The sequence below is a fragment of the Pseudonaja textilis genome, chromosome 7, assembly GCF_049901715.1.
Source record: "Pseudonaja textilis isolate UNSWEBS1 chromosome 7, rPseTex1.2, whole genome shotgun sequence".
In the NCBI taxonomy this organism is placed as follows: domain Eukaryota; kingdom Metazoa; phylum Chordata; class Lepidosauria; order Squamata; family Elapidae; genus Pseudonaja; species Pseudonaja textilis.
The window spans coordinates 30572754-30716932 of NC_141996.1; the positions used below are offsets into that span (position 1 = coordinate 30572754).

A 144179-nucleotide genomic window follows, 5' to 3' on the forward strand; every position below is an offset into this window, starting at 1 on the left:
AAAGCAAAACTTATTTCTGAAATTTTCCTACACTTATATTGCAACACTGCTCATTAAAAATATGGTGCAATCAATGTGCAAACATGGTGTAATCTTTGTACTCTGTAAGCACAAGTAATTTTTGGAGGAAAATATTGGGCTACAATCAGGAACAATCTGCCTGGAAAAGGCAAGTAAGCAACACTTTACATCTGTTAGTATTTTGTGCTGCTTTCACCTTTGTTCTAATGAGCAAACTCAAACTGAGAAAATCAGAATATTTAGCTTTGTCTTTTCACAGTTTAAGCACAGCTTGAAGATGTATCTACTTCTGGTAGACTTATTTTGATGGGCAATATTGCATCTAATTGGAAGAAGCAGTTGCTTTCCAAAAATACTTCTTGGAAAACTGCAGAGGCAACAATATTCAAGCCCTTTTTTCCTCCCTCCAGACTATTGTTTTAACTTTTCTCCCTTTTTGCTTTTTTTTATTCCTCTTCAATCATTTGAGAATGAAGGAGGTGTTTCAAACTATGCCCTTCTCCATTTTGGGTCAGGATAATAAGTATCTTCTATATGTTTCTAGAAATCCTTCTGACCTTGTTAGCCAGCATGATAAAATGAGAATCTATATTTTTAAAGATTCCTGGGCTAAATAAAAAAAGAAGATGTAAGTTGTTACAACTGTTAATCAAGGTGGGACAGATTCTGAAAGAACATAACAAGCCAATTTGATATAAGCAGCCCTCAACTTACAGCTAGAATTGAGCCCAAAATTTCTGTTGGTAAGCAAGACAATTGTTAACTGAATTTTGCCTCATTTTATGACCTTTTTCACAACAGTTATTAAGCGGATCACTGCAGTGAAGTTATTAACACAGTTGTAAAATCTGGCTTTCCCATTTATTTTGCTAGTCAGAAGGTTGCAAAAGGTACATGACCCAAGTCACGGCAATTGTCATAAATATAAGTCTGTTACCAAGTGTCTGAATTTCGATCACATGACTACAGGGATGCTGCAACATAAGTGTGGAAAATGGTCATGTCGCTTTTTTCAGTGTAATTATAACTTCAGATGGTCACTAAAAGAACTGTTGTAAGGACTGACTACCTGTATAAGTAAATGTTTACAGCATCTTATCTACTTAAACAAATGTTCCAGCTCTTTAGTATCTTGTTGAAGGTTTTGCATTATACTACAGAGCTTTACCATAAAGTCTTGGAAATTATTATTCTAAATAATATACACCCTGTGCAAATCAAAAAATCAAATACTCGGTTCTTTGGTAAGATTATTATTTAATTATTCTATCTAGAAATATCTACAACTAGTTCCAGAGAAAAAGGACCTTTTTAAAATTGGTAGGATGAGATGGTAAATGCCTTCCTTGTCCTTAGGGAGCAGTTTGTGAAGATCTTCAATAGACTTACAAATGGAAATAGATTAGTCACATACAGGAAGCCATTGATTGTCATCTATTCAGTGTTGATCACAGATTTTTCCCATCGTAATCAAGTCCTTCATCTCTTCAATCAGCATACTTATTGCTGGTAATTGAAGCCATATCTTGTTTCTGGTCTTCCTCTCATCCTAGTTTTCTCAGCATCCAGTGCAGGATTTCAGTATACGACTTTCATCTTTGCTTGATCTTCAAATAGTTTCTATGTGCCAGTTGGTATCCTTCAGCATACAAATTTTAGGCTGGAGCCTCTTTTCTGAATATAAATCTCTTTTGCAAGATTCTTGCTTTTCCATTTTTGTTTCCATCTTCGAAGTCTTTGGAGATGTTATAATTCTGCTTCTTGTTTCTTCCAGTACAAATAGCCTTCATCATATGCCCACAATTGGGTTTATCACTAAGCAATGTAGTTGTTAAGTGAGTTGTGCCCAATTTTACAACATTTTTTTCCTGCAATCATTAAACACATCACTCTGATTGTTAAACAAAATTGGTTTCCCCCTTTGACTTTGTTTGTTGGAAACCCTCTGGGAAGATGACAAATGATGATTGCATGACCCTGGAATGCTACATCCATCATAAATACATGCCAATTGCCAAGTAACCAAATGTTGATCATGTGACCTCAGGAAATCTGATGGTCATAAGTATGAGAAAGTCACTTTCAGTGCCATCGTAACTTTGAAAAATGGTCATAAGTCAAGCATTATCTTTAGTTCTCTGAAGCTCTCTGAGACCTGTTCTGGTTTTCTTTTTCACAATTTCGACAGTTTACTCTAACATCCAATTTGTTCTCATCTGCTTCTCCATCTTTTTTCACATTCATCCTTAATCACTTCTTCAAGCTCATTTCACAGTTCCTCTTTCAATGGGCTTCAGGAATTGAAAGCAATCCCTGATGTTGAAAATGGTAGATATATGCTGAAAGTCATATTGTAGAAACTGGTAGCTTTCTTCTCCGTTTCCTTAGCGTAACTTGGAATTTGCACATGAGCAGTTAATGATTTGTTCCACAGTCAGGATCTGGCCATGTCTTTGATACTATAAATAAGCTTCTCCACCTTCCTTTAGCAATAATACAGTCACTTTGCTTTCTATGTATTCTTTTTGGTGAAAACCATGTCTACAAGTGTTATTGGTTTTTGAAGGTGGTGTTAGGCAGGGGTGGGATACGACAGGGTTAACTACCGGTTCGGGATTTACGAGCTTCCCTGCACGCTGTTAGCCACGCGCCTATAAATCGTCATCAGCATGCTCGTTTGGCAGCTGAAGTTGAAAAATCAGGAAATAAAGATCAGGTAAGAGCCCGGGTGGGCGGGTGAGCCAAAACATCAGCAGACATAGAACCAGTTCTATGCCTGCTGCTCTTCAGAGTTACAGGTTCTACAGAGGTAGACAGAACCGGTAGAAACCCACCCCTGGTGTTAGGTGTGAAGATATAATTGGAGTGGCCACAGTTGGTAAGTCATTCTCCTATTTTATTTTAGTCTTAGAAACCATAAGATCCAACAACAGTTTCCTCTTTAATTTTCCAACTTTTGTCACTCTCCAGGTTACACATTTTGAATTACAATTAGCACTTCTTGCTTGTATGTTCAGCCAGTTTTAGATTGAACCTGATCATAAAACTCTTGAACCTCCTTTTCTGCATTGGTGGTTGGAATATAAACCTAAAGAGTTGTCCACAAAATCTATATTATTTGGGCATTGGTTGCACTGTAGCCAAAGACTGCTCTTGCTATACCTTTCCTGACAAAAACAACAGCAATACTGTTCCTTGTTTTTCATGTTCTGAATAAAAGTTTGATTTTCTGATTGAAAGTGTTTTCAGCCAGTCCATCTCAATTCACTGGTCATTAAAATGTCAATGTGCAATTGGTTCATCTTTTTCAAGACCTTTATCTTTGTCCATAATTAAGGTTTGATTTGATGTGATTTGGGGCGTTGAGCTTTCCTATATTCATACTTCTTACATTCCATATTCTTTGCAGATTCAGATTTTGGTTTTTCTGTATGACATCAGTAACTAGATGTCTCAGAGACTTTACTACTTTGTAAATACTATAAATACACTGTACTTCAGTACTTCTTCAGCAGCCTGTTGTATCTATCCTATCTATTCTGATGTGCCCATTTTATGTCACTGTAACATCAATCATTTTATATTTTCTATTCGTGTGGTTTTCTTGGTAAAAATCCAGGAGCAGTATACCATTTCTGTCTTCTATGCAGAATGAATTAATGTCTTTGCCATTGTAATTATAATAATCATCTCCCTTCATTATCTTTCCTGTATCAGTGCTGCCCAACATAGGTGATTGCTTGCTTTTGATATGCAGCCTGGGATGACTCAGCTGGGAATATTTACTCTCAATACACACACACACCTGGGGTTCCTTATTCATCCCTCCCAAATGAGGCACCTGCCCAGATGAGGCAGCACAGTAGGGAAGCAAAAGTAGCCCATTAAAGGGAAGCACTCATATTTTTCATTGTTGTCTTGCTGATGTTTTGTCCATTTCATTTTTACCTGTTCTTTAGATTTTTTGGGGTGGGTGGGTGTTAGATTGTCCTCAGTATACCTTTACTTTTAGTAAGTTGTACAGCTTCCTTAAAACTGCCTATTTCTTCCTTTTGAACTATTAGTAACAGTTCAAATAACTATCATAGTATACCATTAAGCTCATCCACAATGTTATTCATTTCTATTTGCCCCAACTTGTATATATATATATTCCACGCATAAAGGAAATGAAATATTCAATTCTTTCTAGTCTGGTGTGTGAAATTAACGAATATAATATGATTGATGATTGTTACATATTGTTACATATACAACAGGAAGCAGGATTCAACATTGAACCAAAACAGATTATGAGTACTTAGATCATAGCTCAGGTTTGTATTGCATTATTTAATCACGATTTAATTTTTAAGATTCAAGAGCAACTATATGAAACCTGAGAGAAGCTTCCTAAGAGAACCTGTAGTAGGAAGTAGTAGGCGATTTCCTGTTTCTGTGTGAAAATAATAAATTAATTGCTTTACTCTTCAACATATCAAACCAGAAATAGACTTTCCAGTAAGCAACACTATTCTATTTTGTGTCTTTCAGTAGAAATTATAATATTAAAGGGCAACTATTTCACCAAGTATTACATAAAGATTGGTAAAATATAAATGTAAATTTCCACTTTTATTTCTGGCAGCTTCATGTTCAATATTGCTGGAATAATGTTACATAATTGTTCCGTCAGTAGTAGGTTACTAAAGCAGCATTGACAATGCTTTTTGCTAAAATCATCGAAATGTATAAATATCTGAGTTTTATGATCCTTAAAATACTATTAATTGGCCTAGTAAGAATAGATGAAAGTACAGTAAGTATAACTAATGTCACATAAACTACTGTTTTCAGTTATAGTATAGAGTTGAATGTTGTGAGCATATTCCAATCATCTACCATCAACTTTGTTGTTCTAAAATTAAAACTTCTTGGTGACAAAAAAAAATCATCTAACACTGTCTTGTTAAGCAGTACCAATGTCTCTATCGTCACACCCAATTGTTCTCTCGAGAATTTCCTGAAGGGAGTTCTCCATAGCTTTGGGGTAGCAGATGAGAAATGCTCTAAATTATCTAAATGGAAATCTACTCATACTATTGGATCTTGATCCAACTCTTTTTTAAAGTTCAGCCATAATTTCATCAGTTGCTCTTCACCAGTTAGTCATCTGGGCTTTTAAGTTCAAAGCATGTTTGCTATTTTAAGTATTTGCATGCAAATTATTTGGTCTTCAATTTAAAGGCTGTAATTTATATTTTCTTTCCACTCTTCGTTATATACAAGAAATGTAAAAGTTAATTTTTTACAACTGTAATGGTTCTACTCCTTATGCAAATTCAAGACTTTATGATGATTTATTTTTTCAGTTACTTATCATAAAAGCACAAAACCTATAAATACTGCATAAATAGAAATCTATTTAGTGCATTTTCAAAATAAATTGCTTGGGATCTTTGAAGTCTGTAACTGACTAGTTCTATGCTACTCTTAATGTGTGTTTTCAGAATTTTCCTGCAACTCAAAACAGTGTAGTAGTGTATGTGCTCTGTAATTCAGATTTAACATAACTAAGTGTGAAACCTCCCAGTTTTGTGTTCATAAGATCTTTGCAGAATTTCAAAGTATTTTTATGCTACTTTAATATGGGAATGCAAATTGGACACCATACATTGGATGTTGCATAATGTCTAGGCATATGATGTAGTTGTTGAGAGAACTGTATTAGTCACACAAAACCAGATACACAGTTAAGTTCTTACATTATAAATAATTTGTATCCTAAACTGTACAAGGGAATTATGAAAACAAAAATTCATCTTAAACAACTTTTGATTTCCTCTATTGGCTAATCCATAGAAATACCTCATTTCCTTCTGGTTTCATCAGAATATAGACCATTTAGGATGTATAATGGATTGTGTCCAGACTTTAGTCATATTTGGAGCAGATTTTTCTAAAATTGCTGGAATTATGCCAATATCACTAAAGAAGAATTAAACTTAGAAAATATAATTGCTCTAGTCATTTATCTTATGGAAACACTATCTGACCACATGCAGAGCTTAAAGCAATGTACCACTTTTGCTAAAGTAACATAAAGTAGTAAACTGCTAAACTGGGATATTTGCTCAGCAAACAAATGAATAATCAGTCCATACTAGGTCTTTGTTAGTAGTACTGGATAGTATTTTTTCACAATAGTCTTCCTTGAAAAAATTGTCATATAAATACTTTCTCCTCTAGTGCATATAGCTCTGGAAATTTTTCTGTGCATTTCAGAGAGCAAATTGTATTTCTGGTAGTAAGAACTATCTGTAGCTATCTGTTAGCAGGGCTAGGAAGTGCATCTGAATCTAGAGTTCATGGCAGACTCACTGCATGGTAGCAAAGCATACAGGTAAGTGTAAGGTGACAGCTGAAAAGCACACCCCTACCCTCTTGTTACTTGGGTTGTTTTTCTTACAATAAATAGGGACTAAGAAAAGAAGTACTTTAAAAAGAAAACATACAGTATCACCTTACAGCATCATGACTGAACTGGAAATTAATTTCACATACCTTAGCTTAACTAACAATTTTACAATAGTATTTCAATCTACTTATTTTTATTAAAATCAAATAAAACAAAATGCATTTAATAATAATTTAGAGTAGGTTAGAACCCTTAGTAGTACCTATATCACATGCAGTATTCCCTGCTAATGATAAGTACAGGTTATCCTGTCAGTTTAGGCAATACCCAATTTTGTTCCATGTTCTCATCCTATTCTATGCAAGAGGATATTTAAAGACTATATTGCCAGCCACCCATTTAGGAAGTTCAGGAATCGGTTGAAATGAAGGGGAAAACAGAAAAAATTAGCTGCATGGTGTCGATGGAAAAGAATGATAAATTTAAAGGGAGAAGGACATTATGAATTGGTTATAGAAATGGTAGAAGCATGGTTTGCAAGAATAGAAGGTGGAGAGGCATGGTGAAGATGTAAATTAGTTTTAAATTTCCATTTCCTATCTCTTCTGTTTTCATTCATATGCTTAATATTCATTATTTCTGCACTTTACATATAGTTCTCAACTTACGATCACAACTGAACTCAACATTACCATTGCTAAGAAAGACAGTTAATTGTTAAGTGAGTTTTACCCCATTTCACCTTTCTTGCCACAATTGTTAAGTGAATCACTGCAGTTGTTAAGTTAGTAATAAGAAAGTTAAATGAATCCGGCTTCCCTATTGACTTAATTTGCCAGAAGGTTGCAAAAGGTGATCACATGACCCTGGCACACTGCAATTGTCATAAATAAGTTTAATTCTTCATAAAGAAGAATTGGGTTGCCAAGCACCCAAACTTTGATTATGTGACCATTTTTTTAGTCCTATGTAAGTTCACTAAGTTAACTAAGTCACTAAATGGATGGTTGTAAGTCAAGGACTACCTGTAACTTAGCTTACTTGTTACAGGCAACAATCTGATATGTATCTACACATAAAAGATTTGGATCATCAAAGTTTATCACATACGGGAAATATTTCATGAGAAATAATCCCCCCTTTTTGAAAGACTCATCTGTACTAATCATTTAAAACAGTGATACAGCTTTTAGGTTTATCAAATTACCTTACTTTTACCAATTTATTATACTACTAGCACATTTTTAAAGGGAGTGCTGGGAAACCTTAAATTGGAAACCACAAATATTTAGGTACTATATTTAAATTAGAATTCCCACAATCTGCCCATTGTTCTGATTTTGCAAAGCCACCTGGAGTCACTGAAAGTAAGTTGGGAGCCATATAAATTTTCTTAAATAAATAAATAAATATACTAGAACAACTAAAACCTTCCCTTGAAAAAATCTAGTTCTCAGGTGAACTAGATTTTCCACAAGGCATGACAATTTTACAATACAGGTATTCCTCAACTTAGGATCACAGTTGAGCCCAAAATTTATTAAATGTATTTCGTCCCATTTTACAACCTTTCTTGCCACAGTTGCTAAATGAATCACTGCAGTTGTCAAATTAGCAACAGTTAAGTGAATCTGGCTTTCCCCTTGACTTTGCTTGTAAGAAAGTTGGGGATCACATGTCTCTGGGACACTGACCATCATGAGTCAATTGTCAAACATCTGAATTTTGATCATGTGACCATGGGGGTTATCATGGCTTTATTGAATCCTGGTTCAGAGAGGAGTTGGAACCAGGCTGTTCAACAGGGAGGGGACAGTCCCCTCAAAATGAGTGGAAAAGCCAGGGGCTGAGGATGAGGCAGTCCCAGGATTGTCTGGTAGTGGGCAGTGACGGCCAACTGGAGAACTGTCTACAGGAGTGGAGCAGCTGCAGAGGGCCAGCGCAGATAACAGGCTCCAGACCACCTCTGATGAGGAACAGCTGCTTTCCCCACCTGTGAGAATAGAGCAGAGGGAGGCACAGAGGAGGCTGATTGTGAGGAAGCAGCTCCACCCCTCTTACCAAGGAACATCTGGGGAAGAATGATTGAACCAAATCAGATGCTGGAGGAAGGCATGTTTGTCAGGAACACCTGTTTGCTTTTATGTGCACCTCCCTGGCTTTTGTGAATGCTGCCTTGGATCGTCTCTTGCCTCTGAACTTTGGGCTTCACTCGTGGACTTTGGAATTGGCTCTCTTGACTTCAAACTTTTGGACCGTACTTTGATTTTTGGGCACTCTGGACTTGTGTAGCAGATTTGGTACTTGTGGGTACTGTTACTTCTCTCTTTGCCTTGTGGGTCAACTAAGACTTAGTTTGTGGAACAGAGGAATTCAGACTGAGGGAAAACTGAGGGCTGGGGTGGAGGTTCACAGGCACCATTGGTGGGCTTTTTAATGCTGTGATGAGTGAGCAATAAATAGACTCTACTTAACCTGTGCCTTACCAGAATGACTTGGGTCAGAACAGAAATGCTGAAATGGTTGTAAGTGTTAAAATGGTCATGTCACTTTTTTCAATGCCATTATAACTTTGAACGGTCACTAAATGAGCTGTTGTAAATTGAGGACTACCTGTACAGATTTTTAAGTGTATATGGAGTACATGGACTTGCCCATATCCCTTTTTTTGCTCATGAAGCTATTTTATTGGCAAGTGGGGCTGACTTATTAAAAACATTACATATTGTATACAATGCTACTGTTTGCTGTTATTATTTTGCAAAATTGTGTATTCATTTTAATAGGTAATATTTGATTTTCTTTTCACAAACTTTAATCCACATAATTACTTAAATTTTAAAACAGAATATTATATAAATATCAGGACAATACGAAAGCTAAAACTTTAGAACCTTCACGGTGAACAGTAATAAATTTAAGCAATCCAGTTTTTCTTATATTACAGCATTTGTATTTAGTTTATCCTAAACTGAACCAATTTTTATCAGTTTATACATGATATATATAAATACTTTAGCTAATCTCAAAACATGTAATCCTGGAAGTATTTTTCAGAATAGGTAAAGCAAAACAGGAAATGCAAGATGTTTTCATGCTTGGCTGATGTTGCCCAGTTTCTCTCCCATAACTGCTGATGGTTTAATGCAGCCTGACCTGAAATAGTTCTTATGGAAAATTTGTTCTGTGAGGAAGTTTATGTCATCCTATTTTTTGTACTTAAAGGAAATTATACAGATATTTTGACTAAATAAATATATTATACCACAATATTTATCTCCATTAATAACATTCATAATTTTTGTAGATCATATCCTTCCTTGAACTTTATATAGCTACAATCTGAAAATGATTGGCACAAATCTTTGGTATATTAAATCCTCAACAAAAAAAAATAGCTGCATCAAAAATTACATTATAACTATCACCGTCACATAAATGATTTTATTTTAAAGGGTTTTTTTAAACTAAGCATTTACATCTGGTGCAGTAGTCTTAGAGCAAGTCCATTACTTATCCGGTGAATTTACTTTTTAATTACAGATGTATGTTTTTTCGCAAAACTTGGAAGAGGATTCTGAAATTACTATAAAAGTCCAGTCAGACAGTTAATATTTTGTTAATTACATGCTGTTTTGCAAAGGTACTATATTAATGAATATTTGTATTCAGTCTTGATCAGAAACATGCTGTACCTCTACTTCTACTGTTTGAATAGCTTCTGTAACCTCTGCTACTTTCTGTCCTTGTTGCTGTGCTAATACATAATTGACAACTTGCATGATACTTTGGTCAGAAAGAGTAGAAACTGTTGAACACTCTTCGGTAGCTGTAACAGTGTCAACTGTTTCTTCAGTAATTACTACAGTCTCAATCTCTTCAGTACAGACCTCTGTTTCTTGTTCTGGCACATCCGATGTTAAAATACTGATGGCATGTTCGACTTGAGTCCCCTGATTATGAAACTGAAGTGTGTCCTTTTCCAGCATGATTTTACAAGGTACATAATCCCGGTGAAATTTAGTCATGTGCTTTCTTAACGTACGGGCATCTATGTAAGCTTCGTTGCATACAGGACATACATAAGGTCTTTCTCCAGTGTGCGACCTTACATGACGTTTTAAGGAACGTGCATCAGCCCAAGCAACACCACAAGTTAGACACTCAAAAGGTTTAACACCTATTCAACAGAAACATAAAGAAAGCATTTACTAATTTTTACAAAGTGAAAATTATTATAAAAAGCTGATTAAGATTTTCTCACAGCCAGTAAGTTCGTTATATAAACCTTTATATAGTCTATAGTCTCTTTGCATAGAGAAATCTTGATGGGTCACCTATAAACCCAGGATAAGTTTGTTAAGTGTTAAAAGAAAAATGGCATTCCTTCCCATCTATTTGCATGTTACTGGGATTATAATTTAAAAAGCTAGTTTTAGACAGATAAAAAGGAAATAAGTTGCAAATGCAACATAATAATTATATCTGTTCAGATACATAATTTATAATTAGCCAATTATCTTTACCTTCAATCAGAGATGTAGAAATTAAAATGGTGCAAGGATTAGATTCAGTTCTCCATAGATTCTGTTTTAAATAAATCATGGGATTTGTGGGAATCTGTCATCCATTTTTCCATACAAAAGTGAAAGAAAACAATAGGGCAATTGCAAACACAGCTTACCTGTTTCAGCTCTTTCATCTTTCCTAAAGATGCAGGATATCCAAGCTATGCTCATTTACAGCCATATCTTTATTATTTAATTATCAAATGTAAACACTGCTTAATCCCAGTTAAAACCATTTGAAATAAATAAAAACAAAATGAATAAAAACACAAAAATGAAATAGGAAAAATACCATAATAAACAAAAATAAGAGATGAAGATGGCAAAAATTACAAAACTAGAAAAAAATTAAAAAGAAATTGCCGCACACAAACCAAATCTACCAAAGAGTAACAGAAGGTTTGGGTCTCACATTAATTTCTATCATGCTGCCACTGATTCTGAATGATTTTCATGAGATAAAAACATGACTATATTTCAGATTAGCACTGATGATGTTATCTAGTTTGGGTAATGAAACTTCTGCAAGAAAACAGCTAAGTGCAGAGAACGCCAAGGACATCTCAAACATGAACGTATTATCCACAGTAAATTTTAGAATACAGAAAACCATTTAAAACAAAATAAAATAAACCATAAAGTAAACCAGATGAAAGTAGTAATAAAAAGTAACAATTGATTTGAAAGTAAAAAGATTACTAAACAACCTAGGTAGTTAGAACACATATTTGAATTCAACAAAGATGTTACAACCCTGCTGGACTAGAAATGGGAAGAGGCAGAGAAAATAGAGGCAGTGGCTTCTAGAGATAATAGTTCTGGAGGGTGTAATTTCAGCAGTGTTGAAGTCAATTAACTCCATTCTGGCTAAGGCAAGCCTGTCAGACTCCGAGGTTTACCCACCTAGTCCCAAGCAGAGGCATGCTTTTAACATAGAGAGCTGCATTCTGGTCAGACAGACTGGCCAAGGAGGAGGTTGGCAGAAGAACAGAGACAACTGGGTAATGTACAATATCTCAGCTGTGTGCCTGTGTGGTGGCTTAAATGACGTATTTATTGGCCAAACTCCACGAAGAAAATTCTGAAAACAGCTTTTCAAGTCTCAGCTCTGCCATGTTTACCTTGTGCTGTGTTTGGAAGTCTGGATTCTACCCCACCTTGTCTCTCATCTTCTCCCTTGGATTTTTTATTTGTTTATTGAATCGTGATCTTAACTTGTGCCAAGCCTTGACTACATTACAGTTGTCATCTTTAGCTATAGAGAAAAGGGACTCTTTCCACCTAAAATTTCTACCCAATTTGCATATTTCTGGACTGTGGAAAGCAGCAGCTTGTTATCCTATTGGCTGGCACAGAAAAGAGGTGGCAATTTGATCTGTACGGGGGGCGGGGGCAGTTCCAGAGAATTGCCACTGCAGAGCAGCAACTCTTGCCCTTCAGCTCCCCTCACTTCCATCAGTTTTTTCTTATCAATTTTAAAACCTTTTAAGTTTAAAATTAAAAAAGAGTTTTGTGAATGACATTTATTTCTTTAAAGAAGGTGTAATTCAAATTTTTAAGGAACACATGACATGTTCCCACGATGTATTCCTAATATGGTTTTATTCCATAAAGCTGGTATAATGAAACTCAAAAGTTATTTTTGGAATGCACCTTCTCTTATTGGTTAAAGTCACCTTTTTTTCCTATGGTCTTAACAGTCCTTATTTTAAGGGATGACTTTGTTTCATCTTGAGATAGAACGTTGCATGAGAAACTGAAAAGCTGTGGTTTCTCACTTAATCGAATCCCGATGATGGGATATCTAAATATGCAGAGGCAGCTTCTAGACCAGTAGTGGCTAGCCTTTTTTGGCTCCCATGCTGAAAATTGTGCGCGTGCTTGCCAGCACCCAGAAGGCAATGTGTGCTGGGGCCCCCCACGTCCCCTGTGCATGCATGTGCGACCCTCCGCGCACACCATGCATCTGTGCATGTGCACATGATCCCCCACATACCATGTGTCTGCATGCACACATGATCCTCCACGTGCTATGTATCTGCACATGTGCGTGCAATCCCCGTGCCATGTGTCTGTGCATGCATGCACGATCTTCCCATGCACGCTGTGCGTCTCCCATGCAGCCCCGCGCCAGATACCCGACAATCAGCTGTCGGGTGGCGGTGGCAGCACGCATGCATGCACAGTGGGGCTCTTCCGGGCAACCTCTCCATGCCATTCTAGCACACGTGCCATAGGTTCACCAACACGATTCTAGACCACACATCTAGAATATGGAAGCCTAATTAGATCTGGCTGCCATACTCAGAGACATGTTTTGGGGCAGTCATTTGGCTTTTTCAAGCTAAATAACTGCTCCCAATTTCAGAAGCATCCTATCGCTGGCAAGATTTAGTGATCTCCCAACAGCTGTTCCTGGGGGAAACTACAGAGTATCACATTTGAACAAAGGCTTGGCCCCTGGGGTGAAGAGGTCCTTGAAATACTAACCCATGCCTTTTCTACTGTTTCTATTACAAAGTTATCCAGTTTAAATTAATAATAGCCCATCTACTCAGATTTGCAGACATGCACAGATCCCTTTTATTTATAGTTGCTAATGTAACCCAGGGGTCTCAAACTAGATTTCTTTGAGGGCCGGATCAGCATTATAGTTCTCCTCTGTGGGCCGGCAGCCAGGGAGGCAGGAACGGATGTCTCCTGCAGCACCCTGCTGACCAAAACAGAGCACGGGGGTCTGCTCGCGGCCCCCCTGCACCTTGTTTTTGCACCTCCACGGCCTCCTGCAGTACTCTACTGGCTGAAAATGGACTGTGTGGAGTTTTTTGGGCTGTTTTGGGCCCGTTTTTCGGCCCATTTTAGCATACCACCTGTTTTAGTCACCAGTCACTGCAGCCCAGTCCCTTGATATTTCCAGCCTTGAGTTTAACATCCCTGATCTAACCAATACACTCTTATTTCTCTTAATATGGCTGTTTTGTTTTATTATTCTAAAACCATCACTCCTTTACCACTAGTTTTATTGAATTTAATTGTGATTTTTATTTGCTGTCTCACACTTTGGTTTACAGCTGGTACCTGACTGTTATTAATATCTTATCTTAGATGCTATTTTTTAAAAAATAAGACTAGTTTCATTTACCTTCATGGTTGTTCATGTGTCTTCTGTACTCCCGAAGCTGGGTAAATTTTCTCCCACAGTGTTCACAAATACGCTCCAAATTTTGTTTTGCTCTCCCTTTCTTCCCGTGAGTGGCTTTTTTAACATGCCTCCTGTACAAAGCTTTTTCATAGAACTCTTTGCCACACACATTGCATCTAAACACAAAGAAAATAACAGCTTTATAAAATACAACCCCCCCCCACATCTTTTAAATGCTAATCTAATAGTTGAATAGACTATTGTAATAAGAATGTTAGGGTGCTTACCATTTGTGAAAGTAAGAACAAGTTAAAGTAGAGAACTGGTATTAAAAAGTTAATATTTTTTGGAAGGCTCAAAGAGACAATGGGGCCCGATAGTTTTTAAAAACTCTATAACCATATACAAATACAATAATTAAGGATGCAGTATTAGATAATATGTTTCAAATAAAGCAAAACAGAATTCCTGCTCAGGTATACAGCAATATAGTTTTATCTTGTCTCAGCAATAATGTTTATGACTCTAGAACACCTTCTTTTCTCAGGTCCAATGGCAAACAGTCTCCAACTGAAGTTTGGGACAGATAAGGGAGCGGGCTATAACCCTAAATTTTATGCAAGTTATGCAGAGTTAATTAAAAAAGAAACCTTGCTTTTTCAATGCCATCTTGCTTTTTCCCTCTTTGGCAAACTACCAATAGCTCTATGTATTTTTATTGATCAGGACTTTTTGTGCCCAAATAAAACTTCAAAACTTCTATTGATATCATATTCTCACTCCACAAGATGCATCTTTCTCTTGATTCTTGAAAGCAAGTGCCATGAAAATTGGGTGAGCAGAGATTGCATTTTTCATAAATTAAACAGAAAAGTTTAGAGAATGTTTTCTTACATAAAGAAGATTGAAGCCAATATTAGAAGGAACTTCTAATTTATTACAGGAGAAATTTTAAAAGAATAAACTTGATACCTCAACTACTGACTACTGCTTTGCCTAAGCCACTATTTTTTCAGTTTATCATTTGTAACTGTACATAAAAGCTTACCATATCAACTGTTTTTTCCTTTTTGCTACAAAACACCAAGGTGACATTGTCACTTGTCACTAATACAAATAAATAATGTATCATTAACATATCATTCCTAAATTCCAAGAACTATTTGATTTTATTTAGCACTAGAGGTTATCCAACTCCAAATGATCAGGTGGCTTACAATGTTAAAGTAAAAGAGAAATTTCTTTTACATTTTTATTCTTTCATTGGTATCATCTGGTTTGAATACATTATAAAAAAATTTCTAACCTGTGAAAATCTCAAGGATAACCTTTTCTTATATTCCATGATAGCTAACTTTACTAAAAAAAAATGTAGTTAAAAATATTTTAAATATAAGTAATGATATCTACTGGAGTGATACAGTATATAGGAAAGCTGGTGTAGTTCAAAAATAGCTCTCCAACCTGCTAGCAAAAGTGAAATACTAGAACAAGAGGTAATCTCATAGCTCATCATCCACTTATAATACATCATCTTTTTTTATTTTCTGATTTGCATAGAGTTCTGCCTTACCAAGAACTCTTAATAATTCAAAAGCTCAATACTGAAAGTCTAAATCTACAAACACATTGATAGATATAATCAGATATATACAGTGATATAAACTCTGGTAGAGTTGTTGGAATTGAATAAATTGGTAATAGATTGCTTAAATAAAAAAATCAAAACAAAATATTGAGGCAAAATAAAATGAGATTTTTTTTCAGTAACTTCACTGGGTATGATGTTTTTTGCAGTTAAAAGTTATCCCATCACATCTAAGTATTTGCAGCCAAGAGTACCCATCTTTGTTTACCTGTATGGATCAGTAACAGAATGTGATTTTACATGAGAATACCAATCTTTCTTCCAACTATAGCATTTCCCACAAAATTGACATTGAAAAGGTTTCACTCCAAGATGTTTGTTCATATGTTGGCGGAGATCCCGAGGTTCATAGAAACTTTTCTCACACCTGAAATTAGATTTGTGATGAATAATATAGAGTACATGTATATAATCCTTAGTAAAGAAAAGAGAGAAAGGTTACCACAGTGCAGCCATATGTATACATTAATACTATTAGTTCATATTTTTCAACAATCCCTATAAAAATATGAAACAATTTGCCTGAACTACAAAATAGTTAATTCTCTATCAGGTTAGGAAAAAGGAATGATTATATTCCAGAACTATTTTCAAGACTATTCTACAACCAATATTGCTACCATGTTTCTCAGAAAATAAGACCGAGTCTTATTTTCTTTTAGATTTGAAAATAAGCACTTGGCCTTTTTTTTTTTTTGAGGTGATCTTACTTTTTTTGAGCTGCAGCAGCCACACCCCGTGAGCTGGATGCATCATGGACGCACCATCACTTCCATTCTGAACCTTCAGCGTTCGGAATGTAGGCTTTTTGGCAAACGGGAGGAAAATGGGGAGGGGAATTTTCCTGCCTGCCATCACTCTGTGCTGAGCTTGAGGAATAGTTGACAGTTGAAGATAACTGGACATTGGGGGCAAAGTTAGAGGTATTAAAGGGTCTTTTCTTACTTACGTGACTGTGTTGCCTTTGTGCCACGTCCCACGTCATCACATGTGCTGAGCTTGAGGAATAGATGGCAAACAGAAAAATCCCCCCTCCCCGTTTTTCTCCCATTCACCAAAAAGCCTCCCGTGAGCTTCCCAAAAAGAGGGAAAAAGCAAAGCAGCTGGCCGCAGAGCTGCAGGCTTTGGGGAAGTGGCTCAACAAGCAGAAGGGCTGTGCCCAGAAAGAGAAGGGCAAAAACCGGTATTTGCGCTGCCACAAGGGGCCAGCGGGCCTGTATCACCACTTGTGTTGGCCACGCCCATTCCCCTGGGCTTATTTTCAGGGTAGGGGTAATATTAGGCCCATCCAAAAAAATTAGGGTTGGCCTTACTATTGGGGTGGGTCGTGTTTTCAGACAAACATAGTACTTTATTCCTGAATAAATAATAACATTATAAAATAAAAAAAATGGTTTCAATTTGTTATCTTGAAACTAATCTGAACTACTATTTCCATGCCCTATGCAATGGAAAAATAAGATTAATACAATTTTAAGAACCAAGAGCACTAAGTAAAAATAGCAAATATTTAAATATTAGTTGAATTATTATTATAATATTAGGGAACCCAAAAGGTACTAAAACAAAGAATATTGGTAAGTTCAAAGACACTGAGGAATAAGGAATTACAAAAATTAAAAAAAATCTAATGGAAAACCCACTCATTCGGTTAAAAAGATTTCTAGCTCACTGAGCACTGAATTTACCTGAAAGCTGTACAATGCTTAGTGTTGATATGAACCCAAAATATGGAATGAGAGTGAAATACTCTATTTGAAACTATACAAATATGGTGGGCTGAAATCCTGAACAGGAGAATTAATTCCCTTTAGGAATTTGTATTGAGATTTCTGGAAAAAAATTAAAACTGAACTCCTGTTATAAGAAAACAATAAGGAGAAGAATAAAGAAATTAGAATTAGAATATCTGAAATGTTTTTAAGGGGCAAAAATTCCAGCCAAACAGCCTAATAACACTGAGGAGAGATTCAGATCACGGCTATCTGGAACCATGAATATACAATATAATAGTCTAAGTCCTACTCTAGAAATACCTAATAAAAATGATATTACAATTCTAATCTAAAGACTGCCTACAAATTATTTCAAAGTTTTGAGAAATTTTGTAATAATTCAACTAATATTTAAACAATTTTGGCTTTCACCAAGATTAAAAAAAAATCACTTATTACTTACCAAGATTAGCCAAGCTACTTTCAAACCTTTTAAAACCTTAATTATACTTACTGGTTGCATTGATAGCCACGGATTTCAGGTTTGGGCTGGTGTTTCTTTAAGTGTTTACTAAGTCCTGAAGCTCTATGAAAAGATTTTCCACAGTGTGAACAGAAGTATTTTGATTCTCCTGAAAATGATAAAAGTATCTGATATATGGCTAGGTAAACTACAGATCACATGCAACTTCCAAAAGGCTCCTAGACTTAACATCTGATGACAATCTGGCAAGAGGATAAGTAACTATCTCAATTTTTGATAGGAAACAAAATATTCACAATCTATTATCTTAACTCATAAACTTTCTAAACCTGAAATAAACAAATAATCCAACTCCCCCTTCTCATATTACCTCCCCTCGACAAATTTTAATCTCTTTTATGATACTATTATGCCATTATTCTTAACTAGTATGGCTGTTTCCTGCTCCCAAATAACATATTAAATACTACATATTAATAATTTTCAGTAGGAAATAATTTTTCACATACTGATTAAAACAGTTGGTCAAATATAGAGCATAAAAGACTTATTTCAAAGACTTTGCTCAAAGATGTGTAGAATGCTTCACTTTCTTTACTGAAGTCACTTACTTAAAAATGTGGCTGTAGTTTAGCATGTTTTATACATTCCTGAAAACTGGCTCTATACTCTTTGAGCTTGTTTGGAGGTTTCAACAGGGAGCATATTCTCTCTACAACTTCAGAATGAATAGAATACTGGTCCCATACAGATTGTTGCCCAACCCCACTGAGCATTCAATCCTGGAAATAGCAGAGGAAGAAGCCACCCAGTCCAGCTGACTCAACCCCAGCAATCAATAAGGTGAAATTAAATATAGCTGGTTTCTAGTCTTAAAAAAACCACCTATATAATTCCCATTGATTGGCATTTTGGCCAGACTGTAGTTAAACCATGTTTACTACACATAACCCATCTTACGTAGGAGTTTTTTGGATGTATAAAAGTATAGAAATAAAGTGAAAGAGGGAACTCATTAGATAGAAAAGTGACATTATAGTCCTTTTTACATTATTTTATTTCTGACATTAATTAATAATGTATGTCATTTACCTGTGTGAATGCTTATATGCTCCTGAAGGCTTCTTTTTGTGACAAAGGACTTGTCACACAATTCACACTTAAATTGCTTTTGTGCCTCATGTAATACAAGGTGCATCTTTAAACCATGTTTGTAGGTAAATGATTTTCCACAAATCTATTAAACAAATCACAAAAATAATATTGTCTTTCAAGTTGAACAGCAATACTCTAAGATGAAGAAAGCTTCACTGAATCTGCTTATACTGTATGATCCATAAGTACTTGACATTTTTTCCCTAGGGCTAGCATTCTTTGGAAATTAGATTAGGACTGTGAAATCTGAATTGCAAAAAATCCATACAACTACTCTGTGACAGTAAAGACATCAAAAACACCCACTTTTTGCTACCATCTAGTGGTCATCTGGAGTTTGCAAAGCCTTGTGGTAACTAATTACTTTGCTAGGGGAGATACTTTTTTATTTGTTTGGTTGCATGTTATCCATTCCCTCAGAAATACTGTTTGCTGCTTCACTGTGATGGGAGAAAGGGAGGTGGGGGGTGTTCCTGGCAGGAATAAGCAAAGATCCCAGTGTGTATGTGAAGATTATATTTTCCGGCAGAATGTCCCAAGTTGTAAAGGTTATCCCAGCTGCACAGCAAAAGCAAGTAGCTGTCTATATTGGGCAGCAGTGATATAGAAAGTTGTTGGGAGGCAGATCATTGTACTTATAGTGGCAAAGACATCATTCATACTGTGCAGAAGGCAATAGTAATGGGATTCAAAGAAGTTGGATAGAAAGAGTATCAACTTTTTAGAACTTTGGTATTGGAGAAAACTCATGAGAATACCACGAAGAAAACAAATAAATAGATTGCTGAACAAATCAATCCAGAGTTCTCACTTGAGATGTAAATTATCCTTTTTTGATATTATTTGTTGTTGTTGTCAACCATCCAGACATGCAGTTTGATTTGAGCAATCTTATAAATCAAATAACTAAATAAATAACTATAAAAGTGTCCTACTTCAGATACATTATGCACCTAGTGCTTTGAAAATACTCTGATGCCGGGAAAGATGAAATGAAAGGAAAGGAGAGGATCAACAAGGTGGATACACTTACTTGTAGCAATAATAAGTGCACTGTTAGAAGACCTAAAGCACCAGGTTAGGAACAAATGGAAAAAATATCTCTATGATTGCCATGATTTGACAATGTTTTCCATACTTGAAGAGTCTGGGAGACTAACAATCAACATAATTCCATAGATTGAAAACAATCCTCTCAAAAATAAATAAGCCTATTTACAATATAAACATCATTAAAATTAGAATTATCCAGAAATATGCAAAGTATGCAGCTCTCAATGTCACACTTTTATCATAGTATGTTTTCTATCTGCACTAGATGAAACAACAGATGTTAACTGCTCTGCTGAAATTTAGGAAGAAACAGATTGGACCTCAGAGGACAGGAATTCCAAAACTTATTTTCTACCAGACAAAGTGCAATAACATTGCAGTGAAGGAAACAGGTTTTTTTTGTTTTTTTTACCTTACATGCATGTGGCTTTACACCTGTATGTTTCAACATATGGATTCGCAAAGAATAGAGTTTAGGCAAACTTCTTCCACATATATCACAGATAAATTCTCGCTTAGTTCTTCCCTTCGTGGCAGCACCACTTTCTTCTATATTAGCAGTTGCAACAGTCACTTCATTTTTCTGGGTATGACGAACAAGATGAGCTCGCAGTGAAGCACCGTACTGAAACTCTTTTTTGCATAGCTAAGGAAACAAATATTTGACCTCTTGTGAAAAATCTTATTTAAAAAATAGGGATATAGGGATGTGTGGGTGTGTGTAGTCATATACAACTGAAACTATATATGTTTCAATTGAAAGATAAAATATGTAACTTTCCGCTCTGGGAAAATCAAATGTTGATTAGCCAGATGTGTCTAATTAAGTCTATTTACATTTCCCAGACTTGGAAATGGCCACTCCACCTGCAATGTAATGGTTCAAACCATGGATCTTGATCATTATAAAACAAGGATTGAAGTGTATGTTCAAGAACTATTATCAGGTTAAACTCCATCAGAGAAACTTGGCATTCAAAGAATATGTTAATACTATAATAGGAAACTTTACTCATAATACATTTTACCAAGTGCTTACTGGGCATTTATAATTTTTCGTCCTCTCATGCTTCAATGTGTGCATTATAAGAGCATAACGTCTCTGGAAAATCATCCCACATTCACTGCATTTGTGCTGAGCTTCTGCCTCATTGTGTTCTATAATCTCTCTTTTGGGTTGCTTCATCTTCTTGCCTCTTTGCACTAGCTTCATAGCAACCTGATTAAAAAAATGATATATTTAACAATATTAGTTACACAGAAAACAGAACCAACAACTCAAACATATTACCTGTAGAGAAGCAACATACATGACCAGAAAAGCCAATCTTTTTTTGAGTTAACTCCTAGTGACTTGATACGTAACCATGTTGGTATTTTAACAATATAGAAGTTAGTTGCCAGTACTTTTGTGTCATATTTCTTAAAGTAGTGCAATGTAACTCATGGCTCTGATTTCTCCCACCCAAATTCCACTCAGTCATAACTCTATTTAGCTTCCCTGTCCACCAGTTCAGCCAAATCATGCCTCCATGCCATACAGCATAATTTCATAATTGGTAAATATATCTTATTAGTTCTATCTAAGTGATAGGAAACAAATATTTGATCAATCTCAATAAATTTTTAAATGCATTGAAAATTTGTATCTGTATTTGATGGAAAAGAAAAAAGTTGTTTGAAAGAATATAATCTGTATATACAATTTTTATATACCTGTCTGCCAAACTATCTGCCCAATCAATTTGATCTTACAAGATTTGTGAATTCTGTGTTCCTTTAAATCAGCGGTCGCCAACCGGTGGGCCGTGAGAAAATTTTGATGGGCTGCAGTGAAATCTCACCCCCAGAGCACCCCCCCCAAAGCAATCAATACAGGCTGCACAGAAACACAAGGCTGCACAGCCCACATGGCCCGCAGAAACCCTCCCCGCCCACTCACTCTTTACCTGGCAAACTTGTCTGCTAAGTTGCTATTTTTCCTTTTTCTGACCATCATCTGTTCTGCTGTGCTGGGAGATTTAGATTAGCTAGGAAGCAGGAAATGGTTGGACTTCTTGCTTTCTAGCTAAGCACAGCTGAACCTCCCTTAGGACTGAAGGTTTGCTTGCAAGCAAATTCAGTGCAGACTCACGGCAAGCAAATTTGAGAGACTGAGCTAGCCGATGGCAGATAGATCACTGAATGATTCTGTGAGCAACTCAAACTGCCTGCTTTGCCTGATTTTGGATAAAAGTTGCTTTTTTAATAAAAAAGTCAACATTTACATACATGGTGTGTTGTGAGTTAATTTTGTGAGTTTGCTAGCAAATTTTATGTGACAGAGCTAGCCAATGGCAGATAGATTTCTGAATGAATCTGTGATTCTGTGAGCAACTCAATCTGCCTGCCTGCTTTGCCTGATTTTGGATAAAAGTTGCTCTTTTTTAATTAAAAAAAACAATATTCATATATTTATAATATTTACATACAAGCCATGCTCAGCCAGTCACATGACCACCAAGTCACACCCACAACTTAGGCCACACCCACAGAACCAGTTACTGGCTCCTGGGATCTAAAATTATGAGTTTGGTGGTCCCTGAGGTCCAAAAGGTTGGCGACCCCTGCTTTAAATCATGTCATCTATTGAGGAACCGAAAGACATGCATTTTCTATAGCAACACCTGCTCTCTGAAATGAGGTTCTTCTCTACCAAGATCCAGATGGACCCCACTCTGATGTTGCTTAGAAGAGCAGTGAAGACCTAGCTCTTTACCCAGATCTTTGGTGAAGCAAAGTAAAATCTCTTGCTTCATTCTATCTGATCTGTCCCACTTGCCATTTTTTCTTTTGTTTGATTATCGTCAACTGCCAATAGTTATTGAGAATTGGGTGGCACACAAGTTTAATTAATTAACAATATCATCCAGCTATCTCTCTCTCTCTATCCCTATTCCAATCAGCTTAGCTAATTGTTATATAATTGTTATATTAATAGGAAAATTAAAATCATTTTGTTGTACAGCTGATATACAGTATATTTGGTTTTTAGGTTCTTTAAAGTCCTAGTATAATATCACTTTATGTGCTTGCCAGAAGGAAAAAAAAATGTATTTATAAATTCACAATTTTTATAGATAGTTCTGCACCCCTGCCTCCCCACCCACACACATTTTTTTTGAAAAATCAGATTTTTAGTAGACTTATACCTGCTGGATAGCTGATTTGGGGCCTGGCTTTCTGTTCTGTAGTTTTTTCTCAGTACCTTTGTGCAGTCGAATATAGCCACCCTCACTAACAGATCGCTGGCGAAGCTTGCTTTTGTAAGTATCATCTTGACTAAAAGCTGTGGTCTCCGATTGTGATTGTGGAATGTCCTGCATTTTACAAGGCCGACCACGTTTTCGCTTAAGCCCTTCCTGGGAATCCTCAGCAGCAACTTCTGCATCTCCTTTGCTGCTCACATTATGTTCACTGTTCACATATGGATCTCCGTTTATATTTTTATCAGCCTCATTTTCAGCCTGAGTACTAATAACTTGCTCTGCTACTGAAGGCTCAGTTTGCACCACAGTTATAGTTTGATTTGTGGAGCATTCCATTACTGGGGCTTTCTCTTCATTTTCTGTTGTTTCCAAAGCAGGAGTATGCACCGGGAGCTCAGGAGGATTCTTTGCAGAAGGCTCCAAAACAATTTGCAATGTAGTTTCAGACACAGTTATCTCTTCTGCCTCGGTATTTGAAGATGTTCCATTCACCGTTGCTGCTGGATCTTCGGTAGGTATTGCTTGCTCAGTGCTGGCAACAGGATTAGCTTCACTTTCATTCTGCTCTGAAATAGTTTGAGCTACCTCTACTATTTGGACATCTCCTTTCTGGTATACGGTGATTTGTTTATCTTCCATCTGTTTGTGTACATTTTCACAGATTTCCAGGACCTCTGTCATGAGAAGATGCTGTGCTAGCTCAGCTACAGCGGCCATGTTACAAAAATCAAAAACTAATTCTGAAGTATAAGCAAATTCTAGCAAAGGGAGGAAACTGGCTTTCCGAAATCCTGCACGTACGCACACAAAAGAAACAAACAAAATTAGAAAGATTTGATGAAAGAATAGACCCTCACCATTTTATTTTATAAAAACAGAAGTCTGCCGGTATATGAATATTGAAGACAGGGTCTTTTTTCAATAGTTGTCACAAATCTCAGGAATCCTCTGCATAGAAATGCATTCATTCCTTATCTCTGTTTTAAGTAAACATTTGCTTCAGTGCTTTTCACTTAGGTCATAAGCTGCCATGATGTAATTCTGTATTTAACATTACTAATACAAATCATTTTAGTTATATTTAAGTGTGGTATATTGATATACTATTATAGAATGGGTCCTTTATTATCCTGAAAGACAGGACATAAATTCATTAAATAAATAAATCGGGGGACACTGTCGAAATTACTTCCTATCAAATGAAACAAAAAGCACAAAAAATAAACAAAAAATTCAAGCATCTTTTTTTCAAGAAAACTTGACAGCATAGTCTTTCTTAATATATTTTATATAGTCAATTGATTTGCCTTTTTAAAATCTGCATAATTAATAAACTCATTGATATTATGATACATTACCTGAAAGATCTACTACTGCTTCATGGCTAGAAACAGCTCCCTTTTCAATAAAAAGTTCTCTGAAGTATTCACTGTTGGCAGCCAAAATAGATTTGTGTGCTTTGTACACTTCTCCCTCAATAAGTAAGGTAACATCGCAGAACTGACTAGAAAGCCGCTGTTGGTTCAACTGATTCAAAACTGATTGACAATGTTTTGGAGAAGATTGTTTCACAAGGCCTTTACTGTCAACCTGGAATCAAAAAAGACAGTCCATATTGTTACAACTAAAACAAGCAAAAGCAAATTAAGTATCATCTTAAATCTGCTATGTATGAAGAGATATACACTGCTCAAAAAAATAAAGTGAACACTTGAACAACACAATGGAACTCCAAGTCAATCACACTTCTGTGAAAGCAAACTGTCCACTTAGGTAGCAACACTGATTGACAATCAATTTCACATGCTGTTCTGCAAATGGAATAGACAACAGGTGGAAAGCATAGGCAGCAAGACATCGCCAATAAAGGAATGGTTCTGCAGGTGGTAACCACAGACCACTTCTCAGGTCCTATGCTTTCTGGCTGATGGTTTGGTCACTTTTGAATGCCGGCGCTGCTTTCACTCTAGTGGTAGCATGAGACGGAGTCTACAACCCACACAAGTCGCTCAGGTAGTGTAGCTCTTCCAGGATGGCACATCAATGTGGCAAGGTTTGCTGTGTCTGTCAGCGTAGTGTCCAGGGCATGGAGGCGCTACCAGGAGACAGGCCAGTACATCAGGAGACGTGGAGGAGGCCATAGGAGGGCAACAACCCAGCATCAGGACTGCTACCTCTGCCTTTGTGCAAGGAGGGACAGGAGGAGCACTGCCAGAGCCCTGCAAAATGACCTCCAGCGGGCCACAAATGTGCATGTGGCTGCTCAAATGGTCAGAAACAGACTCCATGAGGGTGGTATAAGGGCCTGACGTCCACAGGTGGGGCTTGTGCTTAGAGCCCAACACCGTACAGGACCTTTGGCATTTGCCAGAGAACACCAAGATTGGCAAATTCGCCACTGGTGCCTTGTGCTCTTCACAGATGAAAGCAGGTTCACACTGAGCACATGTGACAGACGTGACAGGGTCTGGAGATGCCATGGAGAACGTTCTGCTGCTTGCAATATCCTCCAGCATGACCAGCTTGGCAGTGGGTCAGTAATGGTGTGGGGTGGCATTTCTTTAGGGGGCCGCACAGCCCTCCATGTGCTCGCCAGAGGTAGCCTGACTGCCATTAGGTACCGAGATAAGAACCTCAGACCCCTTGTGAGACCATATGCTGGTGCGGTTGGCCCTGGGTTCCTCCTATTGCACGACAATGCTAGAGCTCATGTGGTTGGAATGTGTCAGCAGTTCCTCCAAGACGAAGGCATTGATGCTATGGACTGACCCGCCTGTTCCCCAGACCTGAATCCAATTGAGCACATCTGGGACATCATGTCTCGCTCCATCCACCAACGCCACGTTGCACCACAGACTGTCCAGGAGTTGGGGGATGATTTAGTCCAGGTGTGGGAAGAGATCCCTCAGGAGACCATCCGCCACCTCATCAGGAGCATGCCCAGGCATTGTAGGGAGGTCATACAGGCACGTGGAGGCCACACACACTACTAAGCCTCATTTTGACTTGTTTTAAGGATATTACATCAAAGTTGGATCAGCCTGTAGTGTTTTTTAACACTTTAATTTTGAGTGTAACTCCAAATCCAGACCTCCATGGGTTGCTAAATTTGATTTCCATTGATAATTTTTGTGTGATTTTGTTGTCAGCACATTCAACTATGTAATGAACAATGTATTTAATAAGAATATTTCATTCATTCAGATCTAGGATGTCTTATTTTTGTGTTCCCTTTATTTTTTTGAGCAGTGTATATTATACATGTATAAATGTAAAATAAATTTCCATGCCAGATTATATATGAACATTTACTTACAAATACAAGTTCATGCTTGGCTATTGGTTTCTTTTTCACTGGTTTTGGAGATGCTGCTGGCAGTGATGTGGAATTATTTATTTCATCATCTGTTTCATTACTATCTTCATGAGAAATTGCATCCAATCCTAGCTCTTCCAACATTTCCGAAGGGTCTGACAATGATCTAGAACGATCTAATTTTTCCTGGCATTTGCTACATTCTTTAATATAATCTTTAACTTGCTTCAGGATACCTTTAAAAAACACAAAACACTTTTGTATGTATTGTTTTATTGATGCACAAACTGATATATTTAAATTTTTCAATATTGGGCAGTTATTCAAAAACACCCATCTTTTATTTGGTTGCATGGAAACAGACTAAATTAGAGCCAATGTTTATTTTCAAATCTTCTTGCCATCTCAGTACTCCCATCAGTTTTCAGACCTATACTTTCTATAAATGTACAAAATGAAATTTTCCATACTTATGCCATAGTACTGATCAAAAACATATGGAGAAATGAAGCAGAGAGGATTCTTTACAAGTCATATTTTTTGTTCTGCCTAAATAGAATGCTTTGGCTATTCACATGCTACTATAGACTTTCTACCCTGAAATCTATAATTATGCAAAACAAAACAAGTCTGAGCCATTAGAACTTCTATCTGATAATTTACAGAAAATATGCAGCTGCCTTCTGTCTACAGTAAGCTAACTTATGTAAATTAAAAGAGCCTTCTTGATTAGTGCTATATCATATTTGAAGCTGCATGTCTGCCTTGCATTGATTGAAGGTTATTACAAAAAGAAAATATGCTTAAAATTTAGAAACCTCTTATTTTATACAATTTTTGTTTTTTTATAAATAACTGCTGTCCGTTTGGGGATTACAGATCATATTGGCTCAACATATGATCTGAAAAGAAACTTTACATTGGCAAGCAGTCCCCTGTAGAGTCAATGCACAACCAGCCCAAAGGTGCTTTTTCAAGAGGCAACTGGATTTTCTTGGGGTGGTGAGGGGTTTTTTGGGGGGTGGGGTGGGGTGGGGGGGAAGAGACATTTCACTTCTCATCCAAGAAGCTTCTTCAGCTATGACTGGATGGTGGGGAATGGAAGGATTTATATTCCTTGCAGACAGCTAGTCATTTGCATTCTTTTAAATATAGTTGCCTCTTGGAAAAAGCACCTTTGGGACAACCATGACATCTCCGTAGACATGCACCTCAAACGTACAAATAATCCAAAAGCCCTTTAACCTTATCTGTTGATCAAACGAAGCCGTAAATGTTTTAACTAAGTCTTCAACATGCATCCATGCAACCATGCAGAAAACGGGGTTCATTTCACAATCATTAACCGTGGTTAAGTGATCCAGGGGAAGGAAGCCGCTGAACCGAGCTGGCGTTTTTCGAGCATAAGCCCATTCGCACGGAAATTCATCTTCGGCAACGAGCCTCGCAACTCCCTGGCCTCCGTTTTTAGCAGCTTCGAAAGAGAGCGCCTCGGTCTGACGAAGGCGGCGCTCAAGACCAGAGGTGGGGCGAGTAAGTCGCGCGTGTCAACGGCGCCGTTGCGAGGCACCTCCGAACACACCGCCAGCCGGCGTGCTCGCCCCTCCGCCGCCCCGCCAAGACCGGTCACGCAGGGACGCCTCTCCCCACCCCCCCGCCCGCTTCCTCCTCCCATCCCCACCCACCTAGCGCCTTTCCTCACCTCGCCACCAATAGCGCCTGGAGAGGCGCTGCCAAGTCTGCAAGCGGGTCCGGTGGGAGCCGTCAGTTTCCAGGTGGGCTGCCCGAATGAGGCGGCCGCGACGCTCGGCCTGCAGCACCACTTCGAGCTCGGCGAAGCGCTGCTGGTCTCGCTGCCGGCGCTGGTAGTAGAGGGTCCCGCCGCGCACCACATAGCAGGCGGCGGCCTTGCGGATCTTGCGCTTGACGTTACCCTCGGTGCCCGGCGCGTAAGGCTCGCGCTCGTTGGTCAAGTAGCGCAGGATGGCCAGGTAGCTCTCCTCGCTCGACATGGCGGGCGGGGAGGCCAGTGGCGGCCGGCAGACGCCCCCTCGTCAGCGGAGGAAGGGGGCCACTTCAGCCGCTGAAAGGTCCGATGCGGGTCCAGTTCTGTTTCGGGGTGTGTGGGTTGAGCTCTCGGGTCCCCAGCGGAGGAGACACGAGGGAACTCTCCGGAGAAGATAAGCAGGCGTCGTGGGTGGGTGGTGTCTCCTGTCACAGGTGTTAGAAAGGAGACCACTCGGAGCGAGCGAAGGGGAAAGCAAGGGGAAAGGGGGAATCACGGGAAGGGTTAAAATAAAGAAAAACCCGAAGCATCGGGTCCAGAAGGAATCGGGCCCCAGGAGGTGGAACTGGAGTTTCGCGGTCCTCGGCGACGGGTGGGAGGAAGAAGCTCGGGCAGCCGGATCAACGGAAAGACAAAATGGCTGCTGCACAAGCGGAAGTGAGGTCTAGGAAGATGTAGCCTAGCCCTTCGAGCGGAGGGAAGGGGAAGCGTTTTGAGGAGCGTCGCAATGCTGGAGCCGGGAAAGCGTTTCCAGGGCCGTGGAAAATGATCTGCCGTTTTAATACAGGCGGAGAGGGCATTGGAGGGGGACACGGTTAATTACGTGTAATATAGGCAAAATAGTTTCTTTACATTGCGTTAAATAAGTGTAATTCTTTTCTTGTACTGAACTAATCAGTCTGCAAATGGCCCGTTTGGCTGAACTGTGTATGCTCGTATAATTCTTAAAGCACTTCCATGAGCATATGAAAGTGACCTTAATTTGTAAGATTTACAGCTTGATTTTGTAAAGTATCTGATTTGATTCTGCACTTTCTACTGAAGCCGAAAAATAATTACTGGAAAACGCAGCTCGGACAGAACTTTATCTCCAAGGGACTTTCAAAAAGGATTCCTATCTTTTAAAACTTTTTCTTTATCACTTGTTCGCTTGGATAATACGTAGTACCTTGTAAATAAAATGTGATTAATTCATCGCATATAAGCAATTGTTTTAGGTGTTTTTTTTTTCCTCCCAGATAAGGACTAGTTAGCAAACTTTGTTTCAGATTTCCCAGTTGATCATGTTTACCGGGAATTCTTGGAACTGCAACTTAACAGTTGCAGCATATTTAACATATGGCATTTTACCTAAATTTGTAAAACACAAAAAAATGTTTAAAATGTATATGTTCAAATACCAATGTCCAGGCCTTGTAACCACTGAAGTGCAATATCGTATTTACATATACACGGTGGCGCAGTGGTTAGAGTGCAGTACTGCAAGCTACTCTCACTGCAATTTGGCAGATCGAATTCCACCAGGCTCAACGTTGATTCAGCCTGCCTTAAGAGGTGGGTAAAATGAGGACCCAAATTATTGGGAGCAATATACTGACTCTGCAAACCCCTTTGAGGGGGCTGTAAAGCACTATAAAGCGGTATATAAGTCTAAGTGCTATTGCTATATTAAAAAAAAATCAGATACTGGATTGGCATATGCCCTATAAGCTAGTCACAATGTGATAATTTGATGTGGAATCCCGTATTCACAGAGGGGAGGATACTGTGCTCCATTTATAGAGTCCTGGCTGATGCTGTGAGATGTGATTATTATTCAGGAATGCCCACTACTGACCTGGTACTTTGTTTATGTCATCCTTTGCATTCAGAGGCACATTGGCTTTCTACAGAGAATGTTAAAAGTTGTCCTAAGTGCTTTTTCAGGAGGCAACTGGACTTTGTTTTTTCTTTGAAGACGTTTCAAAGAAGTTTCTTCAGCTCTGACAGGGTACTGGAAAGCTTACTGGATAAGGAGTGAAACATCTTCAAAGAAAAAACAAACTCCAGTTGCCTCCTGAAAGTGTGCTTGGGACCATGACCTGGATGATTGAGAATCTCTACAACGTTAAAGTTGTTAGGCAGATGTTGTACAAGTGACTGGGAGTTTCCTGGGTTTAACTCTTCCAGCTGATAAATGATGGTAGCTATGTTCAAAGTAGTTGTTCATAATTTTTCTGTATTCTCCCTAGTGCATCTTGCCTTTGTAAAACTGGTATACTGCAGCAATTTGATCCAATTACCAAATTACTACAGGACTGAGCCAAGTTCACAGATATCACTATTAAGTTACAATAATTTACATTGCATTAACACTGAATGCTATAGCCTAAAATATAGAAAAGTATTTTTTAAATACGTAAACATCTCGGAGAGATTTCGTAGTTGGAGGTATAAAAATTGTTTCATTTTAAGCTTACAAATTTTTCAATAGTATTTCTGAAATTACTTTGCCATTAACATCCCATAAAATGGCTTTATCATCCTAAATAACAAAACAAGAATGAACACTATCAGTCAATATTAAATCTAAACATTGCAAAATATATTGTAAATCAGGATTCTTATCAGTAACTTGGTTGGTGCAATATAAATTTCTCATTCTATCTTGGTGACCAACATATGTATATGGTTACATTATGCATTTAGGAAAAAATGCAATATTACAATGTGAAAATATACAATTGACTAAATTACATATTTAATATTTTAAGGCTATATTAAGGATCTGTAGTACAGAACAGTATAGTGACATAGTGCAGAGGTTCCTTGGCTTCCACTTGAAAGATTGAGTTCAATCCTAGGTAGCAACAGATGTTTCTCTCAAGGTGCAAAGCAAAAAAACTCTTGCAAACTCCATGTTGGTGTCAACATGAGTATCTGGCCAATAAATGGTCAGCTCTATCGTGCCGCCCTAAATAGGGACTACAGGGTTGCAAAAAGGAAGGGTATTTAAAAATTATTAAGGATCTAGTCTTTTCACATTTATAAATCTAACTGCTGAGTTCACAACAAATATTCTGAAATTATAAATCAAATTGCTTTAAAATGACAATTTTGGTAGTTATCTCTTGATTATAAAAATATATTGAATTATTGTTTTAAAGATTTCCATCAATTCTAAGACTTCAGTAGGAATTTCAGAATCATGGATTTTCCCTTCTGTTGGAAAAAAAACTGCCATAGAAGTTTTGCCATTATTCCATCTCCATGCAGAGATATGTGGTCATAAGTTCACTTCATGGTAGAAAAAGTCACTGCAATGCTTCACCAGAAATAGTTATGGCTGTCCGATGTTCAACTATTTACTGATCAGCTGCTGGTAAGATGCTTGAAATATGAAATTTATCCTGAGTAAACTATCAATTTCAGTGGCAAAATTCCCTTAACAACCAGTTCGTAGGGCATTTGTGCAGATTAGACAAAAGTAATATGAATTTCAAATGAATTTACCAATATGTATTGAAATTTTAAGTTTTTTGAAATTTTTCACTAATTTCTTAAATACGGACTTTCCTGTATATTTTTTGCTAATAGCAGCTTTCAACTTTATTGCTCATCATCATAACTTATGTAATGAAAATGACCTGAAACTTTCTTTTTCAAGATAATAGACCAATTATAGTCAAACTTTTATTGACATAAAGCACAAATCTGCACAAATCAGCGTTTCCCACCAACACGAGGAGCAGAAACTTTCACAGGCTTCACAATTTTTTGTTTTGGTGCAGTCTTTGTTGGTGCCTGGAAATAGAAAACAAGACACTCATGAGGGTATGCTACATATTAAGACAGTTTAGTTAGTATAAACTAGCATAATGCCTATAGATGAACTTCTAGTGAGTGAATGAGAAAGAACAAAGTGTCTCTAAATCAGGGGTCCTCAACTCCTGGACTACTACTGGGATTTGAGCCATTCAGAACTGGGCTGCGGAAATGGCAGAACCATGCTCTCTCCCCACCCCATTCCACACACCCACACCTGGGCCGGGCCAGAAAGGTTGGGAAACTCTGTTCTAAATTATTTGAACAAAGTTTTCAATCTAGTCAGAAATGCTACATTAGGATCATCTTTGAAACCAGTGGACTAAAGGAATTTCATATGGCAGCTTTTGAGAAACAAATTATATTACCATCTTAGGTACCATGCCATTGCAGTCCCTCTTCCCTGATCAAGGATTGGGGATTAGATACTTTTAATTGTGTACTCAAAGCAGAGTTCCACTGAGAACCTGGATTACAATTGGACCAGAAAAGCAATGTAGCATCTGGATAGTAAATTCGAATACGAGAGACTTAAAGTTCAAGTTCATAATGCTCATTCTTAATTCCTAGCTCAATCTGCTTTAGAAAATAGTTATGAAAATAAAAATATCCTTATGTATAAAATATACTATCACTTTGGGCAACCAAAGGAAAGGTGAAGCATAAATGAAGCAAATGAAGAAGAAAAAATGGTTATCTTCAAGTCACCCATGTAGCCTGACACAAACTGATGATGAGACTAGAACACAGGACCATTTGATTTCAAAGTCACAATTGTTTTGTTTGTAAATAAGAATCTACAAATAGTGATAACAATTTTTTTGTTTTTATAGCCTTTGCCAGCCATTACCTTTGTTGTAGAGGGTACTGTTTTCTTAGTTGCCTGCTTTGCCTTCTTTGCCTCCTTGGCAGCTCTGTTAATTATATTGCAAGAAAATTAATGAGAAGAACAAAATTTTCATTACTTAACATCTAAAATGTATGAAAAAAACATGCGGGTCTATAGTGGTCTATGGATGTGTGGAGACATTTCGTAAGACAGAACAACTCAGAATTCCTTTTGTAACCTTTAAGAGCCTAAACCTGCATAGATGGGCCCAATATTTTCTGCATCATTAGGTTCCCTTTAATATCTAAATCAAAGAGATTAAATCCTCCAATCAAACCATTTCCCCTGAACCCTATTCTCCATTCTTATGAAATTCTGTCAATGATAAGCACATAATCTGTAGCCACCAGATATGGCATAAAGGCAAAGTATAATTTTTAAACCAAAAAGGATTGCCTATCCTGCCATCCACCAAGAAGGGAAATTATGCAAAATTATTCAATTTAGTTGCAGGATCTCATGTGAGGCACTGATTTTTAAAGAATTTTATCCCATTCTAAGTAGCAATAGCTTACAAATACTAGTAATTGCTTAAAATGATGTTTTCCTTACCCTAGTGCTTGAAAAGGAAATATGTAGAGATGAATTAACTTTTGATGATTAGATGCTTTAAATCAGGGGTCGCCAACCTTTTGGGCCTCAGGGACCACCAAACTCATAGTTTTAAATCCGGGGGACCACTAATATGAATTTTGACTGACGGTAGCTTACTGACATTGGTGGGAGAGATCTGATCTAACCTCTTTCTCTCCCTCTCTCTCTCTCTCACACACAGAGGGAGGGGTGGGATTCAAATTTCTTAACCAGTTCTTGGGCATGGCCTAATCTGTGGGCATGGCTTGGTGGTCATGTGACTGGCTGGGCATGGCTTATAAATATTATATGTAAATATTGATTTTTTTTTTTATAAAAATAGCAAACCAGGCAAAGCAGGCAGGCAGATTGAGTTGCTTACAGAATCACAGATTCATTTAGAGATCTGTGTTTCTGCTATTGGCTAACTGAGTCTGTCACATAAAGTTTACTTGCAAGTAAACTCACAAAATTAACTCACAGCACACTATGTAATTATTGATTTTTTTATAAAAAAGAGCACTGAATAGAAGCTTCAGTCCTAAGGGAGGTTCGGTTCTGCTTAAAAGCGGAGGCGAAGATCTAAAGATTAGCTAGAAAGCAAGAAATGCAAGATTTCTGCTTTCTAGCTAATCTAAATCTCCCAACACAGAACAGCTGATGGTCGGGGAAAAAAAAAAAAAGGAAAAATAGCAACTTAGCAGGCAAGTTTCCCAGGTAAGGAGTAAGGGCGGGGAGGGTTCCCGCGGGCTATGTGGGCAGGACAGCTTTGTGTTCCCAGCAGCCTGGATTAATTGCTTTGGGGGCGGGTGCTCTGGGAGTGACATATCTCTGCGGACCACCAAAAGTTTCTCACGGACCACCAGTGGGCCACTGCCCACTGGTTGGCGACCACCGCTTTAAATAATTTCCTACTTATAGTATCTTCAGACAACAAGCAGCTATAGAGCTGCAGCATCAAAGTATTCCAAATGTCTTAAAGCAGTTCTTTTCCTGAAAAGGGCTTTGATTCATCTCTTCATGATGAAGCTATCACTGGTTTAAGCCTGTAACAAAATGGGTGAAAGCATCCATACCATCGCAGATCACAAGTCACCAAGTATTTTTTAATATCCTGATTTTTTTTTTTAATCCAGGAGACTTGGAAGTGCTTTGAACAAAGTTAAATTGTACTGTATTGGTTTTATTTTTTAGCATAATTCCTTTAAACGTGACAAGGAGCCTACAAATGAAGTAACATAATGTACAATCTCCCCTATTAAAAATCTATAATCAAATGTCTATTTTTTACATTCAGCCAAGGATGTAAACTAGATCAGGGGTCACCAACCTTTCGGGTCTCGGGGACCACTAAATTCATAATTTTAAATCCTGCGGACCACTAATATGAATCCAACGCGCCACTCGCTGAAGCGCCTGGACTCCCAGTGACGGGATAGGGTCCTTCAGGCACTTAGCTTGGCCGCCTATTTCTGCAACCTTAAACACTCAAAGAGCCATATGGACCAATTTCCCAGAGAAAACAAAACAGGGATCTCTCTCTTTGTGTCATCTTTTTCTCATCTTTCTCTCAGTCTCTGTCTGTCTGTCTCTCATTCTGATTCTCTGGAACTCTCTGGGTCTTCATGGGGCTTCTTTGGCCTTTGTTGGTGCTAGATGCACCTCGATCATTCGGGGAAACGCATGACCTGCTCTCTGCCCCGAAACACTCGCCCAACCCGGCTACGGCCGATACTCCGTGTTGTAATGAGCCCCAGGATGACGGGATGCTGTCTCCCCATTGTGAAGCGCACTAAATTTAACTGTGCTGCAAGAGCAGCGAGCAGGCCATCGAGGGCCAACATCAGCAACTGAGCGAAAGGCTGGGTGGGGCCAGTGTCTCGGGGCTGAGAAGAAGTTGCATGTCTCCTCGAGCCACCGAGGTGCGCACAGCACCAAAAAAGGGCAGAAGAAACACCTGCAAGACCCAGCAAGAGATGAAGCTTCGCTTCCATTCTGGAATATGAAGCAAATCCCCACCCCCCACACTTACCAGGCCAGGCAAGGAGTGGCTGGGAGGGGAGGGCAAGGGGCAGGGCCAGCCACTGGTGGGTTCAGCCAATAGGGAGCTACAGTAGGACGAAAGAGCTGCGGGTTGCACCCCTGCCCATTGCTTTGGCCCGCCTGCACCACTCCCCACTGCAACAGCACCATTACCTCATTCCCGCCAGTGAATCTGCGTTACTCCTTGCCCATTCACCACTTGCAAATTTGCATGTATCTCCCTCTAGGGCAGAGATTTCCAGTACCAGCATGAGCAACCTGGCCTGTCCCATATTCCAGAGCTCTAGTCACAAGACTGGCCCATTGGTTATCCTGGAGCAGCTCCTCCAGCCAGGTGTGCTGCGGACCAACAAAATTTTCTCACGAACCACCGGTTGGTGACCTCTGAACTACATCATAATCATACTTTTGTAAAGAATAAGAATAAAATGTACCCACCTAATGGCCTGTTCCCTTTGAGCTTTTCGCACTTCAGGCTTCTGATTTCTCTTAGCCATTATTTCAGCCAAAGAAGCACCTGTGATTGCTCTATGGCCCTTTACAGCACGGCGTGTACGTTTCTTTTGTACCTCTTCCTGAGCAAAGAAATAACTGCTTCAAAAAAGTATCCAAACTTGCAAAACCTCAAAAAATTTCCCACACACCTCCTATCTCAACTCCCAGGAAATATTTTGTTTAAATTTTTATCTTATATTTCACATTTGCTGGTAACTTGAAACTTAAGGAAAATCGACTTCTTAAAAAATAATTAAAGTCCACATTGGAAGATTTTTTTTCTTGATCTAGATCCTAGTCTTTTACTTAACAGTAAGAAAAATATTAAGATATCAAAGGCTGGCTGACTGATGGCACTGTCATCCATGAATACATGAGGCTACAACTCTATATTAGAGCTATTTTTCTGTACATTTTAAGCTATAACTCTTTTCCAATTTACCAAAAACGTGAGTTACTTTTGATTAGACAGATGTACAATTGTGCCAACATTTCTTTAATACTGCTTTTTCTTTTAATTAGCTATGTGCCCATTTTAAAACAGAGCTCTTAAGGATTTTCTTTCCTAGCCACAGAACATGCACACTTCAATCTTTTCAATAGTACAATAAAAAGGCATACAGATTTCCTATTCCCATCAAAATAACATAAACTAATGATCCTTTATCAAAAGTTACAGAAGATATTTTAACAAATGGATTGTGAAAAGCCATGTATTATGATATAAATTATGAATAATGAATACATTATATCACAACTAAGCAAAGCATGCTCTCCAAATTATGTAGAGGTATGTTTACCAAGATATAGAGAATCAGAATAAATGTGGCAGAATAAATCTGTAAACATATTTTATTAAAAGGCAACATTTGATGAGTTGCAGCTGACTTCCATTAGATGCACAGAATAGCTAAACTAGGATTTGAAGGGGGATGAAACAGTGGTTGGGAACAAAGAGAATAGTAGTTATACAGATGCAAGTTACACATTGGGAAAATTAAAGGAATGGTTCCATTTCATTGTTTTGAAGTAATGATCAAATACTATCATGACTTCAACAACTTGGATTCCAACACCACCCTCAGCACTGACTTTCCTTCCAACAGGGCCACTTTTTTGTCACAGTAAAACTGCACACATTTACAGGAAACCTACATAATTAATGGCTGCATGCTACAACTGTTTATTCTGGTTCTCTTGTTAAGAGACACTCCACTAATGGAATTAGACTAGGTATTCAGATTACCCATCCAACAAGATCAATAGACAACTCACTAGTAACAGACTGAGTAATGCACTTTCTGATGTAAATGGGTAGACGACCTTACTTGCATATACCATTGAAACTGAAACAAAGAAACTGTATACAAGAATCAGACCTACAACAAAACCCAATGTCTACTCTGCCCTAAAATCTATTCTCACAGCATTATTATATCTCTTTTGTGATATATATACCATCATTTGCCAGCAATGTTTTGGTTTCTACCTAGCACAAATGGACAAACTTTGCACATAAGAACAAAGTAATACTAGAGCATTTTAAGCTCCCAGGGCACTCTACACATTAAAAAAAATTCAGGCAATTTCAAAAAGCCTCATAAAAAACAACCGATTTCTAACACATTATAATTGCTTGTTACTAAGGCACTTGTAAACTGACTTACAAGTAATTTGGTTTTGCATAGCCAGTCTATTTCCCCTCTCAATTCATCCCAAGTCAACCTAAGTACTGTTCATCCTATACATGAACGTGTCTGCCTTTTAATAAAATTTAATGTTTGTAAGGGACATAGGAATATTCAAGCTGTGAGGTAAAATAAATATCATCTTTCTATGATATTATTAATTATTATTTTGGGTGTTCTTACTCTTAAGAATATAGGCAGCCATCGTTATTCAGTGTCCATAAACTAACAAATACAGCAAAATACTTACAGATTGTCCTTTCTTGTGCTTTCGCCTGTACAAAACAGTCCAATTGATCTGACGGGGATTTCTCTTAGATAGGAATGCGGACTCACATTTTGCATTCAAAAATTGAAAAACCTGGAACATTTGGATTATTTTTTTTAACATAACATGCATTTGGTACTAATGCAGACTGATAAAGCAGCTCAAAACAATTCTAGATCTGAGGTTTCAATAGTGATTAGCTGGGAACTAGGAAATATAAAAGTTAAAACTTAGCTAAACCCTAACAATACTATTTTGCAACATTTTCAAAAAACTGAAAAGTATAGCCAAGATGCTACTTTTTGCGGTACTCCATCAGCTATGCTTGCAGTGTTTCCAAGGTATGTAAAATAATCTACTTGTTGATTCCTTAACGAGTTCACTGCTCCATTGAGCGAGTCAGGTAAACATATATTTTGCTTTAGTAAGACTTCATTTACTATATGGCTTTTAGGTTGTTCCAAGTGCTGGCTAAGAGGGGCACACCACCACCAAAAATTAAATCTGTAATTATAAAACTGGGTGGATATGTAACAATGCCAGTGATCTTCCCAGTTATTTTATCCAAATATGATTTCCATGCATATATTGAACAAAGACTGCAAGAGAATAACCACAGTATGACATACTTTTTTTTTTTTTACGCCTTACCTTCCCGTCCGTACGAGCGTAGCGGCGGCCATGGCCGGGGTAGATCTTGTACCCACTGAAGCTGCACAACTCGACCCTGCATTCCAAAGTTAGCGAGAAACAAATTAGCAAAGTGAGAAAGCCTAAACCGGCCCCATTTCATGTGCCAAACCTGAGGATGGCCTCGGATTAAACCAAGGCCCCGAGTCTTACTTCATAATGGTAGCAGCTGAGCAACCTCACCGGTTCCTCCAGCGTATAAGAGAAAGAGAGGCTCATGGGAAACCGGATTCTATACTTGCGCGGGGCATGATGGGGACACCCGCTGTTTGTTATACGATGGGAAGTGCTGCGCTTTCATTAGCTGGTAGTTTAATTCCTAAAGTAGATAAAACTCATTCTCTGGGACGCCAGGAGCCTTGAAAACTTTGTACCGCAATATAAAATATTTGACATTATTTTTCCCCCAAGCGTTTCTTGTTATCCAATCAGTATCTAGCCTCAGCACGGTTGCCTAGCATTGGAAGCAAGCGGGAAGTATGGCGGCAGCATCGGTTGCGGACGCATCCGCAACGAAGACTGAGGCGGTGAAGCCATCCACGGGCGCAAGTCAAGGTAGGAGTAAAATCTGCTGAACGCGAAGAGCAACGAAGGTAAAACGATTTGGCAACGCTGGCTAAGTCACAGTCTTTTCGTTGACCGTTATGGTAGGGGGCGCGCGCTGAGTGTGGCGCGTAGCCATATGGGAACTGTAGTTTGTATGATCTTGGGTCTTGATTAATAGTATGAGTTAATTTTAACAATGCACTACAAATCCCGAAAGGCCTTGCGAACGGTTGGTTCTTTGTGTAGTTTGTAGGAGCGGTACATCACTTATTCTTTGCTTGGCGGTTTTTATATGTGTATATACGCGTATATTGAAATAATTCCAGACATTCCTTTGTGCCTTCTTTCTACATGTGCACATCAAATAGAAGTATAATGACACTGTAATTGTCAGATGACATACTACTATCGTTCTCTTTAATAGCTAACATTTGTCCTTAAAGGCATTATATAGTAGTATTGTGATATTTGGCTCTCTTTGTGGGAGAGGTTGGGTTACAAGCTGTTTCCTAATGCTGAAACTTTTGTTATATGTGAAAATTTATTTTTCATAGGATGGCAAAATTGAGCAAGGGAGTGTTCAGTTGTAAATAATAATGACAATGTATATTTTAGTATATGCATTTTTTACAGATTAAACCTTTGGAATATAATGTAAAGGAAACATTACAGCATATTCTACAGAATGTCTGGGTAAATAGAGGACCATATAAAATCAATAATGTTACTAGCATCTGCTCTAGCCAGGGTAATAAAATCAAAGACTAGGTGAGGCTTTCCAAAAGCTAATTGCAGCTAGTTCGAAGAGGCATGTAGTGTAGGAATGGAACTCTTTAATCATCCCAAAATTTGTTGAGAAACAAACTATGAAACACAAAACCTCTCAAAAATTCCACCCCAATTTTGCTGTCAAATTTCTATTTTAGAAGATGAAGGAAGAATTAGAAAGATCAATTACAGGTATCTGTGATTTGACGCTACTGTTAATCCAGAAAATGGAAATAGCAAAACACTGGGGATGGAGTGGGGACAATGGAGTTCTTGATGTTGCACTCAAAGAAGAGTTGTTAATAAATTAAAAGCAATTGTATATAGGATTCCATAGGAAAAGTTAATGAGGAAAGTAAAAAGATAGCTGGGAGGCTACATAAAAAATGCAAATAATTCCAATGAACTTTTTATGATTAGTCATCCAAAATGCAATGTGCCAGAGTATAAAAGTACCCCTCCATTCCATTCAATTAATTAAATTAAAAGAATTGGTGAATACTTAATGTAAAATTCAGGGCTCATATGAATATGCCCTGTAAATAAATTACATATTTTGTTCCGCTCATCACAGAGAAGATTCTAAACATGAAGATCTTTATAAACAAGTTACTAAAGCCTGTCAAATTACAAAAAACATAGAACTGTGAAGCTCTATATATCTATACCCAGAAACATGAACCCAAAAAGATTTATGAGTATGTCAAAATCACTGCAAAAGCACAGCATACATTAATTAGGAAGTCAGAAAGAATCCCAGAATAATGTCTGTGGATCTGTAGGCCAATCTTGCTCAACACAGTGTGTGACTCTTCCATTAAAAAATGGGGTGGGTGGGGGTGGGTTGTGATTTGTAATGGAGGTTGCAAAGTGGCCACCACTAGTAACAAAGAACATTTGTAAAAAGTAGCTGAATCACACACTATATTTTTGTAGGAATGTTCTAAGGCTGAACTTCTGGTGAAGACATGATATCCCTGATGAAGTGGACATGGCATAATGGCAGCCAGAGGATGGATTCTGGCCAGCATAATCTCTCCAGAGAAAGGAAAAATTGTGGGATGATGCATATATAGTCCAGGAAGTGCTGCTCATAAGTAGACTGCAGAAACTGATGTTTTTGCAGTCAGCTGATGAGCATAGTAGAGGAATGTCAACTAGGTCCACAGTTATAATGTGACGTACATGGACAAGCTTATTTCCTAAACACTTGGAATTTTTCTATTCATTGTGCTTTATATTTGTTTTTATCTGTACAATTATAACATTTAATAAAATCATTTTTAAAAAGACATATTCCATAGATTAATGAGACAAAAGTAGAACTTTAACTTCCAGGCTAAGTGTACGTTAGTATCCCTGACAAACTTTGCATTACACAGTAAGAACATCATACTCCTCTTTGAGGGAGATGGGAGGTTTAGAAATATGAAATATAAATAAAATAAACACCAATATGAAAGTGTAGTAAGGTTTTTCCTGCCTCAAAACTCAATAACTTGTCATCAAGTGAGGCAGGAATTCTGCTTTATTGTAGGGAACTAGCTCAATACCGGTGCTTCGCTATGTGGTCAGGCTTAGTTTTTGGGAAAGAAAATAAGGGGGGAAATTCTGCCTCTGTCTACCAGCATCCATTGGTATTCATCTAGCTAGTGTCCTGTCAATGTGGGAGAGAGTTGAGGGCTGTTTGGAAACTGAAATAGTATTTGCTGTGTGAGCAAGGAAACAGCAAGGAGCCTGAGCATATCAAAGCTGGTGGCTACTGTGAAAGTGAAAGTGAAACTCTTCTCTGCTTGTGTTTTGCATTTGGAACAGATTTCTTTTCAGGTGGGGAGGGGGAGGAGAACTCCTTAGCATCAGAGTATGTTAATAATATACGAAATACTAATGCTCTGATGGTCATTTCGAAAAATCCTTTCTTAGTGAGCACCTAGAAGGCAAGAGGAACATACGTGCCAAATTTCAAGTTTGTAGGCTTTACAGTTCTGGAGATTTTGTGATGATTTGTGACTGGTATTTCACCTTTATGTATACATAGATTTTACCAGGGACTGTCATGATTATCATTGACAATGAAGTTCAAATGGATCTTGAAGTAAGACAATGATCTCAGATACAGATGTATACAATAGAATGGGTAAAGCCCAAATTCAGTGTTTTGAAATGGCCCAGGCTGTCTAAAATTGAACCCCATAGAAATGTGACAGGACCTGCATGAGCAGGTTATGTTAGAACACTTCGAAAAATATGCTTAGCACTGTAAAGAGTATATTATAAAGGCTAATGCTCAGATATATTAAGGTTGACAGAGGTTATTAAAGACAAAACAGATTTTTCAGACATGTTAAAAATAAGAACAAAGAAATTGGTGCCCAGTTTAAATAGTGTATTGCAAAATACTAAGTTATTGTATAGCGCATGATTGCATATCGTCTTCTAAATTTGCTGTGTTTTTTTTAACATTTAAATTTTTTCTTCTTTTTTAACAGCTTCTTTAATTAATTGGTCAGGCCAGAGTTTACAAAAACTAGCACCAACTTTATCCTGTAATGCAGACATACATACTTTGATTTTGGATAAAAATCAATTAATTAAATTGGAACACCTGGAAAACTATAAGAACTTGATACAGGTGGGGGTTTTTCATACATATGAGCAAATATGCTTTGTTAGTTAAATTATTGAAATTTGGGGGGAAACTTGCAAAAATAAATTGTAATGTTTCATTCTGTGTGTTATGAGTAAATGTTATGCTCAGTAGTAACCTTCAGTGAATTTGAGTCCAATGCCATGTTTTGATTCTCCAGCTTTATGTGCGCACACCATGTACACAAATTAGAACATTATTTTTGTTTTAGTTAATATTTCTTATATTTATTGTTTTTGAAGTAATTAAGACCTTCTTATTGGGGAGACACATTCTGTGAAAATGAAACTTGTAGGTGCAATCAAAAGACACTGATATGAAGGGAAGTTTAAACTACACTTAACTTCCAATATAGGAATGCAGGTCTGCAGATAACTGGTAGGGATTTATAGGTTAGTATCAGCATTTTAAATTACACACAAAAAGCTATCTTCGTTAAGTCACTCAGAATCACCTTGTATGGGGGATGGGCAGCATAGAAATTTAATAAATAAATAAAAATAAGTTTATGGCTGCAACACCAGTGAAATGTGTCTCCACTGGGAGAGATCATTCAGCACATAGACTGCTATTCTCTTAACAACTGCAGCTTTTAAAGTCAGACCAATGTAAAGCATATTAGCAGTAGTTTTAAACAGGTAATGATGAAAATATGGGTCATTGTAGCAGGAGCCTCACACAGGTTGGTACTTTACTTTGCAGTAAAAAAAATAATTATAAGCAAATTGAAGCTATTTGTCCATTTTCTTGCAGTTGTCAGTAGCCAGCAATCGTCTAGTGCGGATGATGGGTATAGCAAAGCTGACTCATCTTCGAGTGTTAAACTTGCCTCACAACAGTATTGGTAACGTAGAGGGATTGAAAGAGCTAGTGTATCTGGAGTGGCTGAATCTGGCAGGAAACAATTTAAAGGTAAATTTTCTTTAATGAAATAAACAACGAATAATTAACAAAATAATTATTGCATTTAGCTTTTTGGTGGGGTTGTATAGAAGTGGGTGGCCCTGTAAATTGAAATTGTAAGTAAATACTTAAAACAATAAAAATGTTAATCCAATATAGTAGTATTGTATTTAATTTATGTCATACCTAAGAACTTGATTAAGGCAAAATGTTTGGAAATGCAATATTACATGGGATGGGATGGGATAGGATAGGATAGAATTTTAAAATCGGAGGAAAAAACTTCACTAGCCTACATTATGCTGACAGTGCTATCCTGATAGCCCCTCAACCTCAGATAAGATTTGGGCAATGTGTAGGCAGTGAAGAACAACCTTTCTAGTAATAAGTGTTGTTCCTTTGGTCAAATAATACTATTGGATGCAACTGTTTTGAAGAAAAAGAGAGCAAAAGCTTTTCTGTAGTTAATCTGGACTTTAGAATTCCCTTCCCATGAGATAAACATCCCTCCTTAATTGAACTTTTGCTATGATGGAAAAAGTATACTTTTATTACCTGTTTTATGGAAATACCTTCTTAACAGTTTTCATATCTTTATCTTTATCTGTGGCCTATTATAGATTTTAAAATTATTGTATTTAATTTCATTAGTGAACTCTAGATTTTAAAAATTAGAAATGATATTTAATTATTTTAAGTAAGATATTATAGGTAAATTATTTTAGAATGTTATTGTGGCAGACAGAAATCAATTACATTTGAAAGTATAAGATTATTTCTGTTTGTTTTCAGAAGAATTTTCCTTTTTTCCATTATTGTTTCTATACTTCTGTGCCTGAACATACATTTCTCACTTTTTAGGAGTTCTACTGTAGTCCTGCTTTTTCAAATGTATAATAATTTAATGCAAATTTCAGAATCTTGAATCTTTGTTTTATTATAATTCAAGCTGCTAGAACAGAGTTGTGCAACTTTTTCTAGGCAGCAAGTTACATTTAACATTTGAGAGATGTGGACTCCAGAAAGTAGAGAGTAGAGCCACTAGAAAGTACATTTTATTTTATTCCATTTAACCTTTTTTTTACTCTGTGGGAAATATGATTGTACTCAATTCAAGTATTTTATGTTTTTAAAACTGCTGTTTGATAGCAACAAAAGGTCCCTGAGACTGCATCAAGGATTTCAGAAGTCTGTTTTGAGCCCAAGTTTTATAATAATGATCCTATATTCCAGAATCATTAGGGTCAGGCTTATTAGAATAAAACTAAAATCCAGTGTAAAATAGACACTTTTAGGGTAAATATGCATCCAACAGTTAGTGATGAATATTTCTCTGACCAAGCAAATAACATAGTAGATTCCTGCTTTGTATATTTCCAAGACGCCTTCCAATCCTTATATTCTGCGATATACTTTTTTGTATCTTTTTATTATTTCTAGGTTCACAGGCTTTCTCTGCACAATCTAGGTCCTGTTTCTCTTTCTGTTTTTGTCACATTGGAACCTAATTTACTACATTTACTTGCATTAAAACGGAAACTGACTCATTCAAATGTCTATTAGATATGATTTAACTTCTATACACCTTTGTCATAAATTAAACTCAACCAGAATAAAATACATGTTCTTTTTTAATTATGGAAGATGAATTTATAGCATGTTTTAATTGAGAGCCAGTTTGGTGTAGTAGAAAAGGCACCAGGCCAGAAACTGAGAAGTGTGTAATCTTGGATCAGTTACTCTTTTTCAGTCTTAGGAAGAAGGCAATGGTAAACCATTTCTGAAATCTTGCCAAAAAAACCCTGCAGGGATTTGTCCAGGTAAGTTCCAGGAATCAACATAGTCTCAAGGCACCCCATGCCATATTATTTGATACACTGCATCATTTGCTAATGCAAAAGATACTTTCTTTGGTATCAAGAATTGTAAGTGATTGCAACTATTAAGCTTCATAATGTTGCTGAAAAATATTTTGTCTTCCTTTAGACTATAGACCAGATCAGTTGCTGCACATCTCTTCAACATCTTGATTTGTCAGATAACAACATACCCCAAATAGGGGATATCTCCAGACTTTCCTCTCTAAAGGTATATATTTTTAAGCTTATATTCTTTGATGGTCTAAATATTTCTAATTAAGGAGTAAGTTCAAAGCAGCATTATTGGCCTTTAACTGTAATAAAGTTTTGATTTTATTTATAATAGCATTTTCTTCAGGCAGCTATGAATAAGATGTAGTGTAAATGTGTCTCAAATAAAACAAACAAATTCTTTAAATGCTTTTAAAGCAGTCATGTCCTAGACAGCTAGTAATGCAGCCTCACAAGATAATAAAAAAATAAAGAAAGTTTTAAAGTTTTTATTTATATACATATTGTGTATATTTTTATGTGACCCAAGATAATTGTTCTTTACTTGCTGTAGCCCAGTCAAGCCAAAAGCCATGCCAAAAGTTGAACAACCATACTTTAAAACATAGTTTGTAATTTATGTTGAAGTTCCACTAAAATGATCATGATTAACTATTCAATAATTAATATCATTTAGATCTAACATATTACATTTCTAAATGTAACTAAAGTAAAGAGAAAATAGTTCTGAACACTTTTTACATTCTCTTAAAATATCATTTTTAACACACACTTGCATGTTAAAAATAAACATTTCAAGGATGTGTGTATGCAGCTGTATATTCATAATCCTTATGCAGTTTTATGAATATTCAGGGCAGTTCACATTATTAAAGTATATGTCTACATATTGTTTTCTCCATTTTCTATTCCTCAAGACTCTGCTGCTACATGGAAATATCATCACTTCACTGCGTTCAGCACCTTCGTGTTTACCTCAAGGCCTTACTATTCTTTCATTGGCAGAAAATGAAATTAGAGATTTGAATGAGGTAAGAATAACATTTTGAGGAAAATGAAATAACTTTTTGAGAAAGAGAAATCAAATACAACCTAAAGTACTATAGTTACATTTCATTATATTTTCATCTATATTTTTATTGCTACGTTTTGGGCACAAAGGATATGAAGATTTTAAAATTAAATGATAGTAACTAGCAGTCATTTAATTAATGATTATTTAAGTAATTAAATATGTTGTCAATTAAATCAATTAAAATAATGTGAAGGGGAAATGTCAGTCTTTGAGACAGATTCTTAAAGTAGGTTCTTTGCAGCATATTTTTGAAATTTAAATATCAGTTACTATGAACAAAAATAAATTTTGAATTACTTACAAAATGCTTTACATTTAATCAACATAGAAATTAAAACAAAAATTGATCCTTCATGAAGATGAATGGACGGTAGGTTAATGTTTTTCATAATCTATCAAAAAGAAAACTAGTTCAGTGTGCAGTATTTTTTTTAAATGTTAAGACATTGGAAATGTCCTCATTCAATCTTTCTTGAGCCATTAAAAACTCACTGTGATTTTGGGTCAGGCTCATTCTCTTATCACAAGGTACTTACCTAGGTTTATTTTCTGCAGGTAAAGAGGATTTCTGATCATGCAGCTGACTTTTTGTTTTTATATTCTTTACTTCATGTCCAATTATACCAATAACAAAGAAAAGAAATACTGTATAGGTAGTTCCCTTCTTAACCACATTTGTTTACTGACTGTTCAAAGTTACAATAGCACTGAAAAAAATGACTTATGGCCAGTTTTCACATGACCTTTAGAGCGTAGTCACATGATGAAAATTTGGGTGCTTGGCAACCTGCATGTATTTATGATAGTTACATTATTCCAGAATAATATGATCAACATTTGTAACTTTCTCAGCTGGCTTCTGATAAGCCAGGTTAATGGAAGAAGCCAAACTTCCTTAACAACTGCATGTTTCATTTAACAGGTGCAGTGATTCGCTTAAACACAGTGACAAAAAAGTTGTAAAATGGGATGCAACTCATTTAATTGTCTTGCTTAGCAATGGAAATTTTAAGCTCAATTGTGCTTATAAATCGAGGACTTACAATTGAAACGTCTTCCATATTACAATAAGGCTATTGGCAGAAAATATTCTAGTTTCCAGTAAAATATGTTTAATAAATTCTAAGGAATAATAAAATAAAATACCAGTCTTCAAATAAAATTAAGCAAATAAAATTATTTTTCCCTCGAGCATCTAACATAATTAAACTGTAGGATATATATATAGTGCTACTCTGCCTATAAATTTTCTTTACATTTAATCACCAAAATAATTATTTCCTTTTCTGTTTAGATTTCTTTCTTGACCTCTTTTCCTAAACTAGAGCAACTATCAATTATGAACAATCCTTGTGTGATGGCAACACCTAACATTCCAGGTTTTGATTACCGACCATTTATTGTCAATTGGTGTCTCAATCTTAAAGTAATTGATGGGTATGTGGTTTCTCAGAAAGAAAGGTAAGAACATTATTAAACTGAGTGTTACCATTAATCTATGTATCTATCTGTCATTTAGCATTTGCAAGGGAAATACCAAAGAATAAGAAAACAAAAAGAGATGTCAGCATAGTAATAAATCTTGAAAAAGTTTTAATAAGAAATTCCCCTACAATAGTTTACAGCATCACAAGGCTATTAGCCCAAATAGCCTGGGTCAGGGCTCTGCAACCTTAAACACTCAGCCATTTGGACCCGTTTCCCACAGAAAACACTGGGAGGCAATAATCTAACAACCAGTGTGCCTGGGTGGGCGTGGCCAACTTGATGTCACTCACTCCCACCCAGCCACCACCTGGTCTGGAATATGGAGTGAGTCTCCACCCCCCACCATCATCCTTCTCAGGCCAGGCGAAGAGTGACGGAGAGGGGAGGGGTGGGGCCAGCCAGTGGTGGGATCAGCTGACAGAGAGCTGCAGCAGAGGGCTCAAAGAGCTGCATGTGGCTCCAGAGCTGCAGATTGCAGGCCCCTGGCCTGGGTGAATCCAATCAGTAGGAAAACTTTCCCGAACTCAACTGACAAGAAGCTGGGGAAAAGGGCAAGTTTTATAGCCCCTTTTTCCCATTCCCCACAGTGTTGGGACTACTCACCCTAGCACTACCCAGTGCTAGGATAATTACAATTAATGTTTGTATTTACATTTGATATGTAATGGAATCGATGGAAAGGAAGGAATTACAATAGAGTAAGCAGGCACACAATGGGGAATATACATAGAAAGGAATGAGCTGGCATTGGATATCTGTCTTAAGAGGCAAAAGAAATAGTTTAATGTGAAACTGATTAAGGTTTTGTCAGTTTCAGATAAGAGTTACCTATACAGTGAATACATACAAGTGAAACTCAAAAAATTAGAATATCGTGCAAAAGTTCATTTATTTCAGTAATACAACTTAAAAGGTGAAACTAATACATGAGATAGACTCATTACATGCAAAGCAAGATAGTTCAAGCCGTGATGTGTCATAATTGAGATGATTATGGTTTACAGCTCATGAAAACCCCAAATCCACAATCTCAGAAAATTAGAATATTGTGAAAAGGTTCAATATTCTAGGCTCAAAGTGTCCCACTCTAATCAGCTAATTAAGCCATAACACCTGCAAAAGGTTCCTGAGCCTTTAAATCAGGGGTGGGCAAACTACAGCCCGCGGGCCACATCCGGCCCGTTGGTCTGTCCAGTCCGGCCCGCCCCTGAAAAAAATCGCTGGGCGTGGCGTATTGCCCTGCACCGCGTTGCCCCCAAACCTGCAAAACAGTGCGGAGTGTTCTTGGGGTAGTAAAGAAAAGAAGAAGTTTGCAAAGGCCTCGGCTGGGAGTTCGAAATCACCTTCGAGTGCGACCTCTCCGAAGGTGAATCCCCGCCAATCCCCCTTTTTTTTCCGGGGCTTCCAGGCTTAAACTTTGCAAAGGCAAAGTTTGCAGGCGGGAGCGTCTTCCCGCTGAGGAGCGGGAAGGGTTCTGCCCGGCGGGCGGGCGGGCTGCTTGGAGCGGGCTGCTTGGAGCCACCTAAAGCTAGGCCGCTGCTGGTGGAACCTTGATTTGCTGCATTTTATAATGGGCCCTTTATAATGGCCTTTTATAAAATTGGTTCGGCCCTCGAACGCAGATCTGATTTTCCATGTGGCCCCTGACAGAAATTAATTGCCCACCCCTGCTTTAAATGGTCTCTCAGTCAGGTTCAAGTAGGAATCACAATCATGGGAAAGACTGCTGACCTGATGGTTGTGCAAAACGCCTTCATTGCCACCCTCCATAAAGAGGGAAAGCCTCAAAAGGTAATTGCAAAAGAAGTTGGATGTTCCTAAAGTGCTGTATCAAAGCACATTAATAGAAAGTTATGTGGAAGGGAAAAGTGTGGAAGAAAAAGGTGCACAAGCAGCAGGGTTGACCGCAGCCTGGAGAGGATTGTCAGGAAAAGGCCATTCAAAAGTGTTGGGGACTTTCACAAGGAGTGGACTGAGGCTGGAGTCAGTGCATCAAGAGCCACCACACACAGATGGATCCTGGACATGGGCTTCAAATGTCGTATTCCTCTTTTCAAGCCGCTCCTGAACAACCAACACCAGAAGCATCTTACCTGGGCTAAAGAAAAACAGAACTGGTATCATGCCCCTGGTGGAGATTGACTCTGAGGAAGAAGAGGAACAGCCAACAGGGAGTGGGAGTGTGGCTCCAGAGGTGGTGGAGGAGGCTGGGGAAGGGCAGAGGCCAGCTGAGCAGTCAGGAGGATCCAGGCCCATCCCCTGTCCATCCTAGGTCACGCAGAGAGGAGAGGATCAGGGAAAAGCAAGGTCTACTCAAGAGGAGATTACCATGATCCTCCTCGTGGCTTGCAGCGGGGAGCTATGTTTATAAGTTTGTAACTACGCAGTTAGAATTGCTGGAATCAAAGTTTAGTTAAGTGTTTACTTTGAAAGAGGTTTATCTTTGCTGGCGTTCTTCCCACGGACTCTCCTCAGTTATTTTCCTGGAGTTTATGATGAGTTATCTTGGCTTGCTTTGGAACTCTCATCAATGCAGTTTGTTTGGGTTTTCTTGCTGCCTCATTATTTACTTTTGCGACTTTAAACTGTGCCTAATAAAACAGTGAAGTTTAAGTTGAAGGCATTACCGGACTTTAACATATGTTTTCGGTTTGGGGTATTTTGAGAGACTATGGATCATCACAACTGGTCTGTTCCTCAGTAGTCCAAAGTCCTCTTTTCTGATGAGAGCAACTTTGGCATCTCATTTGGAAACCAAGGACCCAGAGTCTGGAGGAAGAATGGAGAGGCACACACTGCAAGATGCTTGAAGTCCAATGTGAAGTTTCCACAGTCTGTGTTGATTTGGGGAGCCATGTCATCTGCTGGTGTTGGTCCACTGTGCTTCATTAAGTCCAGGGTCAATGCAGCCATCTACCAGGAGATTTTGGAGCACTTCATGCTTCCTTCCACAGACGAGCTTTATGGGGATGCTGACTTCATTTTCCAGCAGGACTTGGCACCTGCCCACACTTGCCAAAAGCACCAAAACCTGGGTCAATGACCGTGGGATTACTGTGCTTGATTGGCCAGCAAACTCGCCTGACCTGAACCCCATAGAGAATCTATGGGGCATTGCCAAGAGAAAGATGAGAGACATGAGACTGAACAATGCAGAAGAGCTGAGGGCCGCTATTGAAGCATCCTGGTCTTCCATAATACCTCAGCAGTGCCACAGGCTGATAACTTCCATGCCACACCACATTGAGGCAGTAATTGCTGCAAAAGGGGCCCAAACCAAGTACTGAGTACAGATGCATGCTTATACTTTTCAGAGGTCCGATATTGTTCTATGTACAATCCTTGTTTTATTGATTGCATGTAATATTCTAATTTTCTGAGATTGTGAATTTGGGGTTTTCATGAGTTGTAAGCCATAATCATCACAATTATGACAAATCATGGCTTGAACTATCTTGCTTTGCATGTAATGAGTCTATCTCATATATTAGTTTCACCTTCTAAGTTGCATTACTGAAATAAATGAACTTTTGCACGATATTCTAATTTTTCGAGTTTCACCTGTATTGTTTAACATGGGAAAACTAAATTTTTGCCCGATGATTGGTATCATCAATAACATTGTTATTCCTCTATAGAAAGATAACAAGAATAAATAGAAAAATTTCAAGAGATTAGGAAAGCATTCTTTCTAACTGAAAGAATACATGAGGTAACAGTGATTAAAATCTGGGAAGTACAGCGGTTGCAAGGAATGAAAGAGAAAAGTGAGAAAATTGTGATTTTGTAGTGGTGGTTAAAACTGATGACCTCAAAAAGAAAGAGGTGAAATGTTTAAAGAACAAAAAGTAGTACATAAATCAATATACAAGCATGCTTGCAGCAATGTTTATTCAGAATGTTAAAAGGCTAGATAGGTACTGTAGAACAGTTACATTTCCTTTTCTCTTATTATCTTTAATTTTTTTACTTACTATTACTTACTTTTTTCCTGAACTTTTCATAACATAACTTACTCTGAAAGGGAATAATATGAGACCGTATGGATAATATTGAGTAGAAAGAGTATTTGTTCTTTATGAAATAATTCTAGTTATTGTTATATGAATGTATTTATTGATGTTCATTTATGTATATTTAAGTCTAACCAATTCTAAGGCAAATTACTATACTTCCAAGTTCTGGTTTTAATTTATATACTGTACTCCTGAAGATAAAAGCAGACACTGGATACTTAGTATGTAGCTGAAATGTTTTATTTTGGAGTTCATGAAAATTATTGCTTTCTCCCAATGTATTATGATATATCAACAATTGATTATTTTTTGCTATTACTTCTGAGTTACATCTATTACTTCTGGATTTCAATTGTTGTTCTTTATGCTTTTATGTTTCTAATAGAAAGGACTTTCAAGATGTTTAGTACAATTAATATTGTTTTTGCATATAGCTTGAAAGCAGAATGGCTTTACAGTCAAGGAAAGGGAAGATCATTCCGACCAGGCCAGCACCTTCAGTTAGTACAATATTTGGCCAGTGTTTGTCCTCTTACTACTATGTTTGGACTCCAATCAGCAGAAGATGCCAAACTGGAAAAAATACTACATAAGCAAAGGTGTGAATATCATTGTTGATGAGCTATTTTTATATTTTAATATAATCATTTTAACTTGTTCAAGTAGGCCTTGATTCAGAAGCTTTTTTAAGCTGTTTTTTAAGATCAAAAAAGTTGATGTGCAGATATATATGCATTTTGCTAACTCTTGCTAACATTTATGATATTAAAGAAGAGTGGTTCTCTGCTCTAGTATTCTTAAGTCATGAAATCATTCAAATTTTTATATTTAGGTTGCATCAGAGGCAATTGATGTATCAGAGCCATGCCAATGATTCGCCTGTATCCCCAACTCTGAATAAAGGACCACCCATTAATAATGAGCCAAACAGTCCTGTCCATGTACAAGAAATAACTGACTGTGGTAAGAATTCATAACTGCTGGGTTTTCATCACTCTTGTCACCCACTTGCCTATATGCTTGTAATCAGTGATTGGGTACACATACAGGTTCATAATCATAGTGTGCCTTGGTGCTAGATTACTGTACTGCATCACTCAAACTCAAATTCACAAATATATTGTGATATGTTTAACTATTTAAATTAAACTGGTTCAATTGTGGCATACTATAGTGGACAAAATGGGACAAAATATATCTGTGGAATCAGAGTGAGGAGGAATGAAAGGAGGATGCTGTAGCCAAATAGGTCTAGAAATAATGAAAAAATATATTGCAAATGGAGTTTAGTGCTGAATTGAAATTGATTATGTAGACTGTAAGTCCATACAGAAAATTATGTAATAACAAAACTGCACAAGGCAGTCAAAGGCATTATCAAAAGAAGCTTACATTGCTACTACCTTGCTACCCTTTACATTGCTACCAGTTATGGATATATTCAGTAACAAAGAAATGGTTTTTCACACTTATTATAGTGCATATTTTGACTACTTTATAATATGTAATAGGCTAAGATTATTAGGTGAAATCTTGAAGATCTTATTCAACATTATAGTTCATTTTTAAATTTATTATAAAAAAATTGATCTTCAAGTATTGCAAAACCAAAATGCTTTTCTTTATTAAATGGTTGTGAGTTGTAACCATAGTTGGACATAGAAAGCATCACTGAAGCACAAGCTTAAAGATTTCTGATGATAGAATAGTTTTTCATTCTTCCATGTCTTTGAAGAAACAAAAGATGCCTTGTTTGGTTTCATAAACAGTTGACACATGCCTCTATGTCACCAACAGCAGTGGCAATAATTGTCCTCGTTTTAAAACTAAAGCCAAGCTTCTGAATCTTCTAACTTTATTAGCAGATCTAAAGCTGTAAAAATTTAAAATTTTGAGATAGTTCATGTAGATTATAAGCTTTAATTTTTGAATGTTAGTTTCATGATGTTTTGGAAGGCCTCAGAAATCTTCCAAAACTTTCTAAAGCAGTGGTCGCCAACCAGTGGGCCGGGGACCACTGGTGGTCCGTGAGAAAATTTTGGTGGTCCGCAGAGAAATGTCACCCCAAAGCAATTAATCTAGGCCGCGCAGGAACACAAGGCTGTGCCACCCACACAGCCCGTGGGAACACAAGGCTTGCATCATTTGCATTGTGAACAACACAAGGTAGTCAGGGGAAAAGGGCGGGGGGCGGGACTTGCCCCACGTGCTTTGCCTGGCCACCAGGCTGCTTCTTTCCGCTTCTTTCTTCTTCTGCTTTTGGCTGCACGCAAGGAAAGCAGCAAGTCTTTCTTTCTCCCACAAACTCTGCCAGAAATGAGTTTTTGGGACTCTGCAAGGCATCCTGCTCCAAGAGGCTGCGCCGATGCACAAGTCTCACAAAGACTCATTTCTGGCAGAGTTTGGGGGAGAGAAAGAAAGACTTCTGCTGCTTCTGCTGCTTTCCTTACATAAAGCCAAAAGTCTCTCTCTCTCTCTCTCTCTCTCCCTCCCTCTCCCTCTCCCCCCCACCCTCTCCCTGAGAATGGAGCTGGAGACAGTATCCTGCCATCCCAAATAAAGAATGATCGATTGATAGGAAAAAGGGGTGGGGAATTTTCCTGCACACTTTTGGGGGATTTTTCCAGGGTCTCTGATCTGCGGAATTTAAAATTATGAGTTGGGTGATCCCTGAGGTCCAAAAGGTTGGCGACCCCTGAGGTTGGCGACCCCTGTTGTAAAGCATCATGAAAATAGCATGCACAATTTGCTGAACTGTGGGTGAGTCCGCTAAAACTCTTGAGGTTTTAGAAGGCCTCAGATGCAATCATTCATCTGTATCAGAGCTGTCAAACTCTTGGCCTGTGGACTGGATGTGTCGTGCACTAGCCATGCCTACGCCCTGTTTAGCGAAGGGGAAAAAAGTCCCAATATATCACATGACACTGCTGTAACAACATGAGTTTGACACCCCTGATCTGTATGGATGAAAGTAAATACTGGATACATGGTTACTCCATATCAATCTCTCTCACTTAGAAACCCCTGGTCATAGAAAATCTTTCCCCCTGACAACAGTTTTTTGCTCTCTCTTCTGCTGTTTTAGTAAGTTTTAAAAAAAACAGTGAGTGAAAGGCTTTGTTCCTGTGATAAGATAGGTAGAAACCATGGAATATATACTTCATTGCTCTTTTATAGAAAAATTCAATAGATTTGGGGTGCCTTGGGGGGAGGTGCTAAGAGGCAAGGGGGCTGGCAGGGGAGCGCAAAGGTGGCAGGAGGGCGTTAGAGGTGCCGGCCCTGCAGGTTCACTCATTGACTGTAGCACCACTCCAGAGCTGGCGCCGCCAATGCGGAAGCAGTGGCACATTACGTGCCACCACGGCCGCGTTTGATGCGCCGCCCCCTGCTGTCTCTTAGCGCCCCTCTGCTGGCCCCCTTGGGGATGCTAAGAGGCGGCAGGGGGGGTGTTCGAGGCACCAACCATGCAGGTTCACCCATTGACTGTAGTAATGCTCCAGAATCAGTGCCTTGAATGCGGCAGCACGTTGGGAAAAGCCACTGCCACCGCTTTCCCAAAGTGCTGCCGCTGTCGCATTCTCTGTCCGTCCATCCATCCATCCAAAAGGTCTGTCTGTTTGCCTGCCTGCCTACCTACCTGCCTGCCTGCCTGTCTGTCTCTTTCTTTCTTTCTGTCTCTCTCTCTATCCATCCATCCATGTTCGGAGCGCCGGCCTCACAGGCACATCGGGAAAGTAGAGCAAAGCCAGGAGGAAGAGAGAGAAAGAGAGAGACCTGATGTATCAGATTGAATGAGGCCTAGTTTAGACTGAGGCCCTTTTCCTCATTGAAACGTATTTGCCAGCACATTGAAATCTCTTTGGCTTCTGTTAAAGGTTTTGTGGACGAAACATGGTCAAGACTATCAGGAAGCTGTCACATTTTGTTGAGGCTTTAAACAGGATCCATTGGACCAGATCTCCACCCTAAAAATTACTTTTCCCCAAGGTATTACAGTGCCAATTCTGAAGAAGGCAAAACCAAAATATACTGGTAAATTACAAGAACACACGCAAACACACACACTCCCTTCTAACCCTGCTGGAGCAGGTGATTGGACTAGAATAGATATCTCATTATCTTTCTCCTCCTTCCCTCCTTCTTTCTTTATTTCTTTTTCTTTCTGTCCCTTCCTTCCACCCCCCCCCTCTTTCTTTGTCCCTTTTTCTTTCTTTCCCCTTTCTCTTTATTTTCTTCCTCTCTTTCTCTCTTTCTTCTCTCTCTCTCTTTCTCTCTCTCAGGCTCATCCCTTTGGATCAGGGGTCACCAAACTTTTGGACCTCAGGGACCACCAAACTCATAATTTTAAATCCCAGAGACCACTAATATGAATTTTGACTGACGGTGGCTTTCTGGCATTGGTGGGAGAGAGAGAGAGAGAGATCTGATCCAACCTCTCTCTCTCCCTCTCTCTCACACACACAGGCAGGGGTGGGATTTAGACCCCTGATCTAAAGCTGTCAAAACTCCAAAAACAGGTCAAGTATCTCTGGAGAGGCCAGTCATAAATTAGAACACTTGCTAAACAACTGATCATTAAGTGAGGACCACTTGTATTTGATTTGCCAGTCACCTGGCCACACCCACCCAGTCATGTGACCAGCAGACCACACCCTCAAATTAGGCCACACCCGCAGAAATTTGAATTCCACCCCTGGTGGGAATTCAAGGAACTCACCAAGGATGAGTTTGTAGCACCAAGGAGGCAGTGGCCTGAAAAAGTTTGGGAACCACTGGTCTAGATGCTACTTACATATGAACTTTCACTTGGCTACACTGTAATTTGAGATGGCACTGCATCTCAAATCTAGATGTATTTTTAAATATTGTCATATTTCTTCTAATCTTCAATATATTTATATCTTATACTTAGATATCTTTCTTTAACTTATGAGTCTTAACCTGCTTGAAATATTTCAATTTTGGTAATAAATGTTTTATCTACAAGATTATTAACTATACTTTATAGTTATAGACTATACTTCATTATTTCAGCCATTTAATAATTTCTGCTCACCTAAGTCCATCTTGTATTCTTTCCATTGGTCTTGATAGAGCCTGAAGGAATATTGGAAGGAGGCTATGTATAGCATACTCCATTGCTACAAGAGAAAACAATCATTTCTGAACTCTTTCCTTCTCTTGTTTTGCTGTTTAGCTGGATGCATATTATTGCTATGGACCAGAGGAACCTCAATAATTTATTCCCTAACCCAGCGCCCTTCCCCACCTTTTGGGCACCAGGGACCGGTTCCCTGGACCGGAGGGGACATGGTTTTGTGAGTTGCTTGCATCCTGCAAATGGGGCTTCATTACTTTGCTTAGCCCAGTTGCTGGCATGTCATGGAATAGGAGTTGAGGACCCCTGCCCTGATCCCTAATTAGTCAAGAGACAGATATAGATAGTAAATGTTTGGCAAAAATATACATGTAGGATACATAATATTGAAAGTCTTTGTGTGTTTTATCTTACTCTTTCCCAGAACGTATTATTAAAAAGAATACCTGGGTTGTGACGAAATCCAATGATGACCATTCTTATGCAGTTAAAAATGTTTCTCCAACTTTGGTTCAAGCTGAAAGAAATACTTTTAAGGATTTTTACTTGGATGATATACAAACTGACGAGGACAAGTTGAACAGTAGTCTCCTATCTTCAGAATCTACTTTTATGCCTGTTGCTTCAGGGCTGTCTCCGATGTCGCCCACTTCAACAGAACTGAAACTTCATGGAATTGGCATTGATGTAGAAGATGTGGAAGATATGGGGGATACAGATTTGGAATTTACAAAAGATATTAATATGCAGAACAAAGAAAAGCAGAACAATGATTCTATGCTTTTGGGAAAGTATATCCTCAAGTCAGCAGACATGGTAGAAACTCAAAATGCATATCAAAAGGAGGATATTTTCCACATTGCTTCTTCTTCATTAAATACTGATATTCAACCTGATAATGTTCGAACATCTCCTGAAGACAATGTAAAATTCAGTAACTTTAAGCAGTCACACTCACCTGAAGAGAATATTACCAAATCTGTTTCTGTTGCTAGCTCTCTAGAAGTGTCTACTGATGCATCAGTTACTGTAACCCAGAAGAAAGATGAACTTACAGAAATGAATAAAGCTGCCACCAAGCTTCAGGCCTGTTGGAGAGGATTTTATACAAGAACATTTCATTCCAGAGTCAGGGAAGCACGCTATGAAATTCGACTCAGCAGAATGCAAGAACATATCACCCATTTAACTGAAGAAGTTCAAAAGTAAGTAGGAAATCAAGTAAACTGAAATAATAAAATAGAAATAAAATCTGCTATAATTTGAGATGAATAAATTTTACCTGCAAACAATACCATAAGTGTAGTTGGGGTGGTAGAGTTGTTTCATTTCCTTCAATTGCTAAGCTCTTCTTTGTTTTCCAAATGAAGGCAAAACGCACTAACTATAAAATGGAGTAGTCTTTCAAAAATATTTTATTTGTTAGCATAATCAAAGGAGAAAAAAATTCTCTTCAGTGTCTCTAGCAAAGAGAAATTAAGTTGTATTGTTATCAGAATTGATGAAGTTAGCCAATTTAATCGATAAACTGATGTAAATATATGTCCTCTCCAAAACTCCATTCTTCGCCACAATCTGTTCTTACTGCAGTACAGATAGTCCTCAATTTACAACCACGTGCTTAATACCATTTGAAGTTACAACAGCACTGAATAAATTACTTATTACTGTTTTTCCACACTTATGACCATTGCAGTATCCTGGAGTTACATGGCCACCTTTTATCACCTTCTAATAAGCAAAGTCATTTTTACTAACTTTACCACTTCAATCATTCACTTAACAACTGTGACAAGAAAGGTTGTAAAATGAAGCAAACTTAACAATTGTCTTGCCTAACAGAAATTTGGGGCTCAATTGTGGTCGTAAGTCAAGGACTACCTATAAATAATTGTATTGCAGCAAAGGTAGTGATCAAAGAGGCAACACTTTTAAAGCTTGATGTATATATGAAAATCATTTGCAGGTTAAGAAAAGAAAAAAATGAAGAGAAGCTTCAAAGACTTGTGCAAGAGGAAGCTATCAAATTTCTTTGGGATCAGGTAAAGTTAGTTTTCCTAAATATTCATTTCTATGAATAAAGACTTAAGATATTTTCCTGAAACCATGCTGTGTTTTACAGTTGACCCAACTAGCTCTCTTGTGTGAAATGAGATGTTACAATTATGCAATTACATATGAAATTATATATTATAATCTTTTCTTTTTTGTGGTTTATACAGGTTAAATCTATCCAGGAATGGCAGCTTTCAGTAAACCAACACCTAAGTAATATCTGGAAAAAAGATACTCCTGCCTGTAGCATTCTGGGTCCACATGAATTATTAATACAGTCATCTAGACCAAATCAAGAACCTTCACCTATTGATAGTTCAACTTGGTTAGGTTCATCTTCTGAAATGTGTAATCAGAAATGTTTACAGGAATATCCTGATTCAGGTTTCCATTCCTGTATATCAGACCAAAATATTCTTAATGAATTGCAGAACTCTGAAAAATATTTGACAGAAACAAATGAAGGCTTTCTAGGAAATTCTCTGCGAACAGTCAAGCCCTGTGAAGATTTTCTTTCAGGAAGCCTTTCTGATGCTGTGATCCCAGGTGATCATAAGGAATATTGTAAAGAGAGTTTGAACAATGATCAGAACAATACTCTTCTCCAAGAATATTTAAAAACAGTTGAAGAACTAGATGATTCTGATGAAAAGGCAAATTGCAGCAATGGAATAGAAAGTTGTAGGGCCCATACAGCTGTTTCATCAGAAGAAAAGGATATTTTATGTAGTGCTGTTTTAGTCACTCAGGATGTGTTTCCCTTAGCAGAGGAAGGAATTGATACATTCAATCTAAATGATAAAATAGCAGAAAAAAAAGCAAACTGTGATTCTTCATTACAGACACTTTCTGTTAGCCTATCTGTATAGCAAACATAGACTGACAGAAAAAAATTAAAAGCCACATTAACCTTTTATGTAATTAGACCAATTTCTACAAATTTTTGGAGATGTGGTCTCCTTGCTTTTAGAAATGGCTTGTTAACAGATTTGTTAATCCTCTAACGTTAGACTTACACTCTTAAATTATATCAAGATAGGTTCAAGTAGATATGGTAACTTACATTTCATGTGGTTTGGTGTAACAGATTTTTATGAAATATAATTTTGAAGACTCTTAAGTACTTGCCATATTGTAGTTATCATAGCTTAATTAAACAACTGTTTTCTCCAAGGAAACAAAGCATGCATCCTTATTGTAATATTCAAAGAAAGAAATATTTATTTTGACAAATAAGGGCAGTATGCAGAAGTTCATATTAGAAAGCAGAAACATAGCACCTATCTGCAACCCCTTAAGGCAGATTTCAGGCTAAGGCATTGATGGCAAGTGTTATTTTTGCATCCCTACATGATCTGAAACATATTTTTGCCTACAAATCTGAAATCTGTTTGTCCCAATCGTCACACAACATACAGTTAATATAAGAGAGAGAAAAATTAACTAATAGTCTGAAAATGTATGCTGACACACAGATGCTAAATTATAAGCTTGGAAGTTTTGGAAATCTTGTTCCATGTAGAGATCATTTTGTTTAACAGTGCCAGACAGTTTACTCACCAATACTCCAAATGTTTTTCTACAGACGTGACTGTTGAATTTCACACAGTTGAGTCCAGCCTGTTATCACAGAGGACTATTTTTATGAAGTCATTTTTTTTGTTTCATTTGCTGGGACAGTGGGAAAATTAAAAAAAAACAACCACAATGCAACAAAACAAACCACTCTGAAGAAAAGGGAGAAGAGGCAACCTCTCACACAAATGAAGGAATGATTCTTATGATAGGAATCATTTGCCTATTTTGCCAAAGTTAGAATGTGTATAGAGTACTGTACAAACTCGATTTTATACCTAAGTAACAAAAAATGAGAGGGTTTTAAAAATAGATCAGCATTATATGGCCATGGCTGCTAAAAATATGTAGAATAATTGTTTAATACCATTATTTTAGATTGCTAAGATAAAGAAGCAAGTGGCCATGTTTTCTAGTTGCTTAGGGAAGATTGGCTGCTAAACGTATTGTCATACGTTAATTTAAATTAACAATTTTCATTCTGGCATTCATGTGAAGAATGCCTACTTTCTACTGCTTCGCCATATAATGATAAAGCAACAATTCTTCTTTACAGACTCCACTGTTTCTATCAGTAAATGCTTTGTATGTTTTCATTACTAATAATAGTTATTGTCAATAATAAATATTTTTCTATTCATAAATTCTGGAATATTTAAAGTTGTAACTTTGTCCCAATTATTACTTCAGTATATAACCAAGTATATATTGTTCTTGGCTTAATAAGACAATTGCAAATATTGCCTTGAGAAATTATTTTGCCAAATACAGGAATAGGTTAGTGTCAAATTTAACTTCAGCTTGGTGTTCTGTTTTGGAATTATGCTGCCAATCTTAAATTAGAAAAAAAAAGCTGGAAAAACTTTTAACATTGCTTAAAGAATCTTGAATTTTACCACAACTACCTTTTTTTAAGAATGATCCATTGCATTTGAATATTTTGGTTATTCACATATCATTTTTTTAAAAAAAATCTAACATAAAGTGTTACAGAATGCATGTACTGTATGTATACAATATGTACGTGTACATATGCTCAATATGTACATGTTCTAGTATATATTGGTCATAGTGCTATAAAATTAATCTGTATGCTAAAGCAGCATAAAATCAATGCACTGTTTAAACTTGTTATAGAGATAAGTAGTTAAAAGCTTATTCTTTTTATAGGGAGAAATCTAAAAATATCATTTTTAGAGCATTGCAGACATATTCGTTAGAAAATACTATTTCAAGGGAAAAGTTAAATATGTGCTTAAATGGAGTTTAAAATATACTTGTTTCATTCATCTTGTTTCTCTTGAACTTCATATCTGTCTTTGTAAGGCTCAGTATTTGTATCTCTTAGTTTTAAAGAGTATGTTTATATACATTTGCATTGTAGTTGGTAAAATATTATCTTCTGTCCTATAAAAATGAGTAGGGCTCCATAGTTGGACTTTTGAACAGCGCAAAATTTTGTTTCACTTAAGCAAAATTCTGTATTGGAATAAATACAGGAATTTTTTTTCTGCTGTGAGTAAAAAAATTGTGAAGTTAAGAGGAATATATTGTGATTGTAAGGAAATTGCTTTTTGTGTTTTGATGTAGGTATTGATACTTTTAGGTATATATTGCTGCAATATATTTGGAAAAAAATAATGAAAAAAACCTACATCTTTTGCAAGGGCTAAAAGAGTTTATGAGACCAGTTTTCTAAGAAGCTTCCAAATGATTGTATTGTGATTATATATAACTGGAGTTTCAAAACCTACGTACACAAAGCCTTTATTTTATTCATTATCAATGTGCAAAATCAAAAAATTAATACTCCTTACCATTTGAAAATGTTAGTTTTACATATTTACATATTTTGATTATTTCCTATGATTAAGTGTGATTTTTTTGTTATCAGAAAAAGTTACATCATTATAGAGAGGAAAAATACATTTGCTTTTATCTTGGAATATATATATATATATATAGATATATATTCCAGACAAACACAATACAGAAGCCTGATGATGGCAGATGAGATTCTGCCGAAACGTTGCTACAACTTTAAAAGCACAACTATAACGACATGGGAAAATACCCGAACAAAGCTGAATACCATACATGTAAGTACCCACGAAAACTTAAGAAAACATTATATATATATATTAAACAATGTAATTTTATTTGATCCAAATTGTCATTGGATTCTTACTGGATACGTAAGAGAGAAAGTTGATGCATTACTACAAAAACTTAAATTTATATATAAAACTCATCCCGAGATAACTGAATTAACATTATCTCAATTTATACATAACATTAAATCATAGTGTCATTTGTTTAGTTTCAGATTTGCGTATTTCAGAAATTGTTTGTACACCTTTTAGGATTTAACATGACAAATGAATAAAACAAATTAAACTTTTAAAAAGACTTTATTGACTAGCATGATCCATGGACCCTTTTATTGAAATAAGCAATGGGAAAGAAATAAGGAATAAGTGGAGAAGAGGAACAATTTTTCCACCTTCCTGTTTTTGTTATGTGTTATATGTCTACTCACTTCTGCTTTCTCTGGTTCATAATACAAGGTGGAAATGGAAACCTTTCTTCCTCCCAACTAGCAAAGAGGTCAAGACAATATATTGGTCTATAAGTAGTATAACACATGCTATATAATATATTACAAATCAGATGTTTTTTTCCGATTATATCCTCTCTTTAGGAAAATCTTTAAGTGGAATCAAATGCTGGTCTTGATCTGCTGATTCAAGAGAAATCAATTATCTGTTTCTCTCTCTTGTAACTATCCCAAATCTGTTACAAATTTGGGGACAGTCTACAACTATTTTTAGGAAGGGTATAAATGGACCCTTAACTATTTTTTAATTAATTATACATTAAATTGTGTTTTTTTAATTTTATTTTCCTCTAAGTAAAACTTTGTGATTACTGTTATATGAAGAAGCTGGTTTTTATTGCTTGTGTTTGTGTGTGGTCTGTGTAAATATAAATCTTTACAGATTCAATATTTTGGCTGTAGTCTTTAACATAAGAGATTTTTTACTGAGATCAGTGAATTCTACTTTTACATAAGCACAATTTTATTATCTTTTAAGTGTAGTTAAAACTGAATAAAAATATGGCCTTATTAATTTCATATAATCAGTATTGATAAAGTGATCACTGATCACAAACTGGGTAAATTCCATATGACCTCTTCAAAGCCATATAATCTAATGCTTGTTAACGAATTTAAAAACTTCCAGGTCATTGTCAAAAAGAGTACTACTACTAAAGGGAAAAAAACACTCTTAGAAAGATTTTACTTAAAAACATGTCCATGACAAGCTCTCTCTAGAATGCAAATAGGCAACATGATTGCATAATTGATCGTTGTAATTTGCTCAGCCAAAAACTTATTTACAGAAAACTTAATCTGACTGTAATATACCTTTTATAATTTGGATTAAAAATATAATCTGCATGTTTCAATTTTTGAAAATTTGCATTTGAGAATAATTTATTTTGATGTAATAAAGTATTCTGAATTATGAAATGCTTATAAGTCTGAAATGATTTATTTGCTTCCTGATTATGTTCACTGGAAAGCTTTAAATGGTAATTGATGGATAAAACTGCATTTTTGCTCAGTAGTGAAGAAGACAATGTTCCTAGTTTTTTTTAAAAAAATTATAAACAAAATATTTGGTGGGTCTTAGTCAACCTTTTATTTCACAATACTCCTATTGACCCCATTTATTCGTACCTATTTCCCGTATTCACACTCATGTTTATTCTTATATCTATTATCTTGTAAGCGATTGACAAATAAAATAAAAAATCATGACGTTTGAATTTAGGTCTGTTTTCCCACAAATCTTAAAGCTGTTTTATACAATGCCGGTTTATACTATTTTAGCAGTGCATTTTTCAGCATATGCTCTTTGGCTTTCCATAGCGTATTTGTACGAAACAGAAACTGAAGAGTACGTTTAACTTTACCACAAATAACGTCTTTTATAAAGAGTTAGTGAACGGACCAGAAATACATTTAATGGAACCGCTCCATTCAGTTTAGACATTAGGCCAAAAAAATGAAGCATGGAACGAAAGAAGAAGGTGCCCGAGCATCGGAGGAAGGAGACACGCCACTTGCCAAACACAATACGCACAGCAGCGATTCAAGTCCGAAGAAGCTAGAATTGTTTCTGCTTTAAAATACCAAAGCAGCGATCGACCACCCGGGCCTGTGCTTGCGCAATAAAAGCAAACCGGCCAGCGGAAGGCGGAGCGAAAGCAGCCGATCTGTAGCCTCGGGGTCTTCGCCTTTTCAAGCCCTTCGGCCGGAAGATATCCAACTATCAAACCAGATAAGAGAAAGAGGAAGTGGGCGAGGCGGGCATGCGGATTTTGATTCAGTCAGCTCGAATTGCTGCACAAATGCGTTGCTTTACATCTCGGCTCTCCTTCCAATGGCGTGATGATTTGGGCACAGGATTGTAGCTGTGAGTGAGCGGTTTTCTGTTGTCGGGAGAGGGGTTGGGGTGGGGGTGGGGTAGGTCCCATCGGATCAACGAGAAGGCCTCCACGGACGATCGACCCTTAATGAGTCAAACAGTGCGGGAAGCGACGAGTGCAGCACCTGCTGAGGAGCGACTTGCGATGTCGGCTAACGGTGCTATTGAAAACGTTTTTGCTTGCAAATTCGGTACAGCATCTTTCTGGTTTAACTGTGGTTCCCCCCAAGTCATCAGCAAGGTGATCATCTCCTCTCCTTTGAGGGTCGTTGAAATGGTTCGTTTCATGTTAGCTGGGGTGAATTAAAAATGATGCAAAAATGATGATCTAATAGGTGAACTTTATGACCGAACTGAGCTTTAACCCGTTTTACTTTTTGCTGCAATGACCGACCACCTTAGGGTTTCTCTGAACCGTTTGTGATGAATTTCCACAGAAAGGAAAACAATTTGTGCAGCCAGCATCTCATGTTATATTGATTTTTTTGTCCTCAAATAGAGCAGAAGTCCAAATTTCATTTTTAGTGGCCAGTGAATGGACTTAACACAAAAAGGATTTCAGTGCAACCTTGGAGTAACTGAAATTAATTGTGCAGGGGGGAGGGGGAATGCTAGCTTGTTCTAACTTGGGTCAGGCCCCATTATTTCTTCTCCTTCACCAAGTGTTAGATTTAGGGAAGGACAAATAATTTCCAACTGTTCACAGGGAAATACAAAAAGATGCTTACAGAGGAATCTAAAGTGGTGAGAACTGGTTCCATCCTTGTTGTGTTTCATTTTTCTTTTGTAGCTAAATTCTAGTCAAGAAAGACAAAACTCATAAAAACATGAGAGCCATATTATATCAGAGCAAAGACCCATCTCTTCCTTGCCTTGTTTGTCACAGTAGCTTGCCATATGCCCCCAACCACATGCAGAACATGAGAATATTGCCTTGAAATTCAAGCACCACAAGTTTGATGAGGAGTTGATTAGAAATTAATCTAAGACTTTGAAAGAGATGTTTTAACCTTCTTTGTCCAGCCAAAGAGTACAAGTCACCAAGTGTGCAGATAAAGCAAAAAAATCATTTTTTAATAGGAGCTCAAGTGTTTTTCTAGGGTACAGAAACAAATGATACAAATGATAGAATAGAATATAATTTTTTATTGGCCAAGTGTGATTGGATACACAAGGAATTTGTCTTAGTGCAAATGTTTTCAGTGTACATAAAAGAAAAAATACATTCGTCATGACCCAAGATGCAACACTTAATAGTCATAGGGTACAATAAGCAATCAAATCATACTAGGAAACAGTCAATATAAATCGTAAGGATACAAGTGACAAAGTTACAGTCTTAAAGTCACAAATTGGAGAGAATGGGTGATGAGTAATGAGAAGATTAATAGTAATAGTAGTGCAGACTTTGTAAATAGTTGGACAGTGTTGTGGGAATTATTTATTTAGCAGAGTGATGGCATTTAGGAAAAAACTGTCCCCGTGTCTAGTTGTTCTGGTGTGCAGTGCTCTATAGCGTCGTTTTGAGGGTAGGAGTTGAAACAGTTTGTCTGGGATGTGAGGAGTCTTTAAATATTTTCACAGCTGTTTTTGACTTGTGCAGTGTTGTAATGACGAGGCAGTCGAGTTGTTTGATCATGAACAACTAATCATGATGATCTTTATTGGAGTCTAGTCTTGCATTTATACACATTTTAATTATCATCCATCACTGGTTAACTTTGGTTACTGCTTAACTTTGGTTACTGTTTAGCACAGTAATTAATACAATTAATTATCTCTAGTTAAAGTCTAACATATGTTTACTTCCTCTCTCTAATCCTCCTTTAGATTAGTGACTTTGTTTGCCTGAGTTGTATTTGCTTGGAAACATTCTTTATATGAGGTTTGCCACCCAAGATTGGAACATTCCTGCAATTAAAACTCTACAATGCAGTATACAGGTCCTTTGAAGGCAGGTTGGTAGTAATTGTTTTTTCTGCAGTCCTAATTACTCTCTGGAGTCTCTGTCTCTCTTGTTGGGTTGCAGAACCAAACCAGACAGTTATAGAGGTGCAGATGATTGATTCAATAATTCCTCTGTAGAACTGTATCAGCAGCTCCTTGGGCAGTTGAGCTTTCCCAGTTGGCGCAGAGAGAACATTCTTTGTTGTGCTTTTTTGATGATGTTTTTGATGTTAGGTGTCCATTTTAGGTCTTGTGATATGATAGAACCTAGAAATATGGAGGTGTCTATTGTTGATACTGTGTTGTCTAGTATTGTAAGAGGTGGTAGTATGGGAGGGTTTCTCCTAAAATCTATCACCATTTCTACGGTCTGAGTGTGTTTAGTTCCAGATTGTTCTTGTTACACCATGAGGCAATTTGTACAACGTCCCGTCTGTATGCAGATTTGTCGTCTCAAATGAGACAAATCACTGTTGTATCATCTGCAAACTCCAGAGAGTTTGGAAAGGACAGGGACAGTTTTTTCCTGAACGACATCACTCTGCTAAACAAATAATTCTCTCAACATTGTCCAACTATTTACAAAGTCTGCATTACTTTTACTATTAATCTTCTCATCACTCCTTATTGCCCATCCCCTTCCACTTGTGACTGTATGACTGTAACTTTGTCAATTTTACTTTATATTTATATATTATATTTATGTTATATTTAATTTTATATTGACTGTTTCCTAGTATGATTTGATTGCTTATTGTACCCTATGACTATTATTAAGTACTGTACCTGATGATTCTTGACTCTTGACTATCTTCTCTTTTATGTACACTGAAAGCATTTGCACCAAGACAAATTCCTTCCAATCACACTTAACCAATAAAGAATTCTATTCTATGCTATTCAGTGACATTGTACATTTGAAATATCTCTGAAAAAGTAGTTACAGCTTGAGGGCTACTTGTATATCTTTCTAATATTGTTGATTCTCAGATGTACACATATTTCTATTAGCTATATTCAAGGTCTAAACAAAAGTTTAAAATTCTTTACAGAAAATGGTGATGTTATAGAAGCCTCTTGATGATACAGTATTTATGTGATGCTGGATAACAATGAAATTGAAACCTATGGAATATGGGCAATGTGGCAGTACCTTACGTGGGTAAGAAACAGATGAGGGGATCATGTGGCCTCATTGCTCCAAAACCCATATTTTGTGCTTCCTTCTGGTACTGTTGGCTATCTTGGCATTAGCCCACAACTTTTATCAACTAGAGGTAAGTTACTTAACCCTCTCAAGGAGTAGCCAAATAATTTGAAAGTTCTTCTTTCTTATCATCCACGTCTTCCCATGATAAGTAACATGGTTTTCAGTGACTTTGAGTGTGTTGCAGAATGTAAAGAATCATCACATAAAAAACCCCACCATGCATACAGTTTTGTCAAATCACCAAACACCATTTGCTGCTAAAATATTGCTTCATGTCATCTAACTTTGGTGAAGAACAAAACCAAAAGTTATGTGATTTTGTAATGGAATCCATGGAGAGTTGGCTAAGATTGGTGAGTAAGGCCTGCAGGATCCTAAGCCCCCTGCCACAATTTATATTGCATCCTTCCACAGTTCTAGGGACAGCCTATTCAATAAACTTCATCACCAATGACTCATGTCTAGGTGCTAATTACTAGAAAATAAATGAAGTGATGACCTCTCCTTCACCTGCTTTTCTTCCTTTATGTCAGGGGTGTCAGACTTGCGGGCCAGATGCGTCACATGCTGGCCAGGCCCACAACCCAGTTTAGCGAAGGGGGGAAAAGTAATACGTCACATGACAATGCGAGTTTGACACCCCTGCTTTATATGAAGTAGGTAAGTAGGAAATATTGTACTAAGGCTAAATACTTTTCAGAATAAAAGTGCAGATTCAGCAAGAACAGCAAGTCCTTTATAGACAATAAGGTTAAGAGATTAAAGAAAAGATGAAAGAAAAAAAGGTAGTGGTAGGGCAGAGGAAAATAACCATTCTGAGATTATTTCAGTGGCTCTTTCCTAATCACACACACATAACATACAAACAAAAAACAATAATTAAGGATTTTTAATCAGCTCTGAAAATAGAAGATGCTAATTCTTTCTTAATATAATAAGAGTATTAGAATTGACTGGTATAATGAGATGTTAAATACTATGGATAAAGTCTTTACAGAACTAATGGCAGCTTGTAATTCCACATACATATAACATTCTTTTATAACTAATGGATAGATAAAAACAATTGCAGTTGCATGGTATTTCTTACAAACCATTTTGATTTGAAGCTGCTGAAATTGCTAATAAAATAAATATAATAGATATGATTCTATTGCTACAACTCTTGTTGAAAGTTTTTTTCTTTTGTAGAATCTCAATACCACAGGTTTAAAGTGGTTGGTGGAAGACAATGAATCCTCGTTGCATACAACTAGAACACGGAGAAAGCTGTACTGTGGTTATGAGCAACAGGTTTTGTCCAACATTGAACAAGAGGAAGAAGAATCCTTATTTGCTGCTCTACAGTGGGCCAAACCTCCTGAGAACAAAGTCCCCTTTGTAAGGAGTACTGATCCTTCCCATAGCAGCTTTATTATACTAAATAATCATACAAATTTCAAAGTTGGTGATCAGCTGGAAGTGATTGTCCATATGAGGGATTATGAAGGAAACCCAAAGCGATATGGTGGTGATTACCTTCAGTCAAGAATTCATTCTGCAGATCTGAAAGCAGGAGCCATTGGAAGAACTGTAGATTATCAGAATGGATCATACAGAATTTTTTTCACTTTACTTTGGCCAGGGGCGGTCACAGTATCTGTGTCCTTGGTTCATCCTAGTGAAGGAATCCAACTCCTTCAACGTTTACAAGAAGAAAAACCAGACAGGGCCTATTTTAAAAGCTTATTCAAATCAGGAAGGATTTCAGAAGTTACTATATGCAATGTGTGTTTGCCTGGAGACATGCCAGTTTGTAACTTTACAGATAGCTATACTGGAGAACCGTGGTTTTGTTACAAGCCAAGAAGACTCTCCTGTGCTACTAGGATCAACCATTTTAAAGGGGGATATAAAAAGGGCCTTTTAACTTCAGAAGAGAGTAACTTTTTCCAAAGGTACTTGTTTTCTTAGACTCTATGTTTAATGTTTTTTTTTTATAGATTAATGTTACTTTGGCTCTTTTTAAAATGTGAGATGGTGAAAGACTCTTCTTGAGCTCCTTTTACTCTGCTGAAATTGACCTTTTAAATAAATGCCAAATAAGCAAAACATCTACAGTAAATGGTTATGCTACAATCTTTCTAATTTGCTGAACAGTATAAAAGAGAGCATATTAATGCCAAATTTATGGCTCATAATTTTCAACAACCCCATTATCTTAGGGCATTGTTGCTGTCACTATACTTTTAGTTTTGATAATGGTGTGGCTCTTCAGATAAGAGCCTTATATTCAGGAACTTCCTAAGTTCCTATAGTAGGAACTTTACAGACAGTACCCAGTTTTAATTGTTTTAGTGTAAATAATAAATTAGATAAGCGCAGATCAATCAATCAATCAAACATTTATTGTCAATGCACAACATGTGTACAATGAAATTGTAATGAGCCTCTTTGGTGCTGGCCCTGCAAGTCTATGATATTATTAAACCTAATTGTGGTATTTATGTTGCATTCAAAAGTCTGACAGCCCATGGATAAAAGCTAAATGACTGCCATACTGCAAAACACAAGAGATTAAGCCCCATATCTGTGCACTAGGATTTAAATTTTAAACCTTTTCCTTTCATTTATTGATTCAGAAGACTTTGGGCTATTCTTTTCTCATCCCTGAGAATCAGAAAAATCTGCTTAGTATTTAAGTAATAATACTTTGGGGCCTAAGTAGCTCTGGTTTCATTTTGCATGTTCAGTCTTTTTTACTTTGTGTTACTAGGAAATTATTGGCTTTTCTCTCCAAATAGATTAAAATAATTAATTTCTAAAAATCCAAATATTTTTGTATTTGAAACTTTCCCTAAACACTATCACTAATTTTAAACCACTCAACCCAAGATGCTTTGTAGACACACATTTTCTTGCAGACATTTTTTTTAATATAAATTTTGCTAGTGTACATGCTTAAGAAAAATAGCAAGCATTTTTTGTTCCTTTCAGGAATATGTATTTTTAAATATCTTTCATGACTTTTTTTGCATGTTTTTATTGTAAAAAGAAGCAATTATTAGCTGATCTTGTTGACAAGCCTCATAGTAATGTAAGTGATGCATCATATTGGTAATAAATACATTTAGCAGTGAAAAATACAATGGAATGTTATTAAGATAGAAAAGTCGTCTTTTAAATCAATTTGCTTTGATATGATTTGTACTTTTCAACATGAATCTTGAATATGGAGTTTTCCAATTATGATTAGTGAAGCCATTTCAGATAACTTTGCTTTTGCATCAGAGGGAAATATCCATTGCTGTCATCTAGGAAGGAATATCTATAGCCCTATACATATTGAGATATCTATATTCAGAAGAAGACTTAACCATGTCAGTGACACAATAGTGTTCAAGTTAAAATGCCACCTGTTTCTAAATATGTAATGATAAACAAATGTGAATTTTGTATTTAGATTTTTTTTAAAAAAATTTCCCCCTTCCTTTAGTGGTGTGAATATAAAAATGCCGATACCTTCCATCGGGCCTGATACTGTGATTGTAAGACGTTTGGAGCATACAGGTAAAGTAACAGTTTGAAAGTTTTGCTGTATACTATTTAAACTTGTTCTTATGAACTGCAACCATCAACAGTCTTTCAGTATCATATGAGAAACTGTTTAAGTATGAAAAATTATTCATGTTTTCTATCTTGCTTATTTTGTTGAAGCAACAATTCTATTGAAAAGGACACTTGGCATGTGCTGGCATGTATGTGGAATCGCTCAAGGACAATTTAAACAAAACATTTATTTTCCTTCACAGCAGCCCATGTAGCAGCTGTATAAATCCAGGAGAAGATTCCAAAAGTGCCAACTATGCACCCTTGTGTTGGATATAATATCTGAATCATATTTATCCCTTTGAATTCAGATCTCTAGACCTTCCCATTAATGTGATATTGTAGGGTACTATTATATGACTACAAATGATTGAGAATGTAGGTATATTTATGGATAAAATTGTCAGAATGTTAGAAGTAGCCTGGAGGCATTTTGTTATGAGATGGGTAACAAATACATAAAATAAATAAACAAATACGGATAAAATTTCCAAAAGTGCATTCTTGAAAATTCTGTTATACCATCTTTAAACATATCAAAGATGGTCAATTTAAAATAATATGATTGTAATTAACAATTAGAATAAACATAAATAGTGTTACATTTATCATATTTATTTTTTTGCTAGAGGCTTGTGTTTTAGGTGGTGTATATCTTATGACTTCCTACATATATGAAGGAAAACAGTTGCATCTGGCATATTGCTTTGAAAATGTATATTTAAAATATATGTCTGTCAACTTACTATCTGCCTTGCTTATTTGTTTGTTTATTTATTTATGCTGCAATCATAAGATTCAGTTAAGTTTTCCATACAGATGAATATATATACAATAACTCAAAATTTTCCATGGTTGTCCAAAAATTCATCTGCCAGTGCAGTTTTCCAAGATAAAATGCGTTAATAGCTTTTTGGAACATGGATGTTGTAGTATTTTGTTACAATGTAAATTTTGCAGGTATGTATACTTAAAGTTATAAAACTGCTTTTGCAAGACCACTTATTTTGTTTCAAGCTACAATTTTAATGTACGTCTCCTCATTTCTGTTCATTAATTCAAAATGTTCTCTTTCAGAAATGGACAGTCCAGAAAGATCTCATAGCTCTGATGTATTTCCTTCTGGTTATTATTATCAAGATGAATGGCAGCAAAGGAAGCAGTTGATTCGGCATTTTAATAAGTCATCAGAGATTACTGAATGTTTACAGGGAAAACTTATTTACTTGTTTGGAGACTCTACAATCAGACAATGGTTTGAATATCTGACAGAATTTGTTCCAGGTATGTTCAAATTCATTCCCTCTAAAAGAAATTCTACCATAAATAATTTTGGTATAAGATCACAGTATTTTACCAGGGTTTATCATTTTGTTAGCAGTGTTGTTTGGTTGATATGCATGTTATTTTTTTAAATTTTGAGAGAAAATCTGAAAAGAAATCTAAACTTGATTTTTTTCAGGATCCCCCTCCCCCCGCCAATTATAAGAATATCCCATTATTAGGCTATCTGGCACTATCTGGAAGTTAGTGATAACAGAAATCTAATCAAAAGCTTTTAGACCAAAATGTGGCCTTTTGCTTAACTTCAGAAGCCCTAGACAAGAAAGTAGATGCTTGTCAAGAGATCCCTGCCTTTTTGGTACAGTTTGTTATGTGTGGAGCTGGATGAGAAGGAAATAAGTTGTATTTGTAGCCCATCAACTTTTGACAGCTACCATTTAGCATGCAATCCCAAAAGTCTCACCCATGAGAAGAAAAACTGCCCCACTTTTGGATTTCAATGAAGAGAGCAGCTGTTCTACTGAATAAAAATGAAGGAGTCTCCAATGAATTATATCTGTATTATATCTGACAGCAGATATAATAGGTGCATTTACATTTCTTTGTAAAGAGTCTATTAGATCTCAGCTGCAAAAATCCAGATGGCTATTAAATGGCTGCAGGAAACAAGACTGTACTGTAGACCTTTGAAGAAAATTCTGCTGACTGACTTCTCTATACTAGAGCAGATCTGACAGCGAATTGGTATTTGTGCAATATTGTTCAGCAAAAGTACAATGCATTTGAAGCAAAGAGGGGCCCAAGGGGAACCTTTTGAATTTGAGAAGGGGAATGAAGAGAGGGCCTATTCAGGTGATTAAAACATTAAAGTTTTCTTCCAGAGAAGCGTAATTATGTTATTATAATTTGTCTTCAGATGATTTTTCAGAAGGCATAATGCTAAGCCTAAATTAATTTTGTCTTATTAACACTTCTAGGTAGTGATAAGAGTTATGGCATACAATGACATAGTAATTCTTTTTTTTTAACAGATCTTGTGGAATTAAACCTTGGAAGTCCTAAGAAAGTTGGTCCTCTCATGGCTGTGGATTTAAAGCATAACATCTTACTAAATTTTCGTTGCCATGGCCCTCCCATTCGTTTTTTTACAGTTTTTAGTAGTGAGCTGCATTATATTGCCAATGAAGTGAATCGTATTGTTGGTGGAAAGAATACTGTGATAGCCATAACTATTTGGTCTCACCTTAGCACTTTTCCTATAGAAGTGTACATCAGGAGACTGAGAAATATTCGCAGGGCAGTTGTTCGGCTACTGGACCGAAGCCCAAACACTTATATAGTTATCAAAACTGCCAATGTTCAAGAACTTGATCCAGAAGTTAGCCTTTTCAACAGTGACTGGTATTCTTACCAGCTTGACACGGTAATGAGGAACATGTTCTCAGGAATTGGGGTGTACTTTGTGGATGCTTGGGAGATGTCACTGGCTCACTATTTGCCACACAAATTACATCCACAAGATGCTATTGTCAAAAATCAGTTAGATGTTTTCTTGTCTTTTATATGCCCAATGGAAACACATTATAGTTTCTTAGCTGATATGCATACTCGAATGTGGTCTCTATTTGTATAATTCAGCATTCTGCACTAGTAAATGAAGCATTGCTGATTTATTGTCACAATTTACATCACATCTAGCCAACTTGCACAAAAGCATGCACATTGATATTTATTGGTGGCAGGGAGATTTCTGTATGTGCATTACGTTTCCACGCACACAGACACACACACCTATGTTTTTATAATGCATGTATTGGTGTATTCAGGTTCTACACCTCACTTGTATGAAGTATTTTTTTAACTAGGACTAAGCACACTTCAGGTATTATCAAGAAAAAGTGTTTTGGAACTTAGATGAACATAGCCTCTTTCATGTTCATTAAAACAGCAATGTCTGCCATGCCTGAAAAAATACAGCAGTGTTAATCACTTCCAAAATAGAAGGGAATATTCTTCTGCTCTTCCTATTGGCCTCAGCTTCTTGTCCGATTACTACTAAAGAGTTAGAGCTAGAACAAGATCAAAAAATAATAGGCAAGTTTTTGGAAGAATTTTGGTAAAGACAGATGCAATTAAGGCAGACATTAAAGTTATTTTTCATAGTTTTAACTGAATAGTCCCTATGCAAGACAATCACTAATGGAGAACCACGTATATTAACATCACAATAAATAATTATGAGAAGTGATAGTGGCATCAAAAGATTAATGAACACTGCATTCCTTTGTCCAATACTTTTACCTTTAAAGGTACCTTTAATCCTTGACTTAAGATGTTACATGCTTTTTTCTTGGACGGTGAAAACTATTCACCATTGTTTTTGTGTAAGTTTTCATAAGTAGGAATTTTATCAGCCAAAAAGGAACAATCATACAGTATTTGATCAATGCTATGTTGTATTGCTCTTGATCCTATTTTCATGCCAAAAAGTAAGTAACTTCTCCAAAGTCTAGGAATTAATTTCTGTTCTGTCCACAAAAGTATCTAAATAAAAAGAAATGGCAAAGAATTAAATATTCCTTATCTTAAATACTCTAAAGATCCCAGATATCCAATTCATAATTGTTTATTTTCAAGTCAGAGAAATACTAAAATGATCCTCATGAATCAGACTAAAGCTTGCATATTGCAACCTTACAGGTCGTCCTCAACTTATAACCATTCATTTAATGACTGTCTGAAGTTATAACAGCACTGAAAAAGTTACTTATCATTTTTCCCATTTATGACTGTTGCAGCATCCCCATGATTATACAATCAAAATTCAGACACTTGGCAACCGGCTCAAATGTATGACATTTTCAATGTCCTAGGTCATGTAATGACCTTTTGTGATCTTCTGACAGGCAAAGTCAATGGGGAAGCCAGATTCACTTTACAATTATGTTACTAATTTAACAACGGCAGTGATTCACTCAACTCTGTCAAGACAGGTCTAAAATGGGACAAAATCCATTTAATTACTCTTGCTTAGCAGTGGAAATTTGGGGTTCAATTGTGGTTATAAATTGAGGACTACCTGTATAAGATCTGAACTTTCATGTCTGAATCTATCACATCCCATGCAATGGCCTCTTGCTTTCCTGCCATAGTTTCACCATCTACTGGTTCATTTCTCTTGAACTGCCAAATGGGAATCTATTTTAATTCTAGTATGACGTTCAAGCTGGAACCAGTTTTCTTAGTTTCTAAAGACAGATACTCCAGGGCATAATATCTTTATAAGGTGTTCACTTGACATGGATTATTTTTCAGTTTTCCATAGAGGATATATTTCATCATTTTTAATTGTGGTGTATTGAGACTGATATAAATTATGTTTATATTACCGAGAGAAGATATTTTATCATGTCTTCTGAAAGCTATTCCTGTTGCTTGCCCTCTTTGTAAAAGGCATTTTTCATGGTAATTCTTGAAATTCTGCTTTATTTGCAGTGTTGGCAGATTGTACTAATGTAAGGGCATTTCTCCTACAGCAGGTAAGAAGCAGACTCTCCCCCATCTCTTCCCCAGGTAACTGGATCAGGTTTAAAGGTGATTTTCCTTCCTGTTTTGGTGGCCATGTATATCTGCATGAAAAACCCATGTTAAAAATAATAGTGACTTTTTAAGTGAGATTGTAGGCTTCCTCATCTGTTGGTACTTTGCAAAATGGAGATCTACATGTCGAATTTGAGAACTGAAAGTTTCTAAGATTCATTGTTGAATGATAACAGTTTTAAAAATACACTTCTCAGTGATGAATGTCTGCAATGTTTGATAAATATATAGAAACATTTAATATTTTACCAGTAATAATGTAAAAAAAAAAATCTGAGTTTATAACCACTGTGATTATTGCTATTAACATACAGAAGTCTACTTACATTTCCTGTAAACAATGGATTATGAGTTAACACTTGGCTATCAGATGATTTTACAGCAATCGTTAATGGCACATTTGTGTAAAACATTTGATCAGTCAAAATGTATATTATTTTAAATTTATTAAATAAATATTTAATTTTTATTTTACCCTGTTCCGTGTTTTCTTCTCCTATTGCCTCACCCTGCACTGAGAGAACATAGGACACAAATGACAATTGGCCAACGATTACTTTGTCATTATAGAAGTGAGCAGGCCAGTGAAATGGCATATTCTGCATTGTCTGACATTCTAACCATGAAATTATATTACTTTTAATAGCGAAAGATATTTCCACTAATTGTCTCTTTAAAGCCACATAAATACACAAATTGGTATTTTCTCTTAAAACCAATATATTTCAAACAGTGGTGGGATTCAAATGTTTCCATTACCAATTCTATAGGTGTGGCTTGGTGGGCGTGGCCAGGTGGAGGGTCATGTGACTGAGTGGGCATGGCCAACTTGATGGTACTCATGCCTGCACAGTCACATGAACCCCACCACCAAACCACACCAACAGAACCCAATAGGAAAAAAAATTATTCCTATTTTCTGCCCAGGCCTGGCCTAATCTATCAAAGGCCTCCTCCTGTATGCCACATGTGTTGCCCTGTTTCCGCTCCTTCAGAGACCCTGGCACTAGCCCAGCTTCTTCCCCCACGACCGCCTCCTTCGGGCTTACCTTCCTCCCATGGTGGCTGGTGGCAGAAAGGAAGGTAAGCTCTCTTTTGGTGCAACTGCGAGAAGCCTCCCAGGTTGCCCAAAACTGTTGGAGGTCTCGAACGCACCAAAAAAGCTGCTGCAGTGCCATCGCCGTCCTGTTGAAGAACAGAGCGGCAAGGGCAGTAGCTTTTTCAGTGCGCTTGAGACCTCAGGTAGTTTTCGGCACAAGAAGCCTCCAGCTAGCTGCCACTGCCAGCTTGGTTCTGGCTGGCAAAGAGGCAGTGGCTGGGAGGCTTCTCAAACCAAAAAAAAGACCCTGGCAAGTCCCTCAGGCACAGCAGCAGCAGGCTATGGGGTGTACACAGGCTACTGGTGCATAGAACAGGGCGGTGGCAACGCATTGGAGAAGCGGAGCAGAACCGGAGATTGGTAGTTTTCGCTGCAAGAAGCTTGCAGGCACTGCATCACACAGCTGCAGGCATCTTGTGACAAGAGGGGCAAAATGTGGGCTGACAGGGAACCCAGGGGCGACGACAGCTCAGCCCTGGCTTGCCTTCCCTAGCAGCCAGCCGTGGGACGGGAGGAAGGTAAGGTTGCAGCCACGAGATGACGAAAGGCAGTTGGGGAGGAAACAGATTAAGGCCAGGGGCCTCTGAAGGAGGGGAAATGGGGCGACCGTGCATTTAAGGGAGAGTGGGCAGCAGCTCTGGGTCAAGACCAGAGCTGGGGAATCGCGTGTTTCCCGGCTGAGGCGGGTGACGAGCGGGCAGTGGCTCTGGGGTAAGGCCAGAGTCGGGGAATCACGTTCCCCGGCCAAGGTGAGTGGTGGCTCTGGTGCCTTGGGGAATGGCATGTCCCTTGGCCCCAACCCAAGGCGAAGGGCAAGCAGGTGGCATGCATTGCTTGCCTTTGGTGAGCTGAACTGAGCAGGCATCGGCGAGGTGATTAGCTAGGCCACATGATGAAGGCAATATATACACGACAGGAGTCGGTGGGGTGAGCATTGAGCAGCTGGAAGGGAGGAGTGACCAGCGACTGGGTGGGCAAGGCGAATGAATGGTGATGGCTAGGAGTGTGGCCGGCCAGAAGTTGCTACCTGTTTGGTAACTCTGATGAAATTGTTGCTACCAGTTTTCATGAACCGGCATGAACCGACTGAATATCACCTCTGATTTCAACATTCATTTTAGATTTTTGAATGAATGCCATTTTGCATGGCTGCTTCTGAATTCATGTGACGGAATACAAGTAACTATATTCAAATTAAAGTTCTTTATTGGGCTGATGTATCAAAATTTCATGATTCTTTGCACATTATTTTACATATGACAAATATTAAAAAATGGCAACTCCATGACTTTATAAATGGGAATGTAAACTGGAATTTGCTACCAAAAATAGAATGCTCAAATCCTAGACAATACATAGATTATAAATCATGATAGTGAATTCTGGTATTTGGCATGTGCTTTCCGTATGAGTGAGTGAGCATTCTTCTATTATTGATGGCCTCTATAATCTACTACAGCTTGACTATGTACATATTTAAGTCTTAAGATACTAGGGAGCTTGAGAAAACTCGAATTTTGTACAGAGTAAAAAAAAAAGTTGGTCTATAGTAGATGGTCAACCAATGAGGTGCCACCACTGGAAAGGGCAGCTCACCTGGCCATATCTTGTGACCCTGCTTTCTCATGGCCATGTACATGTGGTAATGGGTTACATAGTACTGTCCTGCTGCTACTGCCCTAAGAAAAAAAATATTTTGGCCAGTCTTTTCTTTAATAATTTGTGAGAAAGATGGGGATTCCAGGGGCTGAGCAGCTTCCACATAAATTGGAAGACATTCCTCTTTTTATCTTCAATCAGCATCAATATCATGGGAGATGACGAGGAGGAAGAGGAAAAAGAGGGAAAGTGAACCCTAGGTTACAGTGTAAACTAGCTCTATCTGCCTTGGGCTTGTCGGAGAACAGCAGTCTCAACTTATTTTGCAGAGATGAAAGTATAAATCTTACAATTTAAAACCCAATTTTATTAAAAACAAGGAAAAGGAAAATGTTGACTTTCCAACAATCACAATTCTATGGACTGACAAAAAACAACAACCCCCTGGTGTCTAAAACAGGTTTCCCATAAAATAATGCAAGGGGACCAATTGGATGGGATCTGAGGTTCAAATAACTTACTGTAGATGTGATAAAACAAGAATTGAGCTTGTACAAAAGCAATAAAGCTCAAATACAAAGATCAGAGGCAAATTCATTGCACAGTTAACAGATACTTTCCAAATACCAGAATCTGTAAAGGAGGCTAAGAAATCTGAAATCCAAGTAATTTAAACTGATCTTGAACTTTTACTTTATCTCCAAGAGCAGAAATGTTACCATCATCCCAGACCTTTTCTCCATTTAGCTGTTCCTTACTAATACTTGACTCACAAAATTACAACCTTGTGAAATTTTAAGAGCACTTCCACTTAGTTCCTTGGACTCCTTAGAAGACATCTGGCTTGTGATTGGCATCTTCTCTCACTTCCAGCCTAGAGACACTTTACCCTTCCTATGGGCCTAAAGCATCTAGAGCAGGGGTGTCCAACCTTTCACCTTCCCTGGGCCACATTAGAAGATGAAAATTTGGTTTGGGCCGCACATAAAATAAAATAACAGTAACAATACCTGATCATCCAAAAAAACCATAGAAAACATAGTTAACATATTAAATTTATTTGGAAATGAAGTTAGTGAGATGTTTTTATTATTTGTTATTAATTATTTATTAAAAATTATTTATTTTTTATCACGGTTTTTTTATCACGGTTTATTTTCTGGCCAAATTTTGCGGGGGAGAAAGCTCGCTCGCCTTGCGCCTACCTCTCCTCCTGCAAATGGCCTGGCTGGATGAGGCAGGACTGGAAGGCAGAAGCAGCAGCGACGGCAGGGGCAGAAGTAGCAGCGGTGGCGGGGGAAGAAGTGGCGGCGGCGGGGGCAGAAGCAGTGGTGGGGGCAGAAGCGGCGGTGGTGGCGGGGGAAGAAGCGGCAGCGGTGGCGGGGGAAGAAGCAGCAGCGGTGGCGGGGGAAGAAGTGGCGGCGGCGGGGGCAGAAGCAGCAGCAGGGCAGAAGCGGCGGCGGGGACAGCGGCGGTGGGGGCAGAAGCGGTGGCGGTGGCAACAGCAGGAGGTGGCGCTCTGACCGCACCCGCCTTTTCTGTTGCTGCTTGGCCTGGCGCTCGCCTCGCCCCGCCTCATGCCTGCCTCTCCTCCTCCTCACTGGCTCTGGCATGAAGGTTGGGATGGGCACTGGGCCGCATTACGAGGTGACCTGGGCCGCATGTGGCCCACGGGCTGTGGGTTGGACAAGCCTGATCTAGAGATTCTCTAATTCTTTCCCACCTTAAGCAGGATTTCTTCTGTACTTGAAGATTTTATTGACTATGAGCCACACCCTCTTTGATTTCAGTTTCCAAAGAAGTTCATCTTCACTTCTGTTCCTGCTAAAGCAGTGGTTCCCAAACTTTTTCAGTCCACCGCCCCCTTAGTGCTACAAAATCATCCTCGGTGCCCCGCACCCAGGGGTGGGATTCAAATTTCTGTGGGCGTAGCCTAATTTGAGGGTATGGCTTGGTCATGTGACTGGGTGGTGTGGCTTGCTGGCTGGGCATGGCTTGCTGGTCACATGACTGGGTAGGTGTGGTTTGGTGGTCATGTGACTGGGTGGGCATGGCCAGGTGACTGGCAAACAAGTGGTCCTCACTTAAGGGCCAGTGGTTTAGCAAGTGTTCTAATTTATGACTGGCCTCTCCGGAGATACTTGACCTGTTTTTGGAGTTTTGACAGCCATGCACACACATACATACGCACTCCCTTCTAACACTGCTGGAGCAGGTCATTGGACTAGAATCGTCAAAGCATCTCTGATTAGATTCTAGTAGTGAATAAAATCTAATCAGAGATGTTTTGCCGATTCTTGATTTATTTGTATCTTTTATGTTGCTGAATTGCATTGACATGTGTGTCCCTTCTTGTGCACTACCCAGAAACTTGTGTGATTCTTTGCAGCAAAAATTACCGACCTCTGGCTTTCCTCTACTTTTCAAACATGCCGCCATTGCCATGTTCTAGGTGCCGGCCCCACAGGTCCACCCCATTGGGTCCACTGCACTGGAGGGACCTGCCCAAGCAGGTCAAGTCAATGGGGTGAGCCTGAGAGGGAAAGAGAGAGAGAGAAAAGAGAGAGAGAAAGAGAGAAGGAAGAAAAGAAAGAGAATAGGGAAAGAAAGAAAAAGGACAAAGAAAGAGGGGTGATGGAAGGAAGGGACAGAAAGAAAAAGAAATAAAGGAGGGAGGGAGGAGAAAGATAATGAGATAATGAGATTCTAGTCCAATCACCTGCTCCAGCAGGGTTAGAAGGGAGTGTGTGTGTGTGTGTGTTCTTGTAATTTACCAATACATTTTGGTTTTGCCTTCTTCAGAATTGGCACTGTATTACATTGGGGGAAAGTAATTTTTAGGGTGGAGATCTGGTCCAATGGATTCTGTTTAAAGCCTCAACAAAATGTGAGAGCTTCCTAATAGTCTTGGTCATGTTTCATCCACAAAACCTTTAATTAATAGAAGCCAAAGATGTTTCAATGTGCTGGCAAAGATGTTTCAATGTGGAAAAGGGCCTCTAAACTAGGCCTCATTTCAATCTGATGCATCAGGTCTCTCCTATCAAGTTTTTGGTTAATTCTTGAATTAGATTGGTCCCTGACTCCATTGGATCTTCCCCCAAAAACACTAAGTTGTCCGCAAACGCCTGTACTTTATATTCTTTTTTTCTCTTCTGTCCAATTATTTCCTTTCTTTGTCTAATCTGATTTCAAAGAACTTCGATGGTCAAGATAAAAAGCAGAGGCGACATTGGACATCCCTGCCTAATACCTTTCATAATCTTAAAATTTTGAGTAATCTCCCCATTTATAATTACCCAAGCTTTTTGGTTCGAATAAATTGTGCCAATCGTTTTCTTGAATTTTGATCCAAATCCCATATTTTTGACCATTTGGATCAAGAACTGTCAGCTGAGATTGTCGAAGGCCTTCTGAGCATCCAAGAAAATCAACACTATCTGCTTTCCCAAGTGGGGCTCATAGTATTCTAATACGTTTAATACTATCCTTATATTGTTCCTTATCTGGCTAGAAGGTAGAAAACCGTTCTGGTCAATATAAATAAGTTCATTTAATATAATTTTTAGTCTTTCTGACATTATTGTTGCGAATATTTTATAGTCTGCGTTCAGGAGTGAGATTGGTCTATAATTTTTAATCTGTGATCTAAATCTTCTTTAGGAATTAGTGAGATATTCACTTCTCTCCATGAATCGGGTAGTTTAGCAAAGTCTAATACCTCATTGTACACATCTAACATCACTGGTTCAAGACATTCATAAATACATTAATACAGTTCCGCTGGAAGATCATTCAGCCCAGGTGTCTTATTTTTCTGCCTTTCAACCGCCCTTTTCAATTCCATCACTGTTATTTCTTTATTTAATATCACTTTCTGTTCCCCTCTAATTTCTGGGAGACCTTTCCTTTTCAAATATTGTTCTATATTCTCAGGGTTTATTCCATCCTCCCTATATAGTTGTTCAAAATATTTTTGTACTATTTTCTTTTTCTCAGTCATTCGATATTCTAATTTTCCTTCATCATCCTCCAATTCTTGTATCAACCTTCTTTCTCTTTCTAATCTTAATTTATGGGCTAACCACCTCCCTGGTTTTTTTGCACGTTTGAAAAAATTCTGTTTTGCCCTTTTCACCTCTTTAACTCTCTCTTCCTGATTTATAATGTTCAATTTATGCCTAGTAAGAATCATCTCTCTCCTCAATTTTTCATCTTGTGGGTTTTTTTGTAATCTACTTTCTAGGTCTTTAATCTCCTCCTGTAATTTATTCTGATTTTGCCATCTTTCCTTATTCCTTTTCACTGTATATGCTGTTACCAGCCCCCTCAAGACTGCCTTTGCTGTATCCCATAAATTCTGTAATGATGTTTGCTCCACTGTATTTTCCTTAAAAAAAAGTTCTATTTCTTTCTTAATTTTTTCTACAAAATCATTCTTCTTTAAAATTTGGGGATTAAGTATCCACCTTCTACTCTTCCTTTTCCTTCCTTTCCAAGTTATTTTTAATGCTTTATGATCAGCCCATACATTGGTCATAATTGCTATCAAATCTAGTTGGTTTCCTAGTTCTGCATTCATCCACACCATGTCTAATCTAGACCACGATTTGTGTGGGTTAGAGTAGAACGTGAATTCTTTTTTCCCAAAATTTATTCTCCTCCATTGATCTATCAAATTTAGTTCCTGTGTCATATTGAAAAAGGATCTGGGCAAAATGTTCCTTTTCTTTTTGTTCTTTGTATTACTAAAATAATCCATCCTTATATCTACTACCGCATTAAGATCTCCCACAATGCATACATTATCTTGTCCCATCTCAATGATTCTCTCATGTAAATCATTATAGAATTGACTTTGGTTGTCATTCGGCGCATAAACTGTAACTAATAACATTGGCTTGTACCCTAATTCTAGTTCAAGTATCAAAATTCTCCCTTGTTGGTTTACATATTTTTCTACTGCCAATTTCTTTTTTAACATATACCGCTATCCCTTTCCGTTTTTGATCTGCCAGGGATACAAATAACCTTCCTAATTTACTATATTCTAAACATTTCCAGAATTGTTTTTTAATATGAACTTCTTGCAGACATACTATTTCTAATTTCTGTTTGGCTAATATAGATAGTATCTGTTTCCTTTTAATGGATGAGTTTAGGCCATTTATGTTTAATGATAATAGCTTCGTTTCCGTTTCCGTCTTTCTACTTGTGGGATATTATCTGTCTTCTGTTAATTCTAGTCTCTCTTTGTGGGCGTGTTCTTAATCTTCTTCCTTCCGTCTCCTCCTTGTTCTCTCCTTTTTCTAGGCCTCCTATATCTTGCTGTTTTTCTTCTTCTTGGCTTTCTGTCTCTAGCTCCTCTCTACCACTGCTTTCTTCTTCTGTTCCTCCAATCTGCTCATAGAAATCTTGCACCTTATCTAAATTATCTATCCTGATCTCTTTTCCTGCCATGTTACCAACAAGCCTTCTGCAATTAACCATCAAAACATTATGTTCCTCTGGATAGATTGTGTTGCCAAAAACTTATAGTCTTTTCTCTGTTCACGCACCTTCTTGGGAACCTGCTTCAGGGTTTGCACTTCTTTATCTTTATAAATGAAAGGTTCGTCTCGTGTTATCTTGTATATTATGTCACGTACTTGTTTCCTCGAAAATCGCATGTGGACTTCTCTGGGTAACCTGTTACATTGAGCGTAATTCGTTTGAACTCTATAGGCCTCGTTGATTCTGCCATAAGCACATTCAGATATTCATCTCTACTTTCAATGATATTTTGAAACCTCAAGTAATAGGCAGTGCGGTCCATCTCTGGGTGGATCATCTGTTCTAATCTTATTTATTGTCATCATCCTGTTGTCCATTAGTTCCAGTTTTTTTTCATTTTGTACTGTTCTAAGTTCCACCTCTTCTAGTTTCTGCTCGTTCTTTTGCATTGTTTGCTATATAGTATCAACTTTGTCTTCTAATTTATTAATATTGCCTTTCAATTCCATATGATTTTGCAAAATATTCTCTTGCGTTTTTATCTGTTGTTCTTGCATTTTAAGCATGGTTTCTTGAATGGTCATTAACAAAGCCTGTATTGTTTGCATATTGGCTACGGTTTGTTTTTCTGCCCGACATTCCTTCAATTGCCTTTTGACCGGCAAGTGATGTAATTGTCAATGTTGGACTAGATGTTGTCTTCTTTGCCATTCTCCAGGCTGATGTCATGGCACTTGTCTTATTTTCAAGCTCTGTTTATTTCTACCTATTTTATTATTGCCTTTACAATATATTTTAAATTAATCTCTTACTTTCAATTTATTCCTTCTTCTTTTCAAATCTCTTTATTATAATTATATAGAATTAGCACCACTTGTTATCCCTTTTTCTATCTCAAAGTCAATATCACTAAATATCTAACAATATCCTACTCAGACAAAGCCCTCCTGCCTTTCCTTATGCACAAAGTATTAAATTTATTCTTTTTTTCCTTTTATTTATAATAAAAGGGGGAATCTAATTTCTGTTTATATATAATCACCTAGATATACACTCCCCTTAATCTCTTAATATTGTAATCAAAACTTATTTATCACTATATTTCCTTAGTTCAATATACAATACTTAATCAAAGTAATTATAACCTCAAATATCAGCCCAATAGAGAAGGAAAGACAAAAAGCCCCCCTTTTTAATTTCTTAATTCACTTTTAACTTAGAGCAGTAATCCAGTAGTCAGGTATTTATCAATTGAAAGATCTATATCTGCATGTATCTCTATATATCTTACTCAAACTCCCCTTTTCTATTTCTTTCTATACACAGTGTATTGTAGTTTCTCCTTTATACAATAAAAGAGGGGTCAAGGTTTAGAGTCTCTATACTTACAACAATATATATTCCTCTTAAACTCTTAATATCCTACTCTAAGATTATTTATCACTACATTCCTTAACCCAATAATCCTATTTAGTCAAGATAACTATACCATCAAATTATTTCAAATTAAAGGAGAAAGCCTCCTTTTTGATTTCTTATACCCACAATCTCCTTAAGACAGTGCTCTAATAGACAAATACATTCAAGTCATACAAGTCATACAGATCATGTTAATCATATAAATCAAACTTATATTTCAATACCAGCCTATTTTGTTTTCTTTAAAGTTTACAGTTCATACACCTCACTCAAAGATTTCCTTTTCTTTTCTCTCCAATCTCACCATCTCAGTCCAAACCATTTTCTACTGTCCTCTCTTCCATTTTGTCTTTCTACTACTCCCTCCAAATCTCTCTCTTTATGACTCCACTCGTATCATCTCCGTTTCTTTCCAATCCTCTTCATCGTCTCTTTCAGCCCACTCTGCCAAATTTTCTTCTCCGCTCCCATTAATGTCCTGCCGTCTCTTTCTGCTTGAAAATTGCTCAGTCATTCCTTTCTCTGTGGCTCGCCTTTCTCACCTCCGTCGTCCTGACTTTCCTTCTGATCCTTTCAATGTCTCTCCACTTCTACTTCACCTCCTCCTTCCTTCCAAGACTTTCTTTTCTTTCCTTCATATTGCTCTCATGTCCTGACTGGATTTCACTTTCTCCTTCTCCACTCACCACGTTGGTCTCGTAATCGCCCTCCGTCCAAGAGGCAGAGAAAGTCAATTGTCTCTCCCTTATCACCTTCTTTTCACCACCTTCTCCTATGGCTTCCCTGGATTTTCTTCTTCTCCCACCAGTTGTCGTCTTATTTCAATCTCCACCTTTCAGCTTCCTAGAACTATTCACTTCCAACTTATACTCCCTCTCCTTCAGTCTCTTTCCATTTGTAAAAAGTGCTGAATCACAGCTCTTTCTTACTGTCTCACTGCCTGTACTATGGTGTTACCCTGCTCACTGGAACTCTTTTTTCCTCAGAAACAAGTTCAAACTTACTTTTGGCAAATCATCACAGTTGCAACTTTGGGACTTTAACTTCAATGACACTTTCTGTTGATAATCTTCTCACTTCCTCCTCATTCACGGTTCAGCCATGGCCTCGGGTCTGCCATAATAAAATGACAAACACTTTCACTTCGGGTTTCCAGGGGTTTCCCTTTTTGCCAGCTGGAGATCGCGTTTCGCCTTGCCGTCTTCCAGGCTTCCCCTCTTCTCCACTTGGCTCTCCAGGCTCCTCACGCCCCGAAACGTCCCCAAAAGTGAAAAAACGGGGTCCAGAGACAGAGACTGGTCTCCCTTCACCCTTTCACCAAGGCATCACCGCTGGAAGCCTCAAGTCACAAAATAAGAAACATGTATATCCAATGACACAATAACTGTTAATGGAATTGAGATGTTTGTATTTTTTGTTTTTAAAGAATAAAAATTAAAAATAAATAAATAAAATGACTTATATAAATATGTCAGAATAGGTATAATTATACAAATTCAAAGTTCAGCTAGTATGTAAATATCAAGTAAACATATTTGGAAACTTCACTTTCCCTTTGATTTCCAAGATACAGATCATTACTATTCCAAGCATTAATTTATTTTGAAGTTTAACCCAGTTGTTGGATATGTTTTCCAAAAGGCACATTATAAACAGAAGAGCAAGTTAAATAATTGCTTTCTCATTTTGTAATCAAGGGTTTGGCCCTGCAAATACTTGATCACTCTACTCTCATCCTGTGTAGTACACAAGCATTTGGACAATCATAATTATTTTAAGTGGCATTTGTCAAATTTCATCATTTTTGTGCTCTATATTGCTCATGCTTCCTGACAAAAATATTATTATCATACCCCAATATGGGTATGTCAATTTTTTTCAGCCGGGTAAAATCTTTATAGTCATACCATTGATTGAAGGTAGCAATAGAAATAGCAGTTATATACTTCTTCATAGTGCTTTACAGTCTTCTTTAAGCAGTTTACAGAGACAGCCCATTGCCTCTAACAATCTGGATCTTCATTTTATTGACTTTGGAAGGTTGGAAGGCTGAGTCAACGTTGAGCTGGTCAGAATCAAACACCTGGCAGTGGGCAGAGTTATCTTGCAATACTGCATTCTAACAACTGCACCAGTATGGCTCAGTGGTCAAATAAAAACTAAAGATCAAATAAGAAATAAAGGTCAAATAAAGTTAAAATAAAATACATTAAAAAAATAAACGCCAACTAAGTAATACATCACTTTTTATGGCAAAACTCCTGAACACAAAATTGTGGTGAAGCATGATGAAGATAACTGTTGTATATCATCCGGAGCTTGTGAGCAGTAAGATCTCCTATGTTCCTATAAAATGTGGCTCCTATTGGAAAGAGGAAAAGATAACTCCCAGCACCTAGATCGAGGCAGTTTTAGATGACAGAACTGGATCTTCCAAACAGCTTTGTTACAATTAGCTTTGTTACAAATCATATAGAATGTCTACAGAAAATATTTTAACTATCAGAAAAACTGACAGTAGCTGAGCCAATCAGCTATAAATTCCTTTTCAGTTATGTGGCCAATGAGAGTGGAGTAGAAAGAAGTTGAGTCCCTTCATCAGTTAAGGATTCCCATAGCAACCAGAGATTGAAGAAAATGGTGTTGTTGAAAATAAAGTGCAAATGGTTCAGCTTCAACTCACATGGATTATCTGTCTGGATGATGACTTGCCAAAGTGACAGACATCTATATCTATTTGCGGTTTCAGAGGCAACCCCCTTTAATAGAAACAGTAGAAACAGTATACTCTACTAGACACTGACTGTCATGAATCTTCTGCATGCCACTGCAATTATTCTCTTTCTTTAGTACTCTTAATAGTCTCATGCAGTGATTAAAGATTTGGCTTGTGTTGGGAAGCTGCTTTTATTGTAGATACAAAAATAGCCTCATAATAATAGAGACTGGTATCAAAAGGATCTAAGTATCTGGTCATATCTTTGTTTGTCTCAGTATTTCTTGTCTTGCCCTTTTGTTGCAATGGACTGCATGCATCCTAGTTCTGAAGCTGCATCGTTGATGGAAACTGCATTCTGTTTACATAACGATCTATTTCAGGCACCTTATCTCTTGCCATGCCAGCTCCTGCCCTTATGCTGATCCCCCTGCAGCCATATGGGACACGATTCTACTTCTTGAAACGCTATTTCTGACTTTCTCGAACAAAATAAATTATTGAACTGGGGTGTTATGGTATTGCCAGCAGAAATATAGATGCCTCCTATATATGAAATACAACAATAATTTCATTAGTTTCAACTTCCATAAAAGCTTATTAACTTGTTTGGTTCCATTCAGTAGAGATCAATTTTGTGTATGCATGTGTCTGCCTCAAATTTTGAGGCATTTTAGAGGCGTCCAGAGGAAGGTCTAAAGGTGAAGCAAATAATGAAATGCTCCTGTGCTGATGTGATGCAAGCTTTGACCTTTTTTATGTGTAGGGTTACAAATACACCTGAAATGTGAGATGTTTGTGTCAAAATGTGGCAATTTAGCTTTGTTGATGAATGTGCTGCGTTCTATAGATACCACTAAGGCCTGCTATGAGCCACTTTTGTCTGGAGGTCAAAGAAGACATTCTCAGATCTGTCTCTCAACATGACAAGAAAATATCCAGGAATCTCCTGAAAATCAAACAAATCTTATTCCTTCTAGGTGTGGAACAGAATCTCCTCAAAAGTGCACTTATTGCAGTTTTATTGCCTGCTTTTGTAGGATGACTTTGTGGGAGTTAAGAATTCAGCACTTTGTGGGAGTTAAGAATGTTTAAAACTTTCCAAATATAGAGTATATTCTGTATGGAGAGGGAAGAAGATGACCACTGGATGGCAGCAAAGAAGTATATATTGAAGAAGGAATGATAGCATAATTACAATAGAAGAAAAACAGCATTAAACTTTTAAAAAGAACTGATATGGAGTGATTGAGGTTAGAGTTCTTTTTAAGTATTAGATTTCTGATCGATTTCTCCAGCTTTATACAACCTTGCAGTAATACTTTGCAGGCAGACTCTTTTCTTCCTTAGAATTTATGGGAATTATATTGCAATGTTGCAGTCATAGTATTAAGTGAGAAGGGTGACGTAAACCAGACCAAGCAACTAGCAAACAACTAACATCTGTTACTTCTCAGAGGTTATTGCATTAGCTGGGTTACTTTATGCTACAACCTGATGTTTTCTTCATCTGATCCCCAGCTGACGAAGGTTAATATCACTTATTTTTCCATTGTTTGAGTGCTGTTCTCCTCACACACTTCTTGTTGTAGGCATGATCTAGTGTTCTCGATAGTATACAATCTGTCTACTCATGTGTGTCAAACTCGATCGTGTCACATGATGTGACATATCACAACCTTTTTTTTCTTTGCAGAGCTGGGATATGCATGGCTTGCATGTGACAGCTCACAGGCCGCCAGTCTGACAAGGCTGGTCTAGCTCATATTGGTCTCTTTAGGCCATTGCAGACATGTCTACTCATCTCTGGCCTCTAGAAACTGCCTTTCATGACCATTTTGGTTTGGGTTGCAAAAAAGTCCATGATATGGGCACTTGGATTCTGCAAAGATATCTGCCTGTGTGGTGCTTAACTGCCTCCTTTTACTATGTATCATGCTTTACATGGGCTCTTGACATACAAGGATTTGGCATTATCTTGAAAAAACACTAGATTTATTGTTGTAACGACAAGGCAGTCGAGTTGTTTGATCATGAACAACTGAATCATGATGATCTTTATTGGAGTCTAGTCTTGCATTTATACACATTTTTAGTTATCCTCCATCACTGGTTAACTTTGGTTACTGCTTAACTTTCGTTACTGTTTTGCACAGTAATCCATACAATTAATTATCTCTAGTTAAAGTCTAACATATGTTTACTTCCTCTCTCTAATCCTCCTTTAGATTAGTGACTTTGTTTACCTGAGTTGTATTTACTTGGAAACATTCTTTATATGAGGTTTGCCATCTGAGATTGGAACATTCCTGCAATTACAACTCTACAATTTATTATTATTATTTTAAGAATGGTTTTCTCTCTGTTTCGAGAGTATGAGACCTATATTCACAAAACAAGACAACATTAACCATGTGCTACATAAAACTATGACTATACCAGGAAAAAGAACCTGATATTGCTGTTTGGTTTTCAATAATCACAGGTATTCTACTGCTTCTGCCAATTCCAGGTTTCATGTCCCTTTTGCTATATGGCTTCTTCTACATACTTCAGCCAAGGTCTTGCCATTGCCTCAAAGCAGTAGTTGAGGACAGAGCTACCCCTGCTTCATCCTGAACCCTCCTCCATGCTTATGATGAAGCCAGGCAACCTGACAAAAGGCTAAATCAGGCTTCTGAAGCAGCTGGTTAGTCTCTCCCATCTAGATCCACCTACATATTCAGGGAGCAATTGGTAGTTGCTTTTCCTGATGGGAGTGGTGCTGAATAGGAATGAAATGAAATGAGAACTGTCCAAATGACTATCTTTAAATTATCCCACATTAAAACAGCAGAAACAATACTATAGGTAGTCCTTGACTTATGACCACAATTGAGCCCAAAATTTCTGTTGTTTTATTTTATCCCATTTTACAACCTTTCTTGCCTCAGTTGTTAAGTGAATCACTGCAGCTGATAAGTTCATAAGTTCATAAACAGGTCGCTAAGTGAATCTGGCTTCCCCATTGCCTTTGCTTGTCAGAAGGTCACAAAAAGTGATCTCATGACCCTGGGAAACAGCAACAGTCATAAAAGTACTATCTGTACTTTTCTGAATGAATGAACTTTAAATGCAACATAAGGCTCTGCCATAGCTGGGCTACAAAAATCCAGGCAACCACTAGATGGCAACAGTGGGTTATAGTTTTCTTTATCTCCTTGTTGCTATCTAATAGGTATCCAGTTTTTTGAAGTTCAGACATAATGATGAAGTCGCCGTGGGTTCGAAAGGTTGCCCTCAAATATACGAATAAAAAGATGGTAACTTGAGATCTACTTGAAAAGAGTTATGCCAGAGAAAGTTTGGCATGGCTAAATTAGGCTTAATCTTACCCGCTTGGTCACTCCCACCTATTTCTATTTTAGTTTTCTTTGTCAGCATGAATAATTATTTCCTTTCTTTTATGCCTTCTTCGCTGCTCTGATCAGTTTCAGCTGTAGAAACTTGCACTACTTTTCTTTTTCTTAACTTCTGCAACTATTTCCTGGCTGATTCTTTCATAACTTGGAGGCAACAAGGGAGGCAGAAAAAACCCTCCCTTGGCAGTTTAAAATGGTGAAAGAAATACATGTTAAGTTCAAGTGGTTCTAAATCATGGAATGATTGAAGTGTTTGGATTTGTAAATGTATCACTTCAGCGGCAAACACTAATAATGCTTATACGTGCAAGCAGATTAACCGAGCTTCACCACACTTGCAGATTTTGCAATTGATTATAAAGGCGCCTTTGTTTTCTGAATTACTCTGTTTTACTTACCTCAGAAAGAGAACATTGTTTCAATGCTGTAAGTAGCCTAAAACAATTTCCCCCGAATCTGGTGTTGAAGTACACCTCTCATCATCCCATGGCTACTCCATGGCCTGCACATGATAAAAGGCATAATTATACAGATCAGGAATCTATTATCACTTAGACCAATGTTGCTCGATCTCAGCAATTCTAGGATGTATGGACTTCAACTCCCAGAATTCCTTAGCTAACAGGGATGGCTGGGGGAATTCTGGGAATTGAAGTCCATACACATTAGAATTGCTGAGACTGAGAAACACTAACTTAGATTGTAAATTATAACTCACACTGGGTGCTAGAGAGCTGGCATTTTAATTTGACACGGTGCTGCTTTTCTGACTTAGACTGGTTATGATAATCATCTCTGTACTTTCTCAGTTATTGGAATAACCTGCTTTGTTATTTTGGAAAGCAGGCATTGTCATCCCATTCCTTTTACTGTAGGTTTTTCAACAGAGAAAGATTTTTAAAGATTGCAGCCATATGTACTTGAGTTGACCACAAACATATTTTAAGTGCCAACCCTTAAACTGGATAAATCTGCAGTAGCTTTGCAGTAATCACATTAGTCAATCTAATGAAGCAGTTATAATTTGGCCTCCAGGGCCTCCATGCAGACCTCCAAAATTTCAGGTACAGCCCCCTCCCCCCTTCGAGCTGTTCCAGGAATAGTTTTTTTTTTTTTTACATGAAATGTACAACTACATTTTTTAATGTAGTAGGAGAAAATTATGAAGTATAAGAGAGATAATTATATTAATTGTAATTAATTTTTAAATTAATTTTATTTACTTATGTTTTGTTCATACCCATTTTATGAGGTCTGTTATTTAAAGTGTAGCCGTTGGACTAAAGGTCAAAAGCAGAGCTAATGTCTAATTCAGCCACAGACCTGTCCAAACTAATGAAATAATTTCTCTTACTTGCAACAAGTAGCTAAAGCCATTAAGACGATTGTAAATCTGCATCCAGTTATACCAGTGATATAATTATATAATCTTTCTTGTGTGAACAGGAAAGCTTCAACCCACTCAGCACTTCCTGACTCCAGGGCAGGTTTCAAAATGATCAGTGTTGAGAAGGGGTAGCAATTTGATATATCTTTCCGCTTACTCAGACAGGACTGGGCAGAGATTTACTCAGGTTTGCTTTATGACCATAGTATCTTCTGTGGGCAGCATCGAGAAAGGAGGTGGAGGGAAGTCCCAAAAAAGAGGTGCTGCCGTGATATTATTATTATTTTTTTGCAACTGCCTTTGGCAAATGGTATCACTACTGGCACTGCAAAACAGACTCATATCAGAAGTGGGAGGCTGTGGATGCAAGTGAACATTAATAATTCTTGTCTGCTGTTTGAAGTTGCTATGGTAGGTCCTGGCATTTATCCTGATGATATAAGGTTTTATTTGTATTTTTTTTTAATTAGTCTCTTTTAAAAATTATATTGCTGGAACTTCTGATGTTTTACCTCTAATAAAGCTCGTTGAGTGTAATTTGGTTGTAGGTTTAGGTCATTCTCTAATTAAGTGAGTCTGATACATTAGATTTTCTCCATTGCTATTTTGTTTCTTACATATGTCCAGAACACGATATAAATACTTTAAATTAGCATTATTTCTTCAACGTCTTAGAATGCTAATTATAATTTGTTCATTAAGTCAAAGCCACTGGGCTAATCACTGCACAACTTCCCAGAAATATGGAGCTGCAGTGAAACTATACTCCCTCATGCAACTTGGCCGGTTCGTCACTGTTCTGGAATCTAGCAAGTGAAGTTTGAGACATATTGGTGATATCATCAACTCAAAAATGAGTCAGATCCTTAAAAACCATGTAGATTCCTTTTAAAAGTTCACTTTTTAAGAAAAAAAAATGGAGCTTCTTGTTGCTTATCTTGTACAGATGACGTGAATATTTTATGATAGTCAGTAGTGACTAAAAAGCTTTGGGCCCCAGGCTATTGTGGCATGTTGTGGTCAGAGACAAACATCACCTGGGGAAGTTTAGCTTAGATCTTGTAGGACAAAAACTGGGATCCTCTGCATCTGCCACAGTGCCTAGGTTCTCCCTGCTCTCATCTTTGTCTGGAAGAGAGTCCCCTAACTCAGGCCAGGCTTACCAACATATTTCATCCCTAAAGAGAGTGAGATAGACTTTTTCAGAAGCCCAATAGAATGGAGAGATGAATTTAATACACCGGGTAAAGAAACTACACAGTATAAGGTATGGCTAGAATATAGCTCACATAGGGCTGGGATTCTTATGTATATGTATCACCATAACTAGCTGGTATGTGTATGTATAGATAATCCTTTTATTTTATTTTTTTATTTTTTTTATTTGATGCTAGTATGTTATATTGAATGTTATATTGTACATTTTTTATATTTTACTTTTTTAGGTTTTATCCTAGAAAATTGATCATGAATGTGTTCTAGAAAAATGCCGTCAATAGACAATTTTAATTAGTTCTGCCTCTGATGTACCAGGTTCTGTCATTGCTAAAACTGATTTTCCTATATCTCCTTCTGCCCTGATACTCTTGTGATCCAAAACTGCTTGGTTAAAAAAAAAAAACCTCGCCGCTCCCAGTCGAAAATCCCATTCAGAACAGAAAGTCAAAGGGCGGCAACTTTGATAAGGCGAGATACGCCTTGTGCGAATTTTCTAAGGGCATCTTTTAATAGTCCGAGTATAACCTTTTAGAAACGAGAAAGAGGGAAAAAATTAACTAAGATCCAATTAGGAAGGTCGAAATCCTGTCTTCAGGCACGGAACCAGGCCGGGTTTTCCAGTTATTCAGCCGGGTGGGGAAGGTCCCTGCGAATGGGTTCACCCAGCCTGGGAATTTCCACCCTGCCAGAAAAATCCAAATTGCATCTCGTCCCTCCGCCTCAACTTCCTCTTGCGTGTCACAACATCCCCCCTTCACCCCTCCCACTTTTAACCATTGCGAAACCGAAAAGACGAGTCAGCTTTGAATCACTGAAACAATACTTTAAAAAGAACCCCCGAAGACGTAGTAATTTTTGTGGGAAACTTTCGCTTTGGGCTAGAAAGTGTGGAGCTCTCAGGGTGGTTTGGGTGAGGGGAAGATTTCCCATTGCTTTTGCTTTAGGTAATTGTAAATTATACACAGATTATTTCTCCCTCCTTCTCTCTTGCTTTGTCATTTAATCGGATCAGTTGCTGAGGACCATTCATCTGCTGGGAAAACTGTTGGCACATTTCCTCAGATCTACTTTCACTCCAGAGATATGGAGGTATATTATATTCCCATTCTTAATTGTTAAGGATACCGGATAGTGGCTGGGATATATTTTCATGCTTATTATTTAAGAGACACTTCCTCCCGGCATCAATTGTTTGGTGAAAAGGCTGCTTTCAAATGAATGACAGAAAATCATTGTAGCCTCTCTCCTGGCATGGAAAAATGTCATAAGTTGAATTTCTGCTTATTATGATATATACAAATACTGGAACCAAAACAAAGTGGTGATTCTTAGTTAACTTCGCAAACTGATTATTGACTTATGAATGCCAAATGGGTGGGGGCGTAAGGAGGGGGTAAGGATAAACCTGGCTGCCTATCCAGTTATTAAAAGCCAGCCTTTACGAGAATTGTCGGGATCGTGAAGCTGTCACTTTTGTATGTGATGCTACTTGTTAAAAAGCTTTAATATCTAAATGAAATTTAAGCATAGCTCAAATCAAGATGCTAGGTAATCATGGAAGCTATTACAGTATATAGTATACATTTTTAATTTAATTACAGGGCACTTTCACAACTCTTGTCAGTTTACAGGATATGTAGAGGAAAGATTTAAATTACAATTTGAATTAATCTCAATAACATAAAATATAGCAACATACTGCATAAATAGTTAATTACAAAGATAATATGGAAAATAGCCAGGATTTAAGAGTCAACCAAGATGTTCTTTTTTCTTGTCTTCCTTCGTTTGCTGTTGGTGTCAGAAAACTGGAATTTGGGGAGACATCCCAAACAATTAAGTCTTGATATTATTATTAAACAAGTTGATTTCATTGGAAACGAAAGTGTATTGATACATCACATTACTTAAAATGTTGAAGCATACGTTGGATGGGCTGATTGCATGACTTTGGAACTGCCCTTCTAAAGAAAGTCCTAGCTGAATCACTAATCTTACTCCCCACCCCAGTCGTTGATTTAACTACTTTTGATTTATAACAAAGAGAAGAAAGGGGAATGTGATATTATAAGCTGAAAAATGTTTTATAGTATTTTGAAAAGGGACATCCAGAGTTGGCTGATAGAAAGCACGAAACATTGGAAGATCATCATATTGTCAGTTTTGTCACTCCAAGTTATATCCTCACTGGCTCAAAGTTGACTTAGCCTTCCATCCTGTTGAGGTTGGTAAAATGAAGACCCAGATTGCTGGGGGCAATATGCTGCCTCTATAAATCGCTTAGAGAGTGCTGCAAAACACTATGAGGTGGTATATAAGTCTAAGTGCTATTGCTATGTTGTTACAACTGCTTGCTGCATAACAGCTACATTTCATGGGGTATCATCAGTGAAACAGGTTGTTGAAAGTGAAGACAACAAGGACTGCTGAGTATGCTCTGATATGAGCTGATTTTACACAAGGATCACCTCCAATATCACTGTTATCCTTTGCAATTTCAGTGAGCTTAATCCTTAGGTCTGCACAGTTTTTATGATTTTTAAAAAATCATCTGTTACTTTACATACTTTGTAACGAGAGTCATTCATTAAAAAGATTATTCTTAAATTAAAAATAAAAAACCCACAGTTACAGTGTTTATATCAGTATCTTCCTCGACTGGATAATCCTAATAATTCAGTTTCAAGAAATTAATTGCTTGTCTTATTTTACTCAAAACATCTTTGGCATAGAGTTTAGAATTCATGTGTTAAAGTGAACGATAATGTTTGTTCAGGTTTTCAAGTATTGTGGCTTTTTTGGCATTAAACAAGTAACTTTCTCTCCATCATGATTAAATCTTCTCTATTTTCAAGGACCAAATCATTATGTTTACTTCCTGTTATTATAGCAGAATTAGAGCAGGGGTGTCAAACTCGATTTCATTGAGGGCTGCATTAGGGTTGTGTTTGATCACAGGGGGCCGGGGTGGATGTGGCAAGCTTGATATCACTCGTGTTGGGGGCAGTGGCCCAAGTGTTCTGCCAGTGAAAACGGGCTCTCAAGCTCTGTTTTCGACTGTGACCACCTCCTGCAATGCTCTGCTGGTGAAAATTGAGCTCTGGAGGGCTGCCTGTGACCCTTGCAAGCTCTGTTTTTGGATGTGGCGGCCTCATGCAACCCTCTGCCAATGAAAATGAAGCTCCATTTTCACTAGCAGAGGCACCACAAGCTGATCCTTTGCTGTTTCCAGGGTGGCCTAAGCACCTTGCGGGCTGGATCCAGCCCCCAAGCCTTGAGTTTGACACTCCTAGATTAGAGCATGGATATTTGTGTGTGAGTGAATAAAGATAGCATGATGATTTTAATTATAATATTTTAAAGATATAAAAATAATTGTTCCATTAATATTGGAATGGAGCCACTGCAGTGATTTGCATGATCAATATGCATGAACATCTGTTGCTACTTTTACATGCAAAATTTTCAAAGGCAGGGCAAATAGTTTGTCAGATACATTTATTTATCAATAGATCCTTGCCTGCAAATTTCTCCATATAACAAGATTATTTAATATATGAGCTGGTGAACTTGTTCCGTCTGTGGTTGAGATTATTCAGTGCTAGAAGGATAATAGAAACAGTACAATAGCAATGTCTTTATTAGCAAGCAAAATTAGGTTTTCTATTCATTAGACCTGTTTTCTGTCTCAATGTCTGTGTCCCAAGACACCCTGGTTTTTCAGAGAAACAGTTATTTCATTGCTGATCTCATCACTGAGTTATTTCTTGAATTAGCTGCCAAGGATATACAGGATTCTCTAGAATAGTTTAAAAGATTAAATAGTTTAAATACATTTATATGGTGTATACACCAGATTGGTTTATTATTACAATTGATTTTCATTTTATGTATATTTTGCATGTCCCCTGTTTTTTAAGCCTTACTGAAGCCTAAAAGACTGATATCTTATTGAGAAGTTATTTATTTATCAGAATTTTCAGAAGAGTCCATTTTAATCTCGCAGATATATACAGGTAGTCTTCAACTTAGAAGAGTTCACTTGGTGACCGTTTGAAGTTACAAAGGCACTGAAAAAAGTAGCTTATGGCCATTTTTCACACTTATGGCCATTACAGCATCCCTATGTTCATGTGATTTACATTTGGATGCTTGGTAACTGTTTCATATTTATGACAACTTCAGTTCCCATGTGATCACCTTTTGTGACCTTCTGACGGGCAAAGAGAATGGGGAAGCCAGATTCACTTAATAACCATGTTACTAATTTAACAACTGCAGTGATTCATTTAACAACTGTGGCAAAAAAGTTGTAAAATGGGGCAAAGCTCACTTAACAAATGTCTCTTAGCAACATAAATTTTGGGTTCAAATGTGGTTGTAGGTTGAGGACTACCTGTATTATGCAAGAGAGGATGTTTATTAAAAAGTAAAAGAGTCCGATTTAGTTGAATTCCTGTGACTACCTGGGCACTTTTCTGTGTTGTTTGTTTGATTTATTTTGTTTGTATATTTCCTTAGTTGTTAGAAATGGGATAAAATATTTAGATAAATAAGAACTTAGTATTGTGTATCCCATATTTGACTGGCTTTGTAGAATAGAATAGAATAGAATAGAATAGAATAGAATTCTTTATTGGGCAAGTGTGATTGGACACACAAGGAATTAGTCTTGGTGCAAATACTCTCTGTATAAAGGCCACTGATGAATCACTGAATTCATACTATTCGTCTTTACTCAAATATGGTAGTGAACATAGATTTAAACATTTCAACAGATATCTCCAGAGTTCACGACCCCTTGTCAGTTTTCTCAAGTTAAGTAATGACATTTCTAAAGTTGTACTTTTGAATTGTAATGCGTTGTTTAGACACAGTGTCAATCAGACTGCATCTGCAAAACTACAGGCTCTTGAACTGCAACATTCTTTGTGGGGGAGAGGCAACAAATATTGAAACTGGTCTTTGAAATAATGAAAATATTGATAACTTCTAGATGTATTGAGACTGCAAGTCTCAGAATTCAACAAGCTTGAATATTTGGGTGGATTCCAATTGTGGCCAAAGATCTGGAAAGCATCAGATTAATGACTATGTGTATTCCTTGGACAGTTTTGCCATTTCCTTAAAGCTTACTAAAAAGATTGTGCAGCGAAAAGCTATTTACCATTTAATCCAGAGAAACAATCCATTTTTTACTGACTGAAGTTGCTGGAGATTTTTTGTTTCAGCAAAACAGATTCCTGTGTCATAGGCTTCTAAATTCAAGCTCCAGATCCTGACCTTTTGGAAATTATTGAAGTCAAACACCAGAGTCATAATAGCTATCCAAAAGAGAATTAGAAAGAAGAAAATAAATTCCCTACTTAAGGGGTTCAGGAAGTTAATTACAGCTTATAAACATGGGCTGCAAAAATATGGATGACCATTAGATAGCAGTACAGTTAATAACAGCATTTTGCTATCTGACTTTTTGCAGTCCCAGATCTGGTAATTACAATTGCAAGAGTTGGGAATAGTAATCTAAGAACACTGTAGTACATTGTACCAAGGTTTATTTTTTAGGCGCAATAAATTAAAAGATGTTGTGTACATTGAAAAGATTTGGTATTTGCCATGATATCTTTATATAACCTATGTTATCAGGGAAACGCCCCGGAAAGCTAGCAATCTCTTGATTTTCTTGTTACTGTGCAATTGATATGTTGTTGATCAAGAATTCAGAATGAATGGAGGCTATATGATACACCCTTAATTGCTGGCTAGTTCTAGGTAGGGCCTAGTGTTGTCTTAGAATACAACTTTTCATGTAACAACTGGGAAACTTTATGTGTTTTGTTCTCTATCAGCGTAATGCTAAGAATGAAAGAATATTCAGTTTTATTCACCTTGCTTGAGAAGTAAAAAGTTCAGAATTACCTAGATTTGAATTGTTTGGAAGAAGTCATTAGATATTAATAAGCTTTGCATTTGTGGATATTCATAGTTTGAATATAGCCAAAGACGCCAATAAAATTTAGTACACACTGCAAGATGCCTGAAGGGGATAGCCAATTCCACAAGGCATTAATGATGTACAAAGTATGCCTTAAACATAATTTATATGTATCTTTCCGTGTTCACTTGGAAAATAGTATTTTCTTATTTTACCACTTTAATTTTTCCCTTTCTCAAAATAATGCATGATGGAACAAATGTATAGTAAATGGTTTGCAGATCTATAAATCAAAGCATCATTATCTAGAAATAACAAATTTAAAAAACCACAGTAAAATACAAAAATACACAATAAAATACATTAACAAGTACCCAACAATTATCCAAGGATAACATAGTCTCTTTAGCTCCATCTTCAGATGAACTTAATAAGTAGCAGAATTTTCACTGGCACTGGTAGACTTTTAAAAAAACTTTGTATGTGGTGGAATGAGTTTGATTTGTTTTAGAAATTTATTTTTTTAATAGAGTCATGGTGTTCTGCCATATTCTTAGAACATAAAACAGTACTCCTTTACTTTTTTTCTTTCTAATACTTTTGCTTTATTAGTTCACATGTTTAAAAACACCGTCTGAAATATCAGAGGGGAAAAAAGGATATAAATAATAGGTTAGGATATGGAAAGGACAAAATCTTCCCTGTGGGGAATAAAAAATCAGTCTTATTGAAAGCCACAGAGAGTACAAGAAAACCCCTAAACAAGCAAAAAAAAAAGTCAAAATCCAAGAGAACAGTCAGTCCCAAGTTCTTTAAAACTTTTGTCAACTACAAGATAAATTGATGTACAACAAGAAATGGAAGTGCAGAAAGATTGTGCTGATACTCTTTTCTTTACTTCTATAATGTAATTTCTATGGTTGGGGGAGGGGGGGGAAACCAGATGGGGAAAACAAGGGAAGTTGACAATGATGCTGTCTAGTTCCTCTTTGAAATTCCACAAATGAAGAAAGTCTCTTTTACTATAAATTCCTTATCTACAAGGGTGTCATGCCCCTGGTGAAGACTGACTTTGAGGGAGAGGAGGAACCGCCTACAGGAAGTGGAAGTGTGGTTCCGGAGGTTGTGGAGGAGGCTGGGGAGGGGCAGAGGCCGGCTGAGCAGTCAGAGGAGGACATTTATTTACGTTTTGGATTTTGTTAAGTTTGTGTTAACTCTGGGTCATCAACAAAGGGTACTGTCTACAATAAATACTTCAAAAACTCACATTCTGTATAAATGCTAAAATTTAAAAGCATTGGGTGTTAGCCATTTTTTAAAGGCACTCTGTTGTAGCCTGTCAGCCACCGGCCCCTCCAGCAGCAGAATCAGAGGAAAAGGAGGAAGAGTGGGAGTCAGGGCCAGCATCAAGGCAATCAGAGAATTCTGAGAGGGAAGAGGGAAAGGAGCTGTCAGAGATGGAGCCTGGGCCGTCCATCAGCCCCCAGATGGAGAGGCAACGGCCCTCATGTCCTGAGGTGGCTGGTGAGAAAGAGGAGGTCCTGTGCTTGACGTGCAGATGCACAGAAGGCAGAGGAGAGGAGAACAGCAGGACACTATGGGCCAGTCATTGGGATGGAAGAGCAACCACTGCTAGGCCCCACCACTGCTAAACTCTGGGAATAAAAGGCAGGGGTGGAGACGAATAGGTATGGCAGACACCTATTCATCTCCCTTTCAGTCAGACACTAATAATCTGAACTTCTGAATCCTGTCTGGAACTTTGTCAGAATTCTTTCATGGAATCTGTGGCATTGAGATCAGCGCGCCTTCTGAGCATGTGTGTGTTTGTGTCTGATGCTGGAAACAAGCGAGGACACCTTCCAGGATTTCCTTTACTAGTGTGGGAGAGAGAGAGACTCCTGGTATGTTGGGGCCATTTCATGGGAAAAGGGAGCGAGCTTTGCTTTCCATAGGCACTTAGAAACTTGTTAGCCTGTTGTGTGTGTGAGAGAGAGAGACTCTGGGCTGGGGCTGCTGATGCTCCTAGTAGAGGGAATATTTAGTTACAAACAGCATGCTTGTCGTGTTTGGGATCTGGGTCAGAACACACTCCAGTGATTCTATCTCACCATTTGAACTTTGTCACATATCAATCTACAATAACATTAAAAGACCCTCACTAGATTAGACCAAAGATTCATGACAAAAGATCAGAAATCTTCTGTCTCAGTCCCATCAAGATGAAAAAAAAGAAAGAAAAGTTTTCTCTTGTATGCTTGTCACTGTTTTTATCACCTACGGTTGGGTGATATTTTTTCTTTTTGTTGTTGTTCCAGGACTCCCATTCCTTTCATAATTAAACGACAAGTTGAAATACAGCCCATAAAGTTTTCATGATATGCAAGTGTGGTTATGGGGAAAATTTCACATTATTGGAAATTGACTCATAAAGATGGTAGAGGACACAAAGAAAGAAGCCCTTTCAGATTAGAACCACATAATAAGGCATTAGTTATTCCAATTGGTTCTTGATTCTTAGATATATCTTATTCCATTCAGGAGGGATGCTGACACTCAAAATTAATACTATGAACATAGGGTTGGTAAATAAAAGTTTGTTCTGAGTACTAACTGGTAAAGAAAATGTATATACCTAGAAACCTTCTGGTGTAGCATTACATCTCCTAGGACTGAACCTGGAGCTTGAAAATGTCTCAAGCCAAAAAGTACAATAAAGTACTATTTCCAAATGCAAATACCATCATGAACGTTTCTTAGACTACTTTGGACTCTTGTATAAAAATAGCTACATAATGACATAATAAATACCACAAACACATGTTTTATTGAGGAGGTCATCTGGGTGAAACCATATTCTCTTCCTGGGCATTATTGTAATCATGTTGGTTCAATTCTTTCAATTTCCTCCTTCCAATTGAGAAATCTGTTGTCAGTATAAATTTGTTTGGATTTTTATTAGTTTCAGCTCCCTAAGATAACTGCAATAAAGTAGATGCAAATATATCATTGGCTTCTCAGAAGTTGGATTTATTATTTAAAAAATTAATTCTCTGCTTTTCCAGAATATCTGAAATATATTCATCCAAATAATATGCTTCAAAGAACATATTATAAAAATCATTTTTTCAGTCTAATTCTGCCCTTCCATCAGCCCCAAGGGAAGGATTGACTTAGATTCAGGCTTGCATTCCCTTATTAATGAAAAAGGCAATATCAAAGCAATGGATTTTACCTGGTTCCTAAATCTTATGATAAGAATTACTTAAAGGCAATTCCATAAGTTTTCCAGACAGTCTCTGACGGCACTTGTTACTATGTGTTTGACCTTGAAGCAGGTCTTGACCTCTAGAGTAGCCATGTACATAATGTCACTATGAGAGCTGGGCTTTATTGAAACAAAACAAACTGTAGAACTATCAGTCTTTATGCAGTTTAAAATTACATTGAAGAAAAGCTATGCTACTTCTTTGTAGCAACAGAATGAAATAAAAATAGTGATTGTCACACCATTTTGTTGATAATGTTGGTCTGTGGTTCAACCAAACATGCAATACAAATAAATTCTACTCTTTATGGCTTGGTATGAATATTGATAATTTTAAAAATGAGACTTATGAATTTTGATATAAATTTTTTATACTTTTACTTAATTTATTTCTTTTGTTTTAATAGTATACAGAATGTGCTTCTTTAAAACTGGTACCTGTGATGTTGGGAATAGTCCAGTCATTAGAATATAAATAATGCCCTTTTAGTATCCAGATATTTTGGACTATGGAAAACAATAACTGCACCTCTGCTTCTATAATCCATAATTCAACAGTACAGGTAGTCCTTGAGTTAAGACCAAAATTGAGCCCAAAATTTATGTTGCTAAGTGAAACGTTTGTTGAATTTGCCCCATTTTACGACTTTTCTTGCCACGGTTGTTAAGTGAATTGTTGCCTTTGTTAAGTTAGTAACATGGTTGTTAAACTGATTTCCCCATTGATTTTGCTTGTCAAAAGGTCACAAAAGATGATCACATGACCCTGGGACACTGCAACCATCATAAATATGAATCAGTTGCCAAGCGTTTTAATTTTGATCATGTTACCTTCAGGATGCTGCAACAGTCATAAGGGTGAAAAACAGTCATAATTCACTTTTTTCAGTGCTCTTGTAACTTTGAATGGTCAATAAATGAACTATTGTAAGTCGGGGACTACCTGCATTACGCTTCAGTACTGAAGACATTCTTCAGTGATAAGGTTAGCAGTTGTTTTTGTATAGTTCAGCTTGTTATGTTAGCTTGGAAAAAAGAACACTGTTATCAGTGACAATTGCTTTGGTCTAGCAAATATTTGGGTTGATAATGTAATATTTGCTAGTTGTAAAGCATCTACTTTGGAACATCGTTGTGACATTTCCTGTATGGTGTCAATAAAAAAAATCTTATCAGTTGATTTACCTCATATACCATTAGTTCATTGATAAAAATGGCACATGCTGTTCAAAGTCATAATAAGCGAAGTTGTTTGTGCTGTTTTTCCAACATGAAGACTTTTAATGTCATGAAGCTACTAGCTACTTTTGTGAGTTAATGGGAGTTACCTTGGAAATGGAAATACTGTCACGACTTAGTAAAAGGGAGAAGAAACAAATGTGGTTTTGAATTCGTCACTGGACAAGATGTGCTTAGTTTGCTGGCTTTATACAAGGTAGGGCAGTGTCTGTGGAGATTCTCAATCATCCAGGTCATGGTTGTCCCAAAGGCAACAGACTTTCTTGGTATTTTCTTGGAAAATGTTTCACTTCTCATCCAAGAACCCTCTTGCATGAGAAACAGAATGGTTTTTTTAAAAAAACAACAAGAAAAAAGTTCAGTTGCCTCTTGGAAAAAGCATCTTTGGGACAAGATAGGGTAGTATGTGCAAGATTAATTATGATGAGTGGTACTTTATTTTCTTCACTCCACTGGACGCTTATGCTGATCAAATATATATAAGTGCTAAATTGGTACTTGAAAATATTTCTTGAGAGAAAGAGATGCAATTTTCTTATTATGCAACTGTAACAGTTCTTTTTTGTGGGTACCCATTTAGGAATCTGAACTCCAGTTGCTACATAGCATATGATATTGGAGGACAAATCTCTCTTGAAAGTATTCGATTCTTGAAAGACTGCTTAATCCAAGTCCAGGCTTACAACAAAGATGCATCATGCCTTCATAGGACTCCCATTTTAATGAAGCTTCGTGTTCTAAGAATACTTTCTGGTGAATTGTAGCCTTGATTAATGATTAATGATTTGCACAAACAACTGCCACCTTTGATTCCTTCTTTGTATTAATGAATCTTGGTTCATAGTACAAACTCATCTCACCCACGTCTCCACATGCATTGGGTTTTTTATGGACTGTTAATTCTAACAAAACCTGTTAATTATTCATAATCAAAAGTCTTGACTGATATTTTTTCCTAAACTTAATGTTACTTTGAAATATAGAAAATCAAAGTAAAATTTCTAACATCTACTGACTTCACATATGTTTTGAGTTATTCCTTTTCTACACGGATTTATTTTTTCTCAACCTAACCTGTTTTTTTTTTGTAGACAGTGATGTATAATTAGTGATGACTTTGCATTTGTGGAAAGCTCAGGTCTGGACATCTGGATTTTGTTGATTTTCCCACTGCAATTCTGTATGCTTCCGGAAAAAAATCCTTAAATTTGGAATTTTTCTAGAATTGTATTATATAAAGAACTGAAGAAAGTAAGAGTATCAATAAAAAATGGGCACTCCAATTTGCACAAGCATAAACAGTTTCCACTTCTGCAAAGTTAGCAAACATTCAAGTGTTAGACTTACCATTATTGATTATGAATGCATTCTAGTTTTGATATGGACTTTTATATTTCCATAAAGAAACCCAAAAGCTTGGTTAAGATCATGTGTGTATATGTGTGCATGTTTATATATGTTTGTGTGTATTTGTCTACTACTTTTTAAATTTATATTGAATTATCTAGACAACATGATCAGTAGTCTTTGTTTACATCTATATTCCTACTATAGAATTAAGTGAATGGGGATATACAACAGTAGATTACAGTACTCTGAATTCAGAAGTGTTCTTTGGCATTGGTTCTTTTACTTCACAATAATGCTGCTATTGTTCATGAAATGGTAACCTGCAGAGAGGTGAGAGTACTTGTCAAAAAGTCAAGTTAAGAATGAAATTTATTGCAAAATGCAAGTTGCTTATGGCTATGACTGTAATGATGTGATTATGCTTGTTGCTGGGTAAACAAATGGAAAGAAGGTGAACTAAAAGCAGCTGATTTGTGTGATCGAGAATGAGGGAAAAACAACCAATGGGTTTCAATGAGAAGAATTGATGAGCTAATTAAGTGATCCACTGATCAAGCTGCTGTCAAGCTTGGCACTTCAGAGAGACGTGTGGGCCATATTATTGATATTCTTTAATATTAGATTTGTGCAAACTGGCTTTATCTGCATACTGATGGCAGTCATCAGTGGAGCTGATGTTTGTCACCACTTTTTTTTGTTATACAAGAAGAAGTGAGAAATTCTGATACTACTATCAATTAATACTACTATCAATTCAGAGCACTACTTTACAACAGTAAATAAAATTGAAACCACATTTAAGCCTATTTTGGGAGCATCAGAAGGACACAGCAATGCTAAGCCTCATATCTCATGAACTACCCAAGATGCAGTTGCATACCTAGTTCTCCCCTTCTTATCCCATCCTACTCCCATCTGCCACTCAGCCCAGATAAGGTGCCATGGGACTTCCCCCTTTTCCCAAGTTTGAAGAATGCTTTTGTAAGCATCTATCAGACACAAAAGAAGAGGTATAAAAGATGAGCAGGGTCTTGCTGAAGAGACAAAGCGTGGAGTTCTTTCACAATGGCTTAAGAAGAAATGTGTAGCAAATGGTAGTGATTCTGTTAAGTAATAACGGTCATTTCAAGAATTAGATTCTTGTTGGTTAAAATATCACCATTTAAACTGAAGTTATAGATGGAGGTGGAGGCATTATTTTTCACTCCGTTCTTATACTGTAGTTGAGTAAGCTAAACAATAGATACAGGCTTATGGTTTACAGTGTAATTTCACAACTCAAAAATAATTGATTAAATCTTTTTCATGTGAGCATGCATAGAGCTGGATGAAGGGCTGTTGTTAACCTAGGAAGCCCTCATTACACACAAAAAGTCAAACAGCAGATAATACCAGGTGATCCCAGCCCTTTTTCAAATGTCACACACATCAGATGCACACAAAACAGTGGCATTGATTACATGGTTGCATACACCATATTTAATTAAATAACAGGGTTTTGCCTGTCCTTGTAGATACATCAGCTCCCCAAAGTTTAATTAAAGTATAAAGAAAAATAATATATGGGAATTTTCCCATTTTTTTTTAGGTAGGCAACCTGGAAAACCAATGAAATTTTAGATCAGGGCTGTCAAACTCCCAGCCCGTGGGCCAGATGCTTCATGCACTGGCCACACCCATGTCCAGTTTAGCAAAGGGGATAAAGTCCTGATACGTCATGTGATACCACTGTGACGATATGAGTTTGACACCCCTGTTCTAGATGAAAAAAATTCCACCCCTCAAATTTTTTTTTTTTGAAAACAATTTTATTGGTTTTTTAACACACAAACAAACAAACAAAACATAAAAACATCAGCTCTCTTCGATACTTATATACAAACAGTGTGTCGGTTGGTTCATCAGTTTTGTGCATTCATTTCGTAGTCACAGTTACAATTACATTACATAATAACTCTTATTATCAATCCAAACTTATATATCCTCATATCATTATTGAAAGAAAAAAAAAGATTTGACTATACTTTTATTCAATCATGCCTTATGGGATAACTATAATTTAAGTAATTTATTCTATAATAAATCATATAATCATACCAATTCTATCTTAAGAAAAAAGAAAAAAAAACATTTTATAAATGTAATGTTAAGTAGCAAAAGAAAAGGGAGAAGAAAAGTCAACAATATTCCTTATTACCTAACATTCTAAATATTCTATTTTTGTATTTCATCATCCAGCCATTGATAGAAAAGGTCCCAAATTGTATAAAATTGTTTATCTTCTTGCTCTCTAATTTCAAATGTCAATCTACTCATCTCAGCACATTCCAATATTTTCTTAATAACTTCCTCCTGCAGTGGAATTTTCTCATTTTTCCAATTTTTTGCAAATACAATCCTAGCCGCAGTTAATACATTTACAATCAAGTATTTCAAATCTTTACTATAAACATCTGGTAAGATTCCCAATAAGAAAAGCTCCGGTTTCAAATCTATATGTCTCTTTGTCATTTTTTCCAACCACATGCGGATTTTAGTCCAGTATTTTCTAGCATCCTCACAAGTCCACCACATATGGTAATATGAACCAGGTATCTGATGACACTTCCAACATTTTTCCGATTTGTTCTTAAACATTCTTGCTATCCTTGTCGGGGGGAAATGCCACCTGTAAAACATCTTATACAAATTTTCTTTATAAGCTGTAGACATTGTCATTTTATAATTTTGCGACCATAATTTCTGCCATTTCTCTAAATCAATCCCATATCCAAAATTCCTCCCCCAAGCAATCATAGTTTCTTTAACTTGTTCTTCCTCTAGCTTAATTCCCAATAAGTAACCATATAGTTTTTTAATCATCTTTTCATCAGTACCTGTCAAAATCTTATCTAAATCAGTCTGTTTATCATAAAATCCCTCTGTTTTGGAATCTTCATCATACGTTGAGTGTATTTGCGCATATGAAAACCAATTCATCTGTATACCTTGTTCCTCTAAGTTTTGTATCGATTTAAGTTCACCCTTTTCATCTAGTAATTCCCCATATCTAACTGTTTGTTCCTTTTTATAAATTATAGGATAAGAAAAAGCTTCTATCGTCGATAACCAAACTGGAATTTTCAAATAACATTGTTTTTTTTATCTTCTCCCAGTTTAACCACAAAGACTCCCGTATATAATGTCTTCTAAAATAGCCCTGTGTTTTGGTTCCCTTGTACCATAGAAAAGCATGCCAGCCCAACAGCAAGTCATGACCTTCTAATGTCAACAATCTAGTCTTCCTTAATGTTATCCATTCTTTAACCCACATCAAATTTGCAGCTTGATAGTACAACTCCCAATTAGGCAGGCCAAACCCTCCTCTAGTTCTAGCATCTTGCAAAAGCTTTAGCTTTATCCTCGCTTTCTTACCTTGCCATATATACTTCAACACAATTTTATTTAAGTCCTCAAAATAGTCTTTTCCAAGCCTAATTGGTATTGTTTGAAACAAAAGTAAGATTCTGGGTAGAATATTCATCTTGATTGTTGAGATCCTCCCTATTAATGACAATTGTAAGTTTTCCCATTTCTTCAGATCTAGGGCTATCTGTTGTTTAAGTTTAATATAATTATTCTCTTTTAATGTACTACATCTTGGTGTCAAATATATCCCCAAGTACTTAACCTTGTTTGTAACTTGGATTTTCAACAAATCTGCCAATTCTTCTCTTTGTCTTAGTAACATATTCTTTGACAAGATCTTTGTTTTATCTTTATTTATTTTCAGACCGGCCACCTCACCATATGTCTCTATCTTTTCCAGCAGCTTCAAGGCGACCCCTCAAATTTTAAAGCCCCATGAAAATGAGGCAGGAAAAATGTTTTCAGCATGGAAATATTATTTAATACATAACAATTTTTACAGGTTGTTCCAGGTATTTTCTGTATATTATTTTAATTATCCACCCAACATTACAATACTGGCTGGTACCCTGCATCATAAAATATGGAACTAAGAAATAAAGTATTAAGATGAAGAAATTCTACCTTACCTAAAGTTGCTGAATCAAGCTATAGCCTGATGATACTGAAAGATAAGCCATGACATGCTGTGTTGAATGAAGTCCTTTTTAAAAAAATTGATACCTAAAGTGAGACCTAAGCAATAAAGTATGTCCATACTTTATAAAAATGCCAAAGTAGCTATAGTTAAATAAATTTTGTGACTATAATTATGATAATCAAGTATTTAGTGATTTAATTCAATACTAAAAATCCTATTGTTTTGATTTATTAATTTGTTTGCTGTCTACGTTGCCCAAGCGAACTCTGGGTGGCTTACAACATTAACAACAATAAAACCATAAAAATATTTCTAACAACAATAAAATATAAATTATAATTGCAAGATGGGGAGGAGAGAGCAGAATAGGTGGGGGAATGAGATCTTCTATTGGTGCATCAACCCCCTCCTCTATGATACTCTTTCCTTGGACCTTATGGAAAGTCAGAGGGATGGGAGCGGATTACTTCCAGGGGGGAGGGGCAGATGTTCCAAAAGATAAGAGCCATGGTAGAGAAGGCTGTCCTCCTGGACCCTGCCCACTGGAATTCCTTGACTGATGGGGTCTGCAGCATGTCTCTTCTGCTGGCATGACTGGGCAGGGCAGTCCCATTGGGGTGAGATGATTCTTCAGGTAGCCTGAACCCACACCATGCAAGGCTTTAAAGGTGATAACCGATACTTTGGATTGCACTTGGAAGCAAACCAGCAGCCAGTGCAACTTGCACAACGGCGTAACATGGACGACTCTAGGGTCCTCAAGGACTGCTCGGACATTGTGCACCAGATACAGATAATCAGAGTTGAAAGGGACCTTGTAAGTCATCTAGTCCAACCCCCCGCCCAAGCGGGAGACCCTACACCATTTCTGACAAATGGCAGTCCAATCTCTTCTTGAAGGTCTCAACTGATGGTGCTCCCACAACTTCCAAGGGCAAGCTGTTCCATTGGTTGATTGTTCTCACTGTCAGAAAGTTTCTCCTTGTTTCCAGGTTAAATCTCTCCTTGTTCAGTTTCCATCCATTATTCCTTCTCTGGCCTACAGGAGCTTTAGAAAATAGCTTGACCCCTTCCTCCCTGTGGCAGTCCCTCAAATATTGGAAGACTGCTATCATGTCTCCCCTGGTCCTTCTCTTTACTAGACTAGCCAAGCCCAGTTCCTACAACCGTTTGTTGTACGTTTTAGCCTCCAGACCCCTAATCACCCTGGTTGCTCTTCTCTGTACTTTTTCTAGAGTCTCAACATCTTTTTTATAATGTGGTGACCAAAACTGGATGCAGTACTCTAGGCGTGGTCTTACTAAGGCTTTATAGAGTGGTATTAGTACTTCCCTTGATCTTGATTGTATCCCTCTGTTAATACAATTTAGGATTGCATTAGCTTTTTTGGCTGCTGCTGCACACTGCTGGCTCATATTTAGCTGGTTGTCCACTAAGACTCCAAGATCCCTCTCACAGTTACTGCTGTTGAGCCTGGTTTCACCCAGTCTATATATGTGTACTTTTGGTTTTTCTTGCTTAAGTGTAGGACTTTACTTTTCTCTATGTTGAATTTCATTTTTTTTCCAGTTGAAGCTTCTGAATGCTCTTCAAGGGTAATCCTATGCAGAGCACATTGCAGTAGTCCAGGTGTAACATGATCATGGATTAAATGATTGAGAGCAGGGACTCCTGACCCAAGAAGGAGCATAACTGGTGTACACAGTTATTATTTTTAAACAACTTGTAATAAGCAAGTTTGGAGTTAATAGTTTGGGATAGGGCAGGGGAAGATTAGCTCTGATGATGGTTACCAGGAGGTCACATAATGCATGTGAAATGGGTCAGGGTTTTCTGCTTCATTCGTGGTGGTGGATAGGATTTTTTAGTTTAAGGCATTTTTTTTTTGAGATCACTTCAATTGAAGAATTTGCATTCACTTTTCCACCCAGGTTTATATTGTTTAGGGCAGAGGTCTCCAAACTTGGCAACTTTAAGACTTGTGGACTTCAACTTCCAGAATTCCTCAGCCAGCAAAGCTGGCTGAAGAATTCTGAAAGTTGAAGTCCACAAGTCTTGAAGTTGCTAAGTTTGGGGACCCCTGGTTTAGGGCCATGACATGACATGTACTATCAGATACAAAGCTTTAGAAACCTGTTCAAAAATTACATACATTCATAAATTATGTTATAAATTAAGTCTTTATTATTTATTATTCTTACATTTTCAGGTTTTGATATTTCAAGTTTATAATCAAGTGGAATGATGGAAAAGATAACTCAAAGCCAAGAGTTGGTTCCACACATGTGAATCGTGAAGTAAACACAAATCATACTAATGATTTTTACTAGGTATATTGAGCAATTTAGGCTGTAACACTAATAGTGGCATTTAAAAGTACAATTTTTGATTTTATTCTCGCTTCTGGATTTACCTTATAACATTTGATTTTGGCAACTGGATAATTTTCATTTTCAGTTGTCTGCCTGAAACGGGAGCAAAATTGGAGTTTGTTGCATAGTAAAATTGCTGTTTTCCATTGGTGGGAACTATTGATTCACTTCATCAGTTTTGTTATTGTGTTCCTTTGGAACAGCCTGCCCCTGAAAAGACCAAGCTCTAGCCTTATGGCCTTGTAGAAGAAGGTTTCTCAACTTTGACAACTTTCATATGTACGGTAGATTTTAAATCCCAAAATTCCCAGCCAATATAGATAGGGAATTCTGGGAGTTGGTCTATATAAAGTTAAGTTGAGAAACACTGTTTTAGAGAACGCTGTAGTTAAAGTCTTGTTTTTCTGGAAAGCTTTTGAATGATTAAACGGGTAAAGGAAGTGCCATATCTTTATTGCCTGCATTGCTTACAGCATTTTTTATCAGTTTGATTTTGGACACTGCCTAAACCCTGGCATGACGTCATTTATAAATCTTGAAAAATACATTTTTTCCTGGTGTACGTCTGAAGGCATGGTTTAGAATGTATCTCCTTTTTCTTTCCCTGCAACACTACATAACTACACAATTATAGCTACTGGGAAAAGTGCCTAGTTGCAAAAATGTTGACATGCAATCTTTTTATAATCATATCTCACATATATAGAGAGGGTCAGGATTTCTACTTACTTTTAAGTAAGGACTTTTAAGTTTTGAGGTTTTTTTTATAAAAAATATGTTAACTTGTTTTTGAAGATTTACTGCTTCAAAATTATAGGAAATCATGCTGAGAAGTTTCTAGTTACCATTGAGGGTTCCAGGGACAGCAATAAAGGGTTCTACCATACGATACATTGCTCTAACTTAAATAATGATCATATTGTGCCTTTCTGGAAAAAAGAAATCTTGGTTGCACTATTCATCCCCTGCCTCCTTTTTGAGCAGAACACAAGATTTTTTTTTTAATATTGTATGAGCTAAATCAATTATATAGGCTGCCTTTCCAAGTTGTCAGAGTACACACTGGGGATTTACATCTTTGAAAATCATCCTGTTATCTTAGCAATGGAATCACATTTCTTTCTTACTGTGTACCAGAAAGGACAAATCCGTTTTCTAAAAGAAAGAAAATACCACAGTGGGTATTTGGAAGACTTGGTTAGACATCTCAAATCATAACTGAGATTTAAGTAAACCCCTTCTTTACATGTGTTGTAAAATCACACATAGCAGGACAATGATGGCAAGCAACTTAAAGGCAAAGTGGCAGTGAAATATAATTATACAAGCACATTTTAATAATAGTTGATAATAACTTTTGCAAGGGACACACTTCAGGCAAGTAGAAGAGACATGCCAGGATTCTGGGGATTAAAAAACTATTGCCAGACTATAGCTAATGGCCTGCTATACCAACAAACTGTGCTGAACTGTGACAAGATTAATTTGATTTTGCCATAGCATGTGATAAGAACCCAACTAATTGCAGTTTATTCAATAAGCTGATATGGGCACAAGTACTTGGCACCACCACCAGTTTAGAGAAAAGCCCCAGAAAATAGGAGGCATAGATTCTGCCCAAACAAAGGAATACCAAGGCCTGAAAGCATGCCTTTGCCAGCACATGCCCACTGAATCACGATCTTTGTCCCAATTTCAACTTCTTGAAAATATAGGAAGCCTGCCCTCCATGGTTCAGTCAAGTGTAGCTTAGCATTATACAGGAACTCGGCCTTCTTCGAGGCAAGGTGGGGCTCATAAACAGGCCCACAGGAAACCAGGAATTTCTGATTAGTAATTTATGGCAAAAAGTTAAAAAGCCATTACAAAAGATGAGCGCTATTCCCGTGTTTCCAACGGGAATCTTGTTTCGAAGCGTCTACTGCTGTTCTTCCCGGTCTGAACAAGACTAGAGGTTGTCGTCCCTTTGGGACTGGGGGAGGGGGGGCATTTTTATCCGATTCCGTTTCGGTTAACAACCAGATCTGCCAAACGGATCTTTTTCTTCTGTCCGCTGTAACAATCCAGAAGGTCAAAGTTACTGCTCCTTCTGTTTTTTTAGAACTCTTAATTAAGAAGTGGCAAGTTTGAGCTGCCGTTCGTTTATTTAGAAGCCGACAGAGAGGACAAACGCTGGCCAATTTAATGCAAAAGAAAATCAGACTCGGCCTTGGCTAAATGGCTCCGCCGCTGGAAGCCTTTATCCCGCCTGCCCTTCAGTCCGCGGACTCCGCTTCGGGCCAAGCTCACCCCAGGTTTCCTAAGATACCAGGTCACGAGACAACCAAACGCTGTTGACAAAACCTACGCAATACATTTACTGGAACTGCCGCTTCTCCACCAGCCGCACCCAACTTGGCCCTCGGGCGGTCAGAGAGCTTTGCCCTGCCTTCCTCTCCTCCTTCTCCCCCTCCCCCTGCACCTCCACTTTGCAGACCGCTATAAGAGCTGCCGCGCCCGCCTCCGCCTTCTCGACGTTTCACTCGGTCTGCTGAGGCCAAGGCGTTGGCTTTGGGCTCAGCTGCTCGCGCCGGTTTCTGTCTCCTGTTCGTCTGGCAGCTCCTGCGCGACCCCGGCCATGATTGTGGATAACAGTCGGGACGCGGGGTTAGATGGCGATTCTGGCTCTCTGAGCAGCCCGTTCAATTTGGCCTTTTTCTATGGAGCTTCCCCTCGCTCTAGCGAAGGCAGTTGCTCGCCCACTCCCTCCGCTCCGGGATCCCCCGGCTCTGACTCGGAGCCCTCGGCCAATGGCGGCACCGGCGGCATCTACTTGAGGAAAAGGCGCTATTCCCGGAACGCCGCGCGCCCGACTGGAGAAGGTACAGACAGACACACGTGAAATAAGTTTTGGGTGGAGCGCGTTTACTCCGGCTTTCGCAAAAGCGACGCTCGCTGCTCCGGCTGGGTTAGGCTCATCCTCCAAAGGTTTTCGGTCTGGTTGATGGATGACTGTCCCACCAACCAATCTCAATGTAGCCGTTCAGTTACGTTGGTCTACAGTTCCTAATCGCCTTGGAAGTCATGGGAATAGTAGTGCAACGCATTCTGACGGGTTAGGGAAGGCCGTTCATATAATGTTCTGCCCCTTTTGTCGTGGTGAGTGCGTGCACTCGTTTGCATCGATATGTCTGTGGAGATTGTCAGTCATCCAGGTCACGGTTGCCCCACCTTTATCAAACACTTGTTCAAGTTCGTAATTCCTGTGGAAAATAGGTCTGATGGCCTTGACTAACACGATACAAGCTTCCTTTATAAGCTAGTTAAAAGTGGCCTTGGATAAGCTATTTAGTAGGATGTTCACAAGGAAGGATGTCTTGGTTTTGGGGTGTTGCCTATCGCCATCTATGCAGCTGCCTATCTAAAAGTGCCTGTTTCCCCTGTCCATGGCACATGTACCTATATATCAGTGAAGTAAGTCTACTTTGCATAATGTTTTGCCTACAAGTCTCTAAAATTATATATAAGTAAGATCATATATTTCACTGGGTATGAACATGTTAGAAAAATGGATGGATTAACTAATAATTGAATAATGTTCCAAATAGTTAATTTTTAAGCATTAAAATACTTAAAGTATTTTGGATGTAATGGATAACGCTATATATACTAAATGTTCTGGATTCCCTTTATTGGTAAGTGCATTCCAAGACTAGCTTTAGCCTCTAAAATTGCTTGGCTTCTTTCACGGAACCATTTAAAGTTATGGAATTAGCTCTGTCTCCTTTTCTGGCTGCATGACATTTATGGCTGTTGTAAAGAGAAAATGGAAAAAAAATGTTGATATTGAGCTAAATTTGTGGATTTAAATTTGCCAGCAATTTCAGATATTGGATACTATTTTAATATATTATTATATTGAAAATGAAAAATGATTTATTGGGTACTGTACCCCCAGTGAATTTTCTGTAAATTGTTTATTGATTTACATTTGCTAAAAGTAGAGTTTGGAATATACTTACCTATATCATTTTTAGCATATCTTGATAATTAATTTTTACCGATGAAAGCATAAGCAGCAAGCAAATAAGATTATATGCTTTTTAGAAAAAGTTGATTGGAATTTTACTATAAAAAAGGAATTATAAATTTTGTACAATTAATAATACAGTTAGAAAAAGTATATATAAGAAATTATATTCTGACATTGGGATACAATGTCACTTTGTGAAAAGTGAAAGCTTTGCTTTCAGTGGAAATATTTCACTTTTATCTATTTGTTCTATAGAGCCCAATATGACTAAAACTGTGCCAAATATATAGAGAGAGATAGACAGCTTTTTAAACAATGCTTATCTTTCCTATTTCAAGACTAAAACTTTGAATTAGAAGAGACTGTTGCTGACGTTACTTCTAATTTTTATGCTTATGATATAAATTGTGGCATGCAACTGAGAACATTTATGGGTAATTTGAACAGTGACAAATGAAATCTGATTCTTTGAGCAAAGCTTTTCTTCCTTTAAAATAATTTGGGAAATAGTGAAATTTTCAATGTAGTCACAATTTTTTTAACCTTTTGTACAAGAGTTATATTAAAGTTAGTCTATTTTGAAAAGCTACAAAGATATATTAATTCCTTCACCAATTAACTTTTTTGCTGCCAATTAATTTTGCTGCTGCCATTGTCATTTGATTTTGTATTTCATATTACCTTATATTTTATGAAGCTTGCTTATTGACTGAAATATTTCATCTTACTTTGATTCTTGATTTTTTGTGTGTGTGCTCTGAAATTGAATCCTTAAAGACATGTTCAGATACTTCTGGTTTTCTTTTGATGGGATGAGGGAAATTCTATTAAAACTTCTAAAGGGGAAATTATTTTTAAGTTGGGGTTGCTTTTCCTATCCAGAAAGTTCAAATCTGTGGGAATGTAGTTTTTTTTTTAAATTTAAATAATAGGTAGACTATGTAGAATATCTGATTTGTACTTTTTAAAATTAGCTCACCACTTCTCTCTTGGGTTGATATGCATTATTCTTCCTCTTTTCACTTCTGTTTTTTATGCTTCAAAATACATTGTATTTAAAGGGTTGATGTCATTAAGAGGGTGAATAAAATATTTGCAGCTAATCTTATGGAAGAACATATTTTTGATAAGCAGTTAAACTATGGAGGGGACTTATGCAAGTAATATTGAACTCTATTTATATAAAGTTAATGCTTAATGGTTTTGAGTAGGAATTTCTCCATTCTTATTAAAATACTATGTAGGGGTTCTCCATCTTTTTTCCCCTTTCTATTCAGTTGTGTTTATTTCTTGGAGACTGCCTACTTAAGTCCAAGTCCCTGCCATTTGCTTGCAAGGTTTTTCAAAAGCTTTGTGCCTAAGGCAGGACTAGAACTCACGGCTTTCTGATTTCTCCATCTTTGCAATACTACTAATTATAAATTATAAATGATTTTGTATAACATCCCCATGAAGATGGCTAAACGCATGGGTTTATCTGTCAAAACTTGTTCCAGGCTTTTATCCCTGTGTTGCTTGTATAAGCCCACTGAAAGCTCGCCCAGGCAAAGTGATGTGAATTATGACTTTCTTGCCTTGCCTGCAGAACCCTGGAAAACTTTTTGGCGGGGGAATGGATTCTCTAAGTTGCTTATGAATCCTTTGATAATCACAACTCAATATTTTAGAATATCTGGATTTGGGAGAAAGATTTTTGGGAGGGGGGAGTTACTATTTTGATTCATCTTTAGGGGAAAAATCTAATTGAAATATTAATTAGTAATTAGTTGTTTCTTGTTTAGGATGAATTTATAAGAATTCTCCTTTTCTTTTAAATCTTCTGTTTGTATCATGCTTTTATTTTAATTTTGTGTCTTAACAGCTGAACAACATATGGGGGGAGGAAAGCAACAGAGAGGACCTTTCCAAGGTGTTCGTGTAAAAAATTCCGTGAAAGAATTGTTGTTGCATCTTAGAAATAGCAAGCAGATGTCCACAGATTATGGAACTGAGGAATTAAAGGTCTGTGTTGTATGTTTTCATAGTACTGTTCAGAATCGAAACAAGAATTTTATGTATGAATACAATACTGGTAGCAATTTTATATAGAAGATAATTAACATCTTTATTTTAATGAAATATAATAGCTTCTATGGCCTTTAAAAAACAAACATACAATTTAAAAAAATGCTTTGTCAGTGAAAGAGAATTGCAAATTATATCTAAAAATGGATCATTCTTTTTTTTAATAGGAAAATGCAAAGCATGCATTTGCTCAAGTCGCTAATTCAATATTTTTATTGGTAATTCCCACTGTTGTTAAATAACACTCATTCTTTATTCTGTCTAAAAGTGGGAAGTGACTTAGAGTTTTAATTGAATTTAGAATAGGTAGCATTTGCAACACAATAATCTCATTCCAGATTGCAAATATATTTTTCTTCCAGATGTTTCTATTCTTAACAATAACTGTTCAGAATTCTGTGGCATTGAATATTTCAAACTTTATTAGAATATTTTGGGATTTCTTATTCAAAGTTTTCTTTTTTCTGCATAGATGAGCTCTCTTTTCTATAGAAGGACCAGCAATTTTGAACAATATAAAAAACCAAGTTAAAACTAAGTAACAAGTATTGTCTTAGCCATGACTTAGCCTTCTATAACAGAACATTTTCAGCCTCTACGGAGTTCTGTTATCCAAAGCATTTTCTTTGTATTATTAATTCCACAAATGCTGGGCATTGCTTAAGTGTTAGAATTAATGAATTGTACAAAATATTTAAAATAGCCTTCCATTAATTTGAAATCAATACCGTAGAATGAGAAAAATGTTTGAAGATAGTAAAATGTAATTATTGGAAAAAAAATATAATAAATTTTTTGGTTTTTTCTGGAAAAAAGTTCATAAGGTATACCGTATTTATCGGCGTATAACACGCACAGGCGTATAACACACATTCCCTTTAAGAGGGAAATTTCAGGAAAAAAATATGCGGCGGGCGCAGCGCTGACATCACGTCACGACGCTGCGCCGCCGCTAGGCACTATTGGGAACGGGATCCTTTAAAGAGGATTCCGCTCCCTGGACATCGGCGTATAACACGCATACATCATTTGCCCCCTATTTTCAGGGGGAAAAAGTGCGTGTTATACGCCGATAAATACGGTACTTATATTTCTGTAATATTCTCATGATAAAATAGAGTACTTTAATTATATAAAAGCATTTTCTTTTTCTTTTTAAATAGGCACAAGGAACATTGATGAAACATGATCCATACACAGGTACAGTTTTTTGTTTCATTTGTTCCTTGAGTTTATCTTTAAATATTAGAAAAATGGGGTGTGCCATAGACTTATGAATTCTGCTTATTTTTCAGTAGAACTAAAAAATATATTGACTCATAATCGGAAAAGAAAAGCGCCAGACTGTCTTTCTGATGGAGTGTATTACAAACGAGCAGCTATTTTGCAACCTCAGTTCTTGGTAAGTATTTTTAATGAAGTTTTTCATGCTCATTCTCACATTGCTATACAGCTTCCAACTGTCTTCTAAGGCAAGATGCAATCAGATCAGTTTAAAATTTGTACCTCTTATCTTGCAGACACCTCCGCAGACACCAACTTCTGTGGATAATAATATGGAGGATCCCCATAATAATGAGCCTAAGCAAGATAGCAGCTGTGATATGCTGCAGAATATTATCAATATTAAGAATGAATCCAGCCCAGTGTCTTTGAACACTGTACAAGTTAGCTGGCTTCACAGTATGGTCAATCCCAACTCTCCAGGGGAACACCAATATCAAGAGATGGCTGGAGCACCAGCTTTTTCAAATGTTCAAAAATACCAGGCTTTCCAAACAAGCAGCTCTTCTCCAATGCTGGAACTGTCCCAGAATTATCAATTTTCTCCTATACATCAACAACAACAACAACAACAACAGGATATGCCCCAGCATTGTATTCCATTGCTGGAATATAGGCCTCACTCTGCAGGCAGCCATTCCTCTGAATATCAACAAAACATTTTTGACAGCCAAGAACTACCATATTGTACCACAGAAAGTTTTGCTTCACTTTTAAATGATTCTGAAGGATCAGACAACATCTCTTCTCCACTCCCTCAAGCAATTCCCAGTGGCCTCCAGCAAACTGAAGTCAGCAGCTGCTCTCAGCATTTCAACCAAGTCTCAGATAACACATCCAGGGGTCTTGAGGAACATGGTTTATCTCTCTCTTCTTCAGATATATCTCTGCAACTTCAGAGCAGTACAGGCAGCACAAGTCAGTTGGGCAAATCATTTTTCCAATGGCAAGTGGAACAGGAAGAAAACAAAATGGCCAACATCTCTCAAGACCAGATTCTTGCTAAAGATTCTGATGGTGACACGTGAGTATTGTCCAAATATCACTTACTGCAGAAATGGAAATGGTGAATCAGCATTCTTTGTTTAGACACCTTTAGGCTGCCATTCATTTGACTGAACAAAAAGCTCTGTAGTACATTAATGATTCTGATGTCTGCAGAGAAGAGCAACAAGGATGATTAGGGGACTGAAGGCTAAAACATATGAAGAAAGGTTGCAGGAATCGAGTATGTCTAGTTTAGTGAAAGGAAGGACTAGGGGTGACATGATAGCATTGTTCCAATATCTCAAAGATTGCCACAAACCCTGACCTTTTGTCTAAAGCACCTGAAGGCAGCACAAAAGCAATGGATAGCAACTAATCAAGGGGAGAGAACCAACTTAGAAATAAGGAATAATTTCCTGACAGGCAGCATAATTAAATAAATGGAACAGCTTGCCTTCAGAAGTTGTGGGTGCTTCCTTGCTGGAGAGGTTTTTAAGAAGAGATTGGGCAACCATTTGTCTGAAATGATATAAGGTCTCTAGCTTGAGCAGAGGATTGGACTAGGAGACCTCCAAAATCCCTTCCATTTGTTTTATTCTGTTACATCTGGCACCATGACTAAATATGATTAAAAGAAAGAATGCATTGGATGATAATACTACCCTAATAAGTCTTTGCTGTCAGTAATTTCCCTAGGGCTTTTCTCAGTGGCTTTTTAGAGTGAAACATAGTTTTAAAACATCTTAAATGGGTATGTTTGTCAGCTTTAAATATTGTGCTAATTTTTATTTTTTCCTACAGATTTCTCCACATTGCAGTTGCCCAGGGACGACGGGCAGTTTCCTATGTGCTGGCAAGGAAGATGGCAGCCCTGCATATGTTGGATATTAAAGAACACAATGGCCAGGTGATTCTCTCAGCCTAGCAAATTCCTACCTTATGTCCATGATTATTTCCTTTATTTTCTTACCAAGTCCTATTTAGATTGTCTTTTAATATGAAATTGGAAAGTTAGTGTGCAATGTATTTGTTTCAGAATTATTTGCTAAATCAGACCAAGCTGATTTCATTAAGGAGGGGTTCTCTGAAATGGTTTTACTTCATTGAAAAGGCTTTTATGTGGTTTGTTTTCTTAGTTTCCATTCCTTGTTAAGATTAAAGTGTCTAATGCATCTGTTTTTTGTTATTCTAGAGTGCCCTGCAAGTAGCTGTGGCTGCAAATCAACACCTTATTGTCCAGGATCTGGTCAGCCTTGGGGCACAAGTGAATACTACGGATTGCTGGGGTAGAACTCCACTGCATGTATGTGCTGAGAAGGGACATGCACAAGTCCTTCAGGTGGGATATTAAAAGCTGAACCATTGCGTTTACCCTTTTCTTTTTATTAGCATGTATAATATACCTCAACACCTCTCATTGTACATTAAGGATTTAATATAGTATATTTTCAGTTAAGTTTATTTACATTATTCAGAAATATAGTTTTAACTGAACTTTACCACCTAGTTTGATCCTAATTGCTCAGGAGTTTGAAGTCTATAATGTGTTATAATACATTATAGTATAAATTATAATATATAACTTATATAACATAATATATAACATTATGGTATACATTATAATATATAATTATAGTATACTTATACTTATACATTATAGTATAAGTATAACCTTTCCAACCCCATGTTAAAACACAAAAAAAAATAATTTTGCATTTTCTTCCTTTCCTGCAAATGGAGTCTGACTGAATGATAATGCAGTGTGGCTCCCATAAAAATTATGTTCTCCATTTCTAACCTCCTCCTGCTACACACAATAAAAAAGAGGAAACAAGAACATTTCAGCAATTGTCTCTGCAATTCTGAGGAGATATTTGATTATTTTATAATTGTTTGTTTCAAGTGATAGTCAGTTTTTTTTTGTCCCTGTGAATTGTAATTCTAATGCACTGAAGAACAATGGACCACAAATAGAAATTGTCTAGTTTGAAAGTGCTGTTTTCTGTTGACATGTGTAACGACATAAACTTTTCTGGATTATATACATTTGATCTCATGCCTTCAGATTTCAGTTACTATTACATATATAGTTAATGTAGGTTCTCGTTTCATTTTCAGGCAATCCAAAAAGGAGCCATTGTAAGCAATCAATATGTTGATTTGGAAGGAACGAATTATGAGGGTGAGCAACTAATACTCCTACATTATGTGTTAAGTGGATAAACTACCCAATTAAAAACATTCAGGTTTTAGTGCTGATGCTCAAGACTTTTACTTGGCATGTTGTATAACACGTTTACTCTTGCTAATGCCATTCACTTTTAAATAAAATAAATTATGGAAATAGCTTCAAATGTAATCCCATACTAAATCACTTCTACCTTGTCTAATGCATTGTTAATTCATTGAGCTTAATAATGCTCGGTTGATAATGCTATATTAAGCTAGATAAGCTGGTTAAATAATATCTGTAGAAGAGGTGCATGTATTTTGGAAATTGAAGTTTACATATTTGGAGATTATCCAAATTGGGAAAGACTGATGGCGAGATTGTAAAAAAAGGCATATCACTGTCAGGGTTAAATAACAAAAACAGAAATAGCATTCAAAAATTTATTTAACTTATTTTTTCTTTGAACTTAAACCTATAATTTTTCACTTCCATCTAGATATAGATTATAACTATATTTTTAATTATAGTTTTGTTCATAGACAAACTTATCAAATAATGTGAAGTTAAATGAATAAAAATACATGTGTTTCTTCAATTGCCAGTTCCTAATTCTATCTCTATTGCATGTCACTAACTCTAAAGCAGTGGTGACTAACCTTTTTGGGCTCCTGTGCCCAAAATTGTGTGCCTGGTTGCACACTCGCGCTTGCATGCCAGCACCCAGAATGCAATGCGTGCCCCCTATGCATGTGTGCACAATCCCCGCCCATCTACCCGCCACCCCCTTACCTGCACTGTGCCTCACAGCTGACTTTTGGTCGGGTTGAGGTTTTTTTCGGCCTCCCAGAGGCTCCACGAAGGCTTCTGCAGTCTGAAAACTAGGCCCATTTCATTACTTCTGGTATTTCATCACAGGAAGTGATGAAATGGGCCTAGTTTTCGTCCTGAAAAGCCTGCAGAAGTCTTCCTTCCTCTGGGAGGCCGAGAAAGCCCCCAAACTGGCTGAAAATCAGCTGTGAGGCACGTGCATGTGCAGTGAGGTAAGTTTGCCTGCAGCTTGCGTGCTGACACAAATGGCTTGTGCCATAGCTTTCACCATCACGGCTCTAGAGCATAGATTAAAATTCCTTTAAAGTTAATGCATTGCAAACAAAATGGAAATGAAATTTAGACATTCCTATTGGAATGACTATTGTTTTTTAATACATTATTGATCAGAACAAGGTGATTTGGGTTTTTGTTTTGCTAACTGATACGTTTCATATTAAGGTTTGACAGCGTTGCACTGTGCAGTAGTGGTTCATAATGCCGTGGTACATGAACTACAAGGACAGCAGTCACCTCATACTCCTGAAGTCCAGGAATTAAGGTTGAAAAGCAAGAAGTTGGCAGATACAATCAAATATCTAATTCAGATGGGGGCCTCGGTTGAAGCCAGAGTAAGTCACATAAGGAAACAGACAGATATTTACCTGAGAAATGATTCACATACTGTTGTTTTGCATCTGTTTGAAGATACAGATGTTTAGAAGAATGTGCCATGTGATGTGATACATTCATAGGCACAGAATATTAATTCTTTATATTTGAGAGTTCAGTTTGACATTTTATGTTCCTGGGTAGATATTCTGTACATTTTTAAATGTATATTATTGCACATAAAGTGACCAGTATTAATCCAAAAAAATAGCTTTTATTTTTACATTAGTGAAATCATACACTGATTTTAAAATTCAGTTTGCTTTTTCTCCTCTAGCACATTAGCGTGTAAAAAAAAAGTCTCAGTATTCATAAATCAGATTACTATCCAAGCTTGTAATGCAGCAATACTGAATAATAGGTAAAGTACATGAATGAGTTAATGGTTGACTAATATTGCACGTATCATATTATACCTACAAATATTTATTTTTATTTCTGAAACAAATAATGATCATAAAAAATACCCTCCTAATTCCTTAACTCCTATATAATTTCTTCTTTAGCACTTAGACAATAGCACTTAGATTTATACACTGCTTTACAGAACTCTCTAAGAAGTTTACAGAGTCAACCTATTGCCCCTAATAATATGGATCCTCATTTTTACTGAACTGGGAAGGATGGAAGGGTGAGTCAACCTTGAGTTGGTCAGGATCGAACTCCTGGCAGTGAGCAGAATTTAGCCTGTAATACACTGTGCCATTGGGGCTCATCTGGTTTAATCATTAGGTTCATCTTCAGTCAGTAACATTTCAAAGATAATGCCACTATTTAAGGACCAAGAAACGGTCCCTCAAAGTAAATTTTAGGATTTCATTTATAGCGACTAATTGTGTATGTTCTTACATTTTACAGTGACTAAATGTGCAGTGTGTAATATTATTTGGACATTTTCTTTTGTGTATGAACAGGACCGTAAAAGTGGCCGTTCAGCCCTTCACCTAGCAGCTGAAGAAGCAAATGTGGAACTCCTTCGACTGTTTTTAGAGCTTCCAAATTGTCTGTCTTTCATCAATGCCAAGGTATATAAACAACAAATCATGTGTCTACTTTAGGGTATTCCTATTTGCAGAAATAATTCACTTGCTTCTCGTGTCCTTTTAAATAATGATGTTTTTCTCTTGTAACTAGGCGTACAACGGCAATACTGCACTCCATGTAGCTGCTAGTTTGCAGCATCGAATGACTCAGCTTGATGCAGTTCGTTTGTTGATGCGCAAAGGAGCTGATCCAAGTGCCAGGAACTTAGAAAATGAACAGCCAGTTCACTTGGTTCCTGATAGCCCTGTTGGAGTTGAGGTAAGAGATAAAAGATATGCAAAATCTTGTTTTTATGTGAAGTACATTTCACACTTCATGCTTTTTTCTTTCTTTCCTATGATAGTCCTGTTACAAAATGAAAAGACGTGCACCTAGATTTTTTTAAAAATAATATCTTTGCAATAAACCAGATTGAAAATGTTGCTTTCTTTGATGAGTTTTTTTGTCTTCTTCTCGAATAAAATGAAACTACAAAAGTAGGGAGACATCCCTTATGTTGAGTTTCTTAACTTTTTTTTTATAAAAATAGAAAAATTATTTTTCAGGGCTTCAAATCTAAAGTGTTTTTGCAAACATACTTTTCTTTTAGAGTGTCCTTTATAATTAAAGAAGGGTTTTTTTGTTTATTCCATTAAATGGCTAGTTTGTATCATTAGGGGAAAGCTATTTCAAATTATACAGCATGTATAAATCAATAAGCTGCACTATTTAAAAGGAAATAGATGCTCCTCATCATGCACCTAGAAAGTATAAATTAGGTACATATGTATGTCAACCATTTCTGTTCTTTATGGATAGTTCTCTTGAAAATTAAGATCTGATGTCTTACAGAAGCCATTCAGTGAGCAATTCAATAAGCAGTCTGTTGATGTTATCTTCAGGTTAATATAATACAGGGTAGTCCTTGTTTAGCAACTACAATTGGGACTAGCAACTAGGTCATTAAGCCAAGAGGTTGCTAAGTGAAACTACAATTGTGCTCATGATTTTGTAGTTAGTCCTCAGGTTATAATATCAAATGGGGCCAGAATTCGTTACTAAGCAACGTAGTCATAAACGCACTGCATACTGCATACTGTCAGGTTTAAGTAATGTTGTATTAACTGCTGTTAAATAATTGGCCTTTTTCCCTTCTATTTCCTCTTTCTCAGATAAGACGAATCTTAAAAGGCAAGACAAGTCAGCAGAGATCATCAGTCTATTAAGCTCCATGAGTAAAAACGACCCATACTCGCTGTCAGTTAGGCAGCCCCCATGTAACTGTAAATAGACCATTTGTCCAGTGGAGGCAAATGTTTGTTGTTTCTATGAAACAAGAATATTTTGTTCACTATTATATAGTGGGTTAATAACAGTTCTTCACAGATGAGAATACTTCATACAAAGCATTCTGTAATCATTTGAATTATTCCATTAAGCAAATTAATATATCAAGAACAAAACTGACAGTTATAGTCTTTCATATTTCTACCCAAAAGCAATTTCAGTGTACTGTATTGTTTATTGGATTATCTTCACATCAGGGTATAGCAAATATTAAGAATAACATAACAAGAACAGACATTTTGATGTGGCTTATGATATAGAACAGTGATGGCTAACCTTTTTGTCGTCATGTGCTGAAAGTGCGTGCATGCGCATGCACGCATGCCTGTACCCATAAGCAATGCGTACACGACCCCCGTGCCCAAGCGCATGTGCGCGCGACCCCCTGCATGCGCCCTATGCCTCCGCGCATGCACGGCAGGTACCTGACAAGCTGGCTGGTGGGAGGCGCGCATGTATGCACAATGGACCTGATCTAGGGCGATGGCTTGCGTGCTGGCAGAGATGGCTCTGCATGCCACTTCCAGCACGCATGCCAAAGGTTCGCCATCATGGATATACAATATAAGTATTCTTAAGAATAGCAAAAATTTACTAATAGTCATTTATATTTTAACTTTTTTTCTTTTTATGTAATTCTTTATAGTTATTTTGAGTAGTTATGGTTAATTAAATGTAATGAAAGTTTTAATAATTTAAACCTTTTACAGTGGGATATTCTGTGTAGAATTCAGTAAAGTTTTAAAAAAGTTTTTAATTGTTAAGTTGTTTTTGGGAAACACTTTTCAAAACAATTTATAAAGAAACATTGTCGATATGGTATTTTCATTGGTTACAGCAATAATTTATTAAGATTTTAAAAAATAAAGCTGGCCTTGTGTTCATTCTTTTTCAAATTAATTTTTTCCAATTAATATTTCCTGATGGTAACTTAGTTTATAGATTACATAAAATTATTCATGTTTGTAACAAAAAATAAAGAATTCAATTAGAATAAATAAGCAGAAATATGACACAGATTCAATTAGAGTTTAAAAATGAACTCTGTTTGATCAAAATGATGCTGATTATATGTCATATATATTCTTTTTGTCATTTGTAAAAAAATTTCTAACAATCAAATAAATTAGGATTACCTGTTATATTCTAATAGCAATACTTTTAAAAACAATACTTTATTTTCATTATGTAGCAACATGCAACAGTTCATTATTTGCACTGTAGATACTGATGGCCGCTGGCTTTTATGACTTTGTAGATGACAGAATTGTCAGTAGCTATTGAGCATGATACCTCTTATCATGCTCAAGAGGAATTGAAGAGGAATATGAATTTCAAGATTCAGTATAATTTGGAATACTGGTTGTTTTAAAAGTTACATATCTTTTGCATATAATAGGAGTGCCAAAACTGATTTTTGTGACTTTGTGGTCCCAAAGATTTCAGTTCTGTTGTTTCTAAAAGACAAGCTATTTCACCATTTAAAAACCCCAAACAGTATAAAATCCATCTACTCTGAATCTGGAGAGTAGTCAATACACCACATAAAGAGTGGCGTCATCCTCAGATTGATAGAAGTCACATATCCCTAGTTTATGATAATCACAAAGGCATTTGGCTAATGATAGAAGATTGAATTGATGTTTGGTCTGAGTAGGATTCTTCTACACTGACTTTGATTCTCTCATTTTGAATCAGTAGATGTATGTCTCAGGGCTTTGCAAAAAATAATTGCATTATATTGTTTTACCTTATAGGTATAGTAGGTAGCCAGATGTTAATATATCAAAGAATGTAAATAAAACATATTAAAATATTTCATTGTATTAAATACTTTCAGAATTGCATTGTTTTTTAAAAATTATGTACATACTGTTCTTGAATCACTACTCTGAATCATGAATTTTCCGTAATTAATCAGATCATATTGTTTGATCAAGTATGTCTTGTAGACAAATAATAGGGAAATTTATATTTGATATTTAGAAGTACAAATATATCTTTTGAAATAAACTTGTTTTAATCAATATGGGTGGTCTGGTATACTTAATGCTTGTGTAAGAGTTAAGACTTTTGACATTGTTTTTTCTTATTGCAGTTGAAATAAGAAATACAATGATGAGATTCTTAGATAAGATTCTGGCTCTCTTCCTTGTTTTCTCTTTAAAACCAATGTTGCTTTTCAAACTGTAAAAGAACAATTTTAAAACACAACGAATCAAAAGTTTTTAAATTTGCATAGGTCATGGGTCATATAATTGGATTATTTCTTTCCATAAAGTTGTTGAAGATTTTATTTATTTATTTAGAAAATTTATATGGCCTTCCAACCCACAGTGACATTGGGTGGCTTGAACTAAAATCAATACAAAATAAATACTGCCCCACTCTGCCTTCCCGACAACAACAGTCAAACAAATCTCGATTGGATCTGCATTATTTGGGGTCCCCAGGCCCATTGACATGTCTTTGGGGCTTTTTGAAACTATCAAAGTGGGCCCAATCTTATTTCCACAGGGATGATGTTCAACAGTAAGGGAATCACCAAGGAGAAGGCCCCTTTTGGTCCCACCAGATAGACCTCCTTAGCAGAGAGGACCCATCGAAATCCTGCCTCCTGCAGGTTTGCTAGTTATATTTGGAAAAAGACACCTTCAAAAAACTTGGCTCCAGGCTATATAGGGCTTTAAAGGTGATAATCAGCATCTTGAATAGGACCAAGAAGCAAATTGGCAGCCAATGCATTTCCCACGAGTGAGGTGACATACAAACCTACACTTTTGTCACCATTTGAACCAATTGAAGTTTCCAGATACTTTTAAAAGGTAGCCCCATAGAGACCATATTGCAGTTATCAAGATGCGAGGTGAATAGGCATGGATGACTGAACAGGGACTGTTGGTCCAGGAAAGGGTGTAATTGACACACAATCTTCAGTTGCACAAAGGCCCTTCCAGCCATGCTACATGCTCCCAGGTTATGCACTGGGTCTGTTTGGGGCAGTGCAATTCTGCATGGACCAACGAGCCCCAAACTCAGAGCCACTGCATCCCTCCAAGGTTCGCGTTTTAGTCTGTTGCTTTCTATCCAGTCCTTAAGAGCCTCCAGGCACTGTGGAGGGAGTTTGTGGCATTGCTTAACTCACCTTAGGCTCAGACATAGTTGGATGTCATAAGTATCAATAAAGGAGAATATTTGTAGCTCAAATCCATGCCATTATTTTCAACACTGATACTGAGAGGAAGTAAAGGGATTTTAAACAAAGAGGTCAGGTCTCTATATGATGAGAAAGGAGGGCAGAGTGGGGCAGTATTTATTTTGTATTGAGATTTTAGTTTGGCAAGCCACCCAATGTCACTGGGTTGGAAGGCCATAAAAAATTTCTAAATAAATAAACATTTAGGCAAGTAAAACCGAATGCACAGTTGTGGAATAGTAGGAACCTGCCTCAATAGTAGTAACTGTTAGAGGGATCTTAGAGTCTAGTGGACAATCACTTAAATATGAGGCAGCAGTGTGCTGCAGCTGCCCAAAAAAACAATGCAGTCCTATACTGCATTAACAGAGGGATAGAATCAACACCACACAAAGTGTTAATACCATTTTATAATGCCTTGATAAAACTACAAATGGAATATTGCATTGAGTTTTGGTCACCACAATATAAAAAATGTTGAGACTAGAAAGAGGGCAGAAAAGAGCAAGTTGATTAGGGGACCGAAGGCTAAAACATGAATGGTTGCAGGATTGGGTATATCTATTTGATATAAAAAAGACTAGGGTTAGGGTGATAGTCTTCCATATTTAAAGGGCTGCCACAAAGAAGAAGGGTTCAACCTATTCCAAAGCAGGGGTCCCTAACCCCCAGGCTGTGGCCTACTACCAGGAATCATTTAGAACTGGGCTCTGAAAGTAGTAGGTGACTGCGCATGAGTGTGCATCCCCACTTGTGCAGGCAGCAGGTGAGCACTTGCACACATGCTCCATTTGTGCGAGCCCTACACTTGCACAAATGAAGCTGTGTGGCATGTGTGCTTCCCCGCCAGTCATGCAGAATCATCTCTTCTTTCTCCTGTCAGTCCACAAAGCCAGAAAGATTGGGGAACTCTATTCCAGAGTTGGACTTCATGGCTTAAATGCCCTTTTCATCAGATCATCTGACATAATCTGCTTCAATGAGTAATGAGTCTTGGGGGTTGAGGTCAAACAAGTCATGTAAACTGCAACATGGAAAAATAAGCTGTTCAATTAGCTTAGAAGGAATTGATTTAGTCCCAAAGAGGTCTGGTTTTCCCTAGTCAGACAGCTACTTATTAAGAAGTGATTTGATTCTTGTCACTCTCCTGATTGAGTTTCATTCCATATTGCCTTACAATTTCTGAAACATCAGGTAGCAAGATAATATGACTAGCTCCAGGAGCAATTTAACAAGCACCTCACTCTGTCCAAATAATCACATGTTTTTTCTCTCTGGAATCCAGATGCAATCAAGAAAGAAGCAGAGTGAGGTGATTGCTGGAATGCTGATTTTTCAGTTTCATTTATGGTCAGCTGAATCCCCTTTCTCATCTATCCTAGTTCCACAGAAAACTAATGCATTTGTGCATAACTGCAGTGCCAGATAAGAGAGAGAGAGAGATGTGTGATAATGTCCCAAGGATGCATTTTAGGAAAACATTGTCTTATCAGTAATTTTCACACCTCATATTATAAAAGGGTGTAAAGATGCCCTTGGCGTTAACTCTAATCATACAACATAACGCTTCCAGTGGACAAAAAATATATTCAAAAAGAAGTGAGTTGAAAAGATAGTGATAGGTTCCTCATTTCCCATGAAATTTATCTTGCTTTTAGTAAAGATATTGATAGGAATCCACAGTACATTCTTACTGACAAGCTGTTAAAAACAACCAATAGAATTGCCAAAGAACTTCCAAAAAAACCATGGACATCTCACAAAGAATATTCTATCAACTCTTACTACAGAAAATCAAAGGTTTAAAAATAGAAGAAGGTAAAATTATGGTTTCATTCAATGTCACAGAACAAAACTACCAAAAGAATCCATGTGTAGGAGAACAGGCAGTACTGGAGGACAGAGTTAAATAGTCATCAGTTTAGAGTCCTTGTGTTCTCACAAGCACTCCAAGTCCACCTGAATTCTGTTGACCTTTATCTGGCACCAATTTAGTGTTCATTGTAGAAGATGACCAAGCTGAGCCCGAGGAAGGGGTCAAAGAAATCATGAGTCTTGAGTCCTTTGTGCCCACAAGAGATCTAAGATCAGCCTACCTTGAATTCCATTGATTCTTATCTACTGCCAATTTGCATTGATTTTAATAGTTCTGATTCTTGTAGAGAAAATAAGATTGCAATAACCATTATATTCATTTGAACTATCTGGATTTTTGATTTCCAATGCTTGAAATTGAACTTTAATTGATCATATTCTTGTGTATAGGCTTGAATAAATCTTCTATGCTGCAACCCTATGAATGGTCCTGATTCTTTGTGCCTGATATGGTGGCAGCAGAAGTACAAAACACATCCAACCTAGTCAAATAAACTAAAATGAAAATACCTAGAATTATGGACCTCATCAACTTCTGCCTCACTACTTATTTTCAGTTTGATGTACAAATGTAGCAACAAATCATAGGAACATTCATGGAATCACCACAGGGTTGGATTAAATGACACATCTGGTCTCTTGCAACTCTACAAGCTTCTATGATTCTTTGTTGTTAAAAATTAAAACAATTGCCACCAGTGACAAAGTATTTGTTGTGTACTGCTGCCGTAGTAAGATAAGTCTAGATTTTTATATTGTGTGAGCATAGACTCTGATTATCTGATTCTTTGATACTATTTATTTTATATTTACTCTTTAGCATGTGCTAAAACTCCCACATTTGGTTGTGGGTTGCATGTTCCTTAAAAAATGATGGAATCCTTTTTTAGTTAATAAAAAGAAATCATCACAGGTTGGAAATAAATACTTGCATGTATTTTCTGAATAGTTAAATTATTTTATTTCCTTCTTTTTTTCAATCCCCAGTTAATTCACTGTGCAAATCATGTATTACTCTAGTAGTGTGCATAATGAGGATCAAATATTTCTATCCTTAAACAAGATCCTTGTTGCTCATAAAAGATATCTAACTGCCACTCAAGGTAATGGACTTTGTTTGAGTTATAAACTGGAAGTTATTGCTGCATGACTCAATCCCTTATTCTGAATCCAGACTATCCACTTTCAAACTAGAATATATATTATCACATTTTTCTTCTAGAATTCTTTAAATGATGTCCTGTCCTACTATACTGCATGCCTGTACTACATATTGTCTAACTGCATGCCACTGAATAATCTGCACAGGGGTTTCATGTAGATATTAAAAAGGAGGGACCCATATATCTTAGTCAGAAAAAGTTGTTTCACATGAATGTCCAAAGTAACAGTTGGAAGGAATGCTTAACTTCCAGCATACCACTTTCCTTTTAAATTTAGTTTGAAACTAAAATTGTCTTTTTAAAATACAAGTAGAATAGAGGCATCACAGGAGTTATTGTGTTATTTGGAAATCACAGTTGTAGAATGATACCTAGCAGCCTGCAAGGAAGCTGATCTTGTGACAGATAATGTAGGCTTAACTTAGTTCCTGTAGTCAACCCTGTAAAAAACTAATTGGGAAGTGAAGAGGCAAATGAGAGCACATATTGAAAAAGTGACTGAGTGGGAAGACAAATAGCAACGGGGGATTTGTGAGAGAGTCTAGTAGAGGAGATAAGGCAGAGAAGCCCATTGACCTCTTTTCAGAGAATAAGGATCAAAGTAAGTTTAGCAATTGTGAAAGAAAGCCAGGGCTCCAAACTCTGTAAAAGTATAATAGTTAAACTATATTTTACATCAAATAGTTCTTAAAGAAGAATGCTTAATTATTCATATTGAAAATCCAACAGGGGAGAGGATCAGAGGTGGACCAGTTCTGGAGAACTGGTAGCAGGAATTTTGAGTAGTTCCTACAGCTGGCAAATACTACCTCTGACTGGCCCTGCCCCATCTATGCTCTGCCTGCCAAGTTCCAGCTGATCAGCTGGGTCTTCTTTTGTTGCCCTGCACAGGAGAACAGAGCTGGAAATTAGGATAGTGGGGTGGGGTGGGGAATGGGATTTTGCAGTAACTTTCCGTCAGGAGTGGGGAGGGAATGGATATTTTGCAGTATCCTTCCCCTACCATGCCCACCAAGCCATGCCCACCAAGCCACACCCACAGAACCATTAGTAACATTTTTTGAATCCCACCACTGGAGAGGAAATGTTCCAGTTTATTGTGCTGAGTGTCAAATACGTGAGTATATGGTTGTTAATAGTGATATATTGACTGTATATTGAAATCAAAGTGGCTGAACTAGAAATGCTTAGAAAGCCAATCAGGATATAAAACCATGCTTGAAATGGAGATGTTAGAGATCCAGATGAGATCTTCCAAGATGTGATAGGTTCATTTCATTCCTAGAATGATAACTTCCATCATTTCAAAAATAAGGGAGAATTCCTCATAGAAGGGACTTGGTTCTCAATGAACCCATACAATGAAATATTCCATCAGGTAAGAAGAGTTTAAATTTCTCATGACATAGTCCTCAGAAAAATACCATAACAGATGGCATTGTGACAACAATCCTATGCCCAGATCTTGCTAACAGAAGAACCTCAGATTCAACTTAAGTATTCATCACTTTGCTACTACCAATAGGAAATGATATCTATCAGATTTCTTTCTCTTTCTTTCTTTCTTTCTTTCTTTCTTTCTTTCTTTCTTTCTTTCTTTCTTTCTTTCTTTCTTTCTTTCTTTCTTTCTTTCTTCCTTCCTTCCTTCCTTCCTTCCTTCCTTCCTTCCTTCCTTCCTTCCTTCCTTTCTTTTTTCATTGTTCAATTTTTTATTCAATATGTATTGTAGCATCAAACATATCCGGTATCTGAAACAGTGTACAAAAAAAATTAACATGCCTTATAGTTCCTAGGAAAGATGATTTATTACTACAAATCCTGGATTAAGTTATCAGATAGATGGTATGAAATATATGACATCAATTTGAATTGATTAAATCAGTAGTCGCCAACCGGTGGGTCGCGGCCCAGTGGTGGGCTGCAAGAAAATTTTGGTGGTCCACAGAGAAATGTCACTCCCAGAGCACCACCCCAAAGCAGTTAATCCAGGCTTATTCTTTACCGGGCAAATTTGCCTGTTAAGTTGCTATTTTCCCTTTTTTTCCCGACCATCAGCTGTTTTGCTGTGCCAGGAAATTTAGATTAGCTAGAAAGCAGGAAATCATTAAGCAGAGCCAAACTTTCCTTAGGACTGAAGCTTCTATTATTCAGTGCAGACTCACTTCAAGCAAATTTTATGTGACAGACTCAGGTAGCCGATGGCAGATAGATAGATCTCTGAATGATTCTGTGAGCAACTCAATCTGCCTGCCTGCTTTGCCTGATTTTGGGTAAAAGTTGCTTTTTTAGAAATAAAAATTTCAATATTTACATAAATATTTATAATATTTACATACAAGCCATGCCCAGCCATTCACACCACCAAGCCACACCCACAAATTAGGCCATGCCCACAGAACAGGTTGTTAAGAAATTTGAATCCCACCCCTGCCTCTGTGTGTTTGTGTAGTTGTGTCTGTGTGTCTGTGTGTCTGTGTGTGTGTGTGTGAGAGAGAGAGAGAGAGAGTGGGAGAGAGAGAGGTTAGGTCAAACTTGTTTATTAGCTGTTACATTTATTCTTTTTTAATAATAATTTTATTAAGGTTTATTGGTAAAAGTCTAAGGCAAACTAAGATAGAAAAAAAATAAAATAAGAAAAAACAAGATTGTATTCTTTGTAGTCTCAGTCAGAAAATTACAGCATTGAGAAATAGTGAAAGGTTATCTCAGTATTTCCATAAAAAGTTAAAGATTCTTAGCACATTCTAGAAAACCTTAAGACTTTTTTTTTCAGGAGTTAATTAACTTGCCATAATTTTCTCATACCAAAACGAACTGTTTAAACTGGCCCAAAACACACTGGATTGCAAGATCTGAAGAAATATTTTGCCTCCTTGTTTGAGATTGAACAATATTTCATTTTCTTGTGAGATTTGTATAACTGTAAAATGTATTTTTTATTAAAAAAACCAATATACTTTTATTTAATTTGAGTGTTCCATGAATGCCATTTGAAAGATCATACATATTTCATACTTTTTCAATATGTTGAATCTCCATTAAATTTTACTTGGTTTTAGTGAGACTCTAGAACGCTAAAGCTTAGACTTAGTATATTACATTGGACTGTCTAATTTGTTTATGGCAGCATCCAGAATTACAATTTCAGATCATGCTTGATCTATATGATAATCTTACTGCCTGTTTTGACTCCTTTCTTGCTTAATTGTTAATGGAAAAAAACCCTGTCTACATTATTGGCCAGTAGTTTCTCTCATTGTATCTTTTCTTTTATATATACTGAGAGCATTTGCACCAAGACAAATTCCTTGTGTATCCAATCACAATAAAATAATTCTAATTCTATCATGGATTATGGAGTATTATGGATCCATTAAAAAGAAGTCAGAGAAAACATTTTTTCTTTCTTGATGAAGAGCAGCTTGCTGAATCAGAGAAGGACCATATTTCATCTTCAGATGAATTTAGCCCAGACGTAAAAAAAAAAATGAAAGAAAGAAAGAAATGAAAATCAAACTGAATCAATTCTCATGATATACAAATTTTGGAATGATTGAAATTATGCATATAAAAATAATTGCTATTTTTGGACAATAAATTTAAGAATTTCAATCAGAAATATAATGTTTTAGATTAAGCAGAAAAATCTGCAACTGATTCAGATGAAATAGGGATTATTTGAAAATATTATGAATAATTAGTAAGAGATATGAGAGACAGTTCAAAAGTAAACAAAGATTTTTCCGGATGAAGTTATCTACTTACAGGGTATTTATCAAAGTTTCTGAATGTGTCTTACAATTCCGAATAAGGCCAGCACATACAAATTTTCATATTAGAAATTATATGTAAAATTTTATCACTGCAGCTGACATATAAACTTGAAATTGAAGCTGGGTTTCCATTCTGATTCAGCTCAAAAGCCTGTTCTATTGCTGGGACTTCCCTGAGATCTACAGTAATTCTGCTACACCATATGCAAAGTGTATTATCAACGGATCAATAAGCCTAGTTAATTTTACAGTTTGGTCCTATATATGTATGTGTCTCTGTGTGTGTATCTTTTCTTTTATACTACTGAGTTTTATTATGTATTTGTCTGTGACTGCAATAAAGATACTTCTTTATTAGCACAGAACCATATTTTGCAATTATCACAGAAAGTAACTAAATAAAAAAAAAAAAAAGATAATCATTTTTCAAGAATTTATTTTAATTTTTCTTCCATAGATGGTTTAGAAGGAGAAGCTATTTAGCTTATGTGGGAGTTAAAGGGATTAATATTTTTTTACAGCATTTTGATGTTATCTTTGAATCCTTGTGTTTCGTGATCTATCTTCTGCTATGAAGCTTATTATAATGGGATTGTCTAAATTAAAAGAGTAATAATTTTTAAATGTTAGTTAATTCATTTCCTTAATTATTAAAGAGAATTAAGCTGATCTGGTTTGGGGATGGAAAATAAATAAATGGAAGATTTTTTTTTAAAAAAATACACATGTGCACGCACATATATACACAGAAAGAATTTTGTATTTTTATCCAACAAACTGGAAAAAGAGAATGGCAAAAAAAGATAGAGCAGCAACAAGTATTATTGTATATACCCCAGGACTTCTCAATATGTATATATGATGACCATATTTATTATAATCATGATCTGACGGCATAATCTCTATGGATAAGCAACTACAGATAATGCCAAACTTTTATCACTGAATAGTTGGGCTCATCCACTGCATAATTGGGTTTATCAATCAATTAATATTTATTTATGGTCCCATACCAAATACAATAAAGGACAACTGTAATGGCGTGTGGGAATAACTTTGGGAGATGGAGGAAGAGCTGCAACCTAGACAATAGTCTGATTAATGATGGCGTGGAGAAAGCTTCTCAGAAGGGGCCCACCATAGTTTTCAGGAGATAAAACTGAGGGACGGGAGACATGTTTTCATACTTGTGGTATTCTGTAACAGTACAATATATATAATTGTTACAATAAAGGTAACATCAATACTCAAGGTTACTTCTTCTTCTGTGGACTGTTTGAAAGGTCTGAAACCAACATACTATTGTATTGATAAAAACATTGCAACCCTCTTGGAGGTTTCTGAAGAGGAACCATACATTTATCTTTCTACCTATGAAGGACAAATCTCCAAGGAATAGCATGGAAGATCTATTTCTGTTATCCAGCTCTTTTATTTCTATGAAATAGGTATGCAATTCAAAAGAATATGGGTATCCAAAGTATTAATCCTTGCCTCAATGTCAAATTAATATGTGTGACAATATCTATGATGTAATTTTTCCAGAATATAATGATTTTAGGACATTGTAAAATATGGTTTTGTGAAGTGTTATTTTTAACTACCGAGATTTGCCGGGAATTGCAGGGTATATACATTTAATAAATTGTTATAATTATTAAATCTTTAACAAAATGATAATCTCATTCCTTTTCTCTATAAATGTAATGAGATAGGGCACTGCACACCAGAATGACTAGACACAAGAATGCCATCACTCTGCTAAACAACTAATTCTCACAACACTGACAAATGATTTACTAAGACTGTATTACTATTATTCTTATCTTTCCTAATACCTATCTCTTCCCACTTGTGACAATAACCATGTTGCTTGTATCTTTACAATTTATATTGTTTTATTTGTTTCCTAGTATGATTTGATTGCTTATTAGTAACTTATGACTATCACTAAGTGTTGTATGATATGATTCTTGATGAATGTATTTTATTTTTCTTTATGTACACTGAAAGCATATATGCCAAAGGTAAATTCCTTGTGTATCCGATCACACTTGGCCAATAAAGAATTCTATTCTATTCTATTCTATTCTATTCTATTCTATTCTATTCTATTCTATTCTATTCTATTCTAGTCTAGTCTAGTCTAGTCTAGTCTAGTCTAGTCTATAAATAAAATGAAGACAAACCATCATGACAGAACATTAAAAGCAACATTATTCCCTTCCTCCCAAACACATAATGTGCCTAGGGAGTTTTCATTATTTGAAAATAAAGTAAAATTGTGAAGGAAATGTTTTCTATGCCTCTGTCTTTAAGTTACATTAATATAGGGAGATTACTGACAATGACTTTGGGTTTCTTGAAAGGCCTGCAATAAATAGACAAAAGGCTTAAATACTTTAGAATGTTATACCCGGGCAAGGCATTATTGCTCTTAATGCTACTGGAGAAATAAGTGACAATTAAATTTTAATTAACTTTAAACATCATCCCATCAAATAAAAATACCAAAGGCCTTTTTTACATGCTCAGGATACCTGTGAATCATATGTAGTGTAGCATGTGGAGGTGTACGAGTACAGCCTGTGAAGTAGTAGAAGCTGATATATTAGTCACTAAGGTGGAGTTCTGGAGAAAGAACACAAGAGATGAGTAAACTATATAAATAATTTGATCTTGGGTTCAGCCCAGTGCTTCTCTGTGCCATGGCATGCTGTGCGTGCAAGAGCAAGGGGCTGTGGGATGTGAAGAGGGGAAAGACAAAGGTGTCTTTGCTTTGGATCTGTTTTTGCACAGCTGCAGGCTAGTATTTTGAGGTGCTGCTCTGCCAACAGTACCATGCAGAAAGCAATGTAATCCCAGAGCATTCTTCGGAACAAGGCTTGGCTTGTTTTTTTTCTTCAAGGTGTGTGCTTTGTGCATTCCCAAATTTTAGCTTGCCCTTTTGCAACATTTTTTTAATTGAAAACAATTTAAGTAACATGTTTAAAACCCAGTGGGGATTACTGTGATTCTTACAACATGTCACTAGGATTTTTTAAATATGGTGCATAATTTGTCCTCGAAAGTACTCACGGACACACAAGTCTGGATTCTACACCAGGATGCCAGTTTCAATTTGACGCCAAACCAGTTGATTTTGCGGTGGCCCTTAAGGCAATGATTCTTCAACTAGAAGCTGCTAAAGAGGTGAAAAATTCCATTAGATAACAGCTGATAGGGCTTCTCATCAGCCATAAGCAGAATGTCACCTTGTCAAAATTGGAAATGACGGCCCTCCAGGAATTGAGAAAGGACAATTCCATCGTCATACTACCAGCAGATAAGGGCAGAGCGACAGTGGTCATGGACAGAACAGACTATAATAAGAAGGTCTATGACCTCCTCAATGACAGGAGCACCTATCGACTCCTGGACAAAGATCCCATGACATTATACAAAAACCAAATTAATAAGGTAGCTGATAGACTTAAAAGGCAAGGGAAAGTTGATGAGGAGGATCTAAAAATGATTCAACCAAGAGACTCAGCCATGGCATGGTTCTATGGGTTACCAAAGAACCACAAGGCAGAGGTACCCCTGTGTCCCATTGTTTGCCTTCATGGCACTCCCACATTTGGTTTAGCCAAATGGTTATTATGACATCTAATCAAAGACACCACTACCAGTATGAGATCCTCTACTGATTTTTTACAATGGTTAGAGAGAGTGGAGGTTGGGGAGGAGGAGACAATGGTGTCATTTGATGTCATGTCATTGTTTATGTCCATCCCCCAGGAACTGGTGGCCCTAACTATAAAGGAACTATTACTGGAAAAGGAGCTACAAAACATCAAATTCCCTAACATAGACAATCTCCTCCTCCTGTTGAATTTCTGCCTTAGGACCTATTTTGTTTGACAGCCACCGATTTGAACAGATAAAGGGGACACCTATAGGATCTCCAATCTTGGGAGTGATAGCAGAGGCAGTCCTCCAGAAATTGGAATATGAGGCAATGAAAATTTATGAGCCCAGGTTTTGGGCACGTTATGTTGATGACACATTTGTCATTATTAAACAGTGAGATAAGATCAGATTTATGAGCATCCTCAATTCCATATATCCAGTTATCCAATTTATGATGGAAGAAGAAATCAATAACATACTGGCCTTCCTGGATGTGCTAGTCAGCTGTAATCTGGATGGGAGCCATGACACAGGTGTGTACCAAAAAACCACGAGCATGGACAGTATTCTACACAATGAGAGCAATCACACCGTTGCACATACATTCAGTTGTATTCAGGCACTATCTAATAGGGTAGACACTCATTGTAGTACACTGACAGCCAAAGCCAAGGAATGGGTATATCTTTATCAGGTCTGCAAGCTCAATGGTTGTTCCATGGACTTCATCTAAAGGTGTACTACACCCAGGGCCTGACAACCCATTGAAGGTGCCAGTGGAACAGCTGTGTGGAGGGTGCTACCGTATATACTGGGAGTATTGGAAACTGCTGCACACATTCTCTTGGAGCATGGAGTCAACATGGCGCACAAACAAGAGTTGTTAACCTAATCCTGCATAGCTTTTCTCCGGTAATATCACACTACTAACTAGAGGATACAAAACATTTGCTAGACCAATACTTGAATACAACTCATCAGTCTGGAACCCACGTTACGTATCTGATATTAACACAGTTGAGAAAGTCCAGAAATATTTCACAAGAAGAGTTATCCACTCCTCGATTCATTGCAGAATACATTATGCCACCAGACTTGAAATTCTAGACCTAGACAACCTAGAACTACGCCGCCTTCAGTCTGATCTAAGTATAGTACATAAAATTATATATTGCAATGTCCTACCTGTCAATTAATACTTCAGCTTCAACCATAACAATATAAGAGCAAACAATAGATACGAACTCAAGATTAACCGCACCAAACTTGATTGCAGGAAATACAACTTCATCAACAGAGTGGTCAATGTCTGGAATACTCTACCTGATTCTGTGGTTTCTTCCCCAAACCCCAAAAACTTTAACCTTAAACTGCCTACTATTGACCTCACCCCTTTCCTAAGAGGTCTGTAGAGGCGTGCATAAGCGGACCAATGTGCCTACTGTCCCTGTCCTATTGTTTCTTTTTTTCTTGTATGTATCCATTTTATGTATTCATAACCATGCTTATTCTTATACCTGTTATCTGATAATCGCTTGACAAAATAAAATAAATAAAAAATAAATAAACAAACTGGACCAAACTCTAAGAATGACAGTGATGTGCTCAAAGGAAACACTACCCAAGGAGGAGATATCTTAGGTGGTTTATCACATCAACTGTAGTAACTGTGCAAGCAATTACATAGGGGAAACAGCCAAGCGCTGCAGACCAGAGTACATGAACACGAACTGGCTGTTCAGTGTAAAGAACAGCACTCTCAAATCTGGGCACATATGAAGGAGCATAATCACACATTCAGTTTTCAAGAGGCTGAAGTTGTTGCCCTTGATATAACTAAAGGAGGATGCCTACTAAAAGAAGCCTGGTTTTCCAACAGAAATTCCATCAATAGGCATATCGAATTACCACCAACCTACCAGGCATTGAGACACCAGGAAAGACCCTGCAGGAGGAGCAGAGACCATTTCCCATTGGGGAGCTGAGACCGGTGGCACCCCCACCCCTGGGGAATGTGGATTCATCCTATGAAGGCAAAACAAAGAGAATGAAAAAAGGTAGAAGAGAAATAAAAAACAAAAAAGATACAAAAAATGGCTTCCAATCATGTTAATTATAAAAAAGATAGTAGATTTACTTTTCATATGACTCTCTTCTTTCTGTACTATATGCTATCTAATAATCAAAACCATAAATCATAAGTTTATTTTCCCATCCATGTGCCTACAATAATCTTGCTGTGATTATGATATGTATAAACAAAATACCCTGACATTTTAAAAATTGTTTATCCCTCAATCCCAACAGGAAAATTTTTGCTTTCAGTTATATATTAATCTTAAAAATTATCTGAATCAGTATATGCATTTGAATCCAGAATTTTCTAGCTTTTTCGCATCTCCACCAAACATGGTAAAATGACCCTTCTTATTGTTCA

General features: G+C 37.1%; 5 protein-coding genes across 10 annotated transcripts; 3 read left to right on the forward strand and 2 right to left on the reverse strand.

Annotated features, from left to right (window-relative positions):
• Positions 1-9215: 9215 nt before the first annotated feature.
• Positions 9216-29188, reverse strand: ZBTB11 (zinc finger and BTB domain containing 11). Of its 2 annotated transcripts, none has more exons than XM_026700824.2 (11): positions 28450-29188; positions 26748-26983; positions 24790-25021; positions 23375-24222; positions 21223-21402; positions 20596-20829; positions 19068-19212; positions 18006-18123; positions 15985-16143; positions 14129-14304; positions 9216-10598 (listed from the first exon to the last, which is right to left on the reverse strand). In XM_026700824.2, the coding sequence occupies exons 1-11, from the start codon at positions 28757-28759 to the stop codon at positions 10087-10089; spliced, it is 3150 nt and encodes a 1049-aa protein (XP_026556609.1). In that variant the 5' UTR covers positions 28760-29188; the 3' UTR covers positions 9216-10086. The 2 variants fall into 2 exon arrangements, with proteins under 2 accessions (XP_026556609.1, XP_087793485.1); XM_087937359.1 differs by lacking the exon at positions 28450-29188 and adding an exon at positions 28094-28360.
• A 2978-nt stretch (positions 29189-32166) lies between these two features.
• Positions 32167-39277, reverse strand: RPL24 (ribosomal protein L24). The gene is made up of 6 exons (XM_026700823.2): positions 39137-39277; positions 38945-39020; positions 38276-38386; positions 36281-36417; positions 33188-33251; positions 32167-32316 (listed from the first exon to the last, which is right to left on the reverse strand). Exons 1-6 carry the CDS (start codon positions 39139-39141, stop codon positions 32236-32238), a joined length of 474 nt encoding a protein of 157 aa, XP_026556608.1. The 5' UTR covers positions 39142-39277; the 3' UTR covers positions 32167-32235.
• On the forward strand, positions 39220-61669 carry CEP97 (centrosomal protein 97). The gene is made up of 11 exons (XM_026700821.2): positions 39220-39538; positions 42787-42929; positions 43698-43856; positions 45834-45935; positions 46636-46749; positions 48088-48254; positions 52732-52896; positions 53130-53260; positions 57820-58600; positions 59362-59437; positions 59618-61669. Exons 1-11 carry the CDS (start codon positions 39463-39465, stop codon positions 60317-60319), a joined length of 2616 nt encoding a protein of 871 aa, XP_026556606.1. The 5' UTR covers positions 39220-39462; the 3' UTR covers positions 60320-61669.
• Positions 61670-65049: 3380 nt separating this feature from the next.
• On the forward strand, positions 65050-77624 carry NXPE3 (neurexophilin and PC-esterase domain family member 3). Of its 2 annotated transcripts, none has more exons than XM_026700820.2 (6): positions 65050-65509; positions 68521-68745; positions 69870-70615; positions 72154-72227; positions 73344-73550; positions 74582-77624. In XM_026700820.2, exons 2-6 carry the CDS (start codon positions 68653-68655, stop codon positions 75181-75183), a joined length of 1722 nt encoding a protein of 573 aa, XP_026556605.1. In that variant the 5' UTR covers positions 65050-65509; positions 68521-68652; the 3' UTR covers positions 75184-77624. The 2 variants fall into 2 exon arrangements, with proteins under 2 accessions (XP_026556605.1, XP_087793488.1); XM_087937362.1 differs by having other exon boundaries at positions 65373-65762; positions 74582-76090.
• Positions 77625-94541: 16917 nt separating this feature from the next.
• Positions 94542-130090, forward strand: NFKBIZ (NFKB inhibitor zeta). Of its 4 annotated transcripts, none has more exons than XM_087937371.1 (12): positions 94542-94675; positions 119568-119707; positions 120934-120970; positions 121066-121172; positions 121291-122078; positions 122843-122948; positions 123234-123380; positions 124160-124223; positions 125484-125653; positions 126608-126718; positions 126828-126995; positions 127889-130090. In XM_087937371.1, exons 2-12 carry the CDS (start codon positions 119579-119581, stop codon positions 127940-127942), a joined length of 1881 nt encoding a protein of 626 aa, XP_087793497.1. In that variant the 5' UTR covers positions 94542-94675; positions 119568-119578; the 3' UTR covers positions 127943-130090. The 4 variants fall into 4 exon arrangements, with proteins under 4 accessions (XP_087793497.1, XP_087793496.1, XP_026556603.1 ...); XM_087937370.1 differs by lacking the exon at positions 94542-94675 and adding an exon at positions 96430-96571; XM_026700818.2 differs by lacking the exon at positions 94542-94675 and adding an exon at positions 116165-116555.
• The last annotated feature ends 14089 nt before the right edge of the window (positions 130091-144179 follow it).

Coding starts and splice junctions, on each gene's coding strand:
- NFKBIZ (XM_026700818.2), top strand. CDS start 116,312: ATGATTGTGGATAACAGTCGGGACGCGGGGTTAGATGGCGATTCTGGC. Junction 121,173..121,290: donor TTTTGCAACCTCAGTTCTTG/GTAAGTATTTTT, acceptor CTTATCTTGCAG/ACACCTCCGCAGACACCAAC. Junction 126,719..126,827: donor TGTCTTTCATCAATGCCAAG/GTATATAAACAA, acceptor TCTTGTAACTAG/GCGTACAACGGCAATACTGC.
- RPL24 (XM_026700823.2), bottom strand. Junction 38,387..38,944: donor ACGCTCGTACGGACGGGAAG/GTAAGGCGTAAA, acceptor CAAATGTTCCAG/GTTTTTCAATTTTTGAATGC. Junction 33,252..36,280: donor CAAAGGGAACAGGCCATTAG/GTGGGTACATTT, acceptor TATAATTAACAG/AGCTGCCAAGGAGGCAAAGA.
- ZBTB11 (XM_026700824.2), bottom strand. CDS start 28,759: ATGTCGAGCGAGGAGAGCTACCTGGCCATCCTGCGCTACTTGACCAAC. Junction 25,022..26,747: donor CCAAGCATGAACTTGTATTT/GTAAGTAAATGT, acceptor TTTTGATTCCAG/GTTGACAGTAAAGGCCTTGT. Junction 10,599..14,128: donor ACACATGAACAACCATGAAG/GTAAATGAAACT, acceptor TCTGTTGAATAG/GTGTTAAACCTTTTGAGTGT.
- CEP97 (XM_026700821.2), top strand. CDS start 39,463: ATGGCGGCAGCATCGGTTGCGGACGCATCCGCAACGAAGACTGAGGCG. Junction 46,750..48,087: donor AAATTAGAGATTTGAATGAG/GTAAGAATAACA, acceptor TTTTCTGTTTAG/ATTTCTTTCTTGACCTCTTT. Junction 52,897..53,129: donor AAAATACTACATAAGCAAAG/GTGTGAATATCA, acceptor TTTTATATTTAG/GTTGCATCAGAGGCAATTGA.
- NXPE3 (XM_026700820.2), top strand. CDS start 68,653: ATGTGGCCTCATTGCTCCAAAACCCATATTTTGTGCTTCCTTCTGGTA. Junction 68,746..69,869: donor ACAACTTTTATCAACTAGAG/GTAAGTTACTTA, acceptor TTTCTTTTGTAG/AATCTCAATACCACAGGTTT. Junction 72,228..73,343: donor AAGACGTTTGGAGCATACAG/GTAAAGTAACAG, acceptor GTTCTCTTTCAG/AAATGGACAGTCCAGAAAGA.